Source organism: Ochotona curzoniae, unplaced genomic scaffold, assembly GCF_017591425.1.
Source record: "Ochotona curzoniae isolate NIBS_2020 unplaced genomic scaffold, NIBS_Ocur_1.0 contig_3622, whole genome shotgun sequence".
Lineage (NCBI taxonomy): Eukaryota > Metazoa > Chordata > Mammalia > Lagomorpha > Ochotonidae > Ochotona > Ochotona curzoniae.
The window spans coordinates 26,203,949-26,346,406 of NW_024465926.1; the positions used below are offsets into that span (position 1 = coordinate 26,203,949).

Sequence of the window (142,458 nt, forward strand, 5' to 3'; positions counted from 1 at the left end):
CCTAAAGTCCTCGCCTTGCATGCGTTGGGATCCCATATGGGTGCTGGTTCTAATTCCAATGGCCCTACTTACCATCCAGCTCTCTGCTTATGGTCTGAGAAAGCAGTTGAGGACAGCCCAAAGCCTTGGGAGCGTGCACCTGTATGAGAGACCTGGAAGAGACTCCTGGCTACTGGCTTCAGACTGGCACACCTCTTAAAATTGCAGCTGTTTGGGGAGTGAATCAGCGTATGGAAGATCTTCCTCTCTGTCTCTCCTCCTCTCTGTATATCTGACTTTCCGATAAAAAAAATTTTTTTAAAAGGGCACTTTCTCCAGACTCCTTAGGAACTTGTTTCAGCAGAAATAAGAAGGAAACATCAGAGAACCTGAAAAATAAAGCAAGGAATAGATGCCAGCAGTGTGGCACAGCAGGTTAGCCTGCCCCTTATGATGCCAGGATCCTGCATCAGAATACCAGCTTTGCTCCAGTTCTAATCCAACTTCCTGCTATGTTTCTGGGAAGGCAGCAGGTGATGGTCCAAATACTTAGGCCCCTGCAACCCATGTGGGAGACTTGGAAGGAATTCCAGGCTCCTCCTGGCTTTAGCGTGGCCCAACCCTGCTTTTGTGGTCTCTGAGGACTGAACCAGCAGGTAGACCTCTCTTTCTCTGGTGCTCTGATTTTCAAGCAAATAAGAAAAAGAAACAAAATAAATTTAGTATGACCCTCATTCTCACCCACATAGAAGACCAGAAAAGCACCAAAGTTGCAAGTCTTCCAAATCCCTTCAAGTCTAGATACCATCGCAATGTTCCCATGGACAACATGCAGGTGCTAGCCTCACTTCCTATCTTCTCTGAGGAAGGTAGGTAAGGGACTAGACATCAGGGACACTGGGGGCCTGGCAGGCCAGTGCTGGGAGGCAACTGGGAGGCCTCCCTCTTCTGCCAACTCTCAAGAGGACCCTCTGGCGCAGACCCTCCCATTGCCTTACGCACTGACCCAATTCCCAACTCCCAGCCCGGTGTCTCCTTTTTTGGCAGAGAGAACCACCAAGGGGACTGTGGATCACCAAGTCCTGGCCCTGGAGTTGGGGACAGCACCCAGCCCATGTCCCAGGTCCCTCCCTGACCAAGCTCCAGCTTGGATCCAGCTGGGGTTGGACCTGCTTTGGAGCTGCCTTCCTCTCCTGCCTCACTGCCAGGGTGAGCTGGGGCTGGCTGGGACCAGATCGTACAAGCTGATTCCACAGGCCAGGGCTTGAATGTGGTTTGACCCCCAGAGGTTCCTATGCCCCATGTGGTGCCAATGAAGTGAACCCAAGGGTAGGGGAGTAATTAATTAAGTTGTTGGAGTCCACTCTTGGAAAGTATTAGTGCTGACCTCAAGTAAGTTGTTATCAAAGGGCCTACGCCTGAGACAGGCATTATAGTGCAGATGTGGCTTAACCACCTCCCCTTGGTCTACCTGTGTCCCCTATCAGAATGTCTGCTACTGAGTCCCACCTCTGCTTCCCATCCACCTCCCTGCTAGTGTGCCTGGGAGGCAGCAGTGGAGGGCTCAAGCATTTGGGTCCCTGCTACTCACATGGGAGACCAAGAGGGAATTCCTGGTTCCTGGCTTTGGCCTGACCTAGCCCTCAACTGCTGCAGGCATTTAGAGAGTGAACCAGCCAATGTGCAACTTTTCTCTCTGTCTCTCTACGTCTCCCTCTATTTCTGTCATTCTGTCTTTCAGATAACTAAATCTTACACATACACACACCCTCCCCCAACCCTCTCTGGCTTCCTATCTGGCCATGAGGTCTCTTCCTCGGACCCTCCCTCCACCTGCCAGAGACCTTCACCAGAGGCTGAATGCATGAGGCCGCACGATCTTTGACTTTCAGCTTCAAAAACCATGAGTTAAACACATTTCTCTTCTTTATAAAGCATTCTCAGATATCCAGCTTTAGCTGCCGATCATGGATCTATTCGCCATTCGCCAAGCATCTCTTCCCAACTCCTCACTCGGTTACACCAAGCAGTTTACGATCACCAGTGGTGGGAACATTCACTCCGTGGAAAGGGGCACACACTATGAACAAGCAGTTGCTTTCTAGAGAGCCAGGCACCAGCGTCCTGCTGCTTGTTTGCCTGCTCCCTGGTTAAATGAGACAAATGAGCTTGTGCTCAGCCACTTGCTCAGGGCCTGCTTCTGGGGAAACGAAGATGAAGATGGCCCCACCCACTGCGGTGGGCACCTGACACAGCGGGGAAGGTGCCCTTTGGGACATCTGCATTCCATATCAGAGTGCCCTGGCTCTGCTTCCAATCCAGCTTCTTACTAACGCACGTCCCGGGAGACAGCAACAATGGTTCCACTACTTCAGTCCTGCCACCCACATGAGAGATACAGATGGAGTGCCCAGGTCCTGGTTTGGCCTGGTCCAGCCCTCATTGCTGTAGGCATAAGGGGGTGGGATGGTAAGTAGCAGGCAGTAGACCAGTCTCCTCTCTCTCTCCTCCCTCTCTTACCTTTCAAATAACTTTTTTAAGTTTAAAAAGCAGCTCCCAGAATCTTAATGCAGGGCCACCTGGCTCCCCACGTGCATTCCCAGAATCCCAGCTTCATCTCTTACACTGTAGACTGACTCTCCTGCTGGCTTCCCCTCTCACTCCTGACCCCAACACATGCCCCACGTCCCAGTCACAGTCACGTGGAGGAGTTCCCCAGCCTTCTTAGTGTTCTTGGGGAACTCCTACCACTCATGCCCATCAGCATCCATCCCCCTTCCACTCCCCACCATGTCCCAGCTGACCTCAGGGAACATGGTGAGCTGCTGTGATGCCACCAGTTTATCTCCCCTCCGCATTGATCTCCTTGACTATCTGACTTGGCAGTTTCTCTCACTAAAGAAGCAAAGTGCATTTCCTCATACTGGGAGCCTGGGCTCACACTCATGGCTTGTTTTGGTCAATAGGACAAGGCAGAAGGAACAGTATGGCCGCTCTGAGCTGGGCCATGTGAGGGCAGCGCTGTGTCTACTTGCTGCTGGGAACTTGGCTGTCACTGAGAACATTCTGGGCTGAGCAGCTGACCCCAAGAGGACCAGGACAGAGAAGAAGAGCAGACATGGCCTCCACTCCACGCCCCAGATAAGCAGAGCCTGGACCAGGACCTCCAGCCCACCCTAGGGCACGGAAGCCATCAGCACTTCCTGTTGCACACTAGCAGGTAGTTTGTTTCAGTACAGACAACCGTTCCCACCACTCAGTCCACTGGTGCAGATGGAGCTGACCCTACGTCACAGTGGCAGAGAAGAAACGGACTCCTCAGGAAATCCTGCACCCTGGCACCTGGGCCTCAGCCACTGTGGCCTGTTGGCCTGTGGCTTGAGGCACGACCAAGCAGTACAACACAAGTAGTCTCCCAACCCTAGGCGTTCCGAGGCCACTGCTCTTGGGAAAGAACAACCCACTTGTCACGGGGCAGGGTGCCGGCAAGGACCTGTGAGCTGCCATCTTCCTGCTCCAAAGAAGGGACTTCAGCAGAAGAGAGCAATCACGTGCTGGCAAACGGATCCTCTTTCCACAAAAAGGAACACACAGAGCTGATCTGTAGCATTTTCCAATTTCCATGATTTAAACACTCTCATCATGGCCAATTTCATGCTACCAATAAGCTAACAATTGGTGCCCAAAATTCCTAAATGCTTTACAATTGACTCCAGAATACCCTTGAAATAGAATTTATACCACAGCAGACAGAGCCAAAAGATGGAGAGATAGGCAATATTATTGAGCCCCTAGGTCTAACCGTGCCTGAAATCCATTAATATCCTGGATCTGCCTCTACTATGAGCAATAATTCCCTTTTGTTTCTTCTAAAGTCAGTTTGGGGCTTTTTTATATGTAACTGAAAGAAGACTAATACAGATTCCATGCTCCTCCTTGCTTGTGACTTGAGAAATCATAATAAACCACCAAACAATATTGATAGTGACAAAGTAACCACTTTTGAGTACCAGCCATGTGTCAGGCACTTTACAGAAAAGTTGTCCCAATAATCTTCATAACAGACATCACTGAGCCCATTCTGTAGATGAACAAGTTGAGGCACAGACAGGCTGAGGGCTTGTTCTAGGGCCATACACCTGAGCAAGCATGAGAATTCTGAGCCAGCACCCAGGACACAGTCCCCCCGGGGCCTCACTCACCTTGGCCACCAGTGATGCAGCCCTCTGTCGAGCAGGCTTTCTAATGTCCCTGCAATCTCGGATCCTCTTTCAAGCAACCAACTTATCCAAGATCACCAAGATGGAGCCAATTTGTGGGCTCTGATCTTGAACCTGCCCAATTTCTGCTTTTTCTACCTTGCAAATAGCTCTGGAGGACTGACGTTTCTAGACATGCCAATTCTCAAAGAACTCGAGTGCTGTGGAAATTGTGGTTGGTATTAGCAGTCCATTAATCATGGGTTTCAGGGTCAATTCCAGGCCCTGGCCTGGGCTCTTATCCCACCGACTGAAACAACCCAGGGTACAGGAGAGGCCCTGCTGACCACCAAGTCCTCAAGGCCAATGTGATCTCTTGGATTTGCTTCTCTTAACACTAGAACCCTTGAGTTCTTGCTGGATGTTGGATTCTGGTGTAGCATGTACCTCCCCATAAAAATGGCGGCTTCTCCCTTGGGCCCAGGCCCTGTGCACTGTCCCATCAACCTCTCAGGGGCTCAGATCCTAACCATCTCTTCTCCTGTGCCCCCATTCCTTTCCCCTGAGCATGTAGGGGCTTGCCCAGGGCTCATCAGCCGCTGCAGCTGCCTTCACCTCAGGACTCTTGTTGATAAGTTATGGGAAACTCAAACTCCTTGTCTCAGGAACATCAAGGTTGTATCTGACTCAAGGGTTCCAATGACAGCCTCAGGACGTGGTCTCATATCTCATTTCTGTCTTCATCGGGTGTCTCCAAGCTGCTGACTGATGGCTGGAGTAGCCAGCTTTTCACTAGCACAACCAAAATACGTGAGAGGAATGTCTTAGGAAAGAATGAGGTTTCTTGCCGCTTATGGGTTAGGGACTCATATTGCAAGCATGGACCACTCCCTCAATCCGGAATCTGACAGAGATTAGTGATGGCAGAGCAGGTGCAGAGGCATAGCAACATGGCAAGCTAGGAAGCAGAGGGGAGCCTAGACAGAATCAAGCTTAAATAACAAGAGATACACCTTCCAAGGCATACCCCCAATGACCTAAAGACCTCCCACTCAGTCCACCTCCTAGCTGCCATAGTCAGATCGAGTCACCACCCTTCATTCATTAACCAGTCCTTAACATTAGATGCTGGGGCCTTGGGAGAATCATCCAAACTATTATCTAAACTATGACAGGGGCACAGAAGGCCCAACCAGACTCACCTCTGTTGTCCACTGGCAATAGGATTCTCTTTCTCTAACTCAGAGTTCTGACACTCACATGTCCATCTTCAAACCACTCCTTGTGGTCAAAGGATGGATACATGGGTTAGCTTATACCATGATCACATGCTGTGCCCACCCAGAATTGGTAGGAAGGAGTGGTTTCTTCAAGGAAAATGAGCAAGTTCTTACCAGAAGAAACAAAAATTGAAAGGCCAGGAAAATGGCTCAACTGGCTAATCCTCTGCCTTCAAGTGCCAGCATCCCATATGGGCACTGGTTCATGTCCCAGCTGCTCCACTTCCCATCCAGCTCCCTGCTTATGGCCAGCAAAAGCAGCAGAGGATGGCCCAAGGGCTTCAGATGCTGCACCCACATGGGAGACCCAGAGGAATCTCCTAGCTCCTGGTTTTGAACTGGCTCATCTCCAGCCACAACAATCATTTGGGGAGTGAATCAGTGGATGGAAGATCTTTCTCACTTTGTCTTTCCTTCTTTCTGTAAATCTACCTCTCCAATAAAAACACATACATCTTAAAAAAAAAAAACAGATATGAATGCTGCACTAAACAACACATTCCTGTGATCTCCTGTCTCTACTCTGGGCCACTGTGCAAGTGCAGACCACCATTATTTCTTACCTGTAACCATGTCCCTGCCTTTGTCCTCCCCACTTCAATAGCCCTCTGTGTAGTTCTGAACTGTTCAACTTCTACTCAGAGAAACAAAAATAAACCAACCTTTTCCTCAGTTTCCCTATTGTCTAAAACCTACACTCCAAGGTCTGAGAGCTGAAATTCAAAACTTTCACACTGGAGCCAGAATGAGAACCCAGCCACAGCTGCTAGAACCCAAGACTCAGTCACCCCTGGGCCCTCCCTTGGCTTAGCCATTAGCCCACCCATCTGCTCAGAAGGCTCAGTGGATTCTCTCCACCTGGTGGTGATCTCCGAGTCCTCCTTCAAGCAAGTCAGTAATTCACCCCAGCATTATTCTGTAGCCTCACCACTTCCTGTTTTTCCTCCCCTACTCCCCATTCTTCCTTCACTTATCCTTTCCTTCCTCTGGGTCTTCGCTCAATGCTCTCCACTTCACTGGGAAGGCTCGCCAACCCTCATTTCCATTTCCCTGAACTCCTGTAGCCAAACCCAGCTCAGCTGGTCACCATGTCCAAGGACTCATTTCTGCCACATCCACAAATACACACAGCAACTCAGCTCTCCAACCCAACTACTCCCGCCTCTGACTCCCAGCCTTCATCACCTGACCCTCTTCTCTGCCATGGTTCAGGTCGTCTATGAATGAGACTGTGAGATCCTGTGAGTGGGAGAAAGATGAACACAAGAGCCGGCTCCATATTCGTTAGGACTCTGAATTACAAGAAACCCAATCTGTGCCTCTTGAATTGCAAAAGTAATGGGCTCAGTCACAAATGCACACAGAGCAGGTGCAGTAGTCATGAAACTCGTGTCCTCCTCCAGTTGATCACTCCCATCACACAGCTGCACAAGGCAACTTCCAGGACCCCAGTTTCCATCTCAGAGAATGCCTGGCTTCTTCCGTGACACTTCTGATAGCTGAATTCCAGGCAAAACTTTGTCCTGCCCTATCACCTGACCTCCCCTGGGCTAATCACTGTGGCCCAGGGCACAGGATCCACTGATCAGCCTGGTCTGTGTCCAGTGCTCATGCCTCCCACCCCTACCATCCAGGCAAAGAGGGATCTGCCCAGAACAGAGGAAAGAAAGGAAAGAGGTGGTCCTTTACCCTCCCAGCCTCCCAGCACTAAGCTGCATAGTGGATCCTCCTCTTGGTATTGCCAGACACAGTGGTGGGAAAGCTTCTGCTGGAGCTGCCAGCAGTGACTGCTCACACTTGCTGAGTGCCTGTGCACCAGGCACTGTCCCAAACACTTTGCATTATAAACTCATTCATTCCTCATGACATTCATTGGAGCTAAGTGTAATTATGGGTCGCATTTTATAATGGACAAAATGGTACAAAATAGGTCTGTCACTTGCCTCAAGTCCCCCCATCTAAGAAGTGCAGGAACCAGAATTGAAACCCCAGAAGCCAAGTCCCAGAGTCTGTGTCTCCCCTACCACCTACAAGGAGAATTTGGTGGTGTGGTGTTCCCTGTACACTGTGTACACAGGAGGGCAGAGAAATTTGTTACATAGCCACAACCTTAACTCTGCTCAAGTTGTCCTTCGCTAAAGTAGGCCAGAGGCGTGAAAAGCAGCTTCTGCCTTCCTCTGCTCTCAGACTATGAGGACATGGGGTCATGCAATGCCCTAGCACTTACCACTTCACCGTCCCTGCACCAACAAATTAGCACCCTGGGTTCTGCACTTGTCAGCTTCCCCAGCTCCTCACTCAACCACAGGTGCAGTGGAGGGAGGCTACAGGAGACAGGAAGCCACAGAGGCTCCACTTCCTCGAGCAGAAAGCAGAGTCACCGGCTGGCTAGAACATCCCTGGAGAGAAGTGAGAAGGGAACAGCCAGACAGAACTCAGGGAGAGAGCTAAGGGAGAAAGTAGGAGATGCAGAGACCATCAACACGTTTTACTCTCTCCTCTCTGGGGTGCAGGACAAGAAGTGGACATGGGCAGCCCTCTGACAACAGGCTAAGCAGGCAGGGGCCAGTGTTGTGGCACAGCAGCTTAAGTCCTTGCCTTCCATGCTTACAACCCCTATCAGTGCCAGTTCGAGTCCCAACTGCTCTGCCTCCAACCAGTTCCCTGCTAATGTGCCCAGGAAGGCAGTGAAAGGTGGCCCAAGTGTTGGGGTTCCTGCAGTCCATGTGGGAGACCTGGAAGGAGTTTCAGGCTCCTGACTCCTGCCTGACCCAGCTCTGACTATTGTGGGCAATTGGAGGAGTGAGCCACCAGTGAGTGGAAGCTCTCTCGCTCTCCCTATTCCCCTGCCTTTCAAATAAGTAAACAAGTATTGAAAGAAAGAAAGAAAGAAAGAAAGAAAGAAAGAAAGAAAGAAAGAAAGAAAGAAAGAAAGAAAGAAAGAAAGAAAGAAAGAAAGAAAGGGAGGGAGGGAGGGAGGGAGGAAGGAAGGAAGGAAGGAAGGAAGGAAGGAAGGAAGAAAGAAAGAAAGAAAGAAAGAAAGAAAGAAAGAAAGAAAGAAAGAAAGAAAGAAAGAAAGAAAGAAAGAAAGAAAGAAAGAAAGAAACTGAAAGACAAAAAAGAGAAGAAAAACCAGGCAGGTCAAAGTTGAAGAGCTACACTTTTTTGCCATCTCCCAGCATAGGGGGAGGTCCCTAAAAGTATGTTTAATGAGGATAGATGTCCACCAGATCTCCCAGCTGGACAGATGCCCTAAAGAATGGACCAGACATTCAGAAAGCCAAAGTAAGCCATCAGAGATATACAAATGTAAAGCACGTTGAGGTTCCACCTAACTCCAGTGAGACTGGCCTACATTCAGAACTCAACGAACACCTGCTGGCATGGATGTGGGGAGAAAGGCACCCTCCTTCACTGCTGGTGGGGGTGTAGGCTAGTACAACCACTGTGGAAATCAGTATGGAGAGTGCTTTAAAAATTATAAATAAACCTGCCATACGACCCAGCTATCCTGGTCCTAGGAATATACCCAGAGGAAGTGAAATCTGCATGTGAGAAGGGGCATCTGTAATCCAATATTTGCAGCAACACAATTACAATAGCACATGGAATTACAAAAGACATGGAGCCAATCCAGATGTGTGTCTAAGGAAGAGTGGTTAAAGAAATTGTGGTTCATCTACTCCACAGAATATTATTCAGCTCTTATGAAGAATAAAATTATTCTATTTACAACCAGGTGGTCCCAACTAGAGACCATTATGCTCAGTGAAATGAGTCAATCACAAAAGAACAAATACCATATATTCTCTGTTATATAAGGAAGCCAACGTGGGAAGTGTAACTCCAGTAGTCCGATCCATATACTGTTTGTTGATTGTTTGCTTTTTTGGCTGTATCCCATGATGTTTTTTATTTCAGTTTGGTTCCTTCCAAATAATCTCTTTTCTCTAGTTGAATTCATCACATGCTCATGAATTTTATGATGGCATCATTTTTCCCAAGAGACTTCTGTGTTTCCTTTTTGTCACTCACGTGTTGGTTACTCAGTGGAGCGTTATTTTTTCAAGGTGCTATAATTTGTTGTTGATGTTGTTGTTGTTGTTGATGTGACTATTCTAACGCATACCGGTTGTTGACCTTGTTTCATGACTTCTCACTTATGGTAATGTATAGTGATGGAGTACTGGGGTTTATCATATACAGACATGGGGATACAATGGAACATGCATCCCTGCATCCAGACGAAAGATGGATTCCCAATGAAACAGTTGGACATGTGTAGACAATGGGATGCTGGACTGTCTCACATTGTACCAACAATGTCAGGGTACCCTTAAATAAGAGACTGATTGAATTATGATTCCTTATGAAGGACTACACTATTGTAAAAAAAAAATGGGAAAAATCTGAAGGGGGTTGGGAGTTTGGGGGGGAATCCCAGCCTATACATAAATACATCACATAATTCAAAATTCAAAATAAAAAAAATTTTTTAAAAAAAAAACAAAGCCAAGGTCGAGTGACAGTAGCAGGGAGCACACCAGAGCCCCTCCACTTCTTCCTGGCATCTCAACTCTCTTCCGACCCCACGCAAAGTAGGACCTCCCCTCCTCCAAGCGCATCAGACTCCTCCAGAGAAAAACACCCCCGAGGCCTCTCACGATCCCTCTCTAGCTGTGTGACCTTGTTAACCCCTCTTCCCAGGGCCTCAGTCTGCCAGTTCTGCAGCCAGAGCCCCTGCTGGAACTGCCATTCCGCACTCCTACAATTTTGGGGTCCTCAGAACCTTCATGAGAGTGGTCCCCCACAAGGGTGCTACTTGGCATTTCCCTCCCCTGGCAACTCCCTCACTGTCCACCTGCTCCTCTTCTAAAAGTCCCTCCCCTTTCCCACTGTGCACCTGCCCATCTGCCTAGCAAACAGCGGCTGTCACTCCCACAAAGACCATCCATGTCAGCGGAGAGGGAAGCGGAGAGGTGACAAGAGCAGTGCACCCAGAATGCCGCAGCTCAGAGCAGGCCTGGACTTTCACCTGATAAGTGAGACCTCGGGACAGGAGTTGGTGAGGCCCAGCCCTCCCACTCCCCACCCAGGAACGCTGATCCCTTTGCAGGAGAGCAAGGGGGCTGGCATCACCAGACAGAGATCCCCTCCCTTGGTTCCCTGCACTTTCAAATCTTGAGGCACCCAGCGGGAGGGAAGCCTGGACCCTGCAGTGAGAGAGGCATACGCAAACACGCAAGCGCGCACGCACGCGCCCATGGGGCACATCCCAGCCGGTGCCAAAAGCCAAGCGCATCACGCGCGCGCTCGCGAGGCCCCAACCCGCCCCCTCAAACCAGAGAAAGAGGGAGCCTCATCATGAATAGCGCTGGCGGCAAGGTAAAGGCGCCCGCCCGGCTCGGCCGCCCTCGCCGTAATTATGCCAGCGAGCTTTCATCCGCACGTGCACACGCGCCAAGTTTATTGTTGCGTTTCGGCCCCTTTTTCAGTCTCCTCTGCCTTTCATGCCAGGGGAAGGGTGCTGAGGGGTCAAAGCATCCTCCCCCAGCTCCGCTCCCTGCTTCAGTCCTTTTAGAAAAACACCCAAAGCCATAATTTGTCTTAGAATTTCTTTTGAAACAGCTACAAGAAAGACTAACGACTGCTCTTTTCCCTCTGTTTCTGATTCCAGCCTTCCCTTTATCTGGCTTTCATTAGAGCCCGGGCGCGCCTCTTTTGTGGGAGAGACTTGAGGGAGCCGAGGCAGTTTCCCAGCCGCTGTGATGTTGCTAAAGATTAAAAAGGAGCTTTGAAGCTGTACCAGCTCTCTCTGCGCCCCCTCGGTCCGGGACCTCAGAAAGAACCACGCCATCTGGCAAACCTGACAGAAAGACAAAATCAAGTGATTGAAACACTCTCTTCAAAGGCACAACGGCAGATTTGTTGATTTGGGCGTTATCTTTCATGCGAGGCCCTCAGAAGTCACCAGAACACCTAGGTAATCTCAGGCGGGCCTCGCTGGAGTGGATGCAGCCGGCCGAGGTCGAGGCTTGCTAGAGGGGCCGGGCTGGTCAGTGGGCGGGCAGGGGCCAGGGTTGGACTGAAGGCGGTTCTTGGTGGGCCCTTGGAAAGTCAACGGGATGGTGGTGGTTTCCAGCGACGTCCGCTACATCCTCCCTCACCCCCCCCCAACACACACACACACACACACACACACACACACACACACAGCCCCCTTCTCTCGGATCCAGCCTCTACAGGGGCGTCTGCTGTAGTTCAGCAGCAGTCAGGCCAGGAATGGCTGCTGCCGCGAGACCAGTCCCCAGCGAGAGGGGCGTGGCCGGAGATGAAAGGCAGTTTGCCTTGATAGCAACCGACAGCCGCTTAGTAAACGCCCTGGCAACTTTAGTATCAGAACCTGCTGCTCTGGCTCCTGGCTGGGTGAGGGTCCCCCAGCAGATGGCTGTCTGCTGGACCCAGGGGAAGGTCCCTTCACGACACGCTGAACCTGCCACAATTCCACTGGGCCTCCCCGGAGCTGGGCTTGGGCAAGGCCTTCCTTGCAGGAATGGGGCTTCTCTCCTATGGTTGGGTGGCAGTGCCTGGAGCACCAAGGACTGGCTTACAGGTGCTTCCCCCTGGTCAGGCTGGGAGGCCTACAGGAGGTGATATGGAAACTAGGACCACCCATATGGCACTGAGCTTGTGCCCAGGAAATTGGTACACCACCCCACACAGCCACTGCTGTGTGGCCACGGGCAAACCATACTTTCCCGATGCCTCAGTCATCTGAGTGGTCATGTTTAAGGGTTGGGGAGACCAGAGAGAACCAGTGCTGGAGGGAAGTGGGGACATCCCTAGAGGGGCTGGTGGGACATAGAAACTGGGCAGGCTGTGCTTCTGTGCTGTGGCTCCCCCCAAACTGTGCTGCTGTGTTCTCATGTGTTATACACACTCGACTTCGGGACAAGCATGTCCAGGCCTGTTCTGTTGACTCAAGCACACATGTCATTCAAATGCCATGGTCAGGAGGGCCCCTCTCCTTCCCGCCAACTGCCTCAATCTGGGATTCTAGACCTGGACGAGTTCCGGGAGAGCCCAGCTGCGCTCCATCAGTCCCAGCAAAATAAAGAATCCGCAGCGTCCGAACTACAATCGGCCACCAAGGAGCTCCCAAAGACCTCTGCGCTCCCACCCAGCACCGTGTCCTGCCTGCCTGTCCTCAAACCCCAGGCCAAGGAAAGCCTTCCAATGATGCTGTGCTCACTGCGAGGCAGCAAATTTGGCCAGCTCACCTTGTCTCTCCAGTGGCCCATTTCCCCGTTTATAAAGCAGAGGAAACAATCCTTGTCCTCTAGGCCTGTTTGGGGAGATGAACGGCACGCACAAGAGCCAACCACCAGGTGCAGTGTACACAGACACCCAAGGAACCTGGGCCTTCTTCCTTCCCAGGTAAGGTGTGAGTGTGTGTGAGTGTCGCAAGGATGGGAGCCACACCCTTGCTTGCTCACTCCTTCCTGAAAGCACCAAACCCTGAGTTGAATCTTGCTGCAGGGCGCAGCCACACTGCCTGGGGGCCTCATCCTCACATCTCCAACACCTGCTCTAATTGTTGCTTTCCTTGCTAGCTTCTGAGTCACCTACCTTCTAGGAGGAGGTCTCCAGGCCTTTTGCCTGCACAAGGCAGTCCCTGAAGGACAGAGCCTTGTCTGAACACTCTTAGGGGAGAGCAGGAGAGGAAGAGGAGCCAACATCCCCACCCTCAGGGAGTGCCTGGTCTGAGACAGGGGTTGCTCACTTCATTCTTGGAAGAGGAAGAGGCATCCGAGACTAGTGGAACACTCAGAACCTCCTAATCAGATGGAAGAGACATGTTTTTCCTGAGTTTGCACAACTCCCAGTGTGAGCCCCATTTTTCGTAATACCAGGGACACACAGTTCCTGGCCTAGTGCATCGCCATAAGAGTGCTGGAGGAGGCAGTCTAGAGTCACAGATAGCTTAAGAGGGAGATATGGCACGTATGGCAAGAAACAGGGTGTTCCAGGGTCTCTTGCAGATGCAAGCTGTGTCATGGCTCCGTCTGGGTGCCTATAGGCTCCACAGCGATCGTACCCGCTCTGCAGGCACACCTTTCTAATCCACAGGGCTGGACACAAATGACACAGAATCCTCCGCCTCGCCAACATCCAGCCAAGTCCTCTCCCCCAAGAATCCAAGCCAGAGCTGGCCCAAGGCCCTTGTGGCTGGCATCTCATGCCAGCCCTGCCAGGGGAGGCTTTCTCACGATCAGGGACATCTGGGCTGGCACAGTTCCCAGAGGCCACTGACATGAAAAGCGAGGGGCTCAGCGGAAACGCCATCTGCACAGCATGAAGCGGCATGGTGGTTCCCAGGGGCTGCCTCCAGCTGCGGCTGGGTTGCCCGGGAAAGGCCAGGGAAGGCACCAAGTGGCCAAAGGGGTAGGGGAGGGTGGAGGCCACGGGGAGAATGAGGATGGCCAAGAGGGGAGAGGCAGCTAGAGACTCTTCCAGCTGACACCTTGCCCACTTGGGGCATTCCTGTCTTGTCTCCCAGATACCATCAGGACTACATTGGGCTATGCCTGGCCCTGACGGTGACTGGGAACAAGGGCAGTAGACTCTCAAGTGGCACTGGCTGGGTTGTGGTTCACAGTAGTGAGCGTGGAGGCCAATGTGGGGCCTGCAGTCTGATCGGGACTGGATGCAGTCTCCCTCGACATGGGTATGGACTGGGTCTGGGGTGTGCAATACTGGGCTAGACTTAAGCACCCATTGGAGCTCATGAGAACCAGGATGAGTATAGGATGGGCTCGGCTAGGTCTCTGCCCCTGCCAAGTCATGCGTGAGCTGTGTCTAAGGATCAGGCTTGGCTGGGCTGTAGCACCCAACAGTAAGAACCAGAATGAGTGAGGGCCAGTCGGGAAAGGTCACTGTTCTAGCTAGGACAGAAAGTAGACTAAGTAGAGCTGACCTATGGTCCCACCGGTTGTGTGCAAGTTCTGGCATTGGAAGATGTTCTGATGGAGGAGCTTGGCAATTCCTCTGTCAGGACACAGTCCCTGCAAGTGAGCGTGAGAACCAAGAAAGGGAGCAACCCAGATCTGGCCACGGGAGCCAGGCACCCCTTGGGAACCGCCACACTGCTTCATGCTTTGGCTTAGGTCTGGGGCAAGCCAGGCTGGGCCAGTTCATATCACCCACTGGCAAATTCAAGAGCCAAAATGTTGTGTGGGTCATGCCAGGTCGGGCTGCGATATCAGCCAGTCCACATTAGGGCCAGAAGTAGGGGCTGGTTGGGCTGGCTAGGCTATAGTCCCCACCAGTGTGAGCTGGAACTGGGGGCAGGCTGGGCTGGGCCAGGTTACAGCACCCACAGGCAAATGTTGAGGTGAAGCAGGCCATACCAGACTGGGCCAAGGCAACCAACTAGTACATGTGAAACCTAGGGGAGAATGGGTGAACCTGGTAGGGGGGCTGCAGAGAACTCCTCTGCTGAGCTACTATTCCCACCGGTGAGTTTGAGAGCTGGGATGGGGACAGACCAGTCCAGGCAGGGCTACAGTACCTGTTGGCCTACATATAAACTTGACTGGGGCCAAGCCAGGCTGGGCGAACCATGCCTATCGGTACATACATAAGCCAGAGGGGGTGAGGGTTGGTTGAGCTTTGCCACAGCATCAGCTAGCAGATGCTAGCACAGAGGGAAAAACTACTGTGCTAAACTGCAGTACCACCTGGAGAGTGCAAGATCCAGGAGTGAAAGTGAGCCCAGTAGGGAAACAGTGGGCATCTCCCTCTTGGGTTGCCACTCCAACTGGTGAGCATGAGAACCAGGACTAGGGTAAGCCAGCACATGTGTGGACTGGATAGTGGGGCTGGTTGTGTTGAACTAGACTTCAGTACCCATTGACACATATAGAACCAAATGGGATGTGGGATAGAACAAACAAATCTGCTGTACATACTGGCAAGCACAGGAACCAGGGCAGGAGACGGGCCTGATGGAGTTTATTGTGGGTCACTCTCACTAGGCTTCAGCTCCCACTGGTTTGCATGGGGGCTGAGTGTGTGGTGAACAGGATTGGGTTGGACTCCAACAACCATTTGTTTGTGTAGAAGACAGGGCTGGAGACAACTGACCCAGCAATTGCAACTAACAGTGTGCGCACACTGACTGTGCTGGACTCTATATTGACATGCACATACAAGAATCAGGTCTGGGATCACCTCAGATGAAGTTTCTTTGGGAATCCCCCCAACTGAGCCACTGGACTCAGAACTCCAACCATGGAGGAAATTGCAGGCTCCATGACCTGACCGTGGAATGCATGTGTCAGAGCTGGGCCTCCTCAGTGGCTTAGATGGAGTAGTGGACAGCATATCCAGATGCACATGGAGGATATGGCAGTACATTGGAGCCTGCAGAGGACATCTGGTACCATGACAGAGGACAGAGCAAATTGTTTAACTATCCCAGCAGAGAGTTGGCAGTGAATACCTGGGCAAATGGAGACTCTAAGGTGAACTATGTCATGAGTTAATTGCAGTTAAAAACCTCTTAAGCAGGACCCTCAGAGCGTGTCCCGTATCAGGGACGCTGGGATGGTTGGGAGGCTGGATATGGCTTCTCCCCTTATCTCTCTCCTCCCCCAAGAAAGGAAAAAGGAGAATGTCAAAACAATGGTCTCATCCACTTTCCTCTAGCCCTTGACCCTTCGCACCCTAATCAAATATGTAAAAATTATCAAAAATGAAATGTATACAATTTTAAAAAGTAATAATAGATCAGGGGCCAGTGCAGTAGCATGGCATATAAAGCTGCTGCATGCAACACTGCATCTGATATACATGTCTAATGCTCCTGAGGAAGCAGAAAAAAATGGCCCATGTGCTTGGGTCCCTGTACCCACATGGAAGACTTAGAGGAAGCTCCTGGTTCCTGGCTCCTGGCTGTGGCCTGGCCCAGCCCTGGTCATTGTGACCATCTGAGGCATGAACCAATGGACAAAATCTCTCTCTCAGCTTCTCCTATCTGTGTGACTTTTTCAAATTAAATAAATAAATATTTTAAAAGAGAAAAAAAAAAAAAGAGGAAGGAGGCAGAGAGAAGAAGTGAGACCAACAAGAGATTCGCTCCTATAACTCAGACCAAGATGAGCCACGGAGAGAAAGTGGGCTCTGTCTTGGGGTTGCATGTGAATTCCCAGTGGGCAAGGCTGTCCCCATCATTGCTACTGCACAGACACACACCCCGCTTCCCACCATCCCAGCACTCACACAACTCCATTTTGCCTTTTGTTTCCAAGCCCTTGCCCACATAGCCCTTGCCCAATTTCCATGAAACTAGTTTGGGGTGGGTTCAAAATCTAAAGGAAGGGCCCGGCACGGTGGCCTAGCGGCTAAGTCCTCGCCTTGAACGCACCGGGATCCCATATGGGCACCGGTTCTAATCCCGGCAACTCCACTTCCCATCCAACTCCCTGCTTGTGGCCTGGGAAAGTAGTCGAGGACGGCCCAAAGCTTTGGGATCCTGCACCCGTGTGGGATACTGGAAGAAGTTCCTGGATCCTGGCTTCGGATCGGCATAGCATTGGCCATTGCACTCACTTGGGGAGTGAATCATTGGACAGAAGATCTTCCTCTCTGTCTCTCCTCCTCTCTGTATATCTGACTTTCCAATAAATAAATAAAATCTTTAAAAAAAAATCTAAAGGAAAGACATGAAGAACTGTACACCGTAGTATTTTCAGAAGGGTGAAGATACTCATGGAAGGACTAAAACTGCAGGTGCACAGAGAGAGCTAATGGGGAATTTCATCAAGTGTCTGTGGTGCATGGTCCTGGTGACGAACTGCCACCAAGGTCACCTCATCCAACAGCTATCGGTTCTGCTTTCCCCTGGCTGGCTCCATTCTGGGAGGGTTCACCCATCACGGCTGGCCTGATGTCAGCTGGCCCCTAGCTCTGCGCCATCCCTTAATGTCTGACAATAGGAGGAGTTCCAGTGTCTCAGTTTGGGCTCCCCCAGAAGCAGATGCTGAGTCAAAGGCTCAAGTAAAAGTGGTTTCTCTGGGAACTGAGCCCAGGAAACACTGGTAGGGATTGGAAAAGTTAAGTCCAGGAAGGGAATTAAGCCAGTGGTTTGCTATCAAACCAGATATATCTGGGGGTGCACTCTGAGCCTAATCCCACTGGGGAACTGTAGATCCCACCCAACAGAGGGAACTGGAGTATTTGATCAGCAGCTCCCTCAACCACTGATTAGGGGTTGTCCTCCCGGAATGGGACCAGAACTCCTTCAACTTGTATCCAAGGAAGGACCCCTGCCATCCCTCAATGCTCCTCAATGCCATTAACTCCCTCTCTCACTCTGGCCTCCTCCTGCACCTGGGAACAGGGTAGGCTCAGGAGCCTGGTGGAGTAATCAGATACATACCTGAGGATCAGCATCTGGAATTGAGCAGGGATTAGCAAAAATCCAGGAGTTGCCGTCAGGGCACACACAGCAGTTGTTACAACCAGCAAAACATCTCATTGCACAGCCAAGGTTCTCACCAAGTCCTGTGTTCACTCCTGGACCAATCACTAAAGTCAGGGGGTGTGGTATGCTAATGAGTCACAGAGGTGGGATGGGAAACAAGGCGGAAATGAGTGGGAGAGTGATGGTATGCACCTGCACCTCCTCAACACGTCAAGATTGGACTGTAGCAGCTCTCAGAAACAGGTGGATGCACCTCGGGTGGCAAAACAAGATGCAGAGCCACTCCTTCTTCAGGCCCAAGGTAAGTTGTTAAGTCAGAAGGCTTTCTAGGGACAGTTGTTCGGCCTAGTGGCTGGGATGCCATTTTAAACACCCCCATCCTATATTGGAGTACCAGGTGAATCCTGGCTGCACGATTGCTTCTGGCTTCCTGCTGGGGTCCACCCTGGGGAGCAATGGTGACAGATCTTGTGGTTGGGGCTCTGCTATCCACTTGGGAGACCCAGGTTGGTTTCCCAGCTTTTGGCTCCAGCCCAGCCCAGCCCAGCACCAGTATTTGCAGTCATTTGGGGAATAAAGCAATGGTTATGATATCTCTCTCTCCATCTATCTCTCAACTCAAAAATATATCAATTAGAAAAAATAAGATGAATTCTACTACGGAAGGCAGAATGATAGAAAAAGGGAGAAACCACACACAGAGACAGAGGAAGCGAGAGATTGTCCATCTATTGGCTCACTCCCCAAATAGGGCTAACAGCTAGAGGTAGACCAGTCCAAAGCTTGGAGCCTGGAGCTCGATCCGTGTAACTCATGTGGGTGGCAGATTTATTTGGGCCATTTTCCACTGATTTTCCAAGCACGTAATCAGGGAGCCAAATCTGAAGTGGAGCAGTCAGGATTCATATCAGCATTCCGATATGGGATGCCTGTCTCACAGGCAGTGGCTTAATCTACTGCATCACAACACCAGCCTCAACTTTGAAACTTCAAGATAAAGTAAAAAACACTTTCAGCAAAAGCCCTCGTCTGGCCACTGCCCATGTCGGAGTTGGAAGCATTGAGCATTGCTAAATGTTTGGCCTAACAGTGAAGACACCCACATTCCATGTCAAAGCACCTGGGTTTTTATATTTGGCTCCCAACTCTACCAGCACCTTGCTAAAGCACACCCTGGGAGGTAGCAGGTGATGGCTCACGCAGTTGGGACTCAGTCACTCACGTGGGAAACATAAATTGAGTTCCCGGCTCCTGGTTTTATTCTGGTCCAACTCTGTTTTTGCAGGCATTTGAGGAGAGAACCAGTGGCTGGGAAATCTCCATCTCTGTGTATGTCTCTCTGTGTCTTATTTGAACAATGATAATATTTTTTAAACCAGGGTAGGGGGCAGGCCTGGTGGGGGTTATTGTGGGTCGCTAGAACTAGGCTGCAGCTCCCACTGGTTTATGCGAGGGCCGAGTATGTCCTGGGCAGAACCAGGCTGGACTGGAACACCCATTGGTTCCAGTGGAAGTTGGGAGTGAAAACAGAACCAGCCCAGCATTTGCAACCACCAGCTGATTGGGGCAATGGACTGTGCTGGGCCCTGTACTTGCTAGCACATACAAGAATCTGGTTTGAGAACACCTCAGACAAAGTTTGAGAACACCTCAGATCTCCCCAATCAAAATGCTGGACTCAGAACCCTAACCAAGAAAAGAAGAGAAGACAGAACAGGTCAACCAACCATCTCAGGTATATCTTGGCAGCGAAATACAGAACAAACAGAGACTCTATGATGGACTATGTCAACCAGTGGATTCTTCAAAGACCTCATTGTGCTTGGTGTGGCAGGATTGGCAGCAATTCATAACTGTTAAAATATCAAAATTACCTGAGCAAGAACTTCAGAGCATACCCTACATCTGGGACCTGGGGAGGGTGGGAAATTGGGTGGGCCTTCTCCCTTAATATCCCCCTTTAAACATGAAGGAAACAATATGGAAAAAATAATAGTCTTACCCACTTTCCTGTAGCCCTTGAACCCTTTTACCCTAATTAACTATGTAAAGATTGTCAAAATATAATTTTAAAAATAACACCAAGAAAAAAAAAGAAGAGTGAGGCATGAATTGAGCACTGACCTGTGCCGGATGTCAGGGGAGAATCATGGGATGTGGAGGGAAAGCTCTCTGGGAGCTTGTCGGAGAGGGGTGGTGGTAGAAATGATAATGGCTACTCTTTCAACTCTCATTTTGTCAAATCTGTTGCACTGATTGCAACATGCGTAATTGTTGTACGAGCCACCGAGAGATCTAAAAGCCGCCACTTCAGTTGTTACACCACGGTTGATAAGATGCATCCCAGTTTCAAAGAGCTGAAATGGGAGAGGTGTGACTTAGAATAGATGGCTCATGATAACATTTTTCTGTAGCATATAAAGCATTTTTCACAGAGATTATCCCATTAGGGAATCAGTGTTGTGGCAGAGCAAGTTAAAACATCATTTCCTAACCAGCTCCCTACTAATGGGCCTGGGAAAAGCAGTAGAAGATGGTTCAAATATCTGAATGCTTGCCACCCACATGGGACACTGCGATGGTGTCTAGATGAGAGATTCTCTCTCACTCTGTGTGTGTGTGTGTGTGTGTGTGTGTGTGTGTGTGTATCTTGACTTCTCTCTCTGTAACTTTTTAAAGTAAATAAATAAATCTTTAAAAAATAATTATCCCATTAGATGCTATTGGGGATAATGTCATTGCATTTCCACTCCATAAAACTACACTCAGGCCAAGTGATTGACCCAAGGCCACTAGGCCACCAAACGACCCAAGTGGGACTCAGCCCCTTGGGGTGTTTGGTTGCAAAACCCAGATCCCACCAAGTCTCCTGGCTAACTTCTATCACTCCTGGTCCTTCTTTACACCAACTATGGTCTCCTACTTCTGCTGATCCCGCCAGCTCAAAGTCAGCAGCACTGTCGGCCCTAGCTCCCTCTGCTCACACCCACCCACATGCCCAGGTCTGAAATATTTCTGTTCCCAGCAACTGTCTTCTCTTCCAAGCACAGTAGTCTCTCTTTGGAACCATGGTCTCTCCCTCCTTCCCAGCCTCCCTCCCAGCTCCGGCCATAGGGAGCACATCTCAACCCTGGAGCACTGCCCAAGAACCAGGCCCTCTGAAGCCCCTAAATTAGACCTACCTACCCACCATTCATGTGTTGCATTCCTCCCACGCAGGCCTTACAATGCCCCAGCTGAGAGCCAGGGTTGCCTCGGTGAGAGAGTGATACACACACACACACACACACACACACACACACACAGTTGCACAGCGGTCTACACTGGCTTGGTACACTAAATGGTTTTAAAGGAAGAGCCACACATTTTCATGTTGCAATGGACCCACCAAATCACCCACCCACACAGAGAGCCACCCCACTGTTCCAGAAAGGAGGCCGGCTTAGAGCCCCCATTCCTCGCTCAGTTGCCTGGATGCAGAGAAGGTTCAGCAAGCACAGAGAGAGGGATGAGTAAAGTGTGTGTGTGTGTGTGTGTGTGTGTGTGTGTGTGTGTGTGTGTGTGTGTGTGTGCTGTGTGTATACAACATGTGCACACACAAGGAAGCTTAGGCTTTTTCATTTGCAAGGAACAGAAATCCAGTTCAATGCAGTCAAACTCCACAGGGGAATTGATTGACCCACTGGACTGAAAAGTGTAAGAAGTTAATGAACTTTGGGTTCATTCGGATCCAGGGGCTCGAGCCCAGTCACCAGGTCAGGGGTTCTGGGGTCTGCTTTCTCCACCACTGTTTTTTAACTTCTGGCAGCCTCTCTCTGCTCCAGCCCCAAGCAGCCCAAGCAGACACACCACCAGCTTAGGAATCTCAAGGGAACTTCCAACTAACTCAAGGCTTGGTCCCATGTTCATTTCTGAACCCATCATTTGTAACTGTGCTACTGTCATTGGTGGGCTTGATTCACATGCTCACCTCTGAACCAATCATTAGCCCTGGCAGCTGTGATCCTCTCATTGGCAGTAGGGGATGAGCTCCAGATAGAAGTCAGGCTGTTGTTCTTGGAGAAGGAGACTTGGGCTGTATGAGCAACACCATCCAGTATTCCCAGGCTTCTGTCCACCCATCTCCCAGCTGGTCCCTTAGCTCTGAATAGCACGAGAATCCTGTCAGTCATCAAGAGCAACACTGGAAATTTAGCCCTGTGGCAGGGCTTAGGAAATCCACCCACCTGGGCAAGCCAGAGACCAACAGGCAGAAGCAGGACCGACCAGGCAAGTGCAAAGAACCCATGGTCACTGTGCATGGTAATCTCCAGAGGACAGGCTTGACAAACAGAGGCAGTCTGCCAGTGACAGATGACCGCTGTCCCTACCTAGGCCTGATTATAGTACTGCCAGCTCTCATAGAGCCTGGCCCTGTCCTAAGCATTTTCATGCATCAGTTAATTAATTGTGCTCAATGAGGTTGCTACCTTGATGACTCCCATTTTACAGATGAGGAAACCGAGACTGACGATGCAGCGGATCCAAGACTGTATGGCTAGGTCCCGTACTCTGAGCCTTCTGAGGCCCCACCAAGACCCTCAGACCCTCTGTGTTTTCTTAGTGAACATCTGTTGACATGCATGGCTGGGGAACTGAGAGTTGATGCTGTGTCTCTGCCAGCCCCAGGGCCACAGGAGATGGCCAGGCCCGGCTCAGGCAGTGCCCCTTTCAGAAGTGCTACAGCCAGCAAGATGCTTCTTAGAACCTGTGTTGGTTCTCTTAAAATGTAGGCTTCTGACAAAGGGTGGAAAAAGGAGTTTGGGGCTTTGCCATAGTTTGGGAACTCTGAAGTTTCATGGTGCATGTGACCCCCTGTGCCTCTGGTGTGGTGATACAGTGGGGAGCCACCACTTGTGGGCCTGGCATCTCAGGTAGCCCTGGCTGTTCTGTTTCAGATCCAGCTCCCTGCAAACAAACGCACCTGGGAAACAGCAAAGGCTGGCCCAAGGACTTGAGTTCTTGCTTGCATGGAGTTCCAGGTTCCCAGCTTCAGCCTGGCCTGGCCCCTCCCTGGGCTGACATTTGGGCAGTGAAGCAGCAGATGGAAGCTATGCCTGTCAACTCTGTCTTTCCAATAGATAAATAAATCTTTTAAAATAAAGATGAATGCATCTATGATGGACAGTTGTTCCAAATAGGGGTATCTACGAAGGCTTTCAAAAGAAAGTTTTATTTTTCACGCCAGGGGAGGTTTGGATAGAAAAGAAGGAAGAAGGCTGCATTCCCCCACCCCCACGCTTTCTCCTTCTACATAAAGGGAGCACCTATTTTCCTCTGGTCTGCCTCAGAGCCTAGCCCGAGACACCCAAGCCTAAAAACGTTCCAGAATGCCCGAGTGTAGGATGAGACCACAAGAACACCAACCATCAGCAGTTCCCATGCCAAGAAACCAATGGTGTTGCAAAATCGGGCATACACAGATCTGGCTGAGCCTCACAGATTAAATCGTGGGGCTAGCCATGTCAGCAGCTTCCAGGAGCGCCACTGCCTAGGAAAAGCAGGATCGTAACATAGACAGGGGCAGACGAGAGCTCCCTGCCAGCTTCCCTGGGGGCAGGGGAACAGGCCAATCAGAACCGGCTTACAAGGAGAGAAGTTGTCTTCCTGCTCCTTATGGGTACGGAGCCTCATGCTAGAGGAGCGGCAAGGCCATGTAGTCACGCCGCATTGATGAGGAGCACAGAGTCTCCGCCCAGCAGTGTGTCTGCCCAACAGCTCCCACTCGACCCATACCAGAGCAAAGCCTCTGGGCTCCACTGATCTTGGAGCAGAAAGCAGCCCTCGCTCCTCTCCCAGGACTCTAAACACACTGCCCTCAAGGCAGGTGGAGAAGCTGACTATAAAAACTGTTTTGTTTTGTAGCGGAATGGTTGCTTTGCCCATCCAGCATCAATTGTCCAATCTTGTGGCAACAATGCTTTCCCTTGGGGATCCCAACTTCAGCCACATGGTTTTGGGAATATTAGCTTCACACCCAAGCACTGGGGATTGAAAACTGGTGATCTGGGTTTGGCTTGATCCCGAATTCCACCACCACCCTGACTATAACCTCCTTCCTGGTAACTGGTTCTAGGTTGACTTAATTCAGTCCAATCAAATTAACCCCCAGACTTTTGCTGGACCACTGGAGAAAGAAGTGTTTGCTCTCTGGACTGGATGCCGGTCTGAAGTTGCAGAGGTTAACACAGTCTGTCTGGTAATGGCCAGAGAAATCCTGACTCGTGTGACATCATTTGAACTCCTGGATACAGCCACTCCTTAAACTCACCTCACGCTCCTAGAAGCTGCTGACTGTCACACGAAGGACAAAAACCAAGCACCCTGATTTCCAACCCATTATTGTTACCCGGATCTGTGTGTGTGTGATGATGTGGTCTGCTAAATGATGGTTATTTCAAGAATAAAACATCTGATCATAATTGTGTGTTAACTCTGAGTCATGAACCATGAAAAGGCGCCCAGAGGTCAGATCATTCAGTGGTTTTCAAGATTTTAGCAACTCGTTCTTTCAAATGAAATCCTTTTTCAAATATATATTTTTTAAATTATTTCAGAGGCAAAGCAACAGAGAGAGGAGAGAGAGAGAGAGAGAGAGAGAGAGATATCTTTCATTCACTGGTTTACTCCTCAAATGGCTGCAGTGGCCGCCACAGGAGTCAGGAGTGGGCCAGGCCGAATGAACCCAGGAGCTGGGAACTCCATTTGCGTCTCACAGGTGGATGACAGTGCCCAAGGACTTGGTCCATCCTCTGTTGTTCTCACAGGATTATTAGCAGGGCGTTGGGTCAGAAGTGGAGGCAGGACTCTGTGGCATCACTGGCAGCGGCTTAACCTGTGGGGTTATAACGCCAGCCCCTCAAATGGGGCCTGAAGTGGAACTCCTATGTATGGGAAATAAAAACAGTGCGTTGCTAGTACAAAGGTATTTGATCTTTTAAGTTGAAAGTTTTAATGTTTACTTTTTATGATCAATAAAAGCCACAATGTAAAAATGTTTCTAAAGCATAAAACATGATCATAAAATTCGTTTGCATGAGTGAGCTTTTTTTTTTTTACAACTTAAAATACTTTTTCAATCACAGAAGTAAATGAGAGTGTTCCTCAGATCTCTACCACATTTAAATTTCTCTGGCTCTGTCAAAGAAATCCTTTTGTTCTAACTACAGAGTGTTCTCTCTCATCCAAGAACATTAAGCCTGTGTCAACACGAATTTTCTAGAATGGTGCTTCTCAAAAATTTTAAGATCTGTTCATTTAAAAGGCAGAGTTGCAGAGAGAGGAGAGACAGAAAGAGCTTTCCTCCACTGGTTCACTTCCAAAATGGCCGCAGTGGGGCTGGGTCCAGTAGCCTAGTAGTTAAAGTCCTCTCCTCGCATGCAGCAGGATCCCATATGGGTGTTGGTTCACATCCCGGCTGCTCTACTTCACAAGCTCCCTGCTTGTGGCCTGTGTAGGCAGTCAAGAATGGCCCAAAGCCTGGGGATCCTGCACCCACTGGGAGACCCACAAAAAGCTCCTAGCTCCTGACTTCAGATCGGCATAGCTCTGGCCACTGTGGTCATTTGGCAAGTGAACCAGCAGTTGAAAGATTTTTCTCTCTCTGTCTCTCCTTCTCTCTGTAAATCTGACTTACCAATAAAAATTAATATCCCTCTCTTTTTTTTTTAATGGCTGCAATGGCCCAGGGCTGCACCAGACCAAAGGCAGGAGGCTGGACCTCCATCCTGGTCTCCCATGTGGATGTAGAGGCGCAAGCGCTGAGCCATCCTGCACTGCTCTTCCAGGTGCATCAGCTTGCAGCTGAATCAGAAGTGGAACAGCTGGGATTCAAACCAGTACTCATATGGGATGCCAGCACTGCAAGCAATGGTTTAACCTGGTCTGCCATAGCACTGGTCCCAACTTCCCAAACTTTAATAGATATTTATGGATCACCTAGGGCTCTAGTCAAAAATATAAAGACCAATCTACACCAAAAATGTAAATTCCACAGTTCTGAGGCAGTGCCCTGACTTCAGTATTTCCACCACGCTCCTGGGTCCTGCCAACTGAGTAGGTCCACAGACCACACTTTGAGTAACCAAGCTACTCAAATTATGTGATAAAGAAGCATTCTGAGTGTGTGTCCTGGGGCAGCAAATTTGTAATATGAAGAACAAATCAGAAAATATCTAGAATGGCTGATATGTTACAGAACAGGGTGGGGCTACAAGCAATGAAAAATCTTCCATCTGGGGTAGGCAATCGGTGCACAGTTAAGACAGCAACATCCCGTGTTGGAGTTGCTTGTTTCCATCTCTCATCCACTTCCTGTTAACATGTTCTGGGAGGCAGCAGATAATAGCTTGAGTATGTGGATGCCTGCTACGTGTATGGAAGACCTAGACGGAGATCTCAGCTGCAGCCTGGCCCAGCCCTGCTTATTGTGGCCCTTTGAGGGAGTCATGGAAGATTTCCCTGTTTTTTTCTTTTTCTGTGTGTGTATGGAAATCTTTATCAAATAAACAGGAATAAATACATATATTGTTTAAAAGTAAAATTTTTTCCTAGGGTGAGCACAATGGCTCAAATGCTTAACCTCTTTCTGTAAGTGCCAGCATCCCACTGGCACCAGTTTGTGTCCAGGTGCCCCATTTTTTATCCAACTCCCTTCTGACAGACTAGGAAGGTAGCAGAGGATAGCCTGAGGCCTTGGGAACCTACACCTACATGGGAGACCTGCAGGAAGCTCCTGGCTCCTGGCTTCCGATAGGCTTAGTTCTGGAGGTTGCAGTCATCTGGAAAGTGAACCAGTGAATAAAAGATTTTTTCTCTCTCTCTCTCTTTCCTTCCCTCTGTAAATCTGCATCTCAAATAAAAATAAATAGAAATTTCTTCCATAGGGCCTGGTACAGTAGTCTAGTTGCTAAATTCCTTGCCTTGCATGTTCTGGCATCATGGATGCCAGTTCATGTCCTGGCTGTTCCACTTTCCTTCCAGCTCCCTGCTTGTGGCCTGGGATAGCAGTGGAGTACGATCCAAGGTCTTGGGACCCTGCACCTGCATGGGAGACCCAGAAGAACCATCTAGCTTCAGATGGGCTCAGCTCTAGCCATTGTGGCCAATTGGGAATGAACCAGAGGATGGAAGATCTTTCTCTCCGTCTCTCCTGTCAATTGATTTTCCAATAAAAATAAATCTTTTTAAAAATTTCTTCCTTATACTTTGCTATACTTGCAAACTGATCTATACTGAACATGTGTTGTTCTATGCAGCAAATCAGCACAGAAGCAACTAACAGAAACAAGCAAAATCTATGACATTTTTACGGTGGCCTTTTATCATGCAGAGACAGCCATTCCCAAGCAGTTCCGCACCAGTGGCCAAGCTTGTTGAGTTTTCTGTGCCTGCAGATGGAGAGAAGCAAGCCCAATGCGGGGGAAAGGCATGCCCAGGGTTCACAGAAGGTTTCTGGTGGAGCCAGGACTGTAACCTAAGCCATCCCAGGAGCCCAGGAGCCTCAGCTTAACACTTTCTATGAAGAGACTATGAAGGGGTCTGATCCAGAGCCCCCTGCTGGGAGCTGAGCTCCAGGAACCATGCAGAACACGAAGCCAGGCCTCCAGGCCCAGCTCTGTTCCACCTACCGTCAGCACCAGCCCCGGGGGACCCTGGGAAGTGCCCAGCCGTGTCCATGGACGCTGGTTTCTCCAGGGTATCCCACTCTACAACATCAGCAAGCAGCCGTCCTCGGGCATTCAAGGCCTCGGCAGGGTCTCCGCTGCTTCTCTTTCTCATCAGACCCTCTGTCCCCGCTGTACCCCTGCTCAGCATCCTCACATGCACCACTCTGCCTCTTGGATATACCCTTGCAGGCCCAGAGACTTCCTACAGGTCAGCCCCACTCCGCTTCTCCCTATGCTCCTGGCCAGCTACAGCCCTCCCCTGGCACTGGGCTCCATCCTCCTGCCCACGCGCCCACCTCTTCTGCTGCTGCCCTGTCAACACTGGTCCACAACACGCAGTGCTCCCCGGGGCTCTGTGTCCTCCTCTCTCTACTGTCCCTTCCTGTGCTCTCAGTCACTCCTAGGGTTCCAAAGACGGCTCCATACCAACAGGCCTTTTACAGACAGGGCCTGCCCTCTGTGTCCTGGACACACATAGTCAGCTCCCTACCTACCACCTGCTCTCAGGCCGTTCACAGCACTTCTGATTCCTGTGAGCAGGAATTTTGGAAATTCTTCCCCTAAGAAACTCTCTAATTATGTCTGGTTAGTGTGTGGCACAGCAGTTAAACTACACTTGGGTTGGCACTGCAGTGGGGCAAGTAACAATACTGTGTGCAGCACCGGCACCCCATTGGAGTACCAGTTCACGTCCCAGCTGTTCTGCTTCCAATCCAGCTCACTCCTAAAATAGCGGAAGATGACCCAATTGTCTGCACCTGCCACCAACATGGGAGACCCAGGTAAAGCTGCTGGTTCCTGGCTCTTGGCTCTTGGCTCCTGGCTCCTGACTCCTGGCTTTTGCCTGGCCCAACCCCAAAAGTAGCAACCATCTGGGGAATGAACCAGTGGGTGGAAGATCTCAATCTGTCTCTCTTTCTTTCTCTCTCAACACTGACTTTCAAAATAAATAAATAACTCCTTTAAAAAGCAAAAAGACACACTCGGGACATGTACATGTATATCCCGTATCAGACGACCTGGGTTCAAGTCCCAAGTCTGTTTCTAATTCCTGCTTCCTGCTAAAGGGTATACTGGTTTCAGCTCAACTACTTTGGCCCTTTGGTACCCCTGGATGGAGTTCCCAGCCCCTGGCTTCAGCCTGGCCCAGCCCCATGAATGCTGGGTATTTGGAGAGTGAACCAACTGCTGGAAAATCCCACTCTCTCTCTCTCTCTCTCTCTCTCTCATCAAAATAAAAATACAATTCCATTGTATATTTACAGACACACAGAACCATGCTGGTCCAATCCGCCACCACCTCCTCCTGGAAGACCACAGGAATTCTGCCAGCTCTCTCTGCTATATCCCAGAAAAACCCACCCAGGTTCTCTCTTCATTCACAAACTAAAGTGCTCTTCTGAAGTCACACACCTGGCTGTGGGCTCACTTCTTTTGCTTGCACAGGTATCCCCCAAAAGCCATACCTCCTCTACCCCACAAGCCACAGCCAGCCTTCTCTGCCCTGCAGGCACATGACCAGACCCTGCCCTGGCACCTGCCAATCCCACTGCTGGGGCTGAAGGCTTCCTGGGGCAACTGCCCTAAGACAAAGAGGAGTCGCCCCTCCCACAGGGACCACCGGGCAACCTCCCTGTCTCATGCACCTTCCCTCGAGGTGGGACGATTCTATATGTAGTTTTTCGTCCACACCTACCAGACCACCAGCCTCTTGGGCCACACCCTTGCTTCCTGCCCTCCCAGGCTTGACCTGCCTGCCACAACCCAATACACCCACATGACCACCCCACTTCCAGGGCATGACATGAGATGAGTCCTCCAGGCAAGTACGGCTTCCTTGGGGAGCTCCAGGCTCAGGGAGAAAGGGAGAGCCCATCCTCATAGCACCCTGTTGGTGTCCTCCTAATAGCACCAGCTGTTTGCGCCATGACCTGCTTGGTACACATGGCCCTTGCTAGACTCATAAACCCCACAAGTTCAAGACGCTGTCTGTCACTCACTGTGCTCCCAGCTGGCTGCACACAGAAGGATTTCATCACACATCAATTGCAAGCAGGTAGAAAGGAAGGGAGGTAAAGGGGAGGGAGGCCTTCATGTCACCACTCTAGTTTGATTAACAATCCCAGGATGATTTTGGCTGAGGCCAAGACACGAGGTCAGCTGATATTTGGGGTTGGCAGCCATGGGCACAGTGTCCAGGCCCTGCTGCCCTCCAATGAGCAGTTCCAGGATCCTTACAGGCTTGGCTGCCTCCTCCCACCTCCGTCCTGGGCTCACTCAGAAGCCCCGGAAGCTGCACTGTCAGCAGCCTGTCACAGCCCATCACTCCAGTTCACTGTGTCCCCCAATAACTGCCCACTTAGCCAGCCCTAGCCCCTCCACTTTGAGCCTTCTCCCAGCCAAGGCATCAGGAAGGTCCAGGCCTGCCTGAAGAGGCCAACTGGGACACCTGCTATGGCAGCTGGAAACCCCCCAAAACCCCTGTTGCCCAGGGCTGCTGACCTGTCTGGACCCTGGTACTCAGAGCAAGCCTCTTTCCTCAGCTGGCCACAGAAGACAGCCAGAACTCACTCCTCACCCAACCTAGCCACTATCAGCCAGGCCCCAGCAGGACATCAGCTGGGTCCCAGAGCACCCTGTTCATAGGGTCTTCCAGGCCCAAGAGCCCAGCTGGGGCCGCAGGCAGTGTGGGGCAGCTAAGAGCTAGAGCCTGCCCCAGCCTCTGGCTTTCTGAACAGCAATTCCTCCACAGAGAAAAAGGAACTGCTCCTGGTCCCTCACAGAACTGAGCTGGGTAGAGATTTCCTAGGATGCCACACCCCCCAGTGGCCAGCCTTCCTCGGCACCTCTCCTTCACCAGTCACCTTCTGTCCCCAACCCAGGACAGGAGGTGCTATCACCATCCAGGAACAAGGATTCATTCAGTCAGCACTTTCTTGAAAGCTTGGGCAGAGCCTGGCTATGCAAGGTACAGGAGTGAGACTGACCTGCCTTTGCCCTCATGTGCTGGGAGGCCAGCCAGGGAGACAGACGAGGAACAGGCATACGGACGAATGGGTCACATCATGTCCTTGACCGTGAGTGTGGCAAAGAGACACCCCCCCTTCCAACAACACAGAGGCTGAGGGGACAGTGCTGTGACAAGGTGGAGGGGAAGGCAGGGACCATGCGGAAGGGGAGTGTTCTAAACAGGGAAAAGCAGAGGCCAAGGTCCTCGGGCACAGATGACCTGATGGATTAAAAAACAATGGAAGAGGCCAGTGTGGCTGAGCCTTGATTGTGGTCTGGAGAGATAGGGGAGCCCCAGACTGAGTGAGCTGGGGGCTGTGAGGCAGTTTTCTTTCTTTAAGCTTTATTTGAAAGGCAGAGTTAAAGAGTCAGAAAATTCTCATTCACTGGTTCATTCTGTTGATGGGTGCAACAACCAGGGTTGAACCAAAAACCAGGGGTTTCTTCCACATCTCCCACATGGGTGCTGGGGCCCAAGAGCTTGGCCTGTCCTCCACTGCTTTCCCAGACTCATTAACAAGGTGCTGAATTGGAAGTAGAACAGCCAGGATTTAAACTGATGACCATGTTGGTGATGGCTATACCCAAGGTATATGATGCAGAGGGAAGGACTAGTGCCTCAGTTAGGCTTTTAAAGGCTCACAGATAGGGACAGCAGACTGAGCCACCACCATTTGGTCCACACCAGGATACCTAGGATGAAGTCTCACCAGCATTTCTGATCTAGCTCCCTGTTAAAGAGTACCCAGGAAGGCAGTATTTGAGGGCCCAAGTACTTGGTTCTGTGCCATCCATGGGAGAGACCCAAATGGAACCCCTGTCAGCCTGGCCCAACCCCAACTGCTGCAAGCATCTGAAAAAAGAACTAATGGATGGAAGATCTGTCCCAGCCCATCCCATCTCTCTGTCACTCTTTTCAAATAAATACATCTTTTAAAAAATAAGATCACAAATGAACCACTGAACACTTGCTGAAACACTCTGTCTTCTCTGTCTGCTTTACGAGTACCCTACTGCTGCAAAGGGCCCAAGACCTCAACCCTGCTCATGGAGAGGAAAGGCAGAGCTGCATGGCACACCCAAAGCCATGATGCTGCTAGGTGCAAAGCCAAGGCGAAAGTCAGCTCTTACCCTCTCCAGAGGTGCAGTATTCCCAGTCCGAGTCCCAGCACCAACCCCTCAGCAAGTGGGCGCACAGCAGAGGACTACACCAACATCACCTAGCTGCCATAGCAGCAGCTTCCCAGCTCAGGCTGCAGAGACCCAGGGAGGGCCAATCCCAGCTTCAGGGAGTTCTCAACCCTGACTGAAACCCAGCTCCACCCTCTGTAAGACATTTACTTTCTTCCTCCCAACAGTGCCCAGTGGGCACACAGGTGCAGAACAGACACTTCACACTTCCTCCAATCGAGGTTTGGAAGGCTAGGTCCTGGGGATCTGGTAAAAATCCGGGTCAGGCCACTTCACCCTGGATTGAGAAGGCAACAATGCTGCCTCCACAGCAGAGCACAGCAACAGATCAAGCTGCAAGGGAAGTGACAGAGACACACGAACACAGGAAGACACCAGGTGGAACTCACTCAGGTCCTGAGACAGCCTGGTCATCGCCTTAACACCACCACCCTCCCCGCAGTCAGTGAATCTGCAGGAGCAGAAAGGGCTCCATCTCCTTCTGCAGGGCAATTTGTGGCTGCAGATGCCGCTGGGTCATGGCTCAGGTTGGACTCACGCTTCCGCTTTCCCTACCGCTAGCTCAGGCATCATCAAACGAGAAGCGCGACCCTCTGGCAACTTCTCCATCAAGTAGTTATTGGTGAAATTCTCTTTGTGCTCATGTAGCTCCCCAAGATATGGCCCCCGGATCTATAACCTACTAATAGCAATAATTTCTACTCCTTCATCCTTTGCACTGCACAGACATGCGTAGGCCGACATCTGCATCCTCTAGAGCTCATTTTTCACACTGTTCTAAGCAAGCAAGGAGGGATGCTGTGAAAGACTCAGCTTTCTTTCTGAGGAATGGAGTGATGTAGAGAGAGACAGAGATTACAGGAACTTGGAGGGGTAGCTGGTGAACAGCTGCCAGGCATCGGGTACTATGGGGAGCCAGGGCAATGAGACCAGGCTTGCCCTCAGGGAGCACACAGGGTGACAGCAACAGACAGGTATACTGGCAGATGCAGCTTGCACTGAGGCACAGCGCAGTGGATGCTGCCCCCGCCCCCCAGCCGGAAGTTGGCATGGTGGGGTTTAATGCAGCCAACAGCAGAAAAGCAGGAACCAAGTTCAGCCCCATACTTGGGGGTCTCAGCAGACTGATCTCAGAGTAAAAGACAGTCTTCACCCAATATGAGTCCTTTCCCCACCTCTTCACACAGACGCCGGAGAACACAAGTGCAGAGAGCAAAGAGACATGAAAATGCAGTTCCTTCGTTAGAGGACCCTCATTCTTTGCGGCTAAGCACAGGGAGTGCAGGCTAGCCACACACCAAGTCCCTCAAAACCCGGGGGCTGCATTTGAATCACTCTTCCCAACCTCCAGGCCCTAAGCCAAGCCAATCAGAGCCCTTCTCTGGGATTTTTTTTTCTCCTAGGTGAAGGTGACAGGGAAGCAGTCAGACCACTGTGAAGTAGAAATCCTGGATGTGGCCAGTAACCATCCGTCCAGTCCTACAGCAGGGGATATTGGAGATGGAACCCAACACACACACACACACACACACACACACACACACACACACACACACACACGGGGGGGACAAAGAGCATCCCAGCATCAAATCCTTGGGAATCCTCTCAGGCAAATTTTACTCCTGCCCTCCATGGACATGTAAATCAATAACTCCCTTGGTATTTACTTGAAAGAATTCAAGTTGGATTTCTATCCCTTGTAAACAACACAGTCCTAACCCAGAACACTCCCTCCTCACCTCCCAGTCTTCCTGGGACTGACTGGTAAGCAGGGGGGCCAAACTCTTACTCTAGTATAAAGGACTGACACTAAATCCTTTCTTGAGAGAAGACTGTAAGCACGAGCTTCTCTGAAAAAAACAGAATGTTGGAACCTGGCATGGTAGCATAGCAGGGAAAGCCACAACCTGCAGTGCCAGCATCCCATATAGGTGCCAGTTTCCACTTCCAATCCAATGCACTGGGAAAGCAGCAGAAGATGCCTCAAGTCCTTGGGCCCTCACCACCCCTGTGGGAGACCTGAATGAAGCTCCTGGCTTCAGCCTGGCCCAGCCCCAGCCACTGCAGCCATTTGAAAATTAAACCAGATGCACATCTCTCTCTCTCTCTCTCTCTCTCTCTTTCTTTCTCTCTCTTCTTTTTCCCTCTCTGCAACTGTGACTTTCAAATATACAAATAAACCTGTGTTATTTTTTGGTCAGGATACACTCAAATAGCAGAACACTGACTTAGGACTGCTTATGAAGGACTAAACTTTTGTAACACTATAGGGGAAATCAGTGGGGAGAGGAGACTTGGAGAGGGGGAGGGACAATCCCAGAGTCTGCGGAACTGTATCATAAAATAATTTTTTTAATTTAAAGGTTAAAAATAAATTACACACAAAAAATTAATTTTTAAAAACAAACGTTAAAAATAACAAAGAAATGCTGGCCTGTAGATGAAAAGGCTGTGTCTGGAAATGCAGGAACTAGTGGTTATCTCAGGTGAAAAGCTGGAGCGGAGTGCATCATTCAAGTTCTTGTTTCTTTCTATTCTTTGAAAATATTTCAATGTGCATGCTAATCATTTATTTTATTTTTAAGAACGTGTTTATTTTTTATTTCAGAAAGGAAGTCTTGCAGGGACAGACAGAAATCTTCTATCCACTGGTCCACTTCTCAAATCGCTGCAAAAGCCAGCATTGGGACAGGATGAAGCCAGGAGCCAGATGCTTCCTCTAGGTCTCCCTGTGGGTGCAGGGGCCCAACAACTTGAGCCATCTTTTCCAGGAATAGCTGCTACTTGAACCAGCACGTATACGGGATGCCAGCGTCAACGGTAGCAGTTTAACCTACTGCACCACCACACCAACCCAAGCATATTAAGATTTTAACTTTAAGATTAGAGTTCTAAGGCCCAGCATGGTAACCTAGTAACTAAAGTCCTCACCTTACATGTGCTGGGATCCCATATGGGCACCAATTCGTGTTCTGGCTGCTGCACTTCCCTTCAGTTCCCTGCTTGTAACCTAGGAAAGTAATAGAGAATGGGCCCAAAGCCTTGGGACCCTGCAAACATGTGGAAGACCCAGAAGAGGCTCTGGGTTCAGATTGGCTCAGCCCAGTCCTTGTGTCCACTTGGGGAGTGAACCAGTGAACAGATGATCTTCCTGTCTCTCTTTTTCTCTGTAAATCTACCTTTTCAATAAAAATAAATAAATCTTTTTTTTTAAATAGATCCTAGGACCAATTTTGGAACTCAGCAGGTCAAGCTGCCACCTGCTACAACTACATCTGTATACAGTTCTGGTTGCTCGACTTCCTGTCCAGCTTCCTGCCAACGAGCCTGGGAAGGCAGCGGACAAAGACCCAAGTACTCAGGGAGCTGGATGGAGTTCCAGGCTCGGCCCAGCTCCAGCTGCTGCAGCCATCTGTGAATGAACCAGCCCCCGGAAGAGCTCATTCTCTCTATCTCTCTTTGGGTCTTTCTCACACTGCCTTTCAAATAAGTAAATTTGCTTTAAAAAAAAAAGAATGATTAGAATCCTACAGGAAGCAACATCCTGAGTTTGCTAGTTCTGGCAGATATAGAGTCTAATTAATTATGAACGGGAAGAAACAGAAGCAAGGGAAAGAATACAGGAGTTGTTGGAGGAGGAAGCATAAAAAAAGAAAATAAAAATGAGGAAAGGGACCAAAAAGAAGAAGGGAGGAAAGAGAGGGAAGAGACAAAACAGGAAAGGAGAGGCCCAAAAAGACTAGAGAAAAACAGCAGGGCACCTAGTCTAGTCCCTGCTCCGCCTCCTGCACACCCAGCTCCGCCTCCTGAACACCCGGCTCCGCCTCCAACCCCGGCCCCGCCTCCTGCACACCCGGCTCCGCCTCCTGCACACCCGGCTCCGCCTCCAGCCCCGGCTCCGCCTCCAGCACACCTGGCTCCGCCTCCAGCCCCGTTGGCTGCTGCAGCGCCACCGCCGGCCGCCAGAGGCCGCCACGCGCAGCCGCCGTCATCCCGCGCGCGCGGCTGACCCTCTCTCCCGCCTCAGCACCGGCCGCTGGCTTCCCCGCCGCCGCTCTCGGGCCTCGGCCGGGTCTCGCGTGCCTTGTTCTCAAAGAGGGCCTCGCGCCGGGCGGCGCGCGCCGTCCCCCTGCCTCGCGGCGCGGGGTCTCGCGGGCCCCGCTCCCGCCCTCCGCTCGCCTGGCCCGGACCGGAAGCGGCGCCGCACGGCCTGGGCCTGGCGCGGGGGGCGGGCACCGGGGCCCGGTCGGAGATGGGCAAGAAGCACAAGAAGCACAAGTCGGACAAACACCTCTACGAGGGTGAGGAGGGGCGGGGGCGGGCGAGCCCGCCTGGGCGCCGCAGGGCTTGGGTTCTTCCGAACGGACCCTCGCTCGAGCGCCCGAGAGGCGGGCCGGGGGGCCCCCCGCTCCTGTGCCCCGGCCGGCCCCGACCCCCGCGGCCGAGGGGGCGCGGCTGGCCCGAGTCGGCGCAGACCCCCCGGGCGGCGGGGGCCGGCGGCGTTCGATCCCGGGTCCCCCCTGGCCGTGGCCGGCTCTCTGGTGGGGCCGGCCCAGAGGCCCCGGAGCGTTCGGGGCGGGAGGCGGCGCCGGGGCGAGGCTCCGTCATTCAACAGGTGCTTGTGGGGGTGCGGGGGGCGCGCCCCGAGCCGCCGGGGCCAGCCGGGGCCTGTGCCCGCCACGCCTGGGCGCTGCGCGCGGGGCGTCCCGGTCAAGGCGGATGCTTGCTTTGTGTGTGTTTTCAGAATATGTGGAGAAACCTCTGAAGCTGGTCCTCAAAGTGGGAGGGAACGAAGTCACCGAGCTCTCCACCGGTAGCTCCGGGCACGACTCCAGCCTCTTCGAAGACAAAAGTGATCATGACAAACACAAGGACAGGAAGCGGAAAAAGAGGAAGAAGGGAGAGAAACAGGTTCCCGGGGAAGAGAAGGGAAGCAAACGGAGACGGGTCAAGGTAAAAGGGGCTGCGGGAGGGCCCCCGGCAGAGCGGGACCCAAGGGTGACTTCCCTGGAGTCCACCCTCCATCTGGGATCCCAAACACGCATGGTGGGGTCGTATCTTTAGGCTCGACATCACTTGGGGTTCCAACGTGGCTTCGAAAGTAAACCTTCTAATGACCACATCTGTCTTGAATTTGAAAGCGACATTTGTCTTGTGGCAGAAAAATCGTCAGTGGCCTGTGATAGCTAGGATGTCAGAAACAAAAGTATTTTCTTTACCATTTACATTTAATAGAAAAGAAGCAGTGGATGTGTTGCTTTGCCAGTTAGACGAGATTCCATTCAGGCCTGATCACGTCTGAAACCATCCTGGAATTGTGCACTTTCCAAGTGTAATATCCTGTCAAGGGTCCTCAGAGTCAGGTGCTGGGTCTGGAGGAGGGGTGTGTGCATAGGTTAGTTGTATAACTTTCCTTAAGTTTCTCTTTGCAACTTCTGAAGTCTTTTCCCTCCTCGGTTTTAATTGCCTATATTTAGACCAAGACGACGTACAGGTCTGCTGCCTTTTCTTCCCTAAATTGTAAATGCCAAAGATCCAAAAAGTTTTTCACAGATTTCAAGAGTTACAGAATTAAATACACAACATCTGCTTCTCCCCCAGATCACACAGGGTCCCCGCTAGAAGTAACCTAGTATTTTCAAAAATGAATTTTCATTAGTGGAGTTACAAACGTTTTTTTAAAGTACTGCACAAAAGCAGGCTCTGGCATCACTGTGGAGTTTTACTTGGTCAATTTTCCAGTGTTTCTTTGATCACTGCTACTAAGACCTGTGTCGCCCTCAGCTAATTCACTCCGACCTCACACTGCAATAGGCAGAACCTTGAATTAGCATTCATCTGCGGTTTCACAACCCATCTCCCCTTTCAGCCAGAGAGTCATGACAGCTACTGCTTAAATCCACATTCACGGGGCTTTTAAAATCTCTTAACTAGAGAGTAAATGATTGTGTGATTGTTTGGAAACTCATTCTAAAACCCATCCACGTTCATTTCCCCCAAAACTGAGGTATTTCTTCTTGGACACGTCTGTGATAGCCATGCATCCCCTGCTCTAGCTCTGTAGGCCTCCTGAGACGCGTGACTGCTCCCCTGGGTTACATGTCTTCCTTCTTGTAGATTTAGTCCCTTGTTCTGGTGGATTCGAACTCAAGATTTTCTAGAGAAAGTAGGTGTAGAAGTGGATTCGTTCAACATTGAGTGTATTTTCACACAGACTCTCACACTGTTGATGGTGTGGCTCAGAGTAGAATGTTGCAAATTACTTCCCTGCAGTGTGTCGGAGGCCTTGATGTACTGTCTTCCGGCTTCTGAATGTGCTGTGGAGGAGTCTAGTACCATTACCGGCTACTCATTCTGATCCCTCCCCAAATGGCTACTACAGATTGAGACCAAAGCCCCGAGCCAGACACCCCATCCTGGTCTCCCAGGAGGAGACAGGGCCCAGAGACTTGGCTATCCTCTGTTGACTTCCCAGGTACACCGGGCAGGAAGCTGGGTGGGAAGCAGAGTAGCCATGATTCAGACTGGCACACTGGTGTAGGATACTGGCATCAGAAGCAGTAGTGTAACCCACTGCAGCACAGTGCTCCCTCCTGGAAGAAGGCTTTTCCCAGTCAGTGTTCCAGGTCTGCCCGGTGCTCTGACCTCAGGCCAGCATGTGTCCCACTTCAGACTCCTGGCTGGTTCCCATGTCCCTGAGCTTGAGCTGCTCCTAGGTCCTGGGGCTTGGACTCCTCTTGCTGTTGACGGCCTCTGTGCTCAGGCGGTGTCATGTTCTCTGTGTCCTGAGAGAGCCTGTTTGCCTTCCAGCTCTTAGAAGGACTGACACAGGTTGTCTATTCTCATCTCTTCCGTTGACCCTGTTCTGTTTACATCTTAACCCTTCACTAGAAGTACTTGCTTTTAAACACTTATAGTTTTAGTGCTGACATTTAGCTTTGAGGCACACTACTATACTCTTATTGTTCATTGTTCATTTCTTTTTCTTGATTACATAGTATTTTGTTGTATAGATGTGTTTAATACTACTTTTTAATGTTAGAAGTACTGCCACAATGGTCTCATTGTACATACATTTTTGTGTGTGTATGATTGATTTGCTATTGATTTGTTTTTATTTGAAAAGTAGATTCTACAGAGAGAAGGACAAATAGAAGAGCTTCCATCTGCTGGTTCATTCCACAGATGGCCACCTCAGCCAGACCTGAGCTGATCTGAATCTGGGAGCCAGAAGCTTCCTCCAGGTCTCCCCTGTGGGCACAGGGTCCAAGGCTTTGAGGCATTTTTCACTGTTTTGCTATGCCATAAGCAAGGAGCGGGATCAGAAGTAGAGCATCCAGGATGTGAATCTGTGTCCGTGTGTGGTGTGCATGCCACAGGGCAAAGAATTAGTTTGCTGCACCACTGCACCAGCCATGTATACATATCTTTCAATGCTTTATAAGGGTATCTAAGGTTGGATTCCTGGAAGTATGACCTTGTGTCCCAGCTCCTCTGCCTCTCCTGACTGCAGCTCTCATCAGCCCCCTTCTCGTGTGATGCCATTGTATATTGAGGTGTGTGTACATCCCCAGTCTCCTCTGACTCACACCTGCATAGTGGGACTCATGGATGAGGTCAGGTAGCAGCTTTGAGAAGGGGTGTTGCCCCAAGACTCAGGGCTGCGTGGATAGTTCTGGCTTGTCTGGGATGCCGTTGGTTCTGCAGTCGCTATTATGGTCTTGTCTTTTCAGGCTAGAGCAGGGTTGGAGGAAGGGTTCTTTCTGCTCGTGCTGTCAGGAGAGGGAAACTTCAGGCAGGGATCCTGTCTGAGCTGGGCTCTGGACCTCCAGGGAGTTTCAAGAGCACAGACTGCCTCTGGGCTGCTCTCAGAAGTCGGCTGTGTGCCATCTGTGGGCCAGGAGGGGCTCTGTAGGAATGCCTGTCACTGCCATGCGATACCAAGAGAAAGAAAAGAGTAGAGGGCACCGTTTTCCTTTTAGATTATTCTCCTTGTTGGCATTTGTAACTGCTGTTCATATTCCACTAGTCAGAACTTCCCACAGTGACTACCTTAAATCTTGGGAAGCTTGGAAATTCTTTTAATTGGGAAGAGTGATGGGGACGTTGTACCACCTTAAAATCAGGAAATCTGCTCCTTAGAAAATTGAAGTTTAGGAAAGTACCTACATATAACATGAAGCCTTATAATCTTAGAAGTGTCTTAGTTAAGTGATTTTCTTCGTTTGAAAAGGAAAGCCTATTGAAAGCCCCACAGGTAGAGTCGATAGCACCTGGCACTGCAAATCTGTGCTGTTGAAGGTGAGCAGAGGTATTAGGGTACAGCCTGCCTTGGTTTAACCTTACTGCATTCTAGATACCACCTCTGTGAACGGGGCTGCATTTTGTTTTTAACCGTATGGATGCTAAGATATTGGCAAAGAATTTGCATCAGCGTTACTCTTTCCTGCAGGTTAAGCTTTACATTTTGTTTCTCGCTCTTTTTTCCTTTCTTTTTTTCTTTCTTTCTTTCTTTCGTTGTTGTTTTGCTCTGTTTTGTTTTGTTAAGGTTATTTATTTATTTAACAGAGAGAGGAAGTAACGAGTCTTCCGTCCGTTGGTTCACTTCTCAAATATTCACATTAACCCAGTTGGGCCAGGCCAAGCCAGGAGCCAGAAACTCTATCCCGGTGTCTCACATGGGTACAGTTTCCACTGCCTTCCCTGACACACTGCCAGGGAACTGGATTGGAAATAGAGCAACCAGGAGTCAAACTGGTGCTCCAGTATGACGTGCTGGCACCACAGGTAGTGTCTTACCCCACTGCATCACAGTGCTAGCCCTAAGCTTACATTTATTTCTTTTTAGACATTTATTTTTATTAGAGTGAAGGAGAGACAGAAAAATCTTCCATATACTGGTTCACTCCCCAAATGACCACAATAAAGCTGAACCAATCCAAAGCCAGGAGTATCTTCTGGGTCTCCCAAGTGCGTGCAGGGTCACAAGATTTGGGCCATCCTCTGCTGCTTTTGCAGGCCATAGCAGGGACCTAGATTAGAAGTGGAAGAGTTAGGATATGAACTGGCACCCATATGGGATATCAGCATTTGCAGATAGAGGGTTAACCAATTGAGCTATCAAGCCAACCCTGTAAACCTTGCATTTTCAAATCACTTGTCCTTTTAGGTTTTATTTATTTAAAAGGCAGAGTGACAAAGAGATCGGAGAGACACACAACTCTTCCATCTGTGATTTACTTCCCAGATGCCAACAATAGCCAGGACTGGAAGTCAAAACCTAAGAATTTCATCCTAGTTTCTCACGTGGGAGGCAAGAACCCTGAGCACTTGGTCCAGCAGAGGCAGCACTCAGTTCCAGGCACCCTGATAGGGTACAGATGACCCAGTAGCACCTTGAATCCCTGCCCCACCACCCCCACCCGTCAGTGTAAGTGTGTAACCAGATGTGTACTCACTGTGATTACTGAAAAACTACACATACTGTTTTACAAAGAAAGATTGTGTGTGCTACATGCTGGGTTCTGTCTTGAATGTTACTTTACTCTGTATCATAATCCTATGAAATTGATATTATCATCTAAGATTTATTTTATTTGAAAGAGAGATAGAAAGTAAGAGTCAGAGATCTTCCTGGTTCATTCCACAAGTGGGCACAATGACCAGGGCTGGGTTGAACCAGGGCCAAGAGCCAGAAGCTTCAGGTCTCCCACATGGGTGCAGGGGCTCAGGCACTGGGCCATCTTTTTGTTGCCTTTCCAAGCTCATTTGCAAGAAACTGGATCAAAAATGGAGCAGCCAGGGCTCAATCCAGCACCCAGATAGGGTACTGGGGTTGTAGGCCACAACTTTACCTGCTATGTCACAATATTAAACTCCCCCATTTTTTCTTTTTCTCAAGATTTACTTTTTTAAAATAAATTTTTTAAAAAGATTTGCTTTAATTGGAAACACAAATTTACAGAGAGAAGAAGAGACAGAAAGTTCTTCATCCATTTCCCAAATGGTCAAAATGACCAGAGTTAAGCTGATCTATAAAACCAGAAACCTCCTCCAAGTCTCCCATCCAGGTGCAACATCCCAGGGACTTGGCCCATCCTCTGCTGCTTGCCCGGGCCATAAGCAGGAGGCGAGAGGCAGGCTGGGTGGGAAATGGAGCATCAGGATATGCTCCCATATGGGATGCTATTGCTTGCAGGCATAGGCTTAACCAGTTGAGCCATCACACTGGCCCTACCACCATCTTTTTTTCTTTTTTTTTTTTTTAAAGATTTATTTATTTTTATTACAAAGTCAGATATACAAAGAGGAGGAGAGATAGAAGAAGATCTTCCGTCCGAGGATTCACTCCCCAAGTGAGCGCAACGGCCGGTGCTGATCCAAAGCCAGGAACCAGGAACCTCTTCTGGGTCTCCCATGCAGGTGCAGGGTCCCAAGGCTTTGGGCCGTCCTCAACTGCTTTCCCAGGCCACAAGCAGGGAGCTGGATGGGAAGTGGAGCTGCCGGGATAGAACCAGCGCCCATATGGGATCCCGGGGCGTTCAAGGCAAGGACTTTAGCCACTAGACCACGCCGCCAGGCCCCACCATCTTTTTTTAATTGTAAAATGCATATAACAAAATTAACCATCTTAGCCATTTTTAGTTTTAAGTGTATTTACATTGTTGTGCAGTTTCTAGAACTTTCTAGAACATATCCATTCAACAGTTCCCCATTTCTCTTTTCATCTTTCTTTCAGCCCCTGGTAGTCACCACTCTACTTTTTTCTGTGAATTTGATTGCTTCAGATATCTGTGCAGTCATACACAGTGTTTTTTAACTGACTTTTTTGCCTAGCATGTCTTCAGAATTCATGTATGATGTAGTTCGTGTCAGAATTTCCTCTTTGAAATTGAAAAAAACAGATTGAATAATGTATGGGTATGCTACATTTTGTTTTATCTTTGCATCAGTCACTGGACATTTGATTTGCTTCTTTGACTTTTGTGAATAATGTTTCTGTGAATGAAAGTTTTACAAAATTTGATCACAGCCTTGATTTCAGTAGAATTGCTGGATCCTGGTAACTTTTTTATAGTGCTGGGATAGTACATCTCATTTTGCCCCTGAAAATGGCTTCACTGTTACAGAAGAAAGTCGTTGTCCCAGCAGGCAACATTCTCACTCTGACGTTCCCGAGGTCACACAGAGCCAGACATCACACAAGACTTTGTTCAGGAAGTGCATTTGAGTTGGGCTTTGGGAATCAGGTTAGGGCCAGCTTTGCCACACAATGGGTTAAGCCACCTGCTGCCAGTAACCCCCTTACCCTGTGTGCAAGCTGGTTCACCCCCCAAGTGCTCCGTTTCCGATCTGGCTTCCTGTTGATGTGCCTGGAAAAGTAGGAAGAGATCGTACTTGAACTGTCTTGGGCCCATGCCCACATGGGAGACCAGATGCAGCTCCAGGCTCTTGGTTCCATCTTGGCCCAGCCCTGGCTATTGCAGCCATCTGCAGAATGAACCAGCAGGTGGAAAATTAATCTCTTTCTCTAGCACTGCCTTTCAGTTTCTTTCTTTTAATCAGGTACAGTGTGTGCATATGTTTACTTACGTGAAGTCGACTCTAAGAGAAGTAGTAGCCTTATTTGCTGTTGTACAATTATGTAGGCTTTTTGTTTTGTTTGCTATAAAAGCCCCTATGTATAAAGCCAAGAGCATTCTTTCGGTATATTTTTAAAGGTGATCTGACAACCTGGTTTTCATTATATGCAGTAGTTGGAAGCGGTTGCTTGAAGAGAAGGCTGTTTCTCTGTAGATTTGAGAACAAGGAAGTTCATACACGAGGCAGAGGGTTGGTATGAGCAGTAGCGTGAAGATGGTGGGTGTGAGGTTGTACAACTAGGTACAGAGTACATGGGGGGAGTACAGGGCAAGATCTAAAAGGCAATTGAGGTCAGCTGGGAGTAATACACACATAGTAACGAGTCAGGAACTTTCTAAGTAGAGAAATTCTGTGTTATACCTCAGTACTGTTCATCAGTACTAAATAAATCCTCAAGGCAGTGCAACTGTGAGGAGAGCTACCTAGGGAGCTCTCCACTAAGAGGCTCAATTCCTTCTTAAAACTCATTTGTTTTTCTAAAAAGCAGAGTTGTAGTCCAAATTATATATTAACAGCTTTACAGTTCAACATCAGGTTTATATGGTCAAATTAGGCTTGTCTCATTGATTGGTAACTTGTCAGTTAAATGAGAAAGATTGCTATTTTAGAAAATCTTTAATGGCATTAGCACATACAGGATATTATTGAAAAGGCAGAGGTTAAGGACAATTTTTATTTCAAAAAAACAGAGTGCGAGCTAGCGTTTACTGATACATTCCCAAAGCCCACAGTGGCCAGGGCAGAGCTGGGGGTCAGAAGGAATGCAGTCTAAATCTCCCATGGGGGACACCTGCTATGACACCCAGGCTGAGATGCTGGGAGGGGCGGAAGTCAACTCAGGGCTGCTGTGGCTTTCCCACCAGTGTGCTGTGGGTAGCCCTCCTGAAGGGGTTGTCGTCATCCCAGAAAAGAACGACTCTTATTGGGCATTTGGGTAGCATTGCTTCTCTTGTAGAAGGGTCATTTGTTCTTTTAGTGACTACTTATCAGCTACCTGTTACCTGGCTAGACACAGCGCTGGGCTCAAATGATGAAGATAAAGTATGTACGAGTTCATACAAGAGCTCAGAGGTAGGGGGGGGTATAAGGAACAAAAGGAGAAATAAACTGCATGGCCTTCGTGAGAGGGAACTGTTTCGGGGCCAGAGGACAGGGTTTGAGCATCTTCCTGGGAAGCTAGAGGGAAGGCGCCCTAGGACGCAGTAAACATGTATACACATGCTATTTGCAGTGTAGATCCAAAAATGAGGTGCAGTTGCAAGGTAGTGGAACAGTTTTCGTTCAATGTTTAAATCAGCTATTGAGGTGGAATTATGACATTGTTTTGTATTTGAAGTGTCATTTGAATCTATATGAGTTTATATCCTTCAAAAACAGCTAGTCTGAAGAACAGTATCTATTACTTAGGACTACAGTGGTTGATTCACATGTTCCCTGTTCCTGATGCATGCTGTCTCCTCTAGTGCTACAGATTTTTTTTTTAACAGAAAAAAAAATGAAAAAGGATGTTTAATTTGTAAAAGCTTTGAAATGTATGCATAATTTTTCATCATGCGTACTTTCCATTAACTTTTTGAGGATTCTTCATGTTTATAGATTTCAAAATCATAAACTTAGATTGTACTTTCTGGAACCTTTTTGAGGCATGCTTTAGAGTATGTTAGGCATTACTGAACTTAGAAGTACAGCGCTCAGTAAGACAAGACCCGTCCTCAGAATGCCAGTCAGTGAAGCTAACGTGTCTATAATGTTGAGATACTAATAATCCAAGTGAAGACCTGCTTTGAAAGTACTGATAAATTAACTGCTTGCTGTCAAGTCAAGGGCAAATCAGAACCTAGTCTGGAATAAGAGCGGTGTGTTTGTAGTTAGAGAAATGACCTCTGACCTGCCTCTTGCCACAGACCTTTATACTCCCCCTCTGTGTCTGCCACCTGGAGTGCTGTTCCCACCCACAAGCCAGCACCTCCAGCCTAACTGGATTCTTTCTCCTTCAGATCTCGGCTCAAATGTCTTAGCTCACAGAAACCTTCCCGTAGTTGTCCAAGCTAAATTAGTTACACCCAACAGTGACTCTTTGTAATCTGTTTTGCTTTTTCTCTTTTTTTCAATGAATTGCTTAATGTCTGTCCACTGTTAGATTGTGAGTTCCCTAAGAGCGTGATTGTGTGTTATCTGTCATTGTATACCCACATAGTAGTGCCTCATGATTGATTGAACAGATGCCCATCACGTGCCAGGTAATGCACCAACATTTTGCTAATACTCTATTGCTTGGTCTTCAAAACAGTCCTCTGTGCTGTGTATTATTGTAACTGCCTTAAAGATGAGAAAATTAGACTCTAAAAATTATACAGCGATCCATGATCTCATAGCTAAGTATATAGTTTGCCATTAATAATGGCAAAGAATTTATGTATGTGCTGCCGAAGCAAGCACTAATAATGGCAAAGAATTTGAACTCATTTTATGGTAACTTCCAAATGTTACCTGGTGATTTTTACAAGTCTGTGTTACTTTACTGACATTTCCAGTAGGGTGCTGTATAGTTCTGGATCAAGAAAAAGAAAAGCAAAAGGTTGAGATCAGAGTTTTAGGTGGAGAATGTCTATAGAGACCAAAACATCTTGTCAATGTGAGAAATAGGGATTAAAACTGGGAGGCAGTTTGTGCAGAGGCACATGTTTGGTAGTCTGAAAGCTGGGTCTCCCAGGTCCCAGTGTGGCAGTAACATGCTACGACATTTCCATTCAATTTGCTGTACATTTTTATGTACTCTTTCAGACTCCTGATCCCCAAAAGATTATATTCTTCTGCTATACTTGGTAATTAAGTAATTGCTTTAGCTGAAGCTAACTAGGTGAAGTCTTTACAGGGGTAGTTTCCAGACTCCTAACTTCCCCTGGTGCTTCGACTTTTCTATTTCATGACCTTATTTGACTGTCTCACTGACTTCATATGGTAAGTGATAAGCAGTTATTATAATAAATCTCCATCTTGGGGCTGGTGCAGCAGTTCAGAGGCTAATTCATCTTGCAGATGGTAAAGAGGTCCAGGGAGAGTAAAGACGTTGCCTGAGACCACACAGTGCTGTAAGGTCAAGATGGACTATCGTCACATCAGCAACTGTGGCCAGCACCGTCTATTTCTGTAAAAGCTTTACTGGAAAACAGCCACAGCCATTCCTTTATGCATTGCTCTTGACTGTTTTCATCTACAACAGGGTTTAGTATTCACAAAACACCTTATGGACCACAAGAATTTTGCTCTGTTCATTTGCAGACAAGTTTGCCAGTTCCTACTGGAGACTGTTGGCGCTGGCACTAGGTCCTGGTTCTTCCCACCCAGGGGAGGGCAGAGCACATACTGACTTCTCAGCTGTCCTTGTCTTCACATTTCGTAGGAGCATCATCCCCGTCTCACCCATGGAACAGATCATCTAAACTGCAGCCTGCAAAGAATCCGTGCCAGTTTTTCTGGGCAAAACATGCAAACCTCCAAAGTCAAGAATTACTGCTACAGACTAAATATGTCATGAAGTTGTAAAAACAGATACCATCCAGCTTACCTTAATGGCAACTGGGCTCGACTACATAGTGAGCACAGTTTATAACACTGTCCCCTGGAGCTTTGTAACCAACCTAACATTCTGTATTAAGTGTTTTAGACCCTAAAACTAGAGTGAAAAACCTATACAGTGGTTGAAATATTCCCCGTGCCAGGAACATCTAGATGGTCTGGAAACATATTAGAAATGTAGATCCCCTGGCTCTTTCCATATCCATGAGGTTGGTAACTTGAGGATAGGGCTTCACTCTGCTTTTTAACTAGACCAACACAGGTTTCTTACGTATATTAAAGCTGAAAACCTCAGTGGGAGCTTAGAATTTGCATTTCTTGCAAAAAACTAGATAATACTGGTGCTCAAACACTAGATACTAGAACAAGGAAAATAGTTTTTGAGTTGATAAGATCCTGTTGAGGCCAAAGCCGGGAACCAGGATTCCATCTGATTCTTCCACATGAATATCAAGAACCTAAGAGCTGGGCCTGGCATGGTAGCCTAATGGCTAAAGTCCTCACCTTGCACACTCCAGGATCCCATATAGGCACCAATTCTAATCCCTGCTGCTCCTCTTCCCTGCTTGTGACCTTGGGGAAGCAGTGGAGGACGTCCCAAAGCCTTGGGACCCTGTGCCCATGTGGGAGACCAGAAGTTCCTGGCTACTGGCTTCGGCTTGGCTCAGCTCTGGCCATCGCTGCTGCTTGGGGAGTGAACCAGTGGACAGAAGATCTTCTCTCCCTGTATCTTCTCCTCTCTGTATATCTGCCTTTCCAATAAAAATAAATTTTTAGAAAGAAGAACCCATGTTCTTGGGCTGTCATTTGCCTCTCAAGTGGATAAGCAGGAAGCTGAATTGGAAGCAGAGCAGCTGAGGCTTGAGCATTCTACACTGTATGTCACAAGTGGAATAAGCCAGTCATCACATCACCTGCCCCAGAGCTCAAAGAAAAAAAAAAGTAAAGGTGTCAATGAAACCTGCATATGCGTTCAGAATCCCACTCCTTCTCTGGAGAGAACTACCAATCTGATTGGTGTGCATGCCTATTTTACATTTTGCTTTCTATGTAATTATCCGTTTTCTGTTTAATAGCACAGGTTTGTTCCATGTTTTACTCTTATTACACCATGCTGCAGTAACCTCGTGCGCTTTTGTTCAGGAGGTTTCTGTAGTACATGCATGGAGAGGAATAGCTGCGAATTGAGATGGGCCTCAAAAGCTTTACTAGACCTTCCTGAGAGCTCTGTTGTGCTTCTCTGTTTACTCAGCCGCCTGCAAGATTTAAGAGCCCCGTTTATGTATATTCGTATCACAATGTGATGTTTTCACGCTTTATCGTTTTTGTTGATCAGAGACATTAAATGCCCTCTAGTTTTTAAAATATGTAACTTCCCACGTTGTAGGGAGCTTGAACTAGTTTTCACGTTTTGTTAATTTCAGATATCTTTTGTGAAAGACTTGTGATATCTGTGTGTATGAGGATAGATTTTGTTACTTTTATTGGAAAGGCATATTTGCAGAGAGGAAAAGAGATAGAAAGAAAGATCTTCTATCTGGGGTTCACTTCCCAGATGGCCACAATGACTGAAATTGAGCCAGTCTGAAACCAGGAGCCTGTTTTGAGTCTCCCACACAGGTGCAGGGTCCCAAGGCCCTGGTCCATCCTTTCCCAGACCACGAGCAGGGAGCTGGATTGTAAGTAGAACAGCTGGAACATGAACTGCCACCCATATGGGATGCCTGTGCTTGCAGGTAGAGGATTAGCCAGTTGAGCCATCCTGTTGGCCCCTGTTCTTTGCCTTTTTACATGGATTTACAGATGGTTTTTATGCAAGTTTAGTTAATACTTTAAATCACTTATGTTTCAACTGCTTTATAGCAGTTTAGCTAAAATTTTATTTTTGATTTTTTATTTTGTTGACAAAACTTATTTATTTATTGAAAGGCAAGGTTAGAGAGAAAGGCACAAAGAGAGGGAGATCTTCTGTTCATGTGTTCACTCTCCAGATGGCAGCAACAGCCAGAACTGGGCTGGTCCAAAGCCCAGAGCCAGGAACTCCTAGGTCTCCCACAGGGTTCGAGGGCCCAAAGGCTTAGTTCCTCCTCTGCTGCATTTCTAGGCCATTAGCTGGGAGCTGGATTAGAAGTAGGACCCCTGGGGCTCGAACCATGCCCAGATGGGATGCCGGCACCACAGGCAGGGCCTTAGCCTGTTATGCTATGGCATTGACATCCTCCACCCCCAAAACTTGGAAATTTAATCTCAACTTTTTTCCTTTAAGATTTATTGTTTTTGTATCTTAGTTAAGAAAATCTTCCCCTGACTTGGATCTTAGATTCTTTATTTTTATCTGAAGTTTTAAATCTTTACCCATTTAGATCTATCTGGTTATTGCTTTCACATGTGATTTGAGCTTGGGACCTGGGCTCATTTTCTCCAGCTCCGCTCTTTATCACCGAGTTGTAATGCCATCTTTATTATACACTACAGTTTTTCTGTACACATGGGTCAGTTTCTGGGCACTTTGATCTGTTCTCGTGTTACTATCATTTTATATAAATACATATCTGTGGTGATGCCTTACTGTGACCTTTCTTAAAACTGTTTTTCATCATTCTTCAAGATAAATTTAAATAATGTCTTTTCCAATTCCATGGAAAACCTTGTTTGCAATTTTGATTGACATTTCATTGGATTGTTGATTACTTTAAAAGTGAATTAGCTGTCTTAATTCATGAACATGGTATATTTCTTTTGTTCATATCTTACTGGCTTTCACTGTTTAATTTTCACAAGAACCTTAGGCATATTTTATTAGCCATATTTCTAGACATGTTGCTTTTGTGAATAATAGTTTTCTGATTGGTTATTTCTGGCACAAAAACACCTTTATTGGGCTTTATAAACATGTCGTTTTTCTATTTTTCCAGTAGATGGCAGTAATATACATTAAGAATCTTCAGTGGTGTCTTGTATTTGATTTGTATGTTTTACCTTTGCTTGACCCATTTAGGAAGATAAAAAGAAGCGAGATCGAGATCGTGTGGAGACTGAGGTGGAGAAAGACCTCCAGTGCCACACCCCTGGGAGGTTAGAGCTGCCGCCTGAGAAGCCGCTCGTGAGCTCCTTAGCCAAGCAGGAAGGTGAGGGTCCTGTGAGCTCTGTCCTGACTGAGGAAGCAGAGACTGCCGCAGCCCTGCAGCTCAGTGCTTTGCAACTGGCCTGGTTGCTACGTTACTTTTCTTACTATGTAAGGGCTGAAGCCTCAATTTTAAATTGGCACTCTTAATTTTCATATTAAAAAATGAAGGCATGGAATTTGTAACAGAAAACAGCTGAGTAGAATTCTCTCAGAATCTTTCCTTTTAAAATAACCCTTTTTATTCATTGTTTGTTTAGAAGTAGAACAGACACCTCTTCAAGAAGCTTTGAATCAACTGATGAGACAATTGCAGAGGTAAGTGCTTTTCTAACATTTGATAAATGTGTAGAAGCCAATGTATTTCTGTAATTAGGCCATGTTTTGCAGTCAGAGCCAGAATTTGTCTGATTTTCCTTTAAAGGAGGAAGGTTTTTTTTTTGTGTGTGTGTGTGTGTATGTGTGTGTATAGTTATTTATTTGAAGGTCAAGGTTACAGAGACGGAGGGAAAGCTTCCATCTGCCGATTCACTCTCCAGATGGCCACAACGGCCAGCACTGGGCCAACGCCAGGTCTCCCACATGGTAGCAGGGACCAAAGCCTGGGACCACATTCCATTGTTTTTTCTAGGCCGTTAGCAGGGAGCTGCATTGTAAGCAGAGCAACCAGGACACAAACCAGCATGCACATGGGATAGGGGCACCACAGGTGACTGTTTCAGCTGCCACAGCACCAATCCCAAATTGTTAAGAGAGAAAAGTATACCACGGTCTTTATTGCAACAATTATTTTTTTGTTTGTTTGTTTGAAAAGCAGAAATACTCCATCTGCTAATTTATTCTCCAAATGGTCATAATGGTCTGGGCTGGGCCAAGCCAAAGAAATATGAAATACTAATATCTCCAAGATCTATACATGGGTCACTTAATTTAGGTTATTTGTTTTGCTTCATTTTTCATTAATAGGGGGTGCTGTTAATTAGGTCACATGCTTAAACAGAGTCTCTGTAAAACAAGATAGTGTTTAAAACATGTTAATCTTAATACATAGCACTGTTCTTCAAAACCACTTTACTTTTCTGTGCGAAGCGTGCTACGAATTGTCTGTTTGTGTGGAGAGTTTCAGCGTGCTACGAATTGTCTGTCTGTGTGGAGAGTTTCAGCGTGCTACGAATTGTCTGTTCATGTGGAGAGTTTCAGCGTGCTACGAATTGTCTGTTCGTGTGGAGAGTTTCGTCTGCCTTCAGTAGATGTGTCTGTGATGGGAATAGAATGTAACGTTACCTTTGTGTGTCTTCACAGAAAAGACCCAAGTGCTTTCTTTTCATTTCCTGTGACTGATTTTATTGCTCCCGGCTACTCCATGATCATTAAACACCCCATGGATTTTAGTACAATGAAAGAAAAGATCAAGAACAATGACTACCAGTCCATAGAAGAACTGAAGGTGATTGTGTTTGTTTATGTCTTCATTGGGGATGTAGACAGAATGGTGATACAAAGTAACATTATTTATTAAACTGAGGGTCAAATTCTTAGATTACTTATGGCTGAAATCTGCATATCTAGAATCTTTCTTGCATATCTTCCTTGCATATCAGAATCTTCCTTGCATATCAGAATCTTTCTGGTCTTCCATTTTGCAAACACTTTGATTTTTAAAATATTTGTCTTTTCTGCTTTAGGAAACTTTTTATGACCTTGGTTATTGAAACAAAAGAAATGAGCCCTTACTATTTTTTGATTATGGAAATGTTATTGAAATTTTTAGGTTTATGTGTTTTACAATGTATTTTTCCCAAGTTTTAAAATGAACTGATATATTTCAACTTTAGACCAATACAAGTAAAATTGATATTTTAATGTAAATTGAAATAAGATCATTTCCTTTTCCAATTCTAAAAGTATAAGGTGTGCATTTTTTTAAGATTAACTTTTTTGCCTGAGTTACAGAGAAAGAGGGAGAGACAGAGATCTTCCATCCACTTTTTTATTCCCCACATAGGCGTAGCAGCCAGAGCTGGACTGGTCCAAAGCTGGGAACTGGGAGTTTATGCTGAGTCTGACGTGGGTACAGGGGCCCAAGCAGTTGGGCTATCTGCTGCTGCTTTCCCAGGCACATAATCAAGGATCTGGATTGGCAATGGAACAGGCAGGCCTTGAATCGGTGCCTGCATGTGCTGCCAACGCTATAGGGAGAGGATTAGCTTGCTGTACTACCTTGGAAACCCCCAAGCGTATGTATCTTTTAAAGTGGAGAAGAAATTGCCTTGTCCAGGGTACTGAAGGTTTAGTTAATGTTTCTGGTTTTATAAATCAGTTCTTCCTCATATTTGTTAAGTGTATTTTCTTCAACTTTAAAAAGGTAAATTAAAAGCCATAAAGCCATAAAGATAATATTATCTATCTAATGTTATGATTGAAGGGTTTGATTTTTGTGGGATTTCTTGCATCTTTCTGTTGTCTTGGCTTATGTTCATTTTAGTGGTGCATATTTTAATCTTCCAAAGAAAAGGAACCATATTTGAAACTTGCTTTACACAAAATCACCCAAATGTAATTGAATTTGGTAAAATTTTGTCTTAATTTTTCCACATTAACATGTGGTCACTGGTCACCTGACTTAAGGGTTACCTTAAGTCTTACCAAAGGAAAATAAAGTGCCTCACATCATCTTGGGACAAGTATTAGGCACAGCAGTTGAGGCACCACTTAGGATGTCCTGCTCTTGCATTCCAGTGCTTGGGTGCATGCATTAGTAGCTCCTCTCCCACTTCTACCTTCCTGATAATGCCACAGGTGATGACGCAGGGAGCTTGACCCCTGCCCCCTGTGTAGGAGACTGGCATTGAATGTCCACCTCCCAGCTTTGGCCAGGCCTAACCCTGGTTGCTCTGGACACTCTGGGAGTGTACCAGCAGATAGGAGCTCTTTCCGTGTCTTTCAGGCCAATAAACTTTGTAAAAGATTTTCTGATTGATTGATTGATTTGGGAGGCAAGAGCAGCAGGCAGAGACAGAGCTCTTCTGTCTGCTGATTCATTCCCCAGATGGCCACCACAGCAAGACTGGACCAGGCCAAAACTGGGAGCCAGGAAGCCCCCTCCCTCCCCTGTGGGTAGGTGACAAAGATCCAAGCACTCCGCCCTCCCAGGAGCATCAGCAGGAGCTGGATCAGAAGTAGCATAGCTAGACCGAGCTGGCACCCTGCCGTGGGATGCAGGGTCACGCACTACCAAAGCACCACAACTTTTAAAAACATATTGTCTTAGGTGATCTCTTTTTTTATTTACATGTTGAGCTGAGATTTCTGAAGAACACCAGTGTTCAATTGTATTAGTTACTATTATATATAAGTAACATCCTACTTGCTCTGAAAAACTTGAATTACATTCTCTCTTAGTGAAAGAAATGGGTGTTTTTCCCAACTTTTCAACTGTTTATGTCAGTATATTTTGGATCTTACTGATGCTTAATAAAAAAGAATGTGATCTTTTCTGTTATTTTTGTGAATGTTTTTCTGCTGATCTTTCTCTTACAATAACAAGAGAATAGGAGTATGTCCCCAGCATGTTTTTGAGCAGGTTAAGGTTCTTAACTCTTTGGAGTTTTATACATTTCTGCAATTGAGAGCTCAGCAACCTAAAATAATAATAACTTGTCAGTTGAAATCAAAAATATATACTGTATGGATAAAGTTGTACAAAAAGATTGAGCTTTTTGAAGGACAAGTAACATTATACAAAGTTCAGGGCTCAGGAAAGGCTCACACTTGACAGTTAAAATGTAAGGAATCTAGATTTCCCTGGCCTGTCAGATCACTGATCATGACAATAAACCAGGACTCTAGGCAGTCCTGTCCTGCCTGCCACACCCTGAGCATGTGGGTGCCCTCCCTGTGGGGCTCCCTCCCCACTAGGTTCACAGTTAGTGTTTCCTCATGGAATGGAAGCTTTTCAGAGTACCTAAAGCAAAGTACCTGGAGCCGGCCGGGATCCTTTGTTTCTCTTATTAGTGAGGTTTTGGCAAAACTGGGAACCTGCTGAAATCACATGAATAGGAATTGTTTCCATCCCTCCATGTTTATACTCAAGTAGTTCCATAGCTTTCAGAGACCTGGGACCCGGCCGAGTCCTGATGGGTTACAGATAGCTGGTCCTCGGGATTCACGTATACTTCATCCTCTTTAAAGTCAATACAAATTTACTGTGACTCGAATCTGTTAACTCAAACTCATTCACCAAATGACTTCAACTGCTACAGCTGGGCCAGGCCAGTGCCAGGAGCATCTTATTGCTTTCCCATGTGGGTTAGAGGCCCAAGCGCTTGGGCTGCTGCTTTCCCAGTTGCACTAGTAGGAAGCTGTGTCAGAAGTGGAGCAGCTGGGACTTGAACTAGCTCCCATATGAAATGCCAGTCACTGCAGGCAGTGACTTAACTTGCTATGCCACGACACTGTCCCTAAAGATTTGTTTGTTTGTTTGTTTGTTTCCTTTATTTGAAAACCAGAGTTAGAGAAATCATCTTTCTGCTGGTCTACTCCCCAAATGGCCACAACAGCTGGGCATGCCCAGTCCAAAGTCAGAAGCTTGGAATTCCATCTGGGCTCCTATGTTGGTGACAGGGGTCCAAATGCTTGGGTTGTCTTCTGCCACTTTTCTCAGGTGCACTAGCAGGGAATTAGATCAAAATGGGACAGCCAGGACTTGAACTGGCCAGTGCTTATATGAGATGCTGTCATCACAGGGGCAACCTAACCCTGGAAGCACACCTCTGGCCCCTCTTTTTTCTTTAGTTTTTACCATTTTAACTTACTAAGGCCTTGGCACAGCTTTTGTTCATTGGTGTAAAATTTACTTAACCATGAAAAAATGCAGTGAGCTAAAGTACTCCAGCACGTGTACACAAATGTTAAAATTTAAGCCAGTTTTGTTTATCTGCTCCAGTGATATCTTTTAATTCCTTGAAGTTATATGGTTAATTTCATAGCGGCGTGATTTTATAGCATTCGGCAAGTCTTGATAATATCTAAACCATGGAAATTACTGTTTATGTTTTAACATTTTTGCCCAGTTAATTTGGGTTTCGCCAAAGTTGTAAACCTAACATTATTCCAAGTGTTCATTTAGAATATGAACTAGAATATTTCATTTTTAAGTGGGAAATGAAAACTAGGATTAGAGATCAGCATCGTGACACACAAATTAGGCCTCTGTCCACAACCCTAGCATCCTGAATGGTCACTGGTTCATTCAGGTCCCAGCTGCTCTACCTCTAGATCCCTGCTGATGCCTTGGGAAACGAGTGAAAGATGACCCAAGTGCCTGGGCCCCTTCACGGGAGAGTTCCAAAAAAAACTAGCCCAGGCTGTTGCAGTCATTTTAATTATGTGACTTACTCAGCTAAGATTACTAAATAAGATATATGAGTACTTTCTTCTATTTCTTTTTATGTTGCAATGAGATTACACCAAAGAAACCTATTTAGCAATTTCATTCTAGCATCTAAAGTTTGTATACAAGTGCGATAAAATTAAGTTTGGGAAAGAATGTTGTAACATTATTAAGTAAATTTAGCAGTGTTTGTTTTATTGGTGAGTCTTAAAACTTATCAAATTGCTATTAGTGTTTTAAAAATCTTAAAAGATAGGAATGTTATTTAAAAAAAATATTTTTGAGAGGGCGGTCCTATATGGTTTCAAGCAGACTGTGGGAACTTTGTTTTGTTTTGATGCATTTTCCTTCTTAATATTTTCTTTGCAGGATAACTTCAAACTGATGTGTACTAATGCCATGATTTATAACAAGCCAGAGACCATTTATTATAAAGCTGCAAAGAAGCTATTACACTCAGGGATGAAAATTCTTAGTCAGGTAAATCTTTAGAAACTCCATCATAAGTAATAATTATCATAAAATCCATATACCTGTGTGTGTTGGTCATAGTAATACAGATCTATGATGATACTGATTTTATTAGCAGACCATATTAAAGAAGGAAATCCTAGATGGAAATTTGATCAAATTAAGATAGGAATGTTATCATTTGGAATTAGTACAAATGAATACATTTTCCCATGATTGATACTGTAAAGGTTCTTTAATTAATATTGACCGGGTAGATTGAATTTTGTGAAAAGCAATATTATTTTGCTGTGGAAACATCAAGTTTTGGGATATGACTGCATGAATTATAAGACTGTGGAGAAGAGCTCTGTTTGCCTTTGTTGTGTTGAGATGTAAGCTTCTGAGGAGCCCTGTGTTCCAAGTATAGAACACCTCCAAGGGAAAGAGAGGTGACATACAATGACCAGCTCAAGGCTGGCCTCCTCTTGGAGGGTGAGGGTGTGCACAGGAAGCGTTTCAGGTGGGAGTATGTGCAGCGGCCCAGACATCTCGCCATGGGAGAGCTACAGTGCTAGTGTGGGCGGGGGCAGAACATGGCATAAGTGTCATCCGGCACAGGGCATGCAGGGTGGATGGCACTGGATGCGGAGCACCTGCTGGAGAACAGGAGGACTCGCGGATCACGTCTTTGGAAGTGTGAGTGAGGGGAGCCTCACAGTAAGAGACTAATTCAAGGAGACTCATTGAGGGTGGTGCTGGTGACGTGATAGGGCAGGCAGTGAGCTTACTTTCACTAATTTGAAGACCTTGGCCAAGACTTACAAACCACCCTAGGCCTCTGTATTCTTGTCTATAAAGAAGAGGGTTTAACTAGTTATCTCATTAATTCTCTAATTATAAATAAGAGAATGGAGGGAAACAATGTAAAACAATAACAAGAGGGATTTTGTGCAATACAAATGAGTAAGTGTGAGAGACTTAGGCGAAAGGAATTGGAATAAAGAATTTAAGGGCCCGACATGGTAGCCTAGTGGCTAAAGTCCTTGCCTTGCATCCTCTGGGATCCATTATGGGTGCCGATTCATGTCCCGGTGACGCTGCTTCCCATCCAGTTCCCTGCTGGTGGCCTAGGAAAGCAATTTGAGCATAGCCCAAAACCTTGGGACCCTGTACCTGCATGGGAGACCCAGAAGAGGCTCTGGGCTCCTGGCTTTAGATCAGCACAGCTCCAGACCTTGTGGCCGCTTGGGGAGTGAACCACCAGACAGATCTTCCTGTCTCTTCTCCTCTCTGTATATCTGACTTCCCAATAAAAATAAATAAATCTTTTTTTAAAAAAGGAATAATTTAAGCTCAGAGATCCTCAGAAGGTAGTATGGTGAGGTGGGTCATGCACAGTTACCCTGGGTTTCCTGGTTCCTGTAGTAATCAGCTGTACTACAGTTTTTTATTTTAAAAAGTACTTTGACGTGCAGAAGTCTGGTGCCCAGTTCAGAGAGATTCTTGGGTCCACACGATTGGAGAAAGAAAAGCCTTTGGATTGATGGTGATTGTTGTACTCCCAATATTTAGACAGCATCAGTTCCCTCCCTTTCCTGAAGACTTGGGAAACTTGTGGTATAAGCTAGTTACCCTTCTAAAGCCACACGCACAGGGGAAGGAGGAATGTGAAGTATTGGCTCCACGCTTTGTGGGAAGAATCTCAAAATCTAGAACCAGGCCATATTTTAGAGTTAATACTTGATAACATTTGTTGGCTTTAACTGGACTAAAATTGCATTCAGTAAATGCCATCTTTACTCACTCCCAAATGTGTACGTTGCATGGTGAGTGTCTTAATTTTTAGATAATTTTTGGGCACTACTTTATCTTCTTTATTTAAATGTTTTTCTTTATTTATTAATGTGGTTGGTAACACACAAAGGATTTCATTAGCTCTTGAGTTTCCTAGGGGTGGGTGTGTAGGAAGCCCAGAAGAAAAGGTTGTTCCTCCACTTTCCCTCTCTGTGCTGTCCTCCTGCCGAGGAGCCCTGCCCATCCTGTGCTGCAGCTTCCTGTCGCTCTTCTCTCCACCCTACATGGGAGGAATCCTCGCCGCAGAGATTGTAAAGTTTTTAAATTTAATCCTTCTGCAGAAACTCTACTAAAAACAGTGCTCCCAAGAGGGCCCCTCTTGTCCTTTTCCAAGATAACTGGTTTTGAATGTTCACTGAAGAGAGATTAGAGAGTATCCATTTATAATTTTTAAATTTTTTTTTCAGTTACACCTAAATAGCAACTCTTGTTAAGTGTGTTATCTTTATAAAGAATGAACAGATGGAGAATAATTCTTTTGATCTCCTCAATAAATAGTTCAGCAGAATGCTGCCATTATATAATACAAACAAAGTAATACAAACAGTGCTATTTGTAGCATAGTTGGCTTTGAAATCAGACCAGTCAAGGTTCAAGCCCTGGCTGTGTTGTTTCTAAGCCTCATGACTTTAGGCTGTGTAACCTTTCTCAGCCCTCTTCCTGTCCCATAAAATGGGGATAAGAATAGTACTTACCTCACAGACTTCTCTCAGGCCTTCAGTAAATGTTAGCTATATTAGCAGCAAAAAATAACCTTTTTGGTCACTTAATATTGTAAAATTGAGGGTCACTAAGCAGCATGCCAATTGGAAGCAGTCACCAGAAACAAAGACAAAGAAAATTCTTCTGAAGTAGTATTAAACCTGGCTCTTTCCTGTGACTTAGTTAGAACATTCTTCCAATTAAATTGTTTTGATTTTGTGCATTAAAATCACAGGATATTCTTAACATGGAATCTGCTTTTAAAATTCTAAAATGGAAATAGAAGGTATACAGAGAACGTAGGGATCTAAGCCATGATGTTCAGCCATGTTGTTGAGTACCTGCTGTGTGTCAAGCCTTGTTCTAGGTACTAGGGATAGAGAGCTGAACAGGATAAAATCTGAATGGCAAACACAGAGGGACCTGTGGCCAATTACAGAGGTCATCAGACTCACTAATGCTTTTATAAAGTTTGTAGTTCAGTAAGAGATGCTTCCAAAAAAACCAAGTTGCTTTGTTGTTGTTGTTGTTGTTATAATGATGGTGTTCAGTTTGGCAACAATACAGAAATATTTGAACACAAGTATAAATTGACATGGCTTTTCTGGATGGCAGTTTGGCAGGAAGTATCAAAAGGCTCAAAATTAGTCCCTTCATTTATTTTAAAGGCAGTTTTCAGAAAAAGAGCTTCCATCCACTGCTTAACTCCCCAAATGGCTGCAATGGCCAGAGCTGAGCCAGCCTCAAATCAGGAGCCAGCGGTTTCTTCTAGGTCTCCCATGTGGGTACAGGGTTCCAAGGCACTTGGGGCATCTTCCACTGCCTTCCCAGCTGCATAAGCAGAGCCCTCAATCAGAAGTGAAGCATCTGGGTCTCTAACCAGCATACATATGTGATACCAGGGTCAGCACTGCAGGCAGAGGCCTATCCTACTATGTTACAATGCTGGCCCTCATGTTTCTACTTCTAAGAATTTATCCTGGGCCCGATGTAGTAGCCTATTGGCTAAAATCCTCACCCTACATTTGCTGGGATCCCATGTGGTTGTCGGCTCATGTCCCAGCTGTTCCACTCCCCATCCAGTTCCCTGCTTGTGGCCTGGGAAAGCAGTCAAGGATGGCCCAAAGCCTTGGGACCCTACACACTTGTGGGAAACCTGAAAGAGGCTCCTGGCTTCAGATTGGCTTGACTCCTGCCATTGCGGCCACTTTAGGAGTGGACCTATGGGTGGAAGATCTTTCTCTCTGTATCTCCTTCTCTCTGTAAATCTGACTTTCCAATAAAAATGAATCTTCAAAAAAAGATCTTCAAAACATTTTAGTAACAGTATTTAATTCTTGCAAGCACCATGATTTAATAAATAACTTATGATTAGACATTTAGATTTACAAATCTCCACTGTTATAAATGACAGTCCCATAAACATCACTGTAAATAAATTTCCTCAGGAATCTTCTGTCTCCTCAGGATAATTTTTTTAAAAAGATTTACTTATTTTTATTGGAAAGTCAGATTTACAGAGAGCAAGATCTTCCATCCTCCGGTTCACTCCCCAAATGGCTGCAATAATTGGCAATGAGCAGATCCAAAGCCAGGAGCCAGGAGCCTTTTCTTGGTCTCCCACGCAGGTGCAGGGTCCCAAGGCCTTGGGCGGTCCTCAAGTGCCCTCCCAGGCCACAAGGAGCTGGATGAGAAGTGAAGCAGCCGGGGCATGAACTGACACCTATATGGGATCCCGGACAGTGCAAGGCAAGGACTTTACCCACTAGGCTACCATGTCACTGCCTTAAGATGTTAATGATATAGAGGGAAAGTAATTACGTTCTACTGGAAAAAAATATTTTTTTACCAAATACTATACAGTTCAATTTGTTAAACATACGATGTGTGGAAAAAAGTGATCATGATAAACTTGTCAACATTGTTCCCCTCTGAATATCAAGATTTTTGTTTTCTCTATATCTACCTTCATTCTTGATTACAGTAAAGTATCTTGACTTATTGTTTCTACATTTATATGAAAGTAAGAAGAGAGTAGGTTTGTAGCACAGTGATTAAGTTGCCACTTGATGTCCCTACAAATCCAGTTCCTGCTAATGTCCGTGCAGGAGCCAGCAGGTAACACTGGAAGATGGACCTGGCTTGGGTGTGGCCCAGCCACAGCTATTGCAGGAATTTGGGAAGTGAGCTACTATCTCTTCCCTTCCTTTCAGACAAGCAGAATAAGTAAATAACTTGTTAAAAAGCCAGCAATACTGTCTGAGTTCTGAAGACCCAAGTCTGCTACTGGATAGAACCCAACGGGATGAGGAAAGGCCTGTCGTGAGTGACAAGAGGCCTGGTTTTAGTCACGGTTTTGCGCCGAGTGAGTCACAGTGTTCTTGGGCTGCGTTGTTCTTGTTTAAATGACCTCTGCTCCTTTCCAGGTCAAGTTTCTGTTAATCCACAAAAGTCTTCCCTGCTGATGCTGTGCAGCCTGCCCTCCCTGTTTTAGCCAGTGTCAACTTGTCCCCAGGAGGAGTGACTTTCTCAAATATTAGCTTGAAACCTCAAGCCCTTTAACCACACAGCACACCACTGCAGTGGGAAATAAAGCACGTTTCACAAAACAGAAGCGAGACTTCCTTAGTAAGAACATCATGCGCTCTGAGAAAGGAGTGGTGCTGGTGATGGTGACCCCTTCCAGGCATGCTGTCACAGAGCGAGACTGCCAGTCATGAGTGGTACTGCCCTTCAGAATGTAAAGGTGCCTTGTGTGGCCCAGGTTTTCATGCCCTTAGGAATTTTTTTTTTAAAGATTTTTATTTTTATTATTTTTTTATTGGAAAGGCGGATATACAGAGAGGAGAGACAGAGAGGAAGATCTTCTGTCCGATGATTCACTCCCCAAGTGAGCGCAATGGTCGATGCTATGCCGATCTGAAGCCAGGAGCCCCTTCCGGGTCTCCCACGCTGGTGCAGGGTCCCAAAGCCTTGGGCCGTCCTCGACTGCTCTTCCGGGCCACAGGCAGGGAGCTGGAAGGGAAGCAGGGCTGCCGGGATTAGAACTGGCGCCCATATGGGATCCCTGGCGTGCAAGACGAGGACCTTAACCACTTGCGCCACCACGCCAGGCCCTGCCCTTAGGAATTCTTAAGTTTCAACAAGTAAGCCAGTCTCATAAATAGAAAATTTCAATGCATTATTAAACTAAATTATGCTTTTTAAATTAAAATTTAGTACCTCCAAGGAAGTTCATCTTAATTCATGCTTTCTCTTTCATTAACTTTCTGATGGTGCAATAAAATTGTCAACTGTCTCTTTTTTTTTTTTTCAACTGTCTCTTGTATTGGAAATTAAGTTCTGTGAAGTGAGGGAATATATTGTCCTGGTTTCTAAGTATAACATTCTCATGCATTTAATTGTTAATAGTTAATAGTTGCAGACTTACTGAGAAAAATGCATTACATCTATAAAGTTAATGGCACACATGCAATAAGACTGTTTTGCATATTTTTAGGAAAGAATTCAAAGTCTGAAACAAAGCATAGAGTTCATGGCAGACTTGCAAAAAACTCGAAAGCAAAAAGAAAGAACGGACACATCGCAGGGTGGAGAAGACAGCGGCTGCTGGCCTCGTGAGAGTGAAGATGGTGGAGAGGCCGAAACACAAGCCTTCAGAAGCCCCAATAAGGACAATAAAAAGTAAAGACTCATTGGAATACCAAAGGTTAAACTCTGTTTTCCAAACTGGAAAGGGTGGGCAGTCCCGTCTCGGGGCTGACTTGGGAAGGCTGTGTCCTCGAGTCACTGGCGATGGTTTCCTGACAGGCAAGTCCAGGCGCTGACATGATCACCTTTCCTAAGGCAGTTCTAAGTGCAGTTGTCCACACAAGGCCCGCAAGACAGATTGGAATGTGTATTGCAAAAGTCCTTTTAAAACTAGCAGACTATTTTCAGTGAGTTTATTTAAATAGAAATGTTTGTTTAAGGAAAAAAATGTGTATTCATTCCCTCATTCCACGAAGAAGAAAGGAGTTCAACGTAAGCACAGTTAGAGCTTCTGCTTCAGTAGCCGAGTCATCAGAGACACGTGCGTGTTTTCCACTAGCCGTCAGCTGGCAGGAGCAGGCATGGAGCCCTGGCGCCAGCAGGCAGTGGGCAGCGGCCCGGCGCCTGCTCACACTGCCGCCTGCCAGCCCCGAGGCCCAGCGCCTCGCCAGGCACTTCAGGAGAAGATTGTGGTTAACTGTTTGCATTTCTACTCACAGTGCAAAGAAAATAATACATGTGACACAGTCTTCATGCTGTTTCTGAAATTTAGACATTTGAAGTGCCTATTTAAAAATTTACTTTGAAAAACCAAACTTTAAGGAAACACGTTGTATACTCCTTTCCCTTCAAAATAATATTTAAGGTAGGATTTCTTTTTGTGGCTGTACCCAGAGAAAGCCATTTCAGATGGACTCAGAAGGGAGGGGAGTAACCAGCATGCCAGGTTCTCCTTCCTGCTTGAGCGCCATCAGGGCGCCTCCCAGGGAGTAACAAACAAAATTCTAACTGGGTACAGTATGCTGCGTCTGTCTTCACTCCGGTTGTATTTACACTCAGAATTCCTTTTCCCATTTTCATTTTATTATTTAAGATTTATTTCTTTTTATTGGAAAGGCAGAGAGGAGGAGAGACAGAGAGGAAGCTCCGTCCGATGGTTTACTCCCCAAGTGGCCGCAATGGCTGGAGCTGAGCCAATCTGAAGCCAGGAAACTCTTCTGGGTCTCCCGAATGGGTGCAGGGTCCCAAGGCTTTGGGCCGTCCTCCGCTGCTTTCCAAGGCCACAAAGCAGGGAGCTGGATGGGAAGCGGGGTCACTGGGATTAGAACCAGCACCCATATGGGATCCTGGCACATTCAAGGCGAGGACTTTAACCATTATGCTATCACATCAGGCCCCTATTTATCTTTTCTTCTCTACTTTGTTTTCAGGAAAGACAAAGATACACTTGAAGACAAATTTAAAAACAGCACTTTAGAAAGAGAGCAGGAACAGATTGAGCGCATCGTTAAGGAGTCAGGAGGAAAGCTGACGAGGCGGCTGGCCAACAGTCAGGTGAGGGCGCTTTCCCATCCTTGGCTCGACGTGGGAAGCATGCCGCTGTTGGTTGTGTGCTTTCATCCACATCTGTCCCAGGGCCCATCATCACTCCGATGCAAAACCAGGAATGTGCTTGATGCTGATGTGGGTCATTCATCTTATCCTCTATTGCTAGGCTTTTTAAATGACTAAATTGTTGCAAAATCAGAAAGTGGACCACATATTTTAAGCTTTCAAGAAACTTTTATGTTGCAGTCTTTTGAAATTGCTTAGCATATTAGTTTTAAAATTTTTAAAAGCAGGTGGATTCATATATGACTTGGGGCAAGTCATTTCTTCTCCTTGGCCCCACAGAGCCTCCTTTATAGAGGGTTGAGGGAGAATTAGGTAGTCTCAAACACCCACACAACTCTGAAATTCTGCATTTCCCTTCATCTCCTTTTCTCTAGCCCATCAGCACCTATCTTGTTGAGACAGTTGTGAAAATCAGTGTTTGAGTGTGATGATGTAGGTGCAGAGATAGCTAGAGTTGGGATGGGGAAAGCCGTTTATCCCAATTGAATACTCTGGGTTATTGCAGTGTGAATTTGAAAGAAGGAAACCAGATGGAACAACTACGTTGGGACTTCTCCATCCTGTGGATCCCATTGTTGGAGGTAGGCTCACGGTGAGGCTGCTGAGTAGCAGACGGTACCCCGAGTTGACGCTGTAAAACAGCAGGCCTGTGCTCTTGACAAGCCCATCTGTGTCAGCCACGAGCCATGTGTGTTTTGAGATACCAGCCTAACTCACATCATCCTCAGGTAGGTAGTAAGGACCAAGTCTTCCCTAGAACTCAGAGTCCATTTTCCCACCATTAGCAGAAGCAGAGTTTAGCCCTGGTTTTAAGAGAGACTGTGGTATATCTTCCTCATCAGCTCTCAAAGTATTTCATATCTTCACATAACTTTTTCTGTTTACTGTCCCATATTCCCAGTTTCATCACAAAGATTCATTCCTAGTTTATAGCGGTCACATTTTTAAAGGCTGTTCTTCAGTGTGCCACAAGAATGCCTCTCGTGGATATTAGTTTATCCTTCATGCAGTGAGAGTTCTCATCCTTGTTTGTTTGTTTTTTAAGGCACAGCATGGCCAGAGGTGGGGGGCAGGGGAGGTAAGAAAAGACGTTCCATCTACTGGTTCACTTGCCTCAGATGGCCACAGGTAGGGATGGAGAGGGACGAAGCCTGGAGACAGAAATTCCATTTTGGTCTTTCTCCCACATGGATGGCAGGGACCCAAGCACATGGGCCCTCTTCTGCTGACTTCCTTGGCACATTAGCAGGGAGCTGGATTGGAAGCAGACTAATTTTTTCCCCCATTTTTTGATGTTATTTTAAATTTTATATTCATCTGCAGGAATTCCTTATAATGTGCATGTTAACCCATTTAGATACATAGTTCATAAATATTTTTCTCAGTCCCAAGTGTATCTTTGCACTTCACTGATTGCTTTGTTTTGTTTTGTTTTGTTTATTAATTGCATTATGTGACACAGTTTCATAGGCTCAGAAGCAGAGTAATTAAATCTGAAACTGAGTCATTGTCACTGCACCATGCAACTCATTGTCTTTAACAGAAGAATTCTCCTTCATAGTCTTCTACTAACTTTTGTATTGACTTATCTCTATAATCTTTAACATTAACATTAGAAGATTCACCTTTTTTTTTCTTTAAAGAGGTGCACTTTTTTCTGCTGGTTTACTCCCAAATGCCAGGAACTCAATCCAGGTCTCCATGCAGGTGGCAGGGCTCCAACTTCCTGAGCTACAAATGTCTCCCAGGGTGCGTGTTGGCCGGAAGCTGGGCTCTGAGGCAGGGCCAGGTCTCGGCCGCAGGCACCCTGATACGGGATGCCAGCATCCCAGCCAGCATATTGCCACGACAGCAAATCCCTGCCCAGTGAAATCTGTTTTCCTAACATAGCTATAAAAAATTCCAGAAAGTGGTAGATTGTAATGAGAAGCCAAGGTTTTGGTCCTGGCTACATTCCTGCCTTTCTGCATTCTGATTTTGTTTAATTTCAATGGTGCTGACAAGCCATTTCTCTCCTGGCAGATTGGCAGACTTTTTTTTTTTTTTTAAGATTTATTGCTTTTTATTTGAAAGGCGGATTTTATCAGAAAGACCGAGACAGAAGTCTTTATCTACTGGTTCACATGCCAAATAGCTGCAGTGGCCAGAGCAGAGCCTAATCTAAAGCCAGGAGCCTGGAACTTCTTCCAGGCCTCCCATGTGCCTGCAGAGGCCCAAGCCCTTGGACCGTCCTTTCCCAGGCAATAGTCAGGGAGCTGGATCGCAAGTGGAGCAGCCAGGAAATGAACTAATACCCATATTGGATGCTAGCACTTACAGTCAAAGGATTAGCTTGCTATGCCGTTGTACTAACCCCTGATTTTCTTCTCTTAAAAATATAGAATGGAGGGAAGGGACATGGGAGGTGGGACCAGCACTGTCAGGCCCCCTGAACACGTGTGGGAAACCCAGAAGCTGCAGACTCCTTGCTTCCAGCTGGCTCTGCTTTGCCCATTGTAGCCAAAGAAAGCTGGATAAAAAGGCAGTATGTAGCCTAGAAGTTAAGACATCTTCATTCCCCATGGGAGTATCAGGGCAATTCCTGGCTCCACACTCTTGGTTCTAGTTTCTTGCTAATGCAGATCATGGGAGGCACCAATGATGGGTCAAGCAGTGGGGCTCGTGGTTCCGTGTCCAGTCCTGAACCGGCTGCAAGCATTGCAGCCATTGATGGGGAAGTCTGTGTCTCAGATAAATGACTCCAGTGCCTTTAGTAAGGGTATTCGGCCTTCTTTAGTCATGTAAATAAGATGAATACATGGGAAGGCACTCAGCACACTACCTGCAAGTTCATCACCACGTCTGCCTCCTTCACTGTGCTTGGTTCTGTGTTTTAGAACCAGGCTACTGCCCTGTACGATTGGGAATGACAACTGGAAGACTTCAGTCCGGAGTGAATACCTTGCAGGGCTTCAAAGAAGATAAAAGGAACAAAGTTACTCCAGGTGAGGCCCTGCACCCAGTAGTCTTGGGCTTTCCCTGTTCTGCCTCAAGGAGGTAGGGAAATGAGTTGTAATCCCCAGTCATGGCGTTATTCCCTGGTTCCCTTGGTGATATTTTTGCATCCTCAACTGGCTGTTTCATTAACTGCAGAAGAAACTTGAAAGTCCACTATTGGTATACAAAATAAGTTTTGGTCTTTTTCCCTCTTTCTTTTGTTGCAACTTTGATTGCATCTTTACACGTATCTTTGTGGGAGAAAGTAACTAACTCGTATATCAGTCAAAGAACAGAGAAAGAAATCATCTTCTGATGAAACAGTGGAATAAGTTGGCGTGTAAGTTCAAGAGTAACATGGCAGTGTTTAATTTTTCTGACAGTGCTGTACTTGAATTATGGACCCTACAGTTCTTACGCTCCACATTATGACTCTACATTTGCAAACATCAGCAAGGATGACTCCGACTTAATCTATTCAACTTACGGAGAAGACCCTGAGCTCCCAAGCGACTTCAGGTGAGCCAGCAGATGATACGATATTCAGACCACCCTGAGTTCCTGGCAGGGTGCAGAGGCAGTTGTGGGTGGCCTTCCAAATGTGCTCAGGATCTTTTATTAATTCACTCAGAATTATCATCATTCTTTCATGAAACTTTTTAAAATGTATTGGCAATTACAACACTTAAAGATGCTGTGTCCCTCAACTGATTCACGGTCAGGAATTTGTTACTTCCGAATGTTTATGTGCTCTCTGCTGTTCTGTGACTCTGTGTGTGTGTGTGTGTGTGTCACTAAGTTGTGTTGCAAACTTGGTCTGTTTGAAAGCCTACAGTGCATTTCCCACGAGACAGGAAGCATTAAGCGTTGGCTTGGCTGACTGTCACCTCACAGGCCGCTGCAGCTGCTCTACACTGAACGTCTTTAGGTGGTTTCTGGGTTCCTGTTTACGATGCTAAGCACTTTGAATCCCATCAACATAATGAGCTGCCATCCTCATTCACAAAATCCTTCCTGGCCTGGGCCTCTTTTTAACTTTTATTATGGATAGATGAACAGGTTTCCTAATTTTCTGGCAGAAGGGAGATTTGAACAGATTCCACAGGATTTGCTGTGGTGGTAGAGTTCTTAAAAACAGGAGTCCCTAAATCAGAAACTGACTATGATTTCAGGTCAGGTTGTTCACATCATTTGGATCTGACCAGTTGAAACATTCTGGATTATTCATCTGTGCCTTCCTCAAGTAGGGACTGCATGCCCACTTTGTGGCAGGCATGCTGTACAAGCTGGGGATTGCATAGAGAGATACACTGTTCAAGACTCATGGCCTTTTGTCAGCTGCTGACAGGTGCCCTGAGGAAGGGGAAAGCAGCAGCTTTAGGAGTGCAGCGTTAGGAGAGGGCCAGAGAAGGCTGAACAAGGACTGAGGGAAGTGAGGAACCAGGCAGTGCCCCTTCTGAAAGAGAGGTCTTGCCAGTGAAGTTGCTATGCAAAGGCTCTGAGGCAGAAAGCTGCTGGACTGGGGGCAGCAACAAGAGCTGTAAGGAGAGGAGTGAAAAGGAGCATGTTTCACTGATAATTAGAGGGAATAACTTTTAATTTTTGGTAAAGCCTTGTGTTCCATTCTTGGAGAGTGTAGTGGCCCACCTCTGGCTTACAGTTTTAAAAGGATCATTCTGCTGTGTTAAGAATAGACTGCAGGGAGAAACAGACAAAAGTTGAGAGACAGCTAGCACTGTCCAGATCAGAAATGTGCTTAGGCCACCTCTTGGGCACCTGCATGCCACACTGTAGTGTCTGTGTTCGAGTTGTGGCTCTGCTCCAAGCCCAGCCTCCTGTGTTCGGTACCCTGGAGGGCAGCCTGCCACCCACATGCCAACCAGATGGTGTTCCTGCCTTGGCTCTTGGTGAACGTTTAGGGAATGAACCAACAGGTGAGAGATTTCTAACTCTGTGTCTCTCTACTACTCAAATAAATTAAGTGTACAAGTTTTAAAATGTTTTAAAGAGAAAAATGGAAGAGTAGAGCAGCACTGTTGGAACCCACTCGAGTATGAGAGAGGTCAGGAGTGATTCTGGTATTGGCAGGCTGCGTTAGAAGGAGATAGTGGTTGGTTATGGAAAAGGCAAGACACCGGATCACTAAAAAGAGACATCATTGTCGCTGTTGGATGCTTTAATTTTTTTAAGGGATTATGGATCTTTTGGTTCACTCCCAATTGCCTATAATAGGCAGGGATGGACTAGGCCAATGCCAGGGGCCTAGAACTCCATACAAGTCGCTCCTGAGAGTGGCAGGACCCAGGTGCCTTGGCCTTCACCTGCTTCCTTCCAGCATGCATTAGCAGGAAGCTGAGATTGCAGACAGGGCAGGGACTGCATCTGAGGCACTCCCACATGGGTAGAGATGCCCCACACTGTGTGTTAGCACTGAGCAGAAGCCTGCTCCATGCTCCAGCAGGGGCTATTAGACGTGCAAAAGCAGTTACCAAGAGGATCTGAGTTTGGACTCTGAGAGTCTGAAGCGAATCAGAACTTGAGGAAGGAAGTTAAAGGCAGAGAAGAGTGCTAGTCCCTTCTGTGAGGTTCTCACCAGTTTGTCCTCACTGAATTCTGGGTATGGCTCAATTCTCTTGTGATAAACTTACTCAAGTAAATATGCAAATAACAGATTTTGGCTAGACAGAAGATCTTTCCAGCATGGCACGTTAACTAAAGCATCTAGTGGTAACCACTACAGTAGAAGGGTTGGGCCAGTGGAGGTGATTAATGTGGAACTGACTTCTCCAACTCTCTTTCAGCATCCATGAATTTTTGGCCACATGCCAAGATTATCCGTACGTGATGGCAGATAGTTTACTGGATGTTTTAACAAAAGGAGGGCATTCCAGAACCTTACAGGAGTTGGAGACGGTAAGACTGCTGCTAAAGAAACACGGCAATTTATCACTGGCCTCAAGTGTTAGTCACTCAGTGTTGTGAAACCATGGTATTAAGCAGCACACTGTCTGAATCCATTCCCTGGAGAACAGCCCCTGGTGCAGTAGAGGACAGGGGACGGGCAAGAGGAGTTCGGCTGCCAAGGTCTATGAAGGCCAGAGGGTGGTCATTATCTCCACACCCAGGGATGGTGGGCTGCAGCAGTGGAGTTTTCAGCCAGGAGAGAGGCAGCTGTGTGCCCTGACAAAAAAGCACATGCCCATGGGCTTGAAACTCAGTCAGCTACAGTGATAGGGAAGGAATGTCCTTTTTTAAATTATGTGGTAGGTAGCAGCATAGTGCTAGAACCTCAGAAAGTCCACAGCGTTTGTAAATTACCTTAGCCCAGTTGGAATTAAACTCAAAGACAAGAACAGAGAATGTTCCTGCCGACACAGAGGGGAGTTCATCTCCAGACTGTCCTCCACGTGAGCAGCCCTGTGGTGGCCTGTGGGGGGCTGCTCTGTGGGTGTCCTGGTGGCAAAGCTGAAGTCCAGGGTAACTGCCAAAATCCTAGCCCCTGAACTTTCCACGACCTAAAAATCAGTAAACTTGACATAGTTCAACACTTTCTTAAACATGTTACACACCATATGGAAGTGCTGCTTCAAGTCCTGGCTCCTCTGCTTCTGATGCAGCATTCCTGGTAGTAGACCTGGAGGACAGCAGATAATGTCGCGAGGGCCTGGGTCCTTGCCTCACGTGTTGGGGACCAGGATGACCTTCGTGGCTCCTGGCGCAACCCTGGGAACATTTGGGGAATGAACCAGCAAATGGAACATATCCCCCTCACTCTCCCCTGCCATTATAATGCCTTTCTAATAAATAATAAAGATTTTCAGTTCATATTCTGTCCTTCTGGTTAATCTGAATTATAACTAAAATTGAACAGTTTTCATTTGGTGAATCTAGCCTGTTTCAAGATGTAAGGTTTCTCTGCCCTTTAGTGCAGCAGTCCTCTTGTAGGAAAAAAAGTTAGCATGTAATTTATTTATAATTTGTAGTTTGACAGCTAGTTAAATGAATCACAGGACAGCTTGCAGTTTTTGCTCCATGCCCATGACACACTGATGTCATCAATGTGGGCGTTCTCTCTGAAGAGCGGGATTATGGGAGGCCTCACATTCTCTCCAGTGTTTGGATATTAAAATGTGCAGTTGTCTTCCTCTATTGTCTCTGGATTATTCAGAATATTCCTTGGGCTTTTTCCTGCCTCCTCATCAGAAATCAGGCTGCACTGATTGAAATGCTGATGTTCTGGTTTCTTATCTAATGCTTTTTAGTGTGTAGCCAAACTCACACAATTTTAATAATTTAATTCACTTTGCATTAAAAGCTATGTTCCTGTGGTTTCTGTTCTTACTTCTCTTGGCATGAAATTTTGTTCTTCTTGATCTTAACCTTTGCATGTATTTTTTTGCTAAAAGGTTGTTTTTCTTTATCCTCACAGTCATCTCCTGAAGATGAAAGTCAGACCGAGACACTTGACACAGCCAAAGAAGTGGAGGTAATTATTTTTGGTTCCTTACAAGACGTAGTTACCTTGAGAATAAACTCAAAGACCTAAATAAGAGTGAAAAATTCACATTTGCCTCTGGGGGATGTCGTAGCAGCTAATGCAGTAGACAAGCTTCTAGAAAGAGAGCTGGAGCAGCCACCCTGCAGTGTGACAATACCGGCCGGCCATGGGCGCCCAGCACGGAGGGCCTCGCTGCCCTTGGGACTGCGGAGATGAGAACAGAGGGGCTGCCAAGTGATCTGGGCCAGAGGGTGAAAAGGCTTCTAGCAAGCAGGGGAAGAAAGCGTGGAAGTGGAAGTTCAAAAAGCAAGTGACCTGGAGGATCCCTGGGGAGGGCATGTGGGTGAGGAATGTCTTGTGTAGTGCGAAATTGTTACCCTAGAAGATGGGATACTGTGAGAAATTTAGCAAAGGAAGGGCACTGTGAAAAGCTATGGGACATGGCTGCCCAGAAAAGTAACTAGCATTCTATTGTCAAAGAAGGGAATGAGGATTGGGAAAACCACCGACAGTTGACATGACCTGATGGGGCAGTCAGAAGCTAGTATTATTGTCTTGTAGAGGTACAGGAAAAAGACCCTGTATTTGAGGGAGAAGGGTGTTAGACTCGGTTCAGAAGAGGTGAATGGGACAGTGTAGAGGTGCATCTTGCAATCACTGCTGTGGAGCTGCAAGTTCCACATATAAAGGTAGAATTTTATTTAAGTTAGAGTGGGCAAGACCCAGCTGGGATAAAGGGTAGACTGACAAGGGGGCCAGGACAGTGGCTGTCTGGAGTAAAAGAACAGTGTCCCGCACTTGGGGCAGGAAGGGGGCTTCAGGGGCAAGTGAGGGGACAGAGGACAGGAACACTGACAAGTGAGGTTAGGTGAAGATGCCAGTGGGATTTATACCCAAAAGAGGAGAAGCCAGGCAAGCTTGTAAGCTCACTAAGGGACAAGAAGGAAAGACATTTGAGAATAGACAAGATGAGAAGTTGGGTGAGAATGAAAAGGTAGGCCACCAGCAGGTTCAGCTACCACCTGTAACACTAATGCCAACATCCCATATGGGCACGAGTCCATATCCTGGCTGCTCCACTTACAACCCGGTTCCCTGCTTATGACCTGGAAAAAGGCCTTGGGCCCCCACACCCACATGCGATTCCCAGATGAAGCTCTTGGTTTCTGACTCCAGCTCGGCCCAGCCCTGACCATTGTAGCCATCTGGGGAGTCAACCAGCAAGATCTCCATCCCTCCTCTCTGTTTAACTCTTTCAAATAAATGGGCAGATCTTTAATAATAATAATAGCAAACGAATGAATGAAAGGACGACATTGTGTAGGGTTGTATGGCGTCCACTGAGGGGGCAGGGCATGAATATGTACAACTTGCCAGCTCTTCTCTACCACACGTTTAGCCTGTATGTAGTGTGTGTATGTGTTCAGATTGGAGTGGCAGTGCAAAACCATACTATAAATGGAACCATGAACTTGGGATTACTTCTTTATCTGGGTTCCTCTGTTCCCAGAAGCACTGCTGAAGCCTTGGAAATGTGTGAGGTTCACAATTCCAGAAATATATAAATCGGTGAGATACTGTTGATTCTAGGCTGTACTGCCAGCCTGGTCTGGGAGCCTGCAGGAGACTAGGGTAAAGCTGAGGCAGGAGAGCAGGTGTACGTGAGCCCGGTATGCTGACACACTGGTGATTGAGTCTTAGCAAAAGCCCATCACAAGCGAGGCAGAAAGAAGGCTGTTGATTGTCTTTAGAATGACAGAAACTGTCTCGATTACAATGCAGAGAAGTATGAATTTATATGCACTTTTTTTTTTTTGGCCAAAATTTAGGTGTTGCTTTTTCTTTAAAAAAAAGGTATCTTTGAAAGAGCTACAAAGAGGGAGACAGAGAGGTCTTCCATCCTCTGGTTTACTCCTCAGCTGGCCACAATGGCCAAAGGAGCATCGTCCAGACCTCATACATGGGTGGCAGGGCCCGAGTCCTTGGGCCATTCTGTACTGCCTTTCCCAGGACATTAGCAAGGAGCTGGATCAGAAGTAGAGAAGCCAGGGCCGCAGAATCACAGGCAACAGCTTTGCCTGCCACGTCACAGCTCTGGCTCCAGGACTGGCCTTGTCACAGTGTTCCAGGAGGGCCTTTTGTGTAGATCTCAGAATTTGGCCTCCATATTACTCGAGTTGGATACCTTGGTCTACAAACATTGCTGTCTTCCTGACCCTAGCAAGCTCTGCCATGGCCTCACAAGTCCAAACACTTTTTCTAAAGCAGATCACAGAAGTCGAGCCAGCAGGGCGCTTGGACTCCAGCTCTCAGGACAGGCTCACCGCACTGAAAGCAGTAACCAGCTTTGGCGCGCCACTGCAAGTCTTTGACTCGGAAGGTGAGTGTCCGCACGGTCAAGCTTACTGTCACAACAGTACCGATGACCAAGCCAGGTCCCACAGGAACATCGCGGCTGGCCTGGGGAACAGAGAGCTGCTGCTTCTGGTGCTAACCAAGAAATAGGAATAGGACTCCCTTAACCACACAAAATCAAACAAAAGTTGTATCGTGTTTTCTTCCAGCATATTCTGTTTCTTCCACACAGAGGCTGAAGTGTTCCAGAGGAAACTTGACGAGACCACCAAACTGCTCCGGGAGCTTCAGGAAGCCCAGAACGAACGGCTGAGCACCCGGCCTCCCCCCAACATGATCTGTCTGCTGGGTCCCTCATACAGAGAGATGCATCTAGGTTGGTTACCACCCTGCCCCACCTGCCCGAGGGAGTTCAGTCAAAAGGCTTGAGGGGAAGTGAAGAATTTGTTGTTTGCATTAAAACCTTCATTCTACTTTGGATTTTTTTTTTTTTTTTTTTTGCTAAAGGAAGAACCATTTCTAGTAACACCTTGTACTTTATTTTTTCTTTGTAGCTGAACAAGTGACCAATAATCTTAAAGAACTTGCACAGCAAGTAACTCCAGGTGATATTGTAAGCACATATGGAGTTCGAAAAGCAATGGGGATTTCGATTCCTGCCCCCATCGGAGAAGCCAGCTTTGTAGATTTAACAGCAGGTACCTGCCCCGTTTCCCATGAGGGGAAGGCAATTGGATACGAAAGAAACCCGAGTTCTCTTCCTTCAGATGACATTTGTAAGGTTTGGTATCTGGGGATTTTCTGGGTTTTTATTAGAGGTCTCCCATCCACTGGTTCTCTCCCCAAATGCCTCTAACAGCCAGAGCTGGGCCAGACTGAAGCCAGAAGTCCAGTCAGGGGTCCACACAAAGCAGCCAGGACCCTCCTACTGGAGCCACCACCTGCTGCCACTCATGGTACACATTAGGAGACTGGAGTCGGGAGCAGGAGCACAACTCTGGTCTAGGCATTCCGACATGGGATGCAGGTGTCTAACGGGTAGGCCAAGCAGCTACCCCTTCGGGTTTTTAAGACAAAGCTACCTTTAGTTTTCTATCTCATCTGAAGACTTCTGACACATTTGCTGAAAAAGCTGCCGTAGTGACTTAATGACAACCTAGTCTTTAACCTTCAAGTGCTAAAGCAGAACTGTCAGCAGCTATTGTGTTTGCTGGCTTTACCGTCACTGCCCCTTTTTAATTAAAAGCTGGGAATACTGAATGGAATGGTGCCTTCTCCTTTCAGATGTTGAAGACCCTTCAAAGATGGACAGTGCTGAGTGTGGACCTGCTGGGATTTGAAGCTAACTGGTATTTGATTATATATTATGTACATATTTTTTTCATTCTGAACTTGGAAATGCTTTTCAGGAGATATTAAAATATTTGTAAATTGTGTTTTTAATTAAACTTCGGAACAATTTTAGTGTTCCAGAGGTTGGACTTGTCTTAGGCAATAAAGCTAAAGCTGGTACTTGGAGCTGTGCTGTGAACTCAGTTACCCTTGACCGTTCCCCATGGGGGAAGTGAGCAGTCAGGTCTCCACAGCCTTGACAACAGCTCGCTTGTCCATCTGCTCACTGCAGCGTGCCAACCAGCGCCATCTCGCTGGGGCCCTTGAGAGGACTGTGGCTGCTGCCTCCCACACAGCACCTTAACCAGGAAGCCTTTTTTTTTTTTAAGATTTATTTTCAAAATTTTTATCACAAAGTCAGATATACAGAGGAGGAGAGACAGAGAGGAAGATCTTCTGTCCAATGATTCACTCCCCAAGTGAGCACAACGGCCGGTGTTGTGCCGATCCGAAGCCGGGAACCAGGAACCCCCTCCGGGTCTCCCACGCGGGTGCAGGATCCCAAGGCATTGAGCCGTCCTCCACTGCTTTCCCAGGCCACAAGCAGGGAGCTGGATGGGAAGTGGAGCTGCCGGGATTAGAACCGGCGCCCATGTGGGATCCCAGCGCATTCAAGGCAAGGACTTTAGCCACTAGGCCACGCCGCCGGGCCGACAACTTTAATAATTCTAAACCCCAGGGAAACTAAGTGCCTCCCGGACACCCTTCTCAGAAGGGAAAAAAAAAAAAGTTTGACAGCATGTAGCATGTTTGGTGGTGGTTGTTTTTTTCCTGTATAGCAGAGGGAAGCCAGGTAGGATCAAGCATCCTTAAGGGCATCAGGGGAAAGTTTATCTCCCCAGTCAGCTGCCTTCAAGCCCACTGCTTTGACCGGAAAAGTGGCAGTCAGTGTCTGAGCAGTGTAGTTGCTGGTGGAAGAGGAGGCCGGGAGAGGGACCCCCCCCGACTGCAGCCTCGGGGCTGTCGGCAGGGCCGGCTCCATGGCCTGGCTCAGTATACAGAACCTGCTTCAGAAGCTGGCAGCCTGCAGAGGCGGGAGGCCAAGGGGTGGTGCCCTCCACGGTGAATGCTGACCCTCTCCAAAGGCACCAAGGTGATCTTCCCTTTCAGAAACCTGCCTCCGACCGTGTGTGAAGAGTCAGGATGCCAGCTCAGGTGTTTCTATCAAGTCTTTTTAGAGTATAACTTTCATTTCTACAGACAGTTGAGACAACAACTATTCAGCTTCAGATTACCCGATTCAGGTAACTTCTGGATCCCTTAGGACACACAGGTGTTCTCCATTGTTAATTTAATGTTTCAGAAGCAGCTATGAACATCGGCAGTTTATAAAAACGCAACAAAACATTTTGAAATAAATGTTACAGATCTATAAATATTCCCTATGTAGAATAAACCGTAGTTACTTGCATGCACCTTGCCCAAGCACGTTACTGTACATCACCCTGGTAACACACAGTGTCCAATGGGGGAGCTTTGTTAGGAAGCCTGCCTGTCAGTAAACCAGAGAACATCAGCAGGTACATTCGCAGTAAGAATTTTAAGTCAGTCCTCGACAGAGGTCACAGTTAGGAAAGAGCAGGTGTGACACCTGTTAGGGTCAGTTATAGTCCTGTTCCCTATGACTGTCCTTACTTGAGCATAATGCTTTCTTTGGAAATGTAGAAAGGCAGTTACTTTTGAGACTCTCAGTTGGGTTTCGGTTGTTGCAGTTGACAGCTACAGGAGAGAAACACAGTCATCCCAGTATGACTGTCAGTAACAGGGGCACTCCCAGCACTGTTCCCTGCTAGATTGTCACAACTGATTTCAATACAGAACTTACCTGAACCCTGCCCTTTATGTGAAAAGCAGACTTGAAATAAAAATGGCAATTTAAGCAAAGCTCATTTCCCTTACTGCCATTTTTGCCATATAATACCTTTTTCTTTTTTAAAAGATTTTTTTTTTTTATTACAAAGTCAGATATACAGAGACTAAGAGAGGCAGATCTTCCATCCAATAATTCACTCCCCAAGTGAGCACAACGGCTGGTGTTGTGCCGATCCAAAGCCAGGAACCTCCTCCAGGTCTCTAACAGCGGAGCAAGGTCCCAAGGCTTTGGGCCGTCCTTCACTGCTTTCCCAGGCCACAAGCAGGGAGCTGGATGGGAAGTGGAGCTGCCAGGATTAGAACTGGCACCCATATGGGATCCCGGCACATTCAAGGCGAGGATTTTAGCTGCTAGGCCACAACCCCAACCCCATACAATACCTTTTTAACAGGTTCTTCTAATGTCATACAGACCCCACTAACACACAGCTCATCAGAGCAGCCCCAGCCTACCCAGCACCAACAGGACACCACACAAGCAACAGGTTGTGTGTCAGTTCCTGCATGCAGGATTCTCTGTACACTTTGGGTGGGGACATGGGTGACTTGTAGCCAAGAACCCCTGCTACATGGTGACAACTTTTGGAAGCCTGGGGGCCCCAGCTGTGAGACCATGGAGTAGCTAAGAAAAGGAAGTGGCAGGTTCTGGTAGCAGCCAGCTGGGGTCTGTCAGCCCGTCTCCAAGCCCAGCATTCCCTCTGGGGAGGGCAACCTCCGGCTCTGTGAAGAAGGCTGGCACCCCCGCACTTCAGCAGCTCTACACCTGCAAGTGCCAGAATCCAGGTCAGGGGAGCCTCAGGCCGCCCTCCTCCTCTCTGTATACAAGCTCCATTCCTTCCCCGTAAAAGGAAGACCAAGTTCAAGTTGCCGGGGAGCATGCAGAACCACATGCCACGCGGGCAGTTGGGGTGGGAGGGGGCTGCTGAGAGCCGTACCCTGCATCCTAGGCTCAGCTTAGTGACCATCATCCCACGTGCTCGCAGCAGAGGTGCCCGACTGAAGGTCACATGTCCCGCACTGCACGTTGCTCAGGATGCTGAGCCCCTCGGTAAGCCCGTCAGCCAGCACTGGATGGCAGCCCTCCTCAAATGTCAGTGCCTAGCAGGGCCACGAATATGCTGGCGCGAAGAGCGCATCAAAGTATGTGAAAGAATAAAAACCCCGTCATAACAATGTAGCCCTTTAAAACAGCCGCACGTCAAAGATGGCAAGGAGTCACCAGTGTCAGTCACAGGGCGTTTTTTCCTCTTCCTTTCTCGGCTACATTTGCCAGGAGGCCTTGGCGATCACACAGTGCAGCCGTCCCTCTGGGGAGAAGGGGCCCTTGGGCCAGGCATGGCAGGCACCTTGCCTTAGGCATGCTCCTCCTCTGGGAGAAGCCAGTCTTCCTCAGGCATGCGCACAGGCTGCCCCAGGGAGGATAACTCTTCAGTTGGGCTCTAAAATAACCTCCACACACCTCAGGAACAGAGATCTCGAAGTCACCGGGTCGCACCTGTCCTGGCTGACCCAGGAGTCCCTGCAGGCCCACAGCACCGAGTCCTGGCCGGCACGGTGGTACGGCTCAGGGCCACTTTGACCAGGATCTGGCGTACACATCTGAGAAGTGTCGTCGTGCAGATCCACGCAGGCTACGCACAGCCACCTGGCAGGAGGTGTCTCGCTGAAGCCTTGGGATGACTCCCTCTGCCTGGCAGGAGCCGGGCTTCTCAGCTGGCTAGAGAGAGGAAAGCGGCTCCCCAGCGCATCCTGAACCCACCAGAGCCCTCAGTTCAGCCCGAGCCCTTGAACCTTGGCAGTGTCTGTACAGACAAAGTAAGTCCTCAGTTCGCCTTTGCCTTTGACGTTGATCAGCCCCCGGCACTCGCAGGAGTAGCCTAGTCCCTGGAGGATGGTGCAAGTCTCTTCAGTCACCTGAAAGGGAGGACAGGCATCCTCAGGAACAGGAGGGAAGCCTGGGGGCCGAGCAGCTGCACCTCCATGCCAGCGCGCTCCCCTTGCACGGGAGCTTCCCCGGGGGTACCTGGATTTTGCCCAGCTCTCCAGTGCTCTCCATTCGGCTGGCCACATTGACTGTGTTGCCCCAGATGTCGTACTGAGGTTTCCGTGCCCCAATCACGCCAGCAATTACGGGCCCGTGGTTTATGCCTGAGGGAGATCAAGCACACGGTTGGCATCTCACAGGGGCAAAGTCCAGAGCATGTGCAGCGAGGGGCCCCCAGTCCAGCCCTCATCCGTGGAGAGCAGGCCCCAGGTGCTTCGGCTGCCCCCTGACTGCAGTAGGAGAGGGCATGTGGGGAGATGGCCTCCGACCACAGGGCTCGATGCTAACACTGCTGGTGCCAGCTAATAGCCTTTCATCAAAGGCTAAGCAGACCCTTATCCCTTCAGCCGCCAGGACCCAGAGGCTCAGCCAGCAGGCTGTAATCTGAGTGGATGGTAGGTCCCTATTCCCAGCCGGGAATGAGTTTTCCCTCAAGGTTCCCCTGAAAGGAATAGAATGCTGGGCTCTGTTAGGCCTGTTAGACGGGTTTCCTTGCACCTGGCATGGAGGCCGGCAGCACCCAGCCTCGCTACCACAGGTGGGTGTGCCTGGGCAGCCTCACCGACTCGCAGGCGGAAGGAGTTGAAGGAGTGCCGGTTGATGCCGTCCAGCTTGCTCATCAAGGCCATGCTGAACTCCACCATGACGCCGATGTGGGCATGCTGCCGCTCCACGTCCTGCGGACACGGCCCCAGGGTGTGTCAGAGCTACGGCCGCCACTGGGGCCAGGCATGGGCGGGGACCTTGGAGGGGGATTCGCCAGCACCCCCTTGAGGTTGGCCACCTCCTGGGGTGTGCAGGCTGAGCCATACACTAGCCTCTGCCCTCCCCCTCAGGACAGGTAAAGCGCCCTTCACTGGAGGGAACAGGTCCGGGGACCGTCCTGGGTGTCCCTGGGTGTGCAGTCTCAGTACCTACCTGGTTCTCGTGCCCTGAGGTGACACTGAGCCCTGCAGCCGCCATGTATGTGCTGCCAATAGTCTTGATCTTCTCCACACCACTGAACTTGGGCTTCAGCAGCAGCTGGGGACAGAGGGCAGCAGAGTGAGGGGCAGAGGCACAGCTGCGGAGCAGGCCTGTCTGTCCTGATTATAAGGAACAGAGCAGGAGCCACCTCCCCACTTCTCTCTTAGGCGTGGTCCTGCCATCCCTACGTGCTAAGAACACCAAAGGCGGGGCCTCTGGGCAGCCGTGCCGCCTCCCTCATCCTCTCGCTGCCTTTGGGAGAAGCCCAGCAACGTGTCCAGGAAGGTGGGCGGTACGTCTCTAGCAGTATGCACAGAACTGATGTCAGCAAGCAGCCCGTCAGATCCCACGGGGCAGCAGGAGGACATTACCGTTTACTCCTTGTGGAATGCCTGGCCTCACTGCCCACTAGCGGACGCTACCTGCTTGGGACGCAGGCCACCCCTGCCCTGCCAGCCCGTACCTCATCGAAGTCGGCGATGATCTCGTTGAGCAGCCGCAGACACTCCAGCCCTTCCTTGTTGACGTCACACTCAGTGTAGAACACTTTGAAGTCCGGCACGGATGCAAACATGACACAGACGCAGTCGTAGGACTGATGGTACCAGTCCTGGATGGGGCAGGGAGGACATGGGGGTCCCATGGCAGATGGAATGGGGCTGCCCGGGACACTGACAGGAGCTAAGATGGAAGCGCATCAGGCTCCAAGTGGACTGTGCTCAGTTAGGCCTGTGGGTATTTGTTGCCTAACTGGGGAGGACAGTGAGAGGTAAGAAGTGCAGCCCCAGGCCTCCCTGCCACAGCTGACTGGGCCTCAGATGCTTGTCCCAGTTACCAGCACCTGAACACATTATACCCCTCCTCCTGCCACAGTCCCACAGGGGACCGCTGCACACCCATTTCTCAGGCATAAACATCAACACCCAGGGAGGGCCCGTGTCCTTAAACAGCTAATGCCAACACAGTCTGCCGGGCACACAAGTGGGGCCAAGCCCTGGGGAGGGGCCACAGCATGTTGCAGCTCCCCACCTGCACGCCAGTGCCTTCGGTCTCCCCTGCCCACCTCGTTGAGTTTGTCCCCGATGAAGTGCGCGGCCACGTGCGCCGGCAGGACGTTCTCCAGGAGGAGGCGGTTCACGTTCTCCATGGTCTCGAACTCCTCCTGCTCCGTCCTGAACTTCTTCTTCCACAGACAGTCCAGGCGGCAGTAATAGTCGATCTGCACCCATGGGAAGCCCCAGTGTCCAGACCCAGGGGCAGCGAGCCCGTCCGAGGGGCCGGAGGGCACAGCCACACCCCACCCTCGGGGATCGGAGCTCCTCAGCTGTGCACCGTGTGCCCCCACTAAGGGCACATCTCCTTGCCGGCTCAGGCACCTCTGCTGCCCTCCACGCTGCCTGCACATGAACTCCCCATGCTCCCCACTCTAGCTTCCGGTCCGGGCAGAGTGGGGTGAACAGGCAGAGCTGCCCTTGGGGGCGGTGGGCATGTGTGTACCTGTCTGGAAAGCATGACCAGAGTCGCATAAAACAGGACCAGGTAGAAATTGATCATGATCTTCAGATCCCAAAGACAGCTGGAGGCGCTGCTGGGGGTGAAGAGGGGCAGGGGTCAGTCCCCACCCCCACAGTGCTGACTGTGGGTGGGCAGAGGAGGGGACCTGTTTCCATGGGACAGACTTGGCAGGACCACTCTGGCTGGGAAGAGGCCGGGAGGGTAGCAGAGGGTTGGGGTGGGGGCTGAGCTGGAATGTCCCCTCTGAGATTACAACGGAGCCCTCCCCACCCCCATGAAGGACAAGGGTCAGCCAGTGTGGAGGGGCCAGGAGGTATTCGGGAACCAGCAGCCCTGCAGGTCCCCAGGCCACTGGCCTTTTACTTAGAGGGAGCCAGGCCCCTTTGCTCAGGCCAGTCTCTAAAACGTGTCTCCCCCCAGCCTCAGGGGTCGCCCCTGTTCAGGTAGACAGCAGGGGCATCTGCTCTTGCCCAGCTCGGGAAGAAGGACCAAGTTAGAGGAGAAGCCAAAGGCGCCCTGAATGGCCAGCCCATGCTTATTCTAGAACCAGCTCCTCTCAGAGACTGCCAATGAGCCAGCCACCTCAGCCTTGAAGCGGGAAACCTGGACTGTGGCCTGGTCACACGGAAACCCATGAGGTGAACAGACTAAAGCTGCCATATGGGGCACCGCGTGGGGCCTACCTGAGGGTACCGTTGGGCTGGGTGAGGTTGCCCAGGCCCGAACTGCAGCAGTCCTGCTGCCAGCAGAGGGAGAAGTGGGCGGGGAGGTTGAAGAGCAGCAGATAGGCCACCAGGGCCACTGTCAGCAGCAAGACCTTCAACTCCAGACTCATCCGCAGGAAGACGGAGCAGGCCACGAAGCCCAGGATGCACGTGCAGGTATAATACTGGGCACACAGGAAGGGGACGGGAAGAGAGGGGTGACCAGGATAAGCAGCAGTGAGGAGGGAGCTGCCCCCCCCCCCACTTCACTGACCCCCAGCACACCGCAGCAAATAAATGCAGCAAATAAAAAATGAACATGCTACATGGGCAGTGGTAGACAAAGGTGGATGTGGGAACGGCTGCTCCTCCCCCAGTCTGCCTGTGAGGCTGCCCTGCACCCCTGTGCGCACGCATGCGCGCGCGCGCGCGCGCGCGCGCGCACACACACACACACACACACACACACACACACACACACACCCACCCACCCTCTGCCTGTACTCTCCAGCTCAGGATCCTGCTGTGGCTTCCCAGTGCCCTCTAGCAGAGAGCTCACCTTTCTCCCCAGCAGCCCTGCCCCACTCCACCTGCTCACAACACAGATTCCTGGAGACAACCCCTGCCTCCATTATGCCTTGGTTCCTGCTGCCCCGTCAGCTCCCTGCCCAGGACTCTTGAACCCACTGGAGGCCAGCTCAGGGTGTCCGCTAGTCGTGAGATCACACAGCCCCCACGCTATACGTCCAGGACCCTGCCTAGTCAAGCAGCTTCTGCCTTTGGCTGCCAGCAGCCTGGGCTTGGCTCTGCCACCCACGCAGTCAGGAACCAGGCTACCTCATCAATAAAAGGGTGATGACAAGGGCAGCCATGGAGGAAGCAGCAGAAGCCACCCAGGAGTGCACTTGGCTTCTCTAGCCACATGGTCCCAGGAACCCAGCATCCACATTAGCCTGGCAGGTGTCACTCTCCTTGCAGGGACCCTGGAGGCTAAGCCAGCCACCACAGGGCCACACTCACCTGCAAGACCTGGCATAGGATCCTATCCTTGCTGCTTAGGCTCACTGGGCTCGTCTCGTTACCAACAGGCAGCCCTGAGGCCGGGCTAGGTGTCAGGGGCTGCAGGGGGAGACACGTGAGGCTCTTCAGGGATGGAGCATTGCGGCAGGCACAGTGCCAGCACAGCCAGCAGTCATGGCCAGGCCTTAGGGCAGCATGCCGGGAGAAGGTGGGACAGGGAGTCTAGAGAAAACTGGGTGGGATAAAAACACCCACCCCACTCCCCAGGGCTGCTATCACATCAATGAGTCCCAGAGCCCGGGTCCAGGAAGAGGGAAAGGCCACCAGGACATGTTGGCGGCTCAGGATGGGACATCCTTGGGAATCCGATCAGGTGAGCAGCCTGGGTACCAGAGCCCTTGTTATGAGGACCAGATGACAAGCAGCTCGAAGCCTGCACAGGAACATCTAGGGATGCCCGTAGAGTTCCAACTCCCACAGTTGAACTCCAGAGTGCTCCCTGGGCAAGGACCAGCTCCTCTGCCCAGCTGAGTACCAGGGGCTTGCGGCCTGTCCTGCCCAGCCCAGTCAGTACCCACCAGGGTGATGACAGCCACAGTGATCAGGCTGCCGATGGTGAGCACAGTCAGTGTCAGTCTCAGCAAGGGCTGTGTCTCCACCCTCTCGGAGATGGCTTGGCGTGTCCCGGGGGCCAGGCAGCCTTTCTGTGAGGGGAACAGGGGGAGCAGTCACCCAGAGTCACCCCCTGCTGGCCTGGAGGCAGGAGAGGCAGGCAGGGGCCAGAGCAGCTGGGGAGCAGTCCCCCACAGGGGCACCAGAGGTCATGGAGACAGGGACCTCCCCACTCACCAACAGCTCACTGGCAAAGCACAGGCCGAGCACCACTGCCAGCAGGTAGGCAACCAGCCCAAAAGACACACCCAGGGCCATCGTCCTACAAAGAGGAAATCCAAGTTCTAGGGGACCAAGGGGCAGGCCCCCACCACAGTCCCTGCCCACTGTTATTCTGCACACAGTGAGCATTTGGCAACCCCTGGCCCAAAGACTGAACCCTGCCAGTCCCATCACACAGCCCGTGAAGGCTGTCTGGTGGGTCCTGCCACTCAGCCAGCCTGGTCCCCAGAGGGGCTTAATGGACCCCTCCCATGTTACTCACCTGGGCATCACCAGGACATGGACGAGCAGGATGCAGACAAAGATGAGGCCGGCACAGGCAAAGTCACGGCGGGCCCGGGGCACAGGTGCCAGGCGGTACTGGGAGCGACAGCAGCAGTGAGGGCTGGTCAGCCAGCCACCTGCTGGGAGCCCTCAAGGACACGCACGCGAAAGAAAGGCTTACAGTCCCCAGGTCCCCATGGACACCATGGATGCTAGCCACAGCTAGCCTCACACGGCATGCTCTTCCCAGAGGTCTTATGCCCCCTCATACACCCACCCACCATCTTCTCTCTAAAACATAAACACCCCCACCCCCGCACCTCACCCTCTGAGTCCCTGAGACTGCTGTTGGGCCTGTCCCCACCTCAAACCAACAAGTAAAGCTGGGTCTGGGCTGGCAGGAGGTAGCAGCCCCTCCACCCCAGCAGTCACCAATGGTCACAGCCCCTGGGCCCCTCCTGCAGGTGAGATGCCAGCAGAGGGCCCACCTGCTGGCCTTCCTGGAAGCCCCCGCCCCTGGGAGCCCCTTCTCTCTGGAGTTGAGGGTAGAGCACAGAGGCCACGACCCCCTTCTTGGATGGGCCACCCTGAGAGGCACTCGTTCTAGCAAAGTGAAGTGGCAACAACCACCTGGGCCAGCCATGACAGTGTGGTCCCAGAACGCTGCTTGCCAAGGCCACCAAGGGCATGCCTCCCTCAACTTGCCCTGCCATGGCCCCACCCTGATCCCCTCACCTCTCGTTCAAAGCTCTTCTCAAGGAAGATGGACCCAAAGGTGTGGAAGTCATCGGACTTAGAACAGCAGGGCCTGAAAGTGACAGTTCTAGGGTAAGAGGGGGTGCTGGGAGTAGGAGCTACCTCCTAGGAGGCTGCTTGAGGAAAAGGCTGGGCCTACCCAAAGGGAGGACCCCACTCAAGCTATGGGAGTGGGCTGAGATTGAGGGGGACGGAGTGGATGGAAGAGGTGGGAGGCTGAGAGAGGTGAGGGAGGAGGTGGAGAGGGGAGAGGAGAGGAGTAAGGTGGGGTTAGGTGGGAGGATGAGAAGGGGTTGGGAAGAAGATTGGGGTGGGCTGGAGTCAGGGGTCTCACCTGGTGGAGCTGAGGCTCTCGATGGCATATAGCATCTCATCATCGTAAGAGTCGTCATCTGCCCGCCCCCGTGGGGATGTGCTCCTAGAACCACAGCCCCCCAGCGACATCATCCCGAGCCTCCTCACTAGTGGGGTTACCAAGTAGCTCAGGGTAGGGGGCAGGAAGAGGGGTTAGGGGGAACCGACTAAGGCCCAGAGACAGCAAATGAAGGTCCAGCATTGCCCCTCAACACTGAGCTGGGGCTGCACAGAGACCAGACCACTCCCAACCCCGCTAACCCCAGCCCAGGGCAGGTACCCAACAGGGGCTCAGCACCATCCCAGAAGAGCCAGTTAGGCCACTGCCAAGTGGGCTGGGCCTCAAGGAGCTGCCAAACATGGCAGTCTACCTGGAGGCAGTGGCATCTGGAGCAGGACTTGGCCAGGAGGGGGTAGCACACATACCTGTCAGGGGTCCGGTGTCGCCGTAGGGGAATAGCCTGGAAAAGAAGGGAGCAGAGGTCACCCCCAGCCTGTTGGGTCCCAACATGGGCCCTGGGTTTATCACTTTATCACCAGTGGGACTGCCTAGGTATCAGGGCACCTCGCGCTGAAGCTGCCCTTGCGCCGGAGGTGCCATGCCAGTCAGCTAGACAGAGTAAGGTTCCAAGGGAAGGACCCTGCCCGCCCCCCACCCCACACATGAGCTGGGGTACCTTGGGCCTCCGGCTTCTGAGGATGGGGGTCTCACCGCTGCTCACACTCTCACGGTGGTTGAGGTGAGCAAAGGGCCGTGCTGCCCCCCAGGACTCTAGGTAGCGGGTCATGCGGACTGATGCTCGCATCTTCAGCGCTGCATCCCCTCTGGGCCTGGGCAGCTGCTGGCTGGGTGGGGGTGGCTGCTGGCTCTGCGGACAGGACAGACAGGGACTGTGCCATTGCCTGACCTGGCCCATCGGGAACTCGGGGTGTGTGTGTGTGTGTGTGTGTGTGGTGGGGGTAGGCTTCTCAGAATGCCAGCCCCCTGCAGTGAAGGGGTGGAAGGTGCCATTGGGTGGCCGCCTCTGCCCCAGCCTGGGAGAAGCTAGCAGCCACTCCTTGCCATTACTGCAGAGACCTGGAACCTGTTAACACCCCCATCCTGCTCCCCACACACACCCTGCTGCTGTAGGGGACAGCTGGGAGGACAATCCCAAGGTGTTCCAATCATGTGGCCCCCCAACCTGGGCACAGGCAACCTGCCCTGTGTCTCACATGGCCCAGCTAGGCCCTACCTCCTCCACTAGAGTGTCAGAGCCCGACACCACCAGAGCTGGGCCAAGCAGGAATGGAAAAGATCCCACCCCAAAGCCAGTGGAAACAAGTTGGGCCATCTCCAATGAGCTACGTCCCCCTCTCCCACCTCCGCCCCTGCACACGCAGTCCCCTGTCCCCTGCGATCTGTCCCCCAGCCCACATCCCTCTACTCACACCCCACACACTGGCTCCCACAAGAGGCCGCCCTCCCTCAGCCCCTACATCCTGTTGGGACAGAAACACTTTTAAAACCTTAGCCTTATCAGTGTTCCTGGTTCACGGACACCAAGTGGAATCAGCCTGGTGAGCGTTGCGAGGCTGGGATCATACTTCATCCCTGTCTGCTCATCCACTGTTGGCAACCACAGCTACACAGCTCCCCAAGTATGTCACAGTCGGGACATACTAAAGACACCCACCCTGGGAAGAAGTCACAGAGGCACCTGCAGCTCCTCATGGCCAACAGCTACGCCCTCAGACCACCAGGGCCTCCTGGGGAGCAGGCTGCACCCCCAGGAAGGGCAGATCGGCTGCTCACAGCAGGGGCAGGCATTACGGCACGGTACATTAAACTGCCGCCTTCAACAGTGACATTCTACATTGAACTGGTACTTCAGATTCCGGCTGCTCTGCTTCCAATCCAATGGAAGATGGCCCAGATTCCTGGATCCCTGCCACCCACGTGGGAGATCCAGATGGAATTCCTGGCTCCTGGCTCAGGTCTGGCTGTTGTAACTATTAGAGGAGCGAGCGAACAGATTAACAGATGGAAGATCCCTCTCTTTGTCAACTAAATAAATTTTTAAAACAAACAATCCAAACACCTCTCCATGGCAAGAATACAAGGCAGCTAGCTCTCAGTCCTGCAAGGGATCTGCTAGCTGCGAGACAAGACACAGGGGAAACGACTGAGCACAGGTCCCACCCAGCTTTCGAAGTAGCAACTGCGTGGACAAACAAAATTATAACCAGAGACATTCTTCTCCGCTGAGAATTCCAGTCTGTCCAGCATCCTGCAGCTTGGCCTCGGCCTCTGGCAGCCGTGCGGGGGTGGCTTTGCAGCTGTGGCCTTTTGGTTCGGGACTCTGCTGCACTCATTGAAAAGCCACTTGGGCACTGGCTCCAGGGCCAGAGGTGCAGAAAGGGGCCTGTCTACTGTGACAGGGGACAGGGAGGATAGATGGGAGTCCCTGGGACATGGCAACGAAGATTCTAGACAAAGAGCACCCGGGTGGCAGAGCCTGACATAGCAGGGCAGAGGTACGTGGGAAGGGGCTGCAAGAGTGGGCGGGACCAAGAGTAGGGAGAGGATTTCATTGTAGACAGCAAGGCACCCAGGCCACAGGGACCCAGGAGGGGTTTTCTCAGATACCAACTTGGCGTGGAGTATGCCTGGAGTGGAGTGGGCCCTGGGGGACAGGGCCCATTGAGGTCTGTGGAGGACAGAGGCCTGGGAGGGCCCAAGACAGGAAAGCAGATGCTTGGGCCACTCAGGGCTGGTCCCCCACCCCCGGCCCATCCTGGAAGCCTGGCAGTCGGGCTGGGAAGTGAGAGGGAGCCGGCCAGCATTCTTGAGCTAGCCCCAAAGATGATTCACCCACGTCTGTCTGCCTCCAGTGCAGGGGCGGGTGGGCAGCCGGAGCCAGCCTCTGTCTATGTGCTGGTGCGGGGCAGGCAGCAGACAGCCCAGGGAGCCCCAGCCTAGCCCAGGAAGACCCCCACCTGCCCTGGGGCCTGAGAGTCGGGTTATCAGAGCCCACGACCCCCAGGGTCTCCCTGGCTCATCCTCAGCATGGTATATTTGGGAGCTGGGAAACAATGAAGGCCAGAGTAAAAAAGTGTCCCGCAGCTGCAGCTTATAGGGTGGTCATCCCACCTATTACCCTGACTGCCTAGCATGGAATGCCTTGTGCCTGGGGCAGGTGCTAGGGAGCTCACTCCCACCCAGACCCCCTCTGCCCCACCCCCGCCCGAGCCCTCCTACCCGCGGATCGATGACCAGGTAGGTGCGGATGTTCATCTCCTTCAGGTAGGGGTCACGCTGCTGCCCATGCCCTTCCTCCACCTCGTACGCCTTGTCCAGGTGGTTCAGGGTCGCCTCTGTGATGTGCACCCGGCTGCAGGAGACCCCAGGTCAGAAACAGTGCCAGCACCCACTCCGGAGTGCACAGGAGACAGTGCCAAGCGTGTCCAGACCCAGGTCAGTTGCCCCAGTTGAACAGCAGTTCAAGCACACTCAAGCTCACCCTGACCCCTTGGCCTCTGACGACACCCCTGCCCACCAACACTCACCCTGGGACTCCAGCCGCCTCCATCCTGTTGGCCAGTGACACGTCATGGGACCACACGTCATACTGCCACTTGCGTAGCCCGATGACACCGCACAGCACGTTTCCCGAGTGTATGCCCACACGCATGCTGATGTCCACACCTGTGGCCTCCCGGACCTGCCTGGGGCACAGCAGCCCTGTCAGACCAGGCCAGCAGGGGGCGCCTTGGACCCTGAGGTGCAGCATGGGAGGGGGCAGAGGTATGGCAGCCCAACCCAAGCAAACATCTCCTCCTTGAAAGGGGCTGAGTACCACCTCCCCCAGGGGGGCGGGGTGTACAGGCAGGTGCACCCCAGCCCCCAGGCAGGGAGGGATTCCTATTGCTTGGACAAACCCCCGACCAGGGGCTCCTTGCCCAGCAGCCCTGCTGAGGCCTATCCCAAGTCCAAGGAGTCTCACATGCTCAAGAACCTGGAGCTAACCCTAGGCAACAGGAGCCCCAGAGGTCACAAGGAACCCCAAGTTAGAGCTCACCAGAATACAGGCACACAGGGCCTCTCGGTCCCTCTGACAAAGGATGAGGAAGCAGCCAGCCCCATGGGTCCACCCTCAGGGCCAGGAGTGAACCATGCCAGCCAGGATCCTTACCACGGAGAGCAGAGGGGATGCCCCATGGGTCCACCCTCAGGGCCAGGAGTGAACCATGCCAACCAGGATCCTTGCCACGGAGAGCAGAGATCTATTACAGGTCCTGGTGCCACTGGCAATGGTCAGGAGTCTGCAGATCCTCCTGCTGCCTGCCCAAAACTTTGGTCCTTGGTCTCTGGTCCTCAGTTCCCGGCCCATCCCTATCCAACCTCCCAATCTAACCTCCTTCACCCATCTTTGAGTCTCTGGCACACTGCCTGGGGTTCAAAGTCACGGGCAGACATAGAGGGAGGGATATAAGCAGATCACGCCGGAGCCCTCACTCCAGCCTCACTTTCCTCATCTGTAAGATGGGTACAGTGCATTCCCCACCACATGCTGGAGAGGCAGGACCCAGTACCAGGTCCGCCCTGTACCTACTTGATGGCCTCACACATGTCCAGCCCCATCTTCACGCAGTTCCGGGCATGGGTGGGCAGGGACACAGGCAAGCCTGACACACAGTAGTAGCAATCACCCAGAATCTTGATCCGCATGCACTCGTTGGCCTGCAGGGTGAGGCAGTGGCCAATGGGGTCAGTTGGGGGGTAGGAGCGAACTGTGACCACTCGGGGAAACAGCCAACTCCAGCTTCTCCCACCGCACACACACACACACACACAGGTGGGATGGGCTGGCCAGGGGCTGTCTTCTACAGAATCAGCCACCAGGACCCACTCCCAGGCCTGACAGAAGGACTGGGGGCATGGGGGCTGGGGGCTGGGGGGAACCTCATGGCAGGGCTGTCCCCTAGCATTCCATTGCAGGCACACTGCACACACAGAACCGCCTTCCTACCCCGAGTGTGCAGCCACGCCTCCTCCCGGAACACCCTTCCCCTTCCTCTTCCTCCTCCACTTTCCCTTGTAGGTTTCTCCCACTTTGGCATGTGCACACACATGCGGGCATCCTGTCGCCAGCACAGTGTGGTGAGGCCGGGCATGGTATCTATGCTTCTTCCAGACCTAACTGGGCTCCTGCGCGCTGGGTACTGCTGGCCCCTGCTTCAGCCTCCCGTGCTGGGGATACAGGATTTCAGCTGCCAACTGGTACCTGCGGTGTTTGCCGCCTGGCCACTGACCCATGTTCAACCATGGTCCCGGCATGGTGTTGGGCTCAGCACCCCCAGGGGGAGATGCCCAATGGGTGGGGTGGTAGAAAGGCTTGGGCAGAAGGGAGGCAGTGTGGGCTCACCTTGGCGATCTGGTCAAACTTGCCAAAGAGCTCATTGAGCACAACCACCAGTTCCTTGGGGGAGCAGTCGCTGGCCAGGCGTGTGAAGCCCACGATGTCAGCATAGAGGATGCTGCGGGCAGGGCAGGTATGGCAGGTCATTAGAGCCAAGGCCTGGCAAGCATCCAGGACCCCCATCTGGGACAGTATAGGTGCTTCCAGCCATGATGGCAGATTAAAACTCAGAGACCCCATGTCCATGCAGGAGGAAGCAAATTTCCCATGGCCTTTGAGAGGCCCCGAGACCCCACCCGGCCCCCTCACTGGAGCTCTCACAGTCAGCTTAGCACTCCTCCTGCTTTGCATCCAAAATCTTGCCTTCAGCACAAACTAGCTCAGCACTCACATAGTCCCATTCTCCACATGTGCAGAGGCTCGGGGAGGGCAAGACTGGCCGGGGAGCGCAGAGCTGTCATTTAAAGCAGCTCCCTGGAGCATCCATGACTGGCCACCCAGATCAAGGACCCAGGGAGCTGACACCTAACTTGGGCCAGGGATTCAGGGAGAGTCAGTAGCCCCCTTGTCACGGGGACTGAGGAAAGGCATGGGGGTTCCACCTCTTGGTTGTGGGGTAGGGCGTGTGCCCCATCTAAGGCCATCTACAAGGACAATTCTCTGCCGACGGGCCTGGCTTGCTCCCACCAAGGTGCACCCGCCAGCATCCTCACGTCAGAACCCTGAGCTGGCCCGCCCACCCCTGGGGAGGGACGCAGGATTGCGGCCCACCTGACATTCTGATGACGCTTCACATAGAGGCTGTGGAAGTTGTTGTCAGGTGGGTAGCGGCGGTCCCTGTGCTCCTTGAGCCGCTCAATGATGGCCAGTTTCATGCCCATGGATATGTGCGCAGGCAGCACGGACAGTAGCAGGTTCTCCTGGCAGTGGGAGGGCGGGGCGGAGTCAGGCACGCCTCTCCTGCTCTGCCCAGCTCTCTGATCCACACCAACCTAGCTGGCCACATGGTCTCCCACATCTCCAGGTGCCCTGGAGTCTCGGCAGGGAGGGCATGGTGGAGTGACAGCCAGGGCCTCACCTGCTGGCGCTTCTCAATGCGCAGCTTCCGGCGGATCTGGATGCACTTGACCGTGTGGGTGAAGAGGTCCCGGGAGGCATCCTGCAGCTGGTGCTTGTGGAAGGCACCCGTGAGGTTGCCACACAGGAAGATGACAGCGTTGGCCAGAAGCTGTGGGTGGGCATTGGAACACACGTGGCCTGAACGCCCTCCCCGGGGGAGGGGGGTACTGGTAATGCACCACAACCCCCATCCCCCAAACCAGCCCACTCCCCACAGTTCAGGCTCAGCCCGTCAGCCCACCACACGTTACACACTGCATCTCTCACCTGCAGCCCCACCTGGGCGCTGGGCTTGGTGAAGACCTCCCTCACAGCACCCACCACCAGGAGGTGGGAGGCAGTGGAGATCACCCCCACAGCCACGGCCACCTGCATGCTGAAGGGCAGCAGCGTGTATACCACAAAGACCAGGAACAAGAAGAAGGGCACCTGGGGACAGGGTAGGGGGCTCAGCTCAGCTGCCGCGCAGGGACCTCCAGCCTCACAGCCACCCCTGGGTGCAGCGCTACATTCAGCCACAGACGAGCCACAGAAGTCAAGGCTCCCACAGGCTGAGTGCCCCTCTGGGGCTCAGGCCGAGCTGCTTGGCTCTCCCAGGTCCACCAATGGGCAGCCCTCCCCTCCCTCTGTCCAGAGGGCATCCCCTCATCCCGTTTCACCACCATTAGCCCAGCCTCATCCACCTAGGACTACACAGCTTAGATGATGCCACTGCTGGCCAGGTCAGTGTGACAGGGGCTGGGACACAAGCCAGTGCAGAGGGCTCTCGCTCTCACTCACTCTCTCTCTCTCCCCCTCCCTCCTCTCCCACCCGCTGGGGCAAGTTGAGCTAGAAGTTGAAGAACAGTATATGGCTTTTGTGGCCTCAGCCTATCAGCATGGAAAATGGACGGGAGAGCAGTCCAGGTCCCAGGCCAGTACACCAAGCCACAGCCTGTGCCGGCCGTGCAGACCCAGCGTGTATAACACACAGCTCCATGAGGGACCTGATGCCCACAGTGGGGCAGCGGGCTGGCAGTAGCCAGGGCCCAGGTACACCAGGGACCCCCACCCTGTTACCTGCTCCCACGCACAGGCCTCCTTCGTCCGTGAATCAAACACCAGCACGTAACCCAGCGTCATGAGGCAGGCCCAGGTGAGCAGCGCCACCGCCCTGAGCCACCGCCGGACGAGGCACTCGGCATATACCAGCACATAGATGGCCACAAACACGGCGAGTGTCAGGAAGGCCGTGGCCAGCAGGGCCTGGTGTTGAGCTGGATCCTGGTGGGGCAAGGCAGACACAGACAGGCCTGTTTTTCCCCAACAGAATACTACTTCCTCCAAGGAGCCCACCTGGGTTAGCCACTCTTGGCACCCTCTGCCACATGGCTGACACCCTTGTCAAACACTGGCTTCTTTCTTGGCCCCTGAGCTTTGCTGGCACTGTCTTCGGGGCCTCACCATCAGCCCCAACATCCACTCCATGCTGGGCTTGGCTGGCCTCCTCTCTCCTAGGTTCCCAGGCTCTTCTGTGCATGCCTGATTCCCTCCCAGGCAAGGAGGGAGCTCCTGACTCCGGAAGAACAACCAGAGGTTTGGGAGGGGATGTGAGAGCAGGTGCCCAGCAACTGGAACAAAGGCACAGAGGTACAGCAGGGGCCCCCCGCAGGCTCTGTGCCCCAAGACTGAGTGCCTGGCGATAGCTCCCTGCCTCTGCTCCCAACCTAGACCCCTGGTAATACACACCCTAGGGGGGTGGCAGATGATGGCCAGGCACCTGCCACCCACGGGGGAGATCCTGGCTTCTACCTGCCCAGGCCCACTGCCACAGGCATCTGGGGAGTGACCAGCAGATGGAAAAACTCCTCCCCGCCAGCACACCCCACTCACTCTGTCTTTCAAAGGAAAAATACATTTTTTAAACATGAAATATGCAGTCCCACAGTCTGACTAGTCACCATCTAGAGCCTGGCGGCCACACCCACACAGTGGCTGATACTAGGGGAAGGGGAGGACGGGTTAAGGAGCATTCTAGGAGGGGCAGGCAGCTGGTGGACCAAGCGCCTGGGTTTTGAGGCTTGCTCCCACTCTCAGCTTCCTGGCAAGCCTTCAGGCCTCTGCCACCCAAACAGGAGGCCTGGATGGAGGAGTTCCCAGCTCCTGGCCTAGCATCGGCCATCGTGAGTGTTTAGGGAGTGAATCAGTCGCTGCAGGAGCTATCTGTCGCTCCGACATCACAATAGTAAAGAAGACTTCTAGGAAAGGCTGCAGCCAGGACCCAGAGACGGCTGACTAGGAAAGCCAGTCTGGCTCAGTCAAGGGAAGTGGGGGTACACAGGGCCCCCCTGAGCAGTTCTGTCTTTGGGAGAGAAGCGGGGGAGGGCGGTCAAGTTTTCAGACAAAGCCATCTAAAACTACCCTCAGAGTTTTGAAATTGAATCCCAATGCAAACCCTACCTCGCACCAGCTCATGCATGTTTCACAGCACCACATAGCAGAAGCACGGAGGCTGAGATAGCCCAGCCAGCCCCAGCCTCCCCAGGGCAGGGACTCACCCCGTGGCTGAAGGCAAAGGCAACAAGGGTGAGGCAGGCGGCAGTGGCGGCCACCAGCAGGATGAGCAGCAGCGGCCCTTGCTGGCTGGTGAGGCGGTACTTCTCATAGAGTGCCACCTGGTCTGGGCCTTCCTCGCCCTCATTGAGGAAGTAGCGCCCCTTGGCTGGCATCTTCGGGCCCGAGCACACTGCTGCAGCCGCACCCTCAGGACAGCCCCTGGCCTGGGCGACATCTGATGGCCCACAGCATCCTCTGTGGGTCTAGGCTTCTGGCTTCAGGCTGGCTGGTGGAGCCAGGCAGGAGCCCCAGGGAACCGCAGCTCCATCGGTGGTGTGGGTCTTGGTCACCTCTTGCACCTCTGAGGCTGACGTCCCATCTGCCACAGTTGGGCTGAGCAAAGCTGTCTCAGTGCTGCAGAAACAAAGCAGACCCCAGTTTGTCCAGTGCCACCACCAGCCAAGCACACACGCACCCCACCAGGGTTGCAACATTTATCCCTGGAAGGAGGGAACTTGGGCCCCAAGGTTTTAGGTTACTGGTACTCAGAGGTTGGGGCTGAAATCCAGGGACGGTACTCAGAGGTGGGGTTCCAGAGGAGGCAATGACACAGGACTAGGTCATCGAGGAGCGCCCCCTGCAGAATCCCGGTGGCCTTACAGGACACATACACATTTCACCCATCTTTCAAAATGTGATGCCCAGCACCAACATGAGGCTCTGCCAGCAAGGCTGTCATTCTGAGATTGTGAGTCTCCAGTTCCAAGAGCCAAAATAAATACTCTGTTGAAAGTAAGGCTGCCCACCCACTAACAGGAGCTGGAACTGGGGCAGGTTGGAATGAGCCAGGCTGCAGCACTTGCTGGTGGGTGCTGAGGAGAGGTGAATCATGCCAGTCTAGGGGCAGTAGGTGCCAGGTCCATGAGCCCCAGGGGCTGGGAGGAGGGGCAGGCCTGGGTTGCCTGGCCCAGGTCCTTGGACCTGCCTGCAAGAACTGGTCCTCCTCAGTGAAAAGATGGAGCAGTAGACAGCAGGCTCTGAAACACATGGAGGATGTGGCATCCCATGGGGTCCTGCAGAGGACATCTGGTACCACAGCAGAGCAAGAACAGAACTGGACAACTACCCCAGTCAAATGATGACAACAAAAAATCTGGGTGAATGGAAACTCTGAGGTCAACTGTGTCAGCCAATGGACACTGGAAAAGTTTCCTCATCCTTGGATCGGGAAGATGGACAGCATTTCAGAACTATCAAAACCACTTGGGCAGAACCCTCAGAGCATGTACCACATTGGGACCCTGGGTTGATACCAGGTGGCTGTTCCCCATCCCCAGTTACTGGGGCAATTGGGAGGCTGGGTATGGCTTCTCTCTTTATCACCCCCCAGCCCCAGAAACAGGAAAAAGTAATAGAAAATTTAGAAACAATGATCATACTCACTTTTCCCTAACCCTGGATCCTTCCCACCCTGATCAACTACGTAAACATCATCAAAAATAAAAATTAAAAAAGATGTTAAGGTTGTCTCGGTCATTTCCTTATAGTAATAATTCAGCGATATAACATGGCATGTTAAGCCACCCATCCCATCCAAGAGCACCTGGCTTGAGTCCCAGCTGCTCCAATTCTAATCCAGCTCCCTACTAATACACCTGGGAAGGTAGCAGAGAAAGGTCCAAGTACAAGTACATGGGTCCCTGCCACCCATGTGAGAGACATGCTTCAGCCTAGTCTAGCCCCAACTATTAAGGTATTTGGGGAGTGAACCAGTGTCATTCCACTTTTCAAATGCATACATAAGTTAAAAAATGTTTTTTCCCCCCAATCAGTGCCCAGTACTGTGAGGACTCTCCTGCCCTGGAGCTCCTGATCCCTTTCCAGAAATTCCAAAAAGCAAAATGGAAAACCAGATATGACTGTGGGAGGTAATGGGCCACTTGCCAGGGCTCCAGCTACTTCTGTGCCCAAGCAGGTATCCACAGGTCTTGGTACCTATGGGACCAGGGGTAACCCACACAGGGGCTTCGACAGGCTGCAGATCTAATTTCAGTATAAAATGATCTTTCAACATGGGCAGCGAATTTGAAGAATTACTAGCCAGGGCCCAGCGGCATGGCCTAGCGGCTAAAGTCCTCGCCTTGAACGCGCCAGGATCCCATATGGTTCTATCCCGGCAGCCCCGCTTCCCATCCAGCGCCCTGCTTGTGGCCTGGGAAAGCAGTGGAGAACAGCCCAAAGCTTTGCGACCCTGCACCCGTGTGGGATACCCGGAGAAGGTTCCTGGTTCCCGGCTTCAGATGGGCGCAGCACCGGCCATTGCAGTCACTTGGGGAGTGAATCATCAGACGGAAGATCTTACTCTCTGTCTCTCCTCCTCTCTGTATATGTGACTTAGTAATAAAAATAAATAAATAAATCTTTAAAAAGAAACAAAAAAGAATTATTTAGCCTTGGGCCATCCTCCAGTGCTTTCTCAGGCCACAAGCAGAGAGCTAGACAGAAAGTGGAGCAGCCAGGACTCAAAACAACACCTACTTGGGATGCTATGCCACAGTGCCAGTCCTAATATTCAATTTTTAAGTAATGCTGCCCACTAGTTGGCAATCTCTAAGTCTATATTAACCTTTATTTAGTCTTTATTTCACAGGAGTCCAAGTTTCAGTGTTTACCATATATGCCCCGTACTGTGCTCCAGAGGTTTGAAAACAAGGTCCTTACAAGGTTTGCCCCGAGAGGCACCCGATCCAGGACACTCCTAAGAGGGCACTTCTTGGGGTGGGCTGTATGGCACAGTGGGTTAGAGAGCCACCAACAATGCTAGCGTCCCAGATGAAAGCTCTAGATAAGTGCCTACTGCTCTGTTTCCAACCCAGCTTCCTGCTACTGTGCCTGGGAAAGCAGCAGAGGATGGCTCAAGTGCCTAGGTCCTCACCACCCAACCTGGGAGACCTGGATGGAGTTCAAAGTGCCTGGCTTTGGTCTGACCCAGCCCTGGCCATTTTGACTCCTTAGAGAGTGAATCAGCAGATGGAAGATTTTTCTTTCTCTCCCCATCTCTGTCACTCTACCTTTCAAATAATACAATCAATTTAAAATTTTTTTAGGGTTTTTTTTTTTTCATTAAAAAAAATGTAAAGGGCTGCCTTGCGGACCCAGAATGATTGCTCAGTGGCTAAATCCCCACCTTGCATGCACTGGGATCCCATATGAGCATCAGTTCATGTCTCAGCTGCTCCACTTCCCACCCAGCTCCCTGCTTGTGGCCTTGAAAAGCAGTCAAGGACAGCCCAAAGCCTTGGGTCCCTGCACCCACCTGGGAGACTGTCACTGTCCTGCACCGATGGATTTAGTGCATGGAGCCGATAATAACAGGCATGGACTCTGATGGTCAAAGCCGAAGTTTATTAGTGGCATCAGACTTTATACACTGAAAAGTTCTTAGATTCCCACCACTTACCAAAACTTAGTCCAGAGGCAACAGAAGAATTAAATAAGCCCATTACCGAGGCAGAGATTGAAGCAGTCATCAAGGATCTCCCATCAAAGAAAAGCCCAGGCCCAGACGGTTTCACTACAGAATTCTACAAAACATTCCAAACAGAACTAACCCCAATCCTCTACAAACTCTTCAAAACAATAGAAAAGGAAGCAACCCTTCCAAATTCATTCTATGAAGCCAACATTACCTTAATCCCAAAACCGGATAGAGAACCATCAGAGAAGGAAAACTACAGACCTCTCTCTCTGATGAACATTGATGCTAAAATCCTCAACAAAATCCTAGCCAATAGAACCCAAAAAATCATCAGACAGATCATTCATCTGGATTAAGTAGGATTCATCCCTGGAATGCAGGGATGGTTCAACATTCAGAAATCCATAAATGTGATACACCACATCCAAAAACTGAAAAACAAGAACCACATGATAGTATCAATAGACGCAGAAAAAGCTTTCTACAAAATCCAACACCTCTTCATGCTAAAAACTCTAAACAAGGTAGGCATAGAAGGAAAAATCCACAACATAATCAAAGCAATTTATGAAAAACCAAACGCCAGCATCATACTGAATGGAGAAAAGCTAGAACCCTTCCCGCTGAGATCTGGAACAAGACAAGGATGCCCACTATCTCCACTGCTATTCAACATAGTCCTAGAGGTACTTGCAGAGGCCATAAGACAAGAAAAAGAAATCAAAGGCATACAAATAGGAAACGAAGAAGTCAAGCTTTCATTATATGCAGACGACATGATCCTATATAGAGAAAAACCAAGAGACTCAATACAAAAACTGCTAGAACTTATACGAGAGTTTGGCAGAGTGGCAGGGTACAAAATTAATGAACAAAAATCAACAGCCATAGTGTACACAAACAGTCCCAAGATGGAAAAAGATCTAACCAGCAATATACCATTCAAAATAACAGAGGAAAGTATGAAGTATCTGGGAATAAATCTAACCAAAAGTGTAGGAGATCTATTCAAAGAAAACTACAAACCACTTAAAAAAGAAATTGAACAAGACCTCAAAAGATGGAATAACATCCCATGCTCCTGGATAGGCAAAATCAATATCATTAAAATGTCTATACTACCACAAGCAATATATATTTTCAACGCAATTCCAATCAAATTGCCCAAAACATTCTTCACGGAACTGGACACAATGATTCAAAAGTTCATCTGGAAACACAAAAAACCACGAATAGCTAGAACCATCCTAAAGAACAAGAAGTTAGCAGGGGGAATCACAGTTCCAGACCTCTGGACATACTATAGAGCAGTGGTTATCAAAACAGCCTGGTACTGGCACAAAGATAGAGAGGAAGATCAGTGGAACAGAATAGAAACACCAAAAGGGAACCCACACAGATACAGCCAATTAATCTTTGACAAAAAGACCAACGACAGTCCAAGCAAATGGGAAGGCCTCTACAGTAAATGTTGTCAGGACAACTGGCTGATAGCTTGCAGAAACAAAAAGATAGACCCGCATCTCTCACCATACACTAAGATCCAATCTACGTGGATAAAAGACCTAAACCTACATCCAGAAACCTTCAAACTCTTGGAAGAAAATGTAGGAAATACCCTGCAAGACCTAGGAATAGGTCCTGACTTTCTAAGAAGGACACCAAAAGCAATAGCAGTTAAGAACAGAATAAACAAATGGGACCTCATCAAACTAAGAAGCTTCTGTACAGCAAGGGAAACAATCAGCAAAGTAAAAAAGCAACCCACAGAATGGGAGAGGATCTTTGCGCACTATGTAGGGGATAGAGGGCTAATCTCCAGGATATACAAAGAACTTCAAAACAACCAAAAAACCAAAACAAACAAGCCACTCAAGAAATGGGCACAGGAAATGGGCAAACATTTCACAAAGGAACAAGCCCAAATGGCAAACAAACATATGAAAAAATGCTCCAATTCCCTGGCAATAAGGGAAATCCAAATTAAGACATCGATGAGATACCACCTAACACCAGTAAGATTGGCCCACATAAACAAGAACACCAACGACACTTGTTGGCGAGGATGTGGGGAAAAGGGAACCCTACTCCACTGCTGGTGGGGCTGCAGGTTGGTACAGCCTCTGTGGAAATCAGTATGGAGAACACTTAAACAACTTAAAATCTGCATACCATATGACCCAGCAATAGCACTCCTAAGAATATATCCAAAACACCTGTTTCATGACAAACCAACATTCACCCCTATGTTCATAGCAGCATAATCAGTAATTGCCAAAACATGGAAGCAACTGAAATGCCCATCAGCAGAAGATTGGATAAGAAAGCTTTGGTTCATCTATTCCATGGAATACTACTCAGCGATTAAAAATAAAGAAAATGCAGTTCTTTGTGGCTAAATGGGCCCAACTGGAAACTATAATGCTAAGGGAAATGAGCGAATCCCAAAAAGTTAGATACCACATGTTTGCTTTAATCTAACCTGTATAATTTTTCTTTTTTTTTTCTTTGTTTGTTTGTTTTTGAACCTGTCATTGATACTGTCTCAACCCATGTGTTTTGAAAAATTGAACATGCATTATTTCTAACATATTGTCTACTCAATACTATGTCAATTAATTCCATAACACTGTATATTGTTGCTGATGTTTTGTTGGGGCTTTTAACTGACCGAGACTTTACTCTGTTAGCTCTACCTTCAGACCAGAGAAGGTCGCCCCAAGAAGCCACTGAACTTATCTGGACAATAAGATGCTGGACTCTGTGCTAGGTATATGCTTGCAATGAAGGAATCTCAACTGAACTTGAACTGTGGTTATGCAGCAAGGTGGAGGAATCCACCATGGAGGGAGGGTTGTGGGAGGGGTGGAGGGAATCCCAGCGCCTATAAAACTGTTTCACATAATACAATGTTATTAACAATAAATAAAACAAAAATTTTAGGGATTTTTTTTTCATTAAAAAATGTGAAGGGCTGCCTTGCGGACCCAGAATGATTGCTCAGTGGCTAAATCCCCACCTTGCATGCACTGGGATCCCATATGAGCATCAGTTCATGTCTCAGCTGCTCCACTTTCCACCCAGCTCCCTGCTTGTGGCCTTGAAAAGCAGTCAAGGACAGCCAAAGCCTTGGGTCCCTGCACTCACCTGGGAGACTGTCGCTGTCCTGCAGCGATGGATTTGGTGCATGGAGCCGATAATAACAGGCATGGACTCTGATGGTCAAAGCCAAAGTTTATTAGTGGCATCAGACTTTAGACACTGAGGGTCATACAGGATAAGGGAGGAATTATTGAGCTTATCAACAAACCCATCAACTGTTTCTATGCTTTTGTTTGGAACTCCTTTTGTTTTGTATATTCCACCAAGTGTTCTCATACACATGTGGTCCACTCAACTGTTATACAAAAGGTATCCATTTGGTTGTTATCATACAAATATTATCCAATCAATTGTAATCAATTGTAATCCTGTGCTCGCTGACTTTCTAGGGTAACAATGTCCTCCTACAGTCAATCAGCAGTTGGAAGATCTTTCTATCTCTTCTTCTCTCTAAATCTGCCTTTCCAATAAAAAAAAAAAATCTTAAAAAAAAGTGCTGCTTTTGCAGGGCTGCCGGTGTGACTCCTGCCACTGTGAGCACTTGCACACACATTTGCTCAGGCCAGATTTTTTCCTTCCGGCCACCTTCCAGCCACCTTCCGGCCACTGTACTAGGCCCACCAGGAGACAAATGCAAAGGGTGCTGGGACCCAAGCCCAAGGCCAGCTTTCCCACTGTCAGCTCTGGGGACAGCACCAAATGAAACAAGCACACCGATACCTGCCTGCCCCTCCACCTGCTGCCCACAGCCACCAGAACAACTCAGGGTGGCCCCACTCTCCTGGTGCTCCCCCTGGCTCCCATTCTACCTCTGGCCCAGTCCAGGAACACACACACACTGAACCCAGGCCACTCTTGACCCAGACGCTGACCTGGCCCCTCCTGGTACACAAGGGTGAGCCAGCATGGAGAGGTTTCCCAAGAGCTCAATGGAAACCCAGGCCTGGTAAACATGGCTCTCAAGGATCTAATTAGGCCACTTCCTGGGCAACGGCCGGCAGGATGGGAGCTATGGACAATAGGCAACCCTGGGCACAGGGACTGTGGCCCACCGAAGGACTTCAGCCAGCTCATGGGACAAGCTGGGTAGTGTGAGACCAGGCTGGGAGCCAAGGATCCATTTCTCACCCCTGGAGGGATTGCCCAGGCAGGCAGCTCCACTGGCCAGCTTTCAATCAGCAGCCCCACCACCTTCCCCCACCCCAAGCCAAAGCCAGAGGTCCCCCGTTATCAGCCAGGCACCAACTCCACAGCCAAATGAAGGTACCCCCCACACTGGGTTCTGTTATATATGGAACCAAATCCTGTCCCCTTCATCCCCACCTCTACCCCTACTGTCCTGGCCTCATTAGACACCGAGCCCTTAACCTGAAGACGTTGTGTACCTGCAGACCCCCCACCTGCAGTCACACTCCCTATCTAACCTGGCAGGGGAGCAGTTTAGCGGGAGAAGCCTCCACCATGGTCCAGTAGGGCAAGGCTGTGTTTGACGTCTGCTGAGCCCCACCCCATCCCACTACACTGAGGCCCCTGGTTCTGGTGCCATGCACCCCAAATCTGGCTAAAAAATCTCCCTATGAGAATCCTACTGGGACTTCCGTTGACTAAGGAAAAGAGGTGATGCTCTGTGAGGGGCCCAGAGCCGCAGGCACACCTCTGAGCAGCAGAGAATCGACGGGGACGGGGCCTGCCAGGAGCCCAACCCCTGGATGCAGCTGTACCTGACGCCCAAGGTAACAGCAGATATTTGAAGGCCACAGGGTGATCACCAGCCATGAAAACACTCTGCCTTTCTGTCACTTGTCACTCCCCATGCCAAGATCCACACCAGGCATCCTGAGCCAGATTGTGTCTAGGGTTGATGGGTCTGAAGTCAGAGGGAGGAGGGCCCCGCTCCCCAAGAAGGTGAGAGGGGCATTCTGCAGACACATCGTGCCCTGGCTATATCCTCCTCTGGACACCTTATATCTCCTCCCAGTTATCTGCGGTCCCCATGACCCAGGCCCCAGCAGGCTAGAAAACACCCTGGACTGCAGGTACCTGGATTCACGGGGTGCTCCACCCTCAGGGGGTGCGACCTCTACTCAGGAGGGGAGTCAGGCAGCCTACATGAATACTCGGACATAAACATACTTCTCTTGTACATCCAGGTGCCCTTGGTGGGCTCGGAGAGGCTCCCAGTTCTTCACAGACTCTACAGGACTCCTTCCACGTTGCCTGGTACTATGACATCCTCAGCCCCGTGCCACCTGCCCTGAGGTCTTCATCCCCACTCCCATGTCACCAATGCAGGATCTCACAGCGCCCAGATGGAGAGCTAAGCGTGGAAAACATGCCATCTGGAGGGGGCGGGGTCGCCCTCCATCTGCCCACCATGATGCTGTAGCCAGAAATCTCCTCACCTCCGCAGGCCCAGCCCTCCACTTCCCTCTCAGCGCTGGGGCTCTGGCCACAAGGGCAGGAGGCCAACAGACCTCCCCAAGGACCCAACCACCGGGCCTCTGCCTTGCCAGGGCAAGGAGGCCACAGAGACCCAGCACCGCCTTCTCCAGGAAGTTCTCGGAGCTCCACCCCACACGCCCTCTCCTCCCTCCCCTGCAACTGAGCAGGACCTTGGGCTTCTGGCCAAGGTTCCGGGCTGAGCCCTGAGGCCCACTGTGAGGAGGAGGTAGGGACTTCACAGGGGCCCTAGCTGTTGCAGGAGAGGACCAGGTCCAGGCCACACCCAGCTTTCTGCATAAGGTCACCACTTCCTCATCCACGTGGTACCAGCGGGAACCCCGGCCTGGTTTCTGCCAGCTGAGCCCCAGCAGGGCCCAGAGCTCCGATGGCCTCAGAAAGCGGAAGTAGGGGTCTAGGGGCGTGGAGAGGCGGTTGCCAGGCAGACCTGCAGAGAGCAGAAGCAACCACACAGCACGCAGGCAACTAGGCATAAGCTTGGTCAGGGCCCTGAGACTGTGGGGCACCCCTACTAGGGAGATAATAGGCCACAGGCATCCCCAGAAGCACCTTAACTGTTGCCAGCCCACAGGGGAGCCCGAGGAAATCCCTGGGGACCTTGCCACCCCACACTCTTACTGGCATTCAAAGGGCCATCCCCCACCCCGGTCCTGGCCCCAGGCCTCAGATGAATTGCCATTCCATATGGGTGCTAGTTCAAGTCCCAGCTGCTCCACTTCCATTCCAGCTCCCTGCCAACACAGGAGGAAAACAGCAGAAGATGGCCCAAGTGTTTCAGACCCTGCCGCCCACATAGGAGATCAGGATGAAGCCACTGGTTCTTGGCTTCAGTCTGACCCAGCACTGGTCGTTGGGGCCATCCGGGGAGTGAAACAGCAAATGGAGGCTCGCTCTCACTCTTTTATCAATAACTCTTTCAAGTAAAATAAATAAACAAAATAACAGCTGAGGCTCCCGGTACCTGAGCCACAGCCAGCACTGCCCCCCTAGAACCTCCAGATACCAGGCTTGCAGCCTGGAGATCTTTGTTCTAATCCCAGTTCTGCCAAGCACCTACGTTGTGCCCCTTGTGTGACCCGGGCCTTGATTTCCCCTCTTCTAAAGGAGTGCCTGAGTCAGACCACTGTGGCGAGTTCTGGGAAGTTTCACAATGCAGTGGAGGCAGAGTGGGGCTTAGCAGGGCCTCTGCACCTCAAACCCACCGTCCACTTCACTGCTGTGGTCAAGCACCACTGGGATGCTCTCTCTCCTCTAAGCACACCCATTGCGTGGGCTTTCAGAGTGGCCTTTAAGACATCACCCAGGGGTAGGGGTGGCTCAATAGACCAGTATTCCACCTTGCAGCACTGGCATCCCATATGGTTGCTGGATTGTGTCCCATCCACTCCTCTTCAGATCCAGTCTCCTGCTTATTGCCTGGGAAAGCAGTGGAGGATGGCTCAGGTCTTTAGGACCTTGCATCTGTATAGGAGACTTAGAGGCTCCTTGTTCCTTGCTCCAGATAAGCTCAGCTCCGGCCATTGCAGCCATTTGGGTAGTGAGCCAACTGATGAAAGACCTCTCTCTCTCTCTGTAAATCTGCCTTTCAAATAAAAATAAATAAATCTTCAAAAAGAAAAGCTGTCTGGAGCCTCGCATCCCACAGAGAGGGCCTAGTCAAGTCTCTACTTCTCCATTCCCCATCCAGCTTACTGCTGATGCCCATTAGGTTTGCTAGGTCACATGCCAGTTCTTCTAAATATTTACTTTGAAAAGCAAAGCAACAAGGAGCTCTTCCATCCACTGGTTCATTCCCTAAATGGCTGCCAATGGCCAGAACTAGACCAGGCTAAAGCCAGCAGCCTGTCCATTTAGGTCTCCCATGTGGGTAGCAGGAAGTCCAAGGACTTGGGCCAGCTTCCACTGCTTTCCCAGGCACATTAAAAGGGAGTTAGACTGGAAATTGTTCAGCCAGGACTTGAACCAATGCTTCAACACAAGTTGCAAATGGCAGCTGAACCCCCACTGTGCCAACAACCCAAGCGCTCTCCTGGTACCTGCTGCAGAAGTCCGTCCGTCTGTCCGTCCATCCATCCATCCATTCATCTCAAGAGGGCTGTCTGTATGCATTCCTGCAACAGGCATGCATTGGCACCTCCTACATGCCAAGCATCAGGTCAGACACCAAGAGGAAAATGCTTAGGGCACAGGGCCCTGTGAGGCAGAAACCTCAGTGCCACACCCACCAGGAGTGTGCCAGAGCTCTCCATAGCCAGCGTACAGTCCACAGTACTAATTAACGGAAAAAGCAAGCAGACTGCCTGGGAGAGCATCTGTATTTCCCCTCCATCCTTGCCTGAAGTTCCACCATTAGGGATTCATTTCATTAAGCATCAGCATCACCCGGTTTGCCAGGCTGCCCTTAACATGGAAATACTGCCACCTCTAAGTCCCCGCCCCAGGTAACAGATCTCTGAGCTCTTTCCTTGATAAGCAAGAACAGAGGGGAATGGCCTGCCAGACTTCAGAGGCCCCCTCCCTGTGTGGGGTGGGTCCTGCCACTGATGTCACACCAGTCCAGCTCCTCCCCACAAGACAACAGGCCCATCCGTGATGGTGAGGTCCATTCCAGGTAGAGAGGTGGGAAAAGAGACCACCTCACAGGCCCTTGAGTGACCCTCGTCCCTGCAGGAAGAAAGGAAGGAAGGGTGTGGGTCTGAGTCTTCCTCCAATCCTACTTTTAGCCCAGTTTTAACAAGCAGCCGGAGGCAGGCAGGCATTCAGCCCAGCAGTTACAGCGCTGTGTGGGAAGCCCATGGCCCAGAGTCGTGTCTCTGGGCTGGAGGCCTGCCTCCACTTCCAATTTTGGTTTCCTACTGACATGAGTCCTGGAAAGCAACAGGTAATGGAGTGATGGAGAAAATGCTCAAGTTCCTGTTACCCTCATGGAAGACCCAGACAGAACTCCAAGATCTTGGCTAAAGCTTGGCCCACCCTTGGCTGGCTGGCTGGCTGGCTGGCTGGCTGGCTGGCTGGCATGTGCGTGTTTCTCTTGGCCTTTCTTTTCTAACACTTTATTTATTTTACTTGAAAGTCAGAGTTACAGAGACACATCTTCCATCCATTGGTTCACCCTCCCACTGGGGCCAGAACTGGACCAGCACAAAGCTGACAGGAGCTTCTTTTGGGTCACCCACATGGGTCCAGAGGCCCAAGGACCTAAGCCATCCTCCACTGCTTTCCCAGGTAATAGGCGGGAACTGGATCAAAGCGGACCAGCTGGGATATGAACCAGCCCCCACATGAGATGCCAATGCAACAGGCAGAGAGTTAGCCAGCTATGCCCCCCCACTGGTCCTTCTTTGCCTTCAAACAGATAAAGTTAATAACAATTTCTGAAACAGCATAGTGTGGAAGCAAGCTGGAGCCAAAATATGTGCAAGAACAATTTCCAGAGAACAAGAAGCTTCGAGGGAATCCTCACTTAACTCCAGCTGGACAAGGCCTTCCTGACAGATTGATCACTCCATCACACAGAAATCAAAACTTACTAGATAGTGAAAAAGACCAAAGCCAAATGATCTACCAACCGATCACTGTTCCCATGCGTACCGCAAAAGGCGTCTCTGCATAGCATAGAAGGAGCTCTTACATGTCAAAAACAAACAGCCAGGGCAGACATGAAGATGTCCTCATCCTGTCACCCTGTGCCTGGGCCCAATGCCAGGATCTGCCTTCTAATCCGGCTTCTTGCTAATGCGCCTGGGAGACAACCAATGGTCCAAGTGCTTGGGCTCTGCCAGCCACATGGGACACCTGGGTGAAACTCTGGGCTCAGCCCAGGCTGCTGCAGGTCTACAAACAAGCACATGGAAGGTCTCTGATTCTCACTCATTTCAGATAAATACACACAGAGACACACACAAGTAATCCGAATGGCACTTACACATTTGGAAAGAAGCTGGGTTCACCAGCATTGAGAGGGATGTAAGTTACAGTTCCTGTGGAGTTCCATGTGACTGACATGACCAGGAAGGACCGAAGCATCTCCCTAACCTGTGCAGAAACAGTCAGGCTCCAGGGACAGGGACGTGCGTGGGTAATCACTAAGACTCCAGTGACAGGGACATGTGTGGGTAATCACTCAAGCTCCAGGGACATGGACGTGCGTGGATACAACTGCAGGGATGGCAGGTCAGTGTTCACAGAGCCATTGGGTTCTCCCCCAAGCCTGGGTCTTCCACAGCTCCGCACAGTGACCCATCCTCCTGACAAGTCCATCATAGGAACCGGCACCTGTACAACCTTCCCATCCTTAGCATGTGGCGGGAGACAGCATCAGCATGGCAGTTTTGTGTGTGTCTACCATGAGCCACCCCAGCCAGGGAGTGAAAAGCCCATACAGCGGAGGCATGCCTGGACTGAGAAGTCATGAACCCAAGCTCCAAGACTTCACCACACTCTGCCAGTGGCATGGGCAAAGCTCACGTCTCACTTTCACTTTCTATTCTGAGGGCTACACTGTATATGCAACTAGCAGTAGCCTACACAGTAAAACAGAATCCTGGAGCTATTGGGGCCAAGGGACCTGGCCAGCCCTGGGCCTCAATTTCCCCTTTTGACCAAAGGGGAATATATACTGAGAGTACCACACAGGTCTCTGAGAATTCCTGGAAGGGACATGGGCAAAGAGTTGAGTCCACACCTGGGGTGCCTAGGGTTGGCAGACAGAACTTTGGAGGTACAGAGGTAAGCAGAACTGCACCCTCTTCCCCGCTTCCACGTAGCCTCCTCCTACCTTATGCCTGGGCTAGCCTGTGGCATTGCAGGAGGGGACAGTGGTCAGTGCTCAGATCCATGAGCTGCAACAAAGACTGACCCCTGTGTGTAAGACCTAAAAGAGCAGTTTCCCACTCACAGCCTAGGTCACGGGCAGGCGGGGATGCCGGCCTGGGTCCCAGGGACCTCCCAGGAGCATTCCCAGAGAGCCACAGGTCCTCACTCCTAAGCTTTCCCGGCTGCAGACAGGAAGGAAAGAGTAGCATCCAGAAAAACGACATGGGCTCTGCAGCCCCGAGCCCAGAGAGCGCCCAGGCAGAGCACCCCTGCGGCTGGCCTCCCCACCCTGACAGCCTGCACAGCCAGGTGCAGCTGCTCCAGGGGAACTGATGGGCCAGGAAACCCAGAATTTGGATTTGAATCTGGGCCTGCCCAGCTTCCTGTGACCCTGCATCTGCAACCACTGGGGTGTACCCTGCCCCACAGTGAGAGCATCCCAGCAGTCACGGGCCCAAGCGGTGCTAGGCTTGCGGCCTCCCTTCCCTCTTTAAAAACTCCCTGCATTCACAGGCAAATGAATGGTCTGAACAAGTCCTATAAGAATGCAGCTTGCTGAGCAAAATGCAGCTCAACATTTCCCAGTGATTCAGGTCCCCAGAACCCATCCTCCCCGGAATCCCAAGGGAACCTCCTCGAAGACCGCTGTCTAGGACTCCTTCCTCTCCTCCGACAACCCCAGGCAGCTCCTCAGATCCCTCCACCATCTCTACGTGTCACAGGATGGACATCAGCCCATGCACCTGCTTGTGGGCCAGGCAGTGGTGAGGGGCTTGCAGGACAGAGCTGGTCCACACATGTGCTCTTGGGCAGTCTGCAGGCTGGGAAGGAAGCAGCCTGTAGGAAAGACAGCAGGCCCCCAAGGCTTCTCCCTGCGGTCTCCTGCTGTTCCCACGCACCTGCCCAGGCACCCGGCTGCACCGGCAAGGCAGGGTGGGGAGAGAACCCTCGGGCAGTCCCCACACCACCTCTCACCAGCTGTGCAACTCAGAGGCACGCACTCTGCCTTCTCTGGCCCTGATTTTTCCATAGCACAGGAAAGGCTCCCAGGGTTTGTGACCAGCAGAGAGGTCAGCCATAAAGGGGCCAGTGGGAGAGGTACGTACCCAACAGGACCCAGCAGCCTGGACCACCCACAACCCCATCCCAACAGGATTCCTGAAGCCACTGCCTGGCACCAGTGGTCAGAGCACCCAGTGCTTACCCACGATGCTGAGTCCCAGACCAAGGCCAAGGGAACACATGAGGGGTGGGGGCGGCCTCCCTGATGAAACCAGACAGAGCTGGGATGAGCCCCCATGTGGAGGTAACCATCCCTGCCCGGCCTCCCCCCACCAAGTCACAGCTCTGCCTGCCGGAACTGCACCCTCACAGCGGCCTCATACAACTGGCCCCTGCCCCCGGCCCTGGCCCTGCCCCCACCCACTCTCTCCTTCCTCCTACAAACTCTTGTCTTCTGGCACAGGGCTAGCAGGGGTATTTCCTGTGTATACAGCATCCCCTTTCCCTCCAAGCACATTCCAACCCCATGGGTAGCCCTCCCCAGGGCTCCCACACTTATCTGGGACCCCAAAACACCCAACCCGGTCCTTGCTTACCCCCTGGCCCAAAACCTTCTCCATAGCCTTCCTGGTGGCTGTGTGATTTGACCTATTTCGCTTCCCCAAAGAAGCCCCACCCATTTCATCTCCAGGCTCTGGCAAGTGGCGCCCGCCCTTCAGACCAGCCTCCACAATCACCACCTCCAGAAAGGCAGCCCATTTGCTTCCAGATCAGGCCCTAGTTTCCTTGGAACCTGCACCTCCCAGCAATACACTGGCTGCACCATGCAGTGCTTGCCCAAGGCTGAGCCATCTGTCCCTGCCCCACTGGGTACATAAGGGCTACCTAGACCCCTTCCTGCATGGAACTGCCAGTCAAGGGCAGGGCCCCAACACTGGCAACCCCTGCCCTACCTGCATGGGCTTTGGCAGGCATCTGCATCTCAAGACTCAGTTCTCCACCTGAACAATGGAGATAAAACCACCCTCCTCTCTCACCCCAGGCATGGACTCACAATGAAATCATCTCACAGCTACAAAATATCTTTATAAACTCCCAGGCCACATGTGGTAAAGACTCCTCTAGCTGCTGGGAAATGGGCAGCATTTCCCTGGACCCCTAGCCACTAAGCACTCATTGGGCTCCTGACCTACTTGGGGTAGGAATGGGGGTGTGGGTAGGGGCAAGTGCAGCTTACAGTGTGTGTGCTGGGGAGCCAGGGGGACGTGTATGGCACCAAATAAGCTGGACAGTGAGAATAATGAATGCCAGGACAAGCAATGATGCAGCCGTAGCCTGGACCACAGAGAAGGTGGGAGAGGTGAGGGCTCAATGCGACAGTGTGGCTCGAAGATCAGAAACACGTCACACATCCAGGCTCTACCCCTGGCCAGCTGCTGTGACCCCAGCACTGGCATGTTCTGGTTCTTACTGTCTGAAGGGACTGGAAATGGTCCCTAAAGCATAGAGGCTGGAACACAGCAAGGGTCACCACCTGGAGTCCTCCCAGCCAGCTCCCGCAGCTGCTGGAACAGGCAGCATGGACGTGCTGCAAGTCTCCCACTGCTGGCAGCCTCTCCAGCCAGCTCCCAAAAGTTGGTTCCTCTCTTTGCCTACTGTCCTGTCCACAGGCAGGGAGGCTGGGGTGGCTAGGGATGCACAAGAGCCGGCCTCCACCCTCTCCCCAGGGGCCAGGGCGGTGACTCCTGGGGAGTCTGGGTGTTTCAAAGGCAGCCACTGCCCCATTAGCCCAGGCCCCTATTAGAGCAGCGTCTCCCAGTCGACTTCAAAGGACTCCTCCTTCAGCAGACAGTTCTTGGAGGCAGGTGTGGGAGGCCAGGAGCAGGTGGGCAGAAACCAGAGTGAGCCAGGCTGCCGGCAGAGGTGGGGAGGACAAAGTAGAAAGAAGAGGGGTGTCCCCAGGGAACAGCAGCAGGGACAGGCTCCAAATCCACACCCATCTCCGTGTGGGAGACCGGGGGAAGGGATCACAGACAGGGAGGATCAGGAAAACACATGCAAGCCCCGAGGCTGGGAGCTCTCTGGACACTCTCTCCCAAGCCCCCAGTCTCTCCCAGCAACACCAGTTATGCTAGCAAGCATGGTAGACTCAAGTCTGTGGGGTCCAAGCCAGTCCAAGAGAGCCACCCAGAGGGGGCAGCTGGGCAGTCTCACGGGCCAGGAAAGGCCAAGAGTTGGACTGAAAACTGGAACACCTGCCACTCAGACCTCAATTTGTCCCCACTTTTCTCCCAGGCCCAGTGGCAGGGGTAGATGGAGCGACAGAGATGAATGGAAGATGATGGGCCGATGCAGAAGGGATTCGCAGGAGGCGGCTCCCACTGGTGTGCCCCATCCCCACAGAGCAGCAGGTCTCCCAGAGGAGGAGTCCCTCCACAGGGGACACAAGTCACAGCGCTGGGGGAGGGGCAGGAAAGGACCAGTGGAGGGCCAGATACAATAAGACCTTGGAAGCCAGGGGGTTGACACCCGACCCTGACCCGAGGGCTGAGGGCTGCACGAGAGAATGTTGGAGCTGGTGTCAGTCAACCCCTCCCTCAGCCAGACAACAGCTTTGCCCACAGCACAGACCTGAGCCCCGGGGACCAGCAAACCAGCAACACAGACACTGGAGACAGGGTGGCAGGTAGCAGCTGGAAAGCTCAACCCCAGGTGTCTTAGGGAGAAAGGACACCGAGAGAAGCGAGTTTCAGTCTAGGGCTCACCATTCACGCTGCCTGGGCCCTTCCAGAAAAGAGCTGCCAGGAGGAGCTCAGGGAGCAGGGCATCTGTGCCCAAGGTTGGGTATGGCCCAGCCCTGACATGAAACAGCTGGCTGTGAAACTCGTGGGCAGATCAAGCTGGATGCCTAGAGCTAGCCAGGGGCACCATGTCATCCTCCTGGGAGGACGGGGGTGGGGGCAGCTGGCAGGATTCCCCCACCCACAGGCTGGAGAGCTCCCGTCACTGCAGGGCCACCTGTCAGCCACAGCTCTCGAGTCTGGGGCTTCAGGGACATGTTCTGTACATCTTGTCTTCCCACTAACCAACCTGAGCACTGCCATCCACTCCATTTTACAGATAGGAAAACAGAGAAACAGAACAAACGGGTAACCCAAGCTAGGAGGGGTCCCTTCAGTCCAGCTCCACACAGGTTCAGCGCCCCCAGGGGCATCCGGGCTCTCCCCTCCAAGGCAGAGGATGTCATCCACCAAACAACCCCTCCTGCCAGGGTGGCAGCTCCCCTCATCGGACACGAGATGACAGCATTGCTTCCTGTTTGCAACTGGCTAATCCCCGTGCAGGAGGGAGACGGCAGAGTGGGCTGGACCAGGGCACAGTTGGGCGGCAGACAGAGGCATGCTCTGCATGAAGACCCTGCCTCTCAGGCTTCTGCTGAGGCATCACTGATGCCACTGCCACGCAGCTCCCAGCCACACGGGTCTCCTTAAGCCAACAAACGCCTCTCTCCTACCCCTGAGACCCGACCTCATGGTGGGCTGCACCGGGCAGCTGTGATCCAGGCACCCTGTGCGGCACACGCTTCCTGCTGCCCCAGAGGCCCAGGGCCTTCTCTATCCAGGCAACAGCGTCACAATGGGCTGGGAAATGCTGCTGTCGCCCAGCTGCAGCAAGCATGTGTGACCCTTGTCCACTTCCTCCAAGTTAGGGAGGTTGGGGAAGTCCAGCACCAAGGGACTCCCAGTGATGGGGGATGGCAAGGCACAGCAAGTCCCCGACCCAGCCCAAATGGGCCAGAAGACACAGTCCAACCGGGGCATGAGACCCCTCCCTCGACCCCGCCACCAATAGCTTGAGCTGACCCTCACCCTGCCGTGGGGCTCCTGTTCCCAGCAGAGGGCACCACCTAGAGACAGTGACCCACCGCCCCACCTCGGTGCTGCCCCGCACAGCCCTGACCTCAGGTGTGGTAGCTGAGTACACCTGTGTTGCATCTAAACACATACTGCAAAGATAATCCTCCCCAGGGCCTCTGCCTTCTCCCCTATGAAGTGGGGGCAGCAGTAAAGGGAGAGAGGAACAAATCAAAAGCTAGACACTGTTCAGGGGAGGGAACGGTCCCCAGAGCCCAGCAGGCCAGCCCCTTTACCCTCTCATCTCCTCTTGAGAAATACCTATGACCTGCATACAGGAGGCTCACCCCTGCCCACCTTATGTGGGTACCGTTCCCACCCCACTCCCCAGGGCCCCCGAGGACAACCCCAGCCAGCTGATGCCATGACACCCAACCGCCAGCTCCATGCAGCCCTGGCTTCTCCATAAAACCACCTGACCCCTGTCGTGTCCACCCCTCCTCATTCTGAGGGCCACAGGCAAGCCCAGAGCCTGCCCTACCCCCTCGCCACCAGGAGCCACAGGAAGTCCAGGGCTCCCTGGAGGTGGGTGGGCACCGATGCCAAACTGCGGGGCCCCAGACGCAGCACTTCCCGCCAGCCGCTTCACACTTCCTCCAAATTCACTCGCCCAAGTGTCTCCTTCGTGTGCATGTCGGCAGCACATCCGTGACCCTGCAGAATCAGCAGTCTCTTTAGAGACACCCAGACCCACCCATTTGTGGGCCACCTTCACGTCCTCTCCCCGTCTCCCCCAGGGCCAGCTAGTGGGGAAGCCCCCAGGCCCAGTACCCTGTCCCTGAATTCACTGTAACAATGCAGGAAGGAGACACCTGCTACCAGTATCCTAGTGCTCAGAGGAGCTCAAGGGCCTCCACAGTGCTCCCAGGGGCTCCACAGTGCTCCCAGGGGCTCCACAGTGCTCCCAGGGGCTCCACAGTCCTCCTAGGGCCCTAGAACAGGGGGCCTCCACCTCAGGGACAGCTCAGTTCTGACGCAGGCACTGCCCACTCTGAGAGCCTTTTGTTTGTTGGCTGTCATTTGTTTTTTATAAAATAAGTTGAACTGCCCTGCCCTCGCCACGGTCAGCTTTGAGGAAAGTGAAGTGCACTTGTAAATACACAATCACAGGGCCGAGCCCATGGCATCAACGGGTGAAGTGCCACTACAAGCACAGGTGTCCCACACGGGCACCAGTCCATGTCCCAGCTACTCCACTTCTCACCCAGATCCCCGCTAACGCATCTGGGAAAGCAGCGGAGGACAGTCCAAATGTTTGGGCCCCTACACCCACGTGGGAAACCCCGGAAGAAGCTCCTGGCTTTGGCCTGGCCCTGCCCTGGGTGTTGCAGCCACCTGGTGAGTGAATGAGCAGAGAGAAGATCTTTCTCCATGTAACTTTCAAATAAATAAATCTTTACAAACACATACACACACAGAGCACTGAGACGACACACACGGATGTCTGAGTGCAAGAGAACACATCTACTTACTGAGAACAACAAGCAGAAGGAGCCGGGCCAGCCCACACCACAGCAGTACGGGGCGCCTGCTCATCCGGATGGGAGCCAGCCACAAGTTGTGTCTTCCCCATTTCCAGGAGCCAAACTCCCTGGCCAACCTAGCTCAGCCCTCTCCCAGCCAGGCCCACAGGCCCAGCCGCCTGCCTCTGCCTGGAACTACAGGGCCTGCCCTGCCCCACCCTCCACCCCGGGGGTGCTGCTGACAGCACAGCCCCCACATCCACTTACCTGGTTCTGCAGGGACCCACTGCTGCAGCGGGGTGGGGTCGGCGCCAACAAGAGGGTGGTCTGATCCGCGTCTGGCCTTCCCCAAGGCCCTGTCCAGATCACACAAGGGAAGGCTCTGTCGCCCCGCTACCTACCGCTAGTGAGTCACATAGGGGACCTGCCACTTCCTGCTCCCGGCGGGCAGGCGGCTGGCTGCCACAGTGGCTACAGCGGGGGGCCTCAGCTAAGCCCTGAGATGGGTGCAGGCCAGGGGAGGGGGGGTGCCTCTCTCAGCCGCAGCTGAGCCCTCCCCAGGAGCGAGGAGGGCCAATGACTTCATGGAAATTTGAAGCTTGAAACTGGAACAATTTTGAAAAAAAAAAAAAAAAAAAAAACAGCAAGTACCAAAAACCTCCATTAGTAGCTCCCAGATGTGTGATCCACGCAGAGCGTAAGTGCACCCTTAATGAGCTTTCAGACAAGCAACCTGGCTCCGTGCCGCCACCCTGCTCGACCATGCAGACACAGCCACCTTTGCCTTCCTGGGACTCGGTTTCCCCATCTGTGTAGGCAGGTTGCCATGTCCACCTCCAAGAAGGGGTCAAGATAGACTGAGTGGTCACATGTTTCCAGCTTAGCTGTCTACCTCGCACACTCTACTGGCGTGCAGAGGGCAGGACAGGGCAGGGGATCCAGGCCTGGCCATGGGCCTTATTCCAAACAGCTGGAGTCCCAGAGAACCCTAGCAGCCCCAGCTACCATAGATCTTCAAACCAAACCCCAGATCCCATTTGGCCTTGCCAGGCCTCAGTTTCCCTTTTGGAGCTCTGTGGCAAGGCAACAGACCAGGAAACCTACTTTTGAGCATGTATCTTGGGGTACCAGGTATCTTCATCTTGACCCTCCAGTAAAGTGGGAGAACCCCAAAGCAACAGTGTGTCGCCTGCTCTTTCTCCATCTGAGCAACCCCCACCTCTAGCCCCCAGCATCTCTGTTGCTGCAAGCTCATCTTCTCTAGAGTGTTTTCTGGAATGGGCACAGAAGGTGGCCACTCTGTCAAGAGTGACCAAGTACCCTGTGCAGGTGATCAAGTGGGGCTGTCTCTGTGCCAGGCCCCGTGCTGGGGACCAGCAGGTGGCTCAGCAGCCTTGAAGGTGCTGTCCACACAGGCAGACACTGGGTTGTTCCAGCTACCACAGGACTCAGGCTGGGGGCACCCCCTCCTTTCAACAAACATTGCCTCTGAGTATTCCAAAGCCGAGGAGGAACAGGCACCCCACAGGTGGGGAAGGAGGAACCCAAGCCTAGGAGACCATCACTGTACCAATTCAGAATGGACAAAAATCTCCCATCAACTGATACAGAAGAGCCAATCGGCCCAACTAAAAGACAAGCAAGAGCCTGAAGCAAATATATCGGCAAAGAGGAGGCCAAGAGAGGTCGACAGTCATGCACATGGAAAAGTCACCTGCAAAATTACTCCAGGAGACTCCAGGTGGCTGAAATCCAACCAGGAATGTCAAGTGCTGACAGGGAGGTGGGGCAGCTCCAAGTGCCCTTGACCACCCGCAGGGAGCTTCTAAGACACCGCAGCCACGTGGGCAGAGCAGCAGGGAGTCTGTGCCGCCCTGGGAGTTGGCAACGCCCTCATTCAGCAGAGCACACCCAACAGAGGGCAAGTGCAGGTTCCACCAAGGCCCCGCTTCCCAACACTCAGAGCAGCTTTGCTCACACTGTGTACGCAGCACAGGCCACACAAGCCTCCTGCTGCAGCAGATTGAGGCACGGGCAAGCATCCACATAACGGACAGGTTCTGTGCAGTGAGATGGATGACAGCATGCAACCTCACGTAGGCACATCACAGGCATGACAAACACAGGCCTGGAAACTTTGAAAGACACCACTCGCGGTGGTTGCCCCAACAGAGGCTGCAGTTGTAAAAGGGGCCCAAGAGGGACTTTCTTATTTTAAGAGGGAATGTCTTATTTTTCCAAATGTTTATTTGTATGAAAGGCAGAGGGAGAGACCAAAGAGAGTGCTCATCTACTGATTTCATTTCCCCAAAACCCACAACAACCAGGTGGGATTGGGCCAGGCCAAAGCCAGGAGTCTGGAACTCCACCCACGTGTCACACCTTCTGCCTCCTGGGCACATTGGCAGGAAGCTGGATGCGAGAAACAGAAGTCAGGACTCCTCCAGTCAGCACTCTGACACAGGATGTGGGCACCACGCCTGCCATGAGAAGTTCCAAATCTCCATCTGCCTACTGGCTGCACAGGTGTGTATATACGTGAAACACGCCAGGGGCTGGCACAATGGCTCAAATGGTTAATCCTCCATCTCCAAACACTGGCATCCCATAAGGGCACTGGTTTGTGTCGCAGCTGTTCCACTTCCCATCCGGTGGAGGTTGGTCCAAGGCTTGAGACCCTGCACCCACATGGGAGACCTGGAAGAAGCTGCAGGTTCCTGACTTTCAATTGGCTCAGCTCTGGCTGTTGCAGCTAGTTGGGAGTGAAGCAGTGGATGGAAGGTCTTCCTCTCTGTAAATCTCCCTTTCCAATAAAAATAAAGATGTCTTAAGGGGGAAAAAAAAAACCTTGCCACTCTGCACTTGAAGGTTGTACACTTGACTGCAGGTAAATTATACATCCACTTCTTAATGGGTTTACTCAAGAGGACACAGTGCTGGGTGTTTGGTAACCTGGGAAACACAACAGGCCTGACCTGAGCCACAGCTGACCAGAGTGTGCAGGCTGAGATATTGATTCTGACCACAGAGGGGGGCTGGGTCTGAGACAGACACAGCAGTGAGCAGAGGAGGAAGGGACAGGGGAGAGGCCAGGCACGCAGGGGAACTCCAGGTGGGCTGGGAGTCCTCTGAGGGCAGCAGATTCAGAAGGAACCTGCCCTGCTTGCTGCTTCTCAGAGAGGCCATAGCTGCAGCATGCCAGGGGACAGGTGGCATGAGGAGCGTTCTCTGCTATCAGAGGGCAGTGCCCTGCTGGCAGGGGCTGCTGAAGATCAGCCCTCTGACACGTGATGCCACTGTCCCACTTGGCAAGGCATCCTGCCCTCCCGAGGCCTCCCTTCTAGCTCCACCCTGGAACAACACAGTGCTTAGACTGTGAGGTACAGGTGGGTGGGACCTGTGCCCAGAGGACTGCACTCCCCTGGGTCAGCATCAGGCACTTCCTGGGTATCAGGCTGCATGCCATGATGGCAGGCCCAGGCTCTGGCAGCTCCCTGCCCAGTCTCAAGGAAGGGCCCAATGTTTCCAGACAAGGGAAGCCCTGCTCTGAGGGAAAAGGCAGTAGTGAGATCCAAGTTCAGTGTCCCTGACTGCACAGCCTGTGATCACATCTGCTCACTGCTGGCCCTCCTGGTGGCTCATGCTCCTGTGGGCATCGTGGTGCATCGTGGTGCAGGGAGCTGGGCTGCCACCTCCAACTCTGGCAGTGCATGTCCCAATGCCAGCTGGAGTTCCCACTGCTCTGCTTCCCTCCCAGCTCCTTGTTGATGCACCTGGGAGGCAGTGGAAGATGGCACAAGGAGAGGAAGACATCTTTTATCTTTGTTGGTTCACATCTCAAACAGTTGCAAAGGCCTGGAATGGATCGGGCTGGAGCCAGGAGCTCCATCTGGGTCTCTCACCTGGGTGGCAGGGGTCTAAGCATTTGAACCATTTCCTATTGCCTTCTTGGGCACATTAGCAGTCAGTAAAATCAGAAGTGGAACAGCTGGAGCTTGAACTGACTCCCATTTAGGGTGTTGGTATTGCAAGCAACAGCTTAAACTGCTATATCACAATGCAGGCCCCTAAGATAAATTATTACAAAACACAAAAATAAAGGGCTTCCCTGGGGGTATGGTGCCCCGGGTCCCACTATACCCCCCATGACAGGTGCCCTCACACCTTTTTCACATCCTCACATCATTGCTCTGGGGAAGGTGAGCAAACTGCATGTCTCCCTCAGCTGCCCTATAGTCTCCGGTTTCTCCGACATCATATAATGCACCCTGGCTTCAGCTTGCTCAAGGGGCCAAGCCTCCCCACGCAGCCTAATCCCTGATCCTGTGCCGTTCAACAGCCCCCCACTCCCTCACCCAGAAGTGACCTGGCACTGCCCAGCAAGTTCTGAGGCCAGGAGGGGCTGGGATGTGCTCACCAGAAGCACAGCAGGGGGCGTGACTTTGGGAAGGTCCAGGGCTTCACTTGCAAGGGGGCCCAAGCCAAGGCTAAGAAAGGACAATACCTGGGCCCGACATGGTAGCCTAGTGGCTAAAGTCCTCGCATTGCACGTGCCAGGATCCCATATGGGTGCCGGTTCATGTCCCAGCAGCCACTTCCCATCCAGCTCCCTGCCAGTGGCCTGGGAAAGAAGTCAAGTACGGCCCAAAGCCTTGGAACTCTACACCTGCACAGAAGACCTGGAAGAAGCTCCTGGCTCCTGGCTTTGGATCGGCTCAGCTCCGGCCATTGTGGCCATTTGGGGAATGAATCATCAGATGGAAGATCTTCCTTTCTCTCCTCCTCTCTGCATATCTGACTTTCCAATAAAAATAAATATTAAAAAAATAATAATAAAGATAGGACAACACCACAGCAAGCATGAGGCAGAGGTGTTGTGAGCTGGCCAAGGGGCAAACAGCAGCGAGTGTTGAGCAAACAGTATGACCCTGGTGGCCCATTTGGATTCCAGCCCCCTCCGCCACAGGAAGAGGTGCCTGTCAAGGACTACTCGCTCATTCCCAGAACTCTCGGAGTGAAGGGGCCCAAGGAATCCCTCAAGAGATCCAGCCAATGGGCTCCAGGAGCTTGGGGCAGCCATGTGTGGTCAGGACAGCACCACACGGCTGTCTGGGAGCCAGAGGCTTAATAGGTATGTGTGTAATGCACATAGCAAGGGCTCAATTACAGCCGGCGGGCAAAGGGGGGCCAGGCAGCGGACGTGCTATCAGCTACAAATCCGCATGCCAGCTTGGCTCCACTCCCACCCTGCCCAGCTTGCTTGTACCTTCTGGCTCAATCCTGGCTACCCCCAACCTGGCCCAGCCCACCTGCCAGACCCTCTGCCCGTGTTCTCTCCCTCTAGCCGTTCCACTCTGCCCAGCCCCTGCTCAGGGCTTTCTGCCTCATGAATAGCCCCAGTGCTGCCTCCTCCACGAAGTCTTTCCCCACAAACCCCCTGCGGCCCCCTCTCACCGGCCACCACGCCACACGCCTCCTGTGAGGCTCTCCCCAGAGGATGCCAAGTACGATGCCCCTCACCCCTGCAGCCGCCTTTCCTAACCCTGCTAACAGCCTGGTTTCCACAGGAGAACTTGAGCTGTAACCATGGCAGAATGGGCATGCGACTCAAACTGGGCCACGGAGACTTGATTCCTGGATGTGGGCAGGAACTAAGTGGAGGAAGATGCCAGCAAGGGGCGGCACCTCCTCAGCCCCTGCCTACACGAGCCGCCTGCACAACAACTCACTCCTGGAACCATGTGCAGCCTCGGAGGGCATGAGAGGCCTGGCGCTGCCACCCTGCGCTCTCGGATCCCTCCCACTGAGGGAAGCAAAACCACTGTGTATGTGTGGGGGAGGGAACGGGGGGGGGGGGAACACTCAAGTGGCCCCATGGTGCTGAGGAACTAAGACTTGCCAACAGCCAGCACCCACCTTCCACCCACAGGAGCAAACCACCAGGGACAGTGACCCTAAGCCAGAACCCTCAATTCTCAGCCTAGGGAAAACTGCGAGCTAACAGATCCTAAGCAGGCTCACCATGCAGAGTAAGCTGCCTAAAAATGAAACCAAGACAGAGCAATGGAGACAGAAACAGTGTTTCACGAGCCCACATGAGTGCTGGATCTAGCCATACCTGAATCCATGGCAGAATCTCCCCTACGTAACAGCAATCACTGGGTACTCGTTTTTTCCTGCTTGCCTTTGGTTGCGGTAGAATTTCAGGCACTTGCAGTTTAAAGAGTCCAGATTAACCCTCTTTTATTCAGCACCTGTCTCTGCTAGGGAATAACCAGGGTCTGCCTCTTCCTTTCCATCAGACCACCTCCCCCCCAGCACCAGGCACTCAGTCCCAAAGGAGACACTGGGAAGCAAGGAAATCTACTGTGCAGCCAGCGGCTGGCCAGCCCTGGCCAGAGCAGACACAGCTGTGTGGCCCTGCCACTCAGTCATCCCTGGATTGATTTGTCACAGGCAGGCTGGGGAGCATTCCAACGCCATGATCTCACCACTTCTGGACCCCCGGTGAGTCCCCAGAGTGAGGCCCTGGGGAGCCCTCAGTTCACCCAGCTGTAGGGTATGCCCCCACAGCCAGGCTGGGAACATAAGAAAATGCCCAGAGTTATGCCTGCATGGAATGACTGAGGCTAGAGGCAAGGGCTGGGGCCTCATGACCCCTAATCAGCTGTGGTCTGAAGGGGTACCCAGGGCGAGCCCCAAAGCCACAGCAAATAAACACGGGCTCTAAGTCAGCAGCTCCCCTCAGCCATCACCGCTCACCTGAGGGAGGCCATGTAGCTGCCGCTCAGTCCAGCCAGCAATAGTGCCTGGACAGATGGGTGGAACAGCCAGTCCAGGGGCTGGGGTTGGGCTCCCCTGAGCACCCCAGGTCCCGTCCCCTGCTTTGCCTGGAGGTCAGGGCCTCAGGGAAGGGAAGGGCAGTGCAGGCCACGGAGTGTTGAGTAACAACGGAGAATCCTGAAAGAACAGATGTGAAAGCGATTGCTCTGCCAACCCAAAGCCTTGATTTCCTTTGAAAAACTTGGCAGCCCGGTCATGTCAGTGGCCTCCTGTCCTTCCTTGCACCCACGCCTGTGTGTGCAGGGAAGAGCATGGAGGAAGCTCACACCCCTCCCCGCAGGCCCCGGGCAAGGGGTTGAGCAAGGAGCTGAGAACCCCAACAACGGCAGCCCTGTCTGCTCGGATGATGTCACTCAGGTGCCCAGGCGAGTTTTCTGTATTCAGAAAAGCCAACACAACAGTACAACTTTTTAATGATTTATTTATTTGACAGGCAGAGTAACAGAAAGAGACAAAGAAGCATCTTGTAGCCACTGGTTCACTTTCAAAATGGCCACAACAATCCAGAAGGGACCAGGCTTGTAGCCAGGAGCTTCTTTCAGGGTTCCCACATGGTTGGCAGGGACCCATCCTCTGCTGCTTTCCCAGGCCATAAGCAGGGAGCTGGACAGGAAGTGGAGCAGCCAGGGCTCAAACACTGGGATGCCAGCCTTGTAGTCAACAGTTAAACCCTTTATGCCACAATACTGGGCCCGTTGTTTCAATCCTGCCTACAGGGGGCCGGCATCTCACACAGGCACAGATTCGTGCCCTGGCTACTCCACTTCTGACCCAGCTCCCTGCTAGAAAAGCAGTGGATGGTGGCCCAAGTGATTGGTCCTCTGCACCCATGCAGGAGACCCAGAAGCGGCTCCTGGCTTCCAATCAGCTCAGTTCTGGCTTGGTGGCTACGTGAGGAATGAAGCAGCCAATGGAAGCTCTCTGTCTCTGCTTCTCTCTGTAAAATGTCTTCCAAATAAAAAATAAATAAGTATTCCAAAAAAATATTTTTCATGAAAGATATTTGTTTACATTTAATGTTTAAATATTTAATATATAAATATAATAAATACTTATTTTCATGAATGTCTCCAGCTTTTCACTAATGAAAACATAAAACTCACATAATTAAAAGACAACAATAGAACGGACATTGGACCACCAGGCTAAGATGCCCACATGGCAGTGCCTGGGTTGGAGACTTGGCTCTGGTCTCCCATCACGGCAGACCACGGGAGGCAGCCGGGACGGCCCAAGGAGGTGGGCCCTGCCACCAGTGCGGAGTCCTCCCCCCAGCTGCTGGCTTTGAACCCAGCTCAGCCCAGCTGTTGTAGGCCTGTGGGAAGTGACTCAGCAGATGAGGTCTGTTTTTGTCTTTGTCTCTCAAACATAAAGTAGAAATACTAAAGAGAGAGAGACAAGCTACAATGGGGTGAAAAAAGGTTGGGAGTTCTCCTCCCGTAACCAAAATCAGCACCACCTGTGACGGGGTAAAAAGTGAAGGTTTTTATGATCATTAAAAAGATATTAAAGCCGTTCCCACATCAAGGTTGCCAGCACACAAGAGTGGAGGGGATGACACACACCTCACCCTGGCTGCATCACACTCAAGACACATCCACATGTGAGAGACTTAAACATCCATGCTAGCCACGAAGAACCCCAGATATGTATCACCCTGTCTCACCACGTGGATCCAAATTCTAAGAAAGTAAAAGAACACACAGGCATTTGGTGTGATGGTTGGGGCACTGCTTAGAACAACTGCCTCGTCCAAGTTCAGACACCACTTCCAGTTCTAGCCTCCTGCTTAACGCACTCCCCGGAAGGCCACAGGCCTCATGCACTTGGCTCTCTGCCTTCCAGGTTGGACATGTGGATGGAGTTCTCAGCATCCAGCTTCAGCCCAGTCCAGCCCTGGAGAGTGAACCGGCAAGAGGAACATCTCTCTCTGCCTTTCAAATAAAACTAAAAATAATTTCTAAAATGTTTTAATAAATATATATTTTTAATATTTGTGCAACAGTTGGAAATTTGAACATCAGGTGACGTGAAAGAATCTGTGCTGGTTTTTAGGCAGTGCATTACATATCTGACTATTTTACTATTATATTGCAATAGTTAATGAGGTACAATTGACATAATCCAGTGTTTGCATCAAGCTAATTGACGTTTCCAATACCTCAAAGACCTTTTGGTGATAACATCTGAGGTTGACGCTGACAGTTCTGCAACAGGAGCTATTATTAACTACAGTGACCATGCTGGGCAGATCTCAAAAAAGCTCCTCCTCCTGACTAATGGAAACCACACACCTGCCCCCAGCGCCCCCTCAGGCCCCCACAACACCGCCTCTGGTAACCCCCACCTCGGCATTTGTTTCAGTTTCCAGCTGAGGAAGATCTTGCAACACTCAGCTCTGGCTTTGGCTTATTTCACATAACCTAACATTCTTGAACTTCACCTATGGTTTGTTTCTTTTCTTTCTTTCCTTTATTTTTTTTAAGTGACAGGATTCCCTCATTGAAGACTGAGTAATAACAGCCCAGCATGTCCGTGTGCCACACTTTTCGCATCCATCCATCCGATAGCAGACAGCCTGTCCTGTAGTGAGCAGAGCGGGGAGGCAGCGCCTGGACCTGAGGCTCACCAAGTCTCTGGTTACACACCCGGGGCACCTGCTGCATCATGCGGAAAAGCTTTCGCTTTCTGAGGAACTACCATGTGATTTTCTAGAATCTCTACTTCCACTGACGGTGGATGAAGGTTTCCTGTCCTCCAGATCCTGAATAATATTCTTTCTCTTTTATGCTTTCTTTTTTGAAAGGCAGAGTGATAAACACACAGAGCTTCCATCTACTCCCTAAATGGCTGCTGAGCTAGAACTAGGCCAGGCTGAAACCAGGAGCTAGGGACAAATTTGGGTCTCCCACCCCGGGTGGCAAGAACTCAAGCATTTAGCCATCTTCCACTTCCTTCCAGGTGCATTAGCAGGAAGCTGGATTACAAGGGGAGCAGCTCAAACATAAAACAGTGCCCTTGTCCAATGTTAGCATTGCAGGCAGCAGGTTTACCCCCTATGCCACAATGCTGGCCCCAAGCACTTATGTAAATATATCTGTTGGTCATCTGTATGTCTTCAAAATACATCTAATGAAGGTCTTTATCCATTTTTAAAATCACGATAGTGGTTTTGTTACATGCCTACAAAAATAAACTTTAATCATATCTTTGATTTGCAAATATTTTATTATCTCTTCACTCTGTTCTTTCCTTCATTATACAGAACATTCTTTTTAGTTTAACATAGTCATATTTGCCTATTTTTGCTTTTGTTGCCCGAGCTTTTGGGTTAAATCCAAAAAAGAAAAATCATTACTCAATGCTTTTGTTTTTTCGCTTTGTTAGGATTTATTTATTGGGGCTGGCACTGTGGCATAGTAGGAAAGGCTGCTGCCTGCAACACTGGCACCCCAGGACACTGGTTCAAAACCTGGCTGCTCCACTTTCAATCCAATTCCTTCTTAATGCATCTGGAAAAGCAGCACAGGATGGCTCAAGTGCTTGCCTCCCTACACCCACATGGGAGATACAGAAGAAGTTCCTGGCTTCAGTGTTTGGTCTGGAACAGCCCTGCTGCAGCCATTTAGAGACTGAACCAACGTCTCTGCATCTCTGCCTCTCCCTTTCAAATAAATAAAAAGGTAAAAATCTTCAAAAACAAAGATCTATGTATTTGAATGAGTGACAGAAAAAGAGAGCTTCTATCTGCTGGTTCATTCTTCAAACCACAATGGCTGAGGCTGGTCTGAGACCCAAGCCAGGAGCCTGGAACTCCTAGATGAGTCTCCCACGTGGGTGGTAGGGGCCTGAGTTCTGGACTCTCCTTTGCTCTCCCAGGCGTATGAGCAGAGCTGGACTGCAAGCAGAGCAGCCAGAAGTCTAACTGGCACTCCTTAATACGGGACGAAGATGTCCTGAGCAGCTGCCCTACCTACCATGCTACACTAGCTCCACCCAGACCAAGTTATGTAGGTTTTCTCCTACTCATTTTATGGTTTCAACTCTCATGTTCAAGTCTCCAATTCACCTTGAGCTGTTTTCTGCACACGGTATGAAACACATGTTCAATTCCATTTTTCTGGATGTGGATACCCAATTTTCCCCTCCAACTATCAAAGAGACTTCCTTTTCCCAATGTTCTTGACAACTGTCAAAAAATCAACCAACCAGGCCACTGTGGCTGCTGCATACATGAGAGCCAGAGCTGGGGCTGGGCAGTGATCAGTTGGGCAAGTGAGTCTAGAAGGCCTCCCTGGGCTAGGCTACTGCATCTACTGTGGCAGGAGGCTCATCAAAGGCTTTTGGCATCAGCAAGTAGCACATCAGGATCTACAGTCCCAGGGACCTTAACTTGTGGGTGTGTGGTCTGGCCTCAGCACAATCAAATGACCCCTGCTCGAGGATGTATGTCCCCTCGCTGGGGACCTGGGTTAGTATCAAGAAACCACTCCCCCTCCCAAGATCACATGAAGACGGACAACACAGAGATGACCTCTCTTCCAACAGACACAGAATGGAAGGCAGAAATATTTCCCTCACTCACCTCTCCCATCCTGTTCCACTCCACCCCCAAAACATGCTACACATATATCTAAGATCTCATCATCTTTTAAATAAACTCAAAATTTAAAAACAATTTTTTTAATGTAAATACACAGGCTCATTTCTAGGCTTTTCATCCTGTCCCCTTGGCCAACGTGCTTATCCTTGTGCTGGTACCAGGCTGTTTTAATTACTATCGCCATGTAATGTATTTTGAAATCAGAGAAGGAAGCCTCCAGCTTTATTCTTTTTGCTCAAAATTGCCTTGGGTAATGGGAGTCTTGTGTTTCCCAAGAATTTTAGGAATTCTCCGTTTCTGTGGGAAAAAAGGCATTGGAATTTGGATGAGAATTTCAGTAACTCTGTGTCACCATAGGCAGCATGGACACTTTATTAAAACTTTCATTCCAGGAACACTTTCCACTTCTCTGTGTATTAAATTTCTTTAATATGTTGTAGTTTTCAATGGACAGATCTTTCCCTTCCTTACAAAGATTTCCTCTTAAGCATTCTATTGCTTTTGTTGCCACTACATCTGGGACTGTTAGTTTTGTAAAGTGAATTGCTAATGCACAGAAACACTATGGGGTCTGTATGTCATTTCAGTATCCTGCAATTTTTTCCATATCCATGAATTAGTTATAGGCGCTTTCTGTTGGCAATGTGTTTTCCTAAAAGTCCATATCTTAGGCAGGAGGGCTCACTGTGTCACACAGGCCACCACAGCAGGAGCTGGGCCACAGCACTGCCCAGGCAGAACATGTACCCTTGTACACCAGAGCAAGGATGGGCCAGGGGTGGGGGAGTCACAGGCAGCTTGTTTGAGATGCGTAGAATGACTACTGAGAGCTTCCATGAGCAGGCAACTGTGACTGCAGGTGAGCGAGAGCCAGGACAGGGTGTGTGGGATAGCAGGCCTCCTAAAGCCTGGCCGTCGAATCTGTCCACACATAGTGCCAGGTCAGGGGGCCAGTCTAGGAACACTTCTGGAGGGTCTCTTTGAATTGGCCACCACACCTATCAATGAATGTGGGAGCTGGTACTCAGGGCAGGCAGGAACCAGCTGTTATACCTGCTGACACACAGGAGAGCTAGGTGACCCTGTTGAGGGGTCTTGGAGAGTCTTCTTAGGTCATGCCATGACGGCCACAGGTGCGTGTAACCGGATTAGGCAGCAGGCAAAGCTATGCCATAGCACCTACCAGCATGTGCAGGAACCAAATCTGAGGGTGAGCCTGGTAGGGGTTCTTTGGGGTCTGCCCAGCTAGGTCACAGCTCCCACTGGCATGTGTGAGAACTGAGCCTGGGGACAGATCTCACAGGGGTTCTTAGGAGCCTTTGTAATCAGGCCTCGGCACCCACCAGTGTTCACAGAAGCCGGGTCTGGGGGCGGATTCTTGGGGATCTCTTAGAGGATCAATTCTTAGGTTCTTGGGGATCTCCCAGCCAGACTGCAGCACTTGTTGCAAACTTTAAAATATGGTGTTTGGCCCAGTCCAGCAGGGGTTCTTAAGGAGTCTCCTAAACTAGACCTTAGCACCTAATACCCAACCTTAGAGAGTGTCACATGGGCATGCACTCAGGCCTCGGAGCACATGATGCTAGACTCAACCACAGCCCCTTGCAAGAACAAGGAACATACCCAGCTTCTCTCTCTCTCTGTCTCTCTCTCTGTCTCTCTCTCTGTCTCTCTCTCTCTCACACACACACACACACACACACACACACACACACACACACACACACACAGCTTCTCTAACCCAACAGAAGACTTCAAGTACCTCAAAGGGTGGAAAGAAAAGCAAGTTAAACAACACTTCAGTCCAAGTTCTACAACAAGCACCTAAATCCATGGACACAGAGGAAGACATGGGAAGCTCAAGCCTTAGCAATAACTTCTCACCTTTGGCACAGCCAAAGCCAACAACATCTCAGAACAATCAAGACCACTCAAGAAACATCCTCAGGACATTCTTCCCCCCCATCAGGGTTTTTTTTTCTTTCTTTCTTTTTTTTTTAAGATTTACTTTATTTTTATTGGAAAGGCAGATATACAGAGAGGAGACAGAGAGGAAGATCTTCCGTCCGATGATTCACTCCCCAGGCGGCCGCAACGGCCGGAGCTGAGCCAATCCAAAGCCAGAAGACTCTACCAGGTCTGCCCTGCGGGTGCAGGATCCCAAAGCTTTGGGCTGTCCTCTGCTGCTTTCCCAGGCCACAGGCAGGGAGCTGGATGGGAAGCGGGGCTGCCGGGATTAGAACTGGCGCCCATATGGAATCCCAGGCGTGCAAGGCGAGGTGCTTAACCACTTGCGCCATCACACCGGGCCCTTCTTTTTCTTTTTTCAAAGATCCCTTCTTTTCTTAAAAAAATGTTTATTTTGGAGTTCGGCACAACAGCCTAGTGGTTAAAGTCCTCGCCTTGCACATGCCAGGATCCCATATGGGTGCCGGTTCTAATCCTGACAGCCCTGCTTCCCATCCAGCTCCCTGCTTGTGGCCTGGGAAAGCAGTCAAGGACGGACCAAAATCTTTGGACCCTGCACCCACGTGGGAGACCTGGATAAAGTTCCTGGATCCTGACTTTGGATGGGCGCAGCTCCACCCATTGCGCTCACTTGGGGAGTGAATCATCAGACGGAAGATCTTCTTCTCTGTCTCTCCTCCTCTCTCTGTATATCTGACTTTCCAATAAAAATAAATAAATCTTTTAAAAACAACAAGAAAGAATTGTTTGTTTTTATTGGAAAGTCAGATATACAGAGAGGAGGAGACAGAGGAAGATCTTCCACCCATTTATTCACACCCCAAGTGGCTACAAAAGCCGGAGCTAAGCTGATCTGAAACCAGGAGCCAGGAACTTCCTCCAGGTCTCCCACAAGAGTGCAGGGTCCCAACAAGGCTTTGGGCCATCCTCGACTGCTTTCCCAGGCCACAAGCAGGGAGCTGAGTGGAAAGCGGGGCTGCCAGGACACAAACAAGCACCCATATGGGATACTAGCACCTGCAAGGTAAGGACTTTAGCCACTTGGCTACTGTGCCAGGGCCCGCCATCAGGGTTTCTAAGGCATCATCAAAAGACAAACAGTCCCCTGCACTGATTTGGTCTGACAGCAAAGAGCGGTGCACCATCTCCCCTACCCTCAACCCCTGTCATCTGTGGACGTAAAAGGGAAGGCAAGGATTTCCCACCCACCTTCCCCTTCCCTCTCTAAGTAAATTATAGGGGCCTGCAATCCCTCACCTTTGTAATAAACATTAAAAGATTGGAGTCAATGAGGAGGCACAGCAGACTAACGCCCCACCGACAGCACCAGCATCCCGTATGGGCACCGTTTTGGCACTCCCAGCTGCTCCACTTCTGATCCAGCTCCCTCTTACTGTGCCTGGGAAAAGAGAAAGTGGTGGCCCGGTGCTTGGGCCTCTGCACCCTGTGGAGACCCAGAAGCAGCTCCTAGCTCCCAGCTTTAAACTGGCCCAGCTCTAGCCAAAGTGGCCATTTGGGGAATGAACCATAAATGGAAGTGGTCTCTTCCTCCATCGGTAACTCTTTCAAGTAAAGTAAATAAATCTTTAAAAATGTTAAAAGTAAAATAAGATAAAATTAAAGCATCTACATCTTCCTGCGTTGTGGACTACAGCTACAGCAGATGAAGGAACACGGCCGGGAGGGGCAGCGTGTGGGCAGGGAGCCGGCTGCTGTTGGCCGGGGTGGGCTACCACCTTCCCATCAGGACACATCGCAATGCTGTCACTGCCTCTGACTCCCACATGGTTAAACGAGTGGTGTTCAGCTCCTTCCCACAGAGGAGGACCACGTGGGCGCCAAAGCAAAGGAAGGGACTCTCCAAGTCTGAGAGTCAACTGATGGAAGTGAGAGAGGCGGCAGAGACAGAGCAAAACAGGTGCCTGCCCGCTCTGAGTCGTCTTGCAGGAAGCACCGGATGCCTTTGGCAGGTAGCGGCTCAGCCTTCCTGGCTGGCCTCCACCTCAACCCGCCTCACCCGCAGGAGCTTAATGGCTTCAAGTGCAGCCTGGACGGCGGCATCTTAACACCTCTCCTGGGAGCTCCTCCCTGTCTCAGCCTCTGACCACAGAGGACTCAGCCGACCGACGGGGCGGGGTTGGGGGGCAGAAAGCCCTCCCCACCCCAAGACGTGGCCCTGCTGGCACACACACGTCCAGCCCATGAGGGCCACAAGGTGGAGCAATGGGGCTGTCCCAATAGACCCTGAAAAGGGGACTCTCCAGGCAGAGCTGTTGTGAGCTGGTCAGCACAGACAAAGGAGGCAAGCTCAGTGTCCAACAACAGCAGACAGATCAAATATGCGGACCATCCCTGTGTGTCACCTCTTCCCACTGCCGCCACTCATGCAGAGCCCGGAATCCACAGGGGTCTCCTTAGCCTGAGGAAAGCTGTGACCCCCCCCAGTTACCTCTCTCACTATTGGTTTAGAAAGTCGTTCTGAAGAAGTTACCACAAGACAACAGACCAGAAGGTTCCCTCCCCCAGCCCCGGCCTTTGTCTTATACTTTGCTTTTTCATCAATAAATGCAAATTATTTCCAAAATTAAACATTAAGGTCACATGAAGCCTAGCTTGTTCCAATGCCCACACCTCACATCAGAGTGCCCAGGTTCAAGCCCCAGACCCAGCTCCAACTCACGCACACCTGACAGACAGCAGGGACAGCAGACAGCAATCCCGGAGACTTGGATGGAATGGCCGGTGCCCAGCTTTGGCCAGGTTGTGGCAGGCATCTGGGGACTAAACCAGCAGATGAGAAACCCCTCTTGGTCTCCAATCTTAGTGTCTGACTCTTTCAGGCCTATCTCTCTTTGCCTCTGTCTCAAACACAGTTTGTCAAAATTTAAAATCTTTAGTCGCCTGTGTGGTGGTGTATAATGCTAATCCTCCACCTGCAGTGTCTGCATCCCATATGAGCACTGGTTCTTGTCCCAGCTTCTCCACTTCCCATCCAGCTCCCTGCCTGTGGCCTGGGAAAGCAGTGGAGGATGGTCCAAAGCCTTGGGAACCCTGCACCCATGTGGGAGACCCAGAAGAGGCTCCCGGCTTCAGATCAGCTCAGCTCTGATCATTGTGGCTAAATAAATCTTTTTAAAATAATTTTAAATGAATTTTCTCCAACTTCTGGGAATGCGGCCCAGAGCCCTGGTCCAGGAAGCAGCAGTTCTGGCTTCCAAACCAGGCATCACAGCTGCCTGTTTGGGAACCCTGAGCCTCAGTTTCCCCAGCAGTCACACACTAAACTCTCCAGGGAAAGCTCCCACCAACCCCTACAGCTTTGCTGAGTCAGCTCCCTGTCCTGCCACCTAGGCCCCCTGTCAAGGTCCCATGAGCGATGCCTGCCTAGCCACTGGCCTCCCCACACACAGGTGTGCCCCTGTCCCTTCCTTCTGACCTACACCAGCTGCTGGGGAGCCAGCACCAGGGCCATAAGCACACAGGGCTCAGCCTACTGCTGACAGCTGACTGACCCAGGCCCCAACCCTCCCATGACCTTCCAGGAAGATGGATAGCCCAGCCCACAGAAGAGAGAAAAGATTGTCAACCTGTGTACAACCCGCCAAAGGCCAAAATGCACCAATGTTTTCATTCCATTTCCACCAACTTTTCATAATTGTTTCTTCTTGAGAGCCAGCGGCTTGCGTGGGGTCTCTTTACCCTGAGGAGTACACGGCGCCCACAACCAAGGATGCTACCCGTAGGTGCCAGGTCACCAGATGCTGATGGGACCCTACACCAGCAGCCCACCCAATGCCCTCTGCCCCTTCCCGTGCAGCCTGCACACACACTCTGCATCTCTGTGGTCTCGGCTAGCTTTTGGGAGAGTTTGTTTTTAAAGATTATTTTTGTTTGAAAGGCTGATTTACACAAAGGAGGAGGGACAGATAGAAAGAGAGATCTTTCATCTTCTGGTTTATTCCCCAAATGACCACAATGGCCAGAACTGGGACAGTCCAAAGCTGGGAGCCTGGAGCTTCATCCAGGTCTCCCACACAAGTGCAGGGTCCCAAGGCTTTGGGCCGTCCTCTACTGCTTTTCTAGGCCACAAGCAGGTTGCTAGACGGGAAGTGCAGCAGCCAGGACTAGCACTGGTGCCCATATGGGATGCCATGGCTTCAGGCAGAGCATTAGCCTACCATATCATGGAGCCAGCAACAAGAGAGGTGTTCTTATCACCCCCGTTTTTCATTTGATGTGCTCATCTGGATGCCCACAGCTAGGCCTCAGGCATTGTGGCTCTCTCTGCAGTACTCCTTGGGCCCTCCAGCCACCAGAGCTGGCAAACAACCTCTGCTACTGCTAACGGAACACAGCCACGTCCCCCTCTACAAACAGCTGGATGGCACCTCAGGCCGCCTTGCTGGGCAGGTATAGCCATGAACTGAAGCAGCGGAACACACTCTGGGCTTCCTGTCACCAGCTCCCTGCACCTGGCCACAGCCCTGGCTAGATGCCCACCACCACCTCCACCCGCAAGGTGCCCCAGGGCCATTTCCAGGTAAGCAATGTGCTTACAGGTGGAGGGCCAGGCCCAGTGGGGCTCCCGTCTCTCCCTTTACAGTGATGCCCAGGCCCAAATGTCCCCATCCTAAAGGCAGAAGAGGATAAAGCCCTAAAGGCCCCAGTGTTCCTGGCCACAGTCCTGTCACATGGCCCAGCAAGACCGAAGGGGACCCCCAGACATCAGCCATCCAAGGAGGAATGTGAGCCACAGAGAGGCACAAGATGGGATTGCACCAGGAGCAACAGCTAAAAGACCATGGGATGCAAGGGACCAGGCGGACTGACACTGCTGGCAGTACCCGGGGAGAGGGGCCCCGCAGATGGATCCCACAAACATAGCCTCCTCAGATCTCTGCCCAGCCCGCAGTCTACAGGGATGTGGGTAGGTGGGTCCACTCCCTGCAAGGAGACCGACCCCAGTCCCACAGTTTCTAGGGCCCCCAAATGGGCATAGAGGGTGCAGCTCAGGCCCAGAGGCTGCCATCTTCTTGTGGCCATCACCCTAGCCCAGGCAGGCAGTGACCCATGGGCACCAACAGACACCCAGAGGACTGGCACCTCACCGCTCCCCTGTTAGGGTGCCTTCTGCTGTTCCCCAAGCTGCCCCGTCAGGGCCATGAGGCTGATCTGAGCTCAAAATCCTAGGGCTAAGTTACCAGATGCCCCCCACCAAGTCCCCTAGCCCATATCAGCCCCCAGAGCTACACTTGCAGCTGACGCCAAGTGGGCAGCAGAGCCAGACTGCTTCTGCCAACCTCCTGGGCCCACAGGGGGTTTGAACCACCTTGAGAATATGGAAAACAGGATGACGTGGGGACAGGCAACCCCAAAGCTTCTTCTACGCTGCCCTCCCGCACAAGACACACACACTGGCTGGGCCTGCCTGCTGGAGGGGCACTTCTGGGATCAGGTGAAGCCCCCCCCCCCAAGCTAGCAGGTTGAGTTGGCCAGGGACCACTCAGAACTCACCCCTCTCCCTGTTGTCCAGACACAGGCAGGCCCACTGACACAGCCCTGGGTGCACTCAGTCAGAGGACCACGGATCCACATGCCCATTCAGTCCCCGCACCAGCTACCGGGATGCGGGGCCAAGGGAGGGGGGGGGGCAGGTAAAGTGCTTTGCCCTTGGTGGGACACTCAGCAGGCCATCCTGAGGCCAGGACAGGCTTCCTGACCTGTACTCAAATGCCTGTGCCTTCCCTCCCTCCCTCTCCTTCCTCTCACTCCACCCCCTGCAAGAACCACATTCGAGTAGAACAGAGAATCCACCTGCAGCTGGGGCTGAACCTTGCATCTGCCCCTAACTCACGCGGGAAGAAGCAAGGGTAGCACAGAGGCTGTGGGAGCCACAGGACTCCCGGGCAGTCCGAGGGCTCAACTCTCCTTGCCTGAGAGCACGACCCCCATCCCCTCACCAGGGCACCGGCAAGGGAGCCTGCACATTCTGCCCCCTCACCCGGGGCAGGCGCAGCCGCCCCCTCTGCACATGGACCCACCTCCCCACATATCTGCTCCCCAGGCCATCCCGTGGGGTTACAGACCTGGACTCGCAGCCAAGTCGTGTCCTGGGCACCTGGCTGGGTCCAAGTCCACACTCCCTCACCTCAGGCCCACAACCATGGCCTTGTCACTGGCCCCAAAGGCTCATTTCCGCTTAGCCATTTCATAGACGAAGCGACAAAGCCCTGGGCAATGGGACTGGGGCAAGCAGCCCGGCTATGCCTTCAGCGGTCTGGAGAGGACCACCAGAGCCTTGTGCTTTCCTGGGCCTCAGTGTTGCCATCAAGGAAGTGGGCCCAAGCCCCATCTCCAGCTTCACTGGGGGCACTTCCCCAGGAGCATCTCCCTCTCGCAGGGCCCAAAGAGAAGCGGGCCGGCTTTGTGGAGAAGGGGTAGGGGGCGAGAGAGCGGGCATCTGAAAAGATATCCAACCCACCCTGACTGGAACGAGGGGCCTTCCAGGGCAGCGCCACAGGGGCCCACGATCCCTCCTAGCCCCTCACTCCCGCGTCCTAAAGCCCAGAGAGGGGCCTGACTTGGGGGAGCGCGGCGCGCGGGTGTGGGTCCCCGGATCCCCGCGCCCCCGAGTCGGCGCGTCCCCGGCTGCGGCCCGCGCGCGCTCACCTGCCTGGCGGCTCCGCTGTGCCACCGCCGCCGCCGCCGCCGCCGCCGCCGCTGCTGCTGCTGCTGCTGCTGCTGCTGCTGCCCGAGCGGCCGCCGGCGGGTCCGGCTCTGCGGGCGGGCGGGCCGGTGTCTGGGAGGGCGGAGCGGCCGCAGGCGCCCCCCGCTGGCCGCCGGACTCAGGCGAAGGGCGCAGGGGTGGGTGGAGGCCGCGGCGGGTCCAGAGCTGCTCGGGTGCGGCTCGCCCCTGCCAGCCCGGAGCGACCGAAGGCGCCTCCTCCTCAGCCACCTTCGGACAACGGGGCAGGAAATAAAAGCTTTGCAAGAGAAATTCTCTCCGAGTGACTCACGCACGTGTGGGGAGCACGGGCCCCGCCCCGCCCCTAGGGAAACACTTTCTAGCAAACTCCTTCAGCTGTCTGTGTTCCTGTGTTTTCAGAAGGATCTGCAGACAGGAGGCGGGCTGGTGCCCTCCTAGCGAGTCCACAGGTGGGTGCCACCCACGCAGCAGCCCGAGAGGGCCGGATGACTTGTACCTGGCATCAGGAAGACAAAGGCTGCCTAAGAAAGTAGGCGGGGCCACCTTGCCTTGACCCCAGTGACCAAGGGTGGGGTCCCAGAAATCGTGGCCAAAAGAAAAAAAATCAATCTGCCCTGTTTTAGAGGCACCCGAACTGGGAGAGCAAGAAAGTCCTCCTGTGAGTCAAGCAGGGAGGGCCTGACAGAGACCAAAAGCAGGAGTCACCAGTCCATCAGGGGCTGTCCCTCCCGCCCCATTTGGTCAGTGCGTGTCCCCCGAAACCAGGAACTCAGAGCTTCAGCTTTGCTGAGAGAAAGTCACAGAGGCAATGGGGGGCGCTGGGGCGGGGGGGCGGGCAATGCAAGCAGATTGTGAGCACAGACCGGCCCAGCAAGCTGCGCTTTCTTCCTATGTACGTGTCTATTTTCGTGTGGTTGGAAATGCAGAGAAGCACAGAGCAGTGCAGCAACGGGGCTGCGTCAGGCCACAGCCGAGATTGGGAGATTTAATCCAGGTCTCCCGGGTGGGTGGCAGGAAGCTGGCTTGGAAGAGGAGTCGTTTGGACCCAGGACAGCCATCTCCGGTGGCCATTTGAACTGCTGCTGCCACATGCTGTATCCGCCCTCCCACAGTCTGTCGGAGAACCCCTGGTCGGCTTGCATGCCGTGGCAGCATCCTGGAGCCCTGCTTCCCTGCTTGCCTGCCGTGGCCTGGCCCCGCAGGATGGGGTGCACCTGGAACCCAGCCCAGAGGCTCGCTGCTTTGAAACCAGGCTGCAGCATCAGACATGGCAGCTGAGCCAGCGGGTCCCAGGGCAGGCTCTGCTTTGGGGGTCCTCACTGCTTCCCAGAAACAAGGGAGCCCACCTGGCCGCTCAGAACGCTTCCCCCCACCCCACCCCACCCCACCCGTCACTGCCCCCAGAACAGCCAGCACCTCAGCACCAGGTGCTGTGCGTCCAGGGCCTTTCCGCTCTTCAGCACAGAGCTAGGAAGCCCCCCGCCCCACCAGTCTGGGGGGGGGATATAGGCACTTTGGAAAAGGTGAGTTATACACCATCCCCTCACCTGTCAACAGTGTCCCCCGTGGTCTTCCTTGTCTCTACAGGGGACGTCCGAGTGACCGCCACCTCGGTTAGTGCTTCTCCAGCGATGGTGGGTGCCTGAGTGTGGCCAGGTCTCTACACAGCTGGGCTGAGTCCTGGGCTCTTAACTCCTCCCCGTCCCTCAGGTGTCAGTCCTTAGGCCAGAAGGGGGCCAAGGTGGGGATCCTGGAGATGTTGGAGATGCTGATCTTCAGTTTTGGGCTGGAAATGTGCGATATTTTCACCACCTGGGGGGAGTTGGGGTTGGGTACACAACCAGGAATAGCTTTCACATCAGAGAGAAGACCTGGAAGCATGGGCAATAGTTGAAACAGTTAGACCTACTCCATGCCTGCACATTTTATTTTAAAAATTATCTGAAAACTCCTAAGAGAAAAATTGGGTTCGTTTTAGAGAAATCTGTATGGAAAAGGGACTGCCCATGGAAGGGGATTTATAGAGTACACTGGGCCTGTCACACTGGCACACACCCTCCCTACCCTCCGCAGGGGCTGCCTGAGTAACCCCTCAGATGGGCAGCAGTGCACAGGGGGCGATCGGGGCCACCTGTGCAGGGACGGGATTAAGGAGCCTGGAGTCCAAGCAGCTGCTGAGGGTTCTGGCCGCTCAGCCTGCCGGCTCCTGGGCAATGGGCGAGGCAGCCAGTGCACAAGATCCCCATGCCACTGCTGGCATCTCCCTCAACTGCCGCTGTGGCGTTTGTCTCCCCTAGGGGCTAACAGAGAACACCTAGGCTAAGCAGCTGATGTAAGAAAGATTGTTTTACCAGGAGAGGATCCTCCAGGAACTAGTGCCCGCCTCCAAGTCGTGCAGCAGGCAAGGCTGGACTAGGCCAAAGCCAGAAGCTCTGAACTCCATCCAGGTCTCTGAAGTGGGTGGTAGAAACTCAAGCACTTGGGCCATCCCCTGCTGCCTTCCCAGGTGCGTTAGCAGGGAGCTGGATGGGAAAAGCGGAAGCAGGGATTTAGCCCAGGCATTCTGATAAGCAGACATCCAAGGCAGTGACTTCAATTTACTGCAGCACAGCGGGTCAGTTACACTATTGCCTGGGATGCTGGCATCCCATATCGGGGGGTGTGGGGTCTGCCTCTGCCTCCCCAGCCAGCTTCCTGCGAAGGTACCTAGGAGGCAACTGGCCACAGCCCAAGTGCTTGAGTCCCTGCCACCCACGTGGGGAACCTGCTTGGAATTCTGGGTTCCTGGCCTCAGCCTGACCCAACTCTGGCCATCACTGTCCTCTGAGGGAGTGAACCAGCAGATGGAAGATCTCTCTCTCTCCTGCCTTTCAAATAACTCACTGCAAAAATTATGTAACCATAAGCCAAAAAAAAAAAAAAAACAAAAAAAAACCACCAAACCTTTTTTAACAAGGAACATCTGGGAACAAAAAAAACACTTGGACAAGAAGAAATATGAAGCGGAAATGAAAAACTAACAGAAGATCAAGTTCTCAAAAAAAAAAAAAAAAAAAACCACAGAGAGAAAATAGGCAGAAAGGATACTAAGGGGTTGGGGCCAAGAGCTACAATGTGTGAGTAACTGTGGGGTTCCTGAGCAGGCAGAGAGGAAGCAAGCGAATGGAGGTGATTTGCTGGGATTGAAGGTTGTTCGGCACCAGGATGTGCCTGCCGCATGCAGGGCCCGTAGCCACAGGTCAAGTCCCACCTGCCACATTCCCACAGCAGTGACATTTCATCCTGCGAGTGATGGTCCCCAGAGTGTGAAAGACAGAGCATCAAAAAGATCACGGGTTGCTGTGGGCTTCTCCTGGCCTAGGAGGGGTGAAGCAATACTTTCCATTACTAAGGGGAACTTGTTGACGTGGGGGGTTATGACAGAGCAAGTTAGGCCACCGCCCGGGGCACCCACACCCTGAATCAGAGTGCCTGGTTTGAGTCCTCAGCTTCTGATCAGCTTCCTCCTGATGCATCATGGGCAGCAGTAGATGATGGTTCAAGGCTGAGACCCCTGCCACCTGTGGGGGGGGGGACCTTCATGCAGCTCTAGGCTCCTTGGCTTCAGCCTGGTGCAGCTCTTGCTGCTGCAGCCATTTGGGAAGTGAAGTTAAGCAGTAGTTGAGAGGGGTGCTTGCCAGTTTGGGCTTCTGATTACAGTGGGGAGGGTTGAGGTATGGAGGAAGGTGGGTGGGACAAATGTTTTCATTATTTTTATTCTCCTAGTGTACTGGGGGAAGGAGTGGCAGGGGGTTCATTCCTTGCTGTTGAACTGCAGCAGCACCTGGGGATGGAGGACGGTCATTTGATGACACGTTAGAGACCCCGATGTGGGGAAGAGCGTCCTGAGGATGTTACTTGAGGTTTCATAGTTCTGAAACACACATGGTTGGCTTTGTTGCACCAAGGTTGAGAAAATCTTCCCAAGGTCTATTGACTGACAAGGTGCACCTCAGTGCATCCACAGGCCCAGGATCATGCTGCAAAGCTGGGGCAGGAGTGGTCCAACCCGTTCTCTCCATCTTCTGGCTGCGGTTGATGTCGTCAGCTGACCGAGGTGATCTGGCTGTCGGGTCCCCTGTGTGCATCTGGGCATGCTGTCCACTGCACAGGCAGCAGCAGTTTGAGGAGGTCCAGTCCTGCTACAGACACTCCGAGGTCAGACCACATACATTGTGATATTCCCAATGGCCAGAATCCAGCCATTGAGTTAGGGAGTACCCCAAAAAACCTTGCCTGGGGTGATAGACTTGATTTTTTTTCTTTTTAAGATTTATTTATTTTTATTAGAAAGTCAGATATACAGAGAGGAGGAGAGACAGAGAGGAAGATCTTTCTTCCGATGATTCACTCCCCAAGTGGCCTCAACGGCTGGAGCCGAGCCAATCCAAAGCCAGAAGCCTCTTCTGGTTCTTCTATGTGGGTGCAGGTCCCAAGGCTTTGGGCCATCCTCGACTGCTTTCCCAGGCCACAGGCAGGGAGCTTGAAGGGAAACAGAGCAGCTGGGATGCAGACTGGCACCCATGTGGAATCTCGGTGTACGCAAGGTGAGGACTTTAGCCACTAGCCTACCACACCGGGCCCAAGAAGAAGCATTTGAAACCCCAACTAATAATTGAAACTAATCCAACTGGGAAATAGCTTAATGTGTGCATGTTGTGTTTCAAAACAAGTAACAACTGCTCAAAAGCATGGGAGAGGGGCTGCTATTGTGGAACCATGCGTTAAAACACTGCCTGTGACACTGGCATTTCCATACAGCAGTGCCTACTCCAGTCCTAGCTGCTCTACTTCTGATCCTGTTCCTGCCAGATGTGCTGGGAAAGTGGAGGAAGATGGCCCGAGTGCCTGGGCCCCTGCCGCCCATGTGGAAGACCCCGAAGGAGTTCCAGACTGCTGGCCTAGGCCCAGCCCATAGCTGGAGTGTGAAGTAGCAGATGGAAGGCCTCCCCACCTGCCCCACCCCCCCACACTGTTTCTCCTCTCTCTCTCAAACTCTGCTTTTCAAATAAATATATAAGTCTATAAAATAAAAAAAAAAAGAGAGAGAGAGAGAGAGAGAAGAAAGCCACAGGATGAGGCCACGCACTGCAGGTAGTATTGCAGAGTCAGCTGCCCCCTGGGGTGCCCACGGCCCATCTCGGAGGGCCAGTTCCCATCCTGGCTGTTCCACTTCCCACCCATCTCCTTGCACTTGGACAAGGGACATCTGGAGGTTCCTGAGCACTGCCTTGGCCTGGCCCAATCCTGCCTGTTGCAGGCATCTGGGGAGTGAACCAATGAGTGAGTGAGTCCTTCTGTCTCCTCCCCCTCTTACCCCAACCCATCACTCTGCCTTTCCAGTAGATGAAAAATAAGCATTTTTAGGTGACCCTATTTTTTAAAAAAGTGACTAAAATGTTGTGGAGAAAACTCAGGCGAGAGGAACTGGGAATACTGTTTAATGACAACATTAGGAGAAGGAAGGGACCAAGAAGCCCATCTGATGGTGTCACCAGGAGCCTCTGTGCCCTGCAGCCTGCAGGCCACCTGGCTGGTCTTGCCCTCGCAGGAAGGTCAGGTACAGAATGTCACAGGAGCATGCCCCAAAGCAAGGATGACAAGCACATCCATGTCTTCAGAAATTGATGTTAACCCAGTGCCTGCTCAGGCCAGAAACACGACCAATGCTGCTCTGCCCAGGAGCTGGGAGGCCTGCCCGAAAAGAGAGGAGCCCATGAGTGGGGCACGGTTTTGCTACCAGCCAGGTAGTTTTAAAGCTGTGTTCCCATCCTCCACTTCCTCCCCTTCCTCCCCCACCTCAGGGATGCTGGCTTCTGGGGGAGGGGCAGGAGTGACAGCTGTGCCGACCTGCAGGGCTCTCAGGGACACACGGCTGGCCCAGGGCTCTTAGGGATGCAAGGCCACTCCCGGGACTCTTAGGGATATACACAGTCACTCCCAGGGCTCTCAGGGACACAAGGCCTACCTGCAGGGCTCTCATGTATACACAATCACTCCCAGGGCTCTTATGCATATGCAGCCACTCCCGGGGATATCATGGATACACAGCCACTCCCAGGACTCTCATGGATACACAGTCACTCCCAGGGCTCTTACACATACACGGCCACTCCTGGGGCTCTCAGGGATACAAGGCCATTCCTGGGACTCTCAAGGGATACGCGGCCACTCCCAGTTCTTGCCTCTTAGTCTTTGCAGTTGAGAACATTGATTCGCCCTCACTGAACCTGAGCACCAATGGCATCCCGGGATTCCTCGAGGAACTAAATGACTCTCATGACTGCACCAAGGCCACCTGGATCAGCCGAGCTGTGTGCCAAGGTGGTCCTGCAGCAGGAGGCTTTTTGCTCTCCCAGGAGTTTGCTCTCCCAGAAGTTTGCTGCTGTCTCAGTTTCCCACACAGTTGACAATATCCCCCCTCCCTGCCCTCTGTGGCCGCAGCAGCATCTGGCCAGCTGTGCCTGGGTCAGACTTCATCCCAGCTCTTCACCTTGCCAGGGAGACCCTTCAGCCACCCCACACCATAGCCCTGTTTCTCTGGGCCTCCCTGCTTCCTCCAACATCAATACACTCGCTTAAGAGTATACACCTCTGGTGCGCACCTTCGAGTAGCTGTTGCGGAAGTTCAGAGGCACTGACCACCTGAGGCTGTTCATCATGGACACTCAGCTGACAACTGCGCTGGATATGAAAGTCTGCATGATGCTGCTGTGTGAGGGACAGGCCTGTGGCGGGCTGTGCTGAGCCGTAACACCCCTTGGTTCTTGGGAGATGGGACTGAGTTGGAACTGCCCAGGATGCTGCACTCACCGGTGTGTGCTGGCTGGTGCATGTCCCACCTAACACCTTTTCCATATCTCGACCCGCCCCACCCTAACCAGAAACCAATATGGGCATGCATCCCTCTCAACTATGTAGACATGCTAAAAGTAAAATAAAATGAAAAATTTTTAAATTATTTTTCTTAGACAAGCAAGTGCTACAAAGGTGAAATACAACTAATTTAAAAGTTGAAGAAATTGCCCCAGCTCCTCTCTCCACTCTGGTTTTGCAAATAGACACCCTGGGGGTAGCAAGTGGGTACTTGGATTCCTGCCACACACCTGGAAAGCCTGGATGGCATTTTCAGGCATTTGGGGAAGGACAGATCTTTTTCTGATGCTCATTCTGTTTTGCAAAGGTTAACAACACGGGTTTGGGACACTTGCATCCCAGGAGTGCCTCCTTCAAGGCCTGGCCACTACATGCTTCAGCTCCAGCACCCTGCTAATGCACCTGGCAGACAGCACATGACTGGCCAAGTACCTGGGTGCCTACCACCCCTGGGAGGTGCACGGCTCCCAGCTTACGCCTGGTCCGGCCACTGGCTGTTGGGCACATCTGGGCAAAGAACCAGAAGATGGAAGATTTTCTGTGCCTTTGGCTCGGTCACTACCCTTCAAAATAAATCTTAAAATTGTTTTCTGTTTTTTTTCTTAATATAGTATGAGCTCTTTTCTATTAAAGGGGAGAAAAGGCTCCTAAAAATGTGGAAATATGATGAGAAAGATACATGTAGGCTATGCTGCAAAGCCTCACTAGCAGCTTGGGGGCTTCATGGGAGGAGTGCTGAACGACAGGACAGTGACAGCACCAGCTGTGGTCCACAGCGC

General features: G+C 50.9%; 2 protein-coding genes across 4 annotated transcripts; one reads left to right on the forward strand and one right to left on the reverse strand.

Annotated features, from left to right (window-relative positions):
• The first annotated feature begins 35,886 nt into the window (after nt 1-35,886).
• Nucleotides 35,887-75,087, forward strand: BRD7 (bromodomain containing 7). Of its 2 annotated transcripts, none has more exons than XM_040982730.1 (17): nt 35,887-36,153; nt 36,597-36,805; nt 50,073-50,202; nt 50,459-50,516; nt 51,501-51,645; nt 55,960-56,070; nt 62,099-62,283; nt 63,561-63,684; nt 64,250-64,325; nt 66,621-66,728; nt 67,104-67,239; nt 69,522-69,633; nt 71,150-71,206; nt 73,484-73,598; nt 73,806-73,949; nt 74,128-74,271; nt 74,858-75,087. In XM_040982730.1, the coding sequence occupies exons 1-17, from the start codon at nt 36,105-36,107 to the stop codon at nt 74,911-74,913; spliced, it is 1,959 nt and encodes a 652-aa protein (XP_040838664.1). In that variant the 5' UTR covers nt 35,887-36,104; the 3' UTR covers nt 74,914-75,087. The 2 variants fall into 2 exon arrangements, with proteins under 2 accessions (XP_040838664.1, XP_040838665.1); XM_040982731.1 differs by having other exon boundaries at nt 73,487-73,598.
• A 2,154-nt stretch (nt 75,088-77,241) lies between these two features.
• Nucleotides 77,242-115,080, reverse strand: ADCY7 (adenylate cyclase 7). 2 transcript variants are annotated; one of them, XM_040982733.1, is made up of 26 exons: nt 114,912-115,080; nt 94,413-94,824; nt 92,935-93,138; nt 92,143-92,304; nt 91,835-91,984; nt 91,528-91,676; nt 90,763-90,874; nt 89,950-90,077; nt 88,904-89,062; nt 88,596-88,728; nt 86,032-86,223; nt 85,781-85,815; nt 85,335-85,418; nt 84,980-85,052; nt 84,243-84,340; nt 83,936-84,020; nt 83,665-83,790; nt 83,087-83,185; nt 82,046-82,251; nt 81,345-81,432; nt 80,911-81,066; nt 80,311-80,457; nt 79,800-79,904; nt 79,444-79,558; nt 78,861-78,985; nt 77,242-78,751 (listed from the first exon to the last, which is right to left on the reverse strand). In XM_040982733.1, exons 2-26 carry the CDS (start codon nt 94,581-94,583, stop codon nt 78,605-78,607), a joined length of 3,249 nt encoding a protein of 1,082 aa, XP_040838667.1. In that variant the 5' UTR covers nt 94,584-94,824; nt 114,912-115,080; the 3' UTR covers nt 77,242-78,604. The 2 variants fall into 2 exon arrangements, with proteins under 2 accessions (XP_040838667.1, XP_040838666.1); XM_040982732.1 differs by having other exon boundaries at nt 81,345-81,435.
• Between the last annotated feature and the right edge of the window lie 27,378 nt (nt 115,081-142,458).

Excerpts from the sequence above, each read along its gene's own strand:
- ADCY7 (XM_040982732.1), bottom strand. The coding sequence starts at position 94,583 with ATGCCAGCCAAGGGGCGCTACTTCCTCAATGAGGGCGAGGAAGGCCCA. Across the intron at positions 91,677-91,834 it reads GCATTGAGAAGCGCCAGCAG|GAGAACCTGCTACTGTCCGT; the intron begins GTGAGGCCCTGG and ends TCCCACTGCCAG. Across the intron at positions 88,729-88,903 it reads GAGGCGGCTGGAGTCCCAGG|CCGGGTGCACATCACAGAGG; the intron begins GTGAGTGTTGGT and ends GGTCTCCTGCAG.
- BRD7 (XM_040982730.1), top strand. The coding sequence starts at position 36,105 with ATGGGCAAGAAGCACAAGAAGCACAAGTCGGACAAACACCTCTACGAG. Across the intron at positions 36,806-50,072 it reads GCAAACGGAGACGGGTCAAG|GAAGATAAAAAGAAGCGAGA; the intron begins GTAAAAGGGGCT and ends TGACCCATTTAG. Across the intron at positions 50,203-50,458 it reads CTCCTTAGCCAAGCAGGAAG|AAGTAGAACAGACACCTCTT; the intron begins GTGAGGGTCCTG and ends TTGTTTGTTTAG.